Below are 144,179 nucleotides of genomic sequence, written 5' to 3' on the forward strand. Positions count from 1 at the left end.
GGGTTATGATGTTTGCCATCTACAAGGAAAAATGCACACATATTTTAGAGAAATTATAAAAATGTATCATGTAGTATATATGAAATTCCATGAATAAATTTGCTTTCTGTATCCCTACTCTGTACTGGTATCGTCTTAGTACATGGTCGTCTGTCTTAACCAATTAACTCGTATCATACTTGTGCCTTTGTATCTCTTAATGTTAGTTCGAAATATACGTGCAAAACTTATTTAACAGCCACAGAGCTAGCAGAATTCATTTTGTATATATGCCACTTAAATACTCAAAAGAAATCTCTAACACAAAAACTGCAACACCCATTGAAAAAAAAGTCTCACACCATAATATTTAATCTGCAGAGTTTGAGATACTTTTGGATACCTAATTTGTACAAGATCTATGTGTAAAACAAAGGTCCGTTAGCTAGAAGACATTTGTGTTGGGCATTCGGGTAGGATCTAGGGTTTAATTCTATTTTAATCAATCAATCAATTCCTTCCGTACCAAAAACTATGTGTAACTAAAACTAAATCCAAGATAGAAATTACTGCTATATTAGAGAAGCGCAGTGGAAGCTCTTCTTTGGCTCTGGCAGAAAATCTCACATAATCTTCTTTCGCCTTGCTTGCGTGTCGGATGTGCATGGCAATAGCAACCACATATCTATCAGTATCCACATGAACAAGTTGAAAACCTCTGCGAGTCAATTTGCTAGCACCAAACTGACGGCGCTCTTTATCTCTCCTTTATCTCCTCCTCATGGTTTATGGAAATTAGGTTTATGTGTGTATTCAGTTTATTTCTAACCGTAGATCTGATAGGTCGATTTTTCCAATACCGCAACTTTCCAAAATAATCGAATGAATATGGGATAGTGGAGAAAATGGACTCCATAAATAGATCACCCACTATCGGCTTCCATGTGGCCCAATAAAACATGTTTGTCCAGAATCCATATTTAATTTCAGAAATTAACATTATATATAATTTCAGCCCAAAATAATTGGTCCGTAGGAAATTTCTAACAGTATGATAACCTCCAACAATTGGGAGGGCACCAGACTAGCCATCGTGAAGAAATGAATGCACTCCGCAAGATAACACGAGAGACAATGAACTACGTACCGTACGTGAGATTACCTCCTGAGAGATCAATCAATTATCATAGAGTTGTTCACTTTCCTGGCCAGCTCACCACCGGCCTTGTTGGCCATTGTAATGAACTCTCTATCTACTGGTCTGATACCATACTTGTGGTCCATCTCCCGAAATGTGGGGTTAGGAGGAAACACCACCATTTTTTATGCATGGCGAATTTTGTCACGCTCAATCTTAATCTGCTCCTCATGCTCCTTGCGGAGCGATTTCATTTTCTCGTGGTGGCGAGTCTGGGCCCACCCAATTGTTGGAGGTTATCAAAGGTCCTCAGGCAAAAGGTGCAGCTGAAAGTCTTTTTTTTTTTTCTTTTATGTTTTCTTCTATTTAGTCGGAATAATGTGGTGTGAACTCACAGATCAGGAAGCGGCTTTATATAGGCTTCAGTAGCATAAAATTGTGCAAGTAATAATTAATTATTAATATTTAGATATAATTTTTGAGTAAGTATTAATGAATAAGATTTAGTGAATAATTGACCATTAATTATTTAGCGTTGCACCTAGAAAATTTTATTGTCTTTGCGGCTCCTTGTTGACTAGTAAGAATGTAAGATACAGTGCATAGTCGACATTGAAGAACATGATAATTAAAGATGCAAATAAAATGGAGAATTAAAAAAAGTATGTTTATTATTGTCACTGAAGCACAAAGCATGATTAGTTTAATTACTTTGAAAAACTTGTAATAGTAACTACTAGTAGCCAAAATTCCGGAATGCCACATTGCAAATTAATTATTTTTGCCAGTATTAATGATTGAGAAATTAGAATCAACAAGATTTTCACGCGTGAATTATATATATATATATATATATATATATATAGGGACCAATTTTGATTTTAGATCAACTAAAAATAATAGTGTCAATTTCTGTATGTTTATCACAATTTTTGTAATATGTGGGCAATCTTGACTGGAGAAAATGACTTGAAAATTTACTTGTATGACATATATATATATAGTAAAATATCACACAAATATGATAGTTAAATTGTCAAGACATATGTTAAAAAATAATAAAATGAACAGGGTGGCCATTAATTGAACAAAGTTCAACATGATATTGACATCAAACCATGATGAAAATGTGTTTATAGTCTCTTTGATGCTTTCTTTAATTCCACAAGCAGATCGGGACCTCGAGTGAAACAGATTTATTTATTTTGGGCAGAAAAAATAATATTATCGAGCCCAATTAACTTGCACCTTCTATTAAGCGTTATGTGTTACTGATTTCCTGTCAGTATTTGGGTGTTTTAAGCACATATATTTATAATAAATGGATTCTCTGCTGTTGTTAATTCGTAATGCTTTTTTCATGGTTCATTGGTCAAGATAATTGTGACGACCCTAGGAAGACAATATCTTATATATCTAACCGTGTTATGTGCAGTTCTTAAATTCCACAACACTTGACACTATTTCCTTATTAATTATGTAATTAAGTCTATTTGTTAAGTAAGTTATTGTGATATTGAAGGCATGATCAGGAACAGATAAATTATAACATTATTGTTTTTTTTGTTGCGGACCTGTTTCATGCATGGGGTATGGATCCATATATAACATGCGTATGAAACAATTAAACATCAGCAATTAAAACAAGATCATATTAGAAATTACATAAAGTAAAAACATGGCGCGCGGCCTCGACAAGATTCTGTCACTTTGTACCGGCCCAATATGTACCAATTAAGCCACCAGTGTTCCCACCGTCACTTACGCCGCTCGTCATATTATCAACCTACTTCATCAAAAAAGAATCAACAGATATATATAGTGGATCAGTTACATTATAATTAGCATTTATATGCAAATGATTAATTATATATATCCAGTCAAAAAAACGAATTAACAAAACACTTTGCCTTCCTTAATTTTGAAGGAAAAACAAACTTAATAGAACACGAACATGCAAAAAAATTCTACTTGAAATATATCGCAAGACCATTAATTTTGGGTATCTAATCTAAGCCATCAAATATGCGAACCAGATGTTAATTACTTCAGTTATCAACCAGCAAAAAGATGCTCAGACAAACATATATATATATATTGACTAGAATTAATTAGTAATTAATGAGTCTGTCTAGTATGATATTGGTGTCATATGACATTAACTCCAAAATTAATCTATTAGATAGACTTCAAACGACTAATTTAAACTGTTCAAACATATTTACTTTATGAGTAACACGTTTGTTGAAGTGCCACAGAAGATCTGGAGTATACCAGGATGGAAGGTAGTGCGCAATATTTGGAAGGCAAGCTGGAGATAAATCTTTTTTTTTTGAGTAAAAATAAGGATCAAAGTCCTTATTTATTTTATTGATTTGAGAAGGTTTTTAAAGATTTCGATGTGAAACCTTTTACATATTTCAAAAAGTTCACTCAACCATGTTGAGTAACAGATTAAAAATAATAATTTTTTTTTTTTGAGAAACAATAAAAAACCAAAATTCTAAATTTAAAACTCTTCTAACTGCTCTTCAAGAGTTGTTATTTAATATCTGCCATTGAAATAGCACCTCTTGAGCCAACTCCTCCACCTCTCTGACTTCTTCTCTGAATATTCTTGTGCATCTTTCCCTCCAGCAGATAAATATGGATAATAATATTAATTCTCTGGATTTCATACTTCCTTTTGATGATACTGTCCAATTGATCGCCTCTTCTGCATTAAACTCTTCCTTCCAATTTCTTTGTTGGATTCCTGAAATACTTGCGACTTTTCCATATAAGTCCATTACAAAAGGGCAATGTGAAAATAGGTGAAGAATCGACTCCCCACTATTTCTGCACATCACGCACATGCTTGAAAGATTCCATCCCCTTTTTTGTAAATTCTCTGCTGTCAAAATCTTTTTGTAATAAGCTAACCATATGAAGATTTTCATTCTTGGAGGTACCTTCATCTTCCATACCCTTTGTATTATAATATTACTATTTGTCTCATTCTTTAACTCCTTATATGCACTGTTTACTATGAATTCTTTTGTTTTTGTCAGACTCCATTCCATCTCATCTTGACTCTGGTTCAGTGGAGTCAGACCTCCAATTATTGTGAATAATTGGATAAATTGGTCCAGACTTGCTTGAGAGACCAAAGGTTGAAAATGTGAAGCAATAGATTGGGAGTTTATCACTTGAATGGCCATCTCCTGTTGATTTAATGCTAATGCGTATAAGTCTGGCAATTTTTGACTAAGATGCCCATAACCCCAATCATGGTGCCAGAATTTAGTTTTCTCACCATTGTTTATTCTTCTCTTAAGATGCAATTCACAGAAATATTGGGCCTCCTTTAGTGTGGTTTTGAAAAATTTGCAATTTGGTAATTGCCCTTCATCATCAATATTATATTCATTCTGAAACAAAGTCTTCCAAAGGTGTGCTTCAGGTTTTTTCCATTGCTAGTACCATTTCATCAATAATGCTGTGTTGAAAGCTTTCAAGTCTACTATTCCTAATCCTCCTGACTTTTTTGATTTGCAAACTAGTTCCCAGTTTGCCAGATGAATTCCTTTTCCTTCTCCATCTAAAGTATTTCTTTTCCATAAGAATTTTCTTCTCATTTTGTCTATGTCTTCAATTACCCAACTTGGTAATTTGGAAACAGTCATAAAATAGGTTGGAATTGATGAAAGCACCAAATTTATCAGAATTAGTCTTCCTGCCATTGATAATAGTTTTGCCGCCCAACATTGTAATCTCTTGTTAACTTTTTGTATCAGGGGTATATATGCACTTTTTGGCAAAGCTTTGTCTGACAGTGGCAAACCTAGGTATGCGAATGGGAAATGACCCTTTTTTACATTCCAATATATTCAATAACTGCTGATGATCTTGATGAAATTCTGATATAAGTAATTCAGATTGGCAAAGCTTTGTCTGACAGCTGGAGATAAATCTTTGTTGTATACCATTATTATTTGAGCTAATTCTGGAAGAGAGAAGCATTTTCTAGGGTTTGGATTAGCGGCTAAGCTTGGAGACGAAGTTGAGAAGCGAAAGACGCGAGTTTTCGACGGATCTTCTTCTTCTTTGGGTTTTACCATGACTTTTCTTTATCTCATCTGTTTTATTTGTTTTAGAACTATGCTAGAGTAATTTTCTTTGTTTCTAGGGTTAAGATGTAATCGAATGTTTTGTTTTGCATTTTGGATATTGTAATTTTTGTGTTGAAATTTGTGTTTGATTGATTGTGTTTGATTTTAATTGCTTAGCATAAATTGTTTGATTATTATTGGTTTGCCAATAGATGAATGATCACGTCTGTAGCGCATTACAACCCTTATAATCTTTCGACCAAACTAAGTACATGAGGTAGGATTAGTGACCCGAAAGGTGAAACCAAGTAGTAGCCGAAAGGTGAACATTTTCTCTTATCGACGGATAAGTGGTTACCTTTAGTATACCAAACAAGCAACTATGTAATTCGGACCAACATACGACAATTGAGGTCTAGAACCCGACGAGGGCAGATATTGCAATTCCATACCAAGTTAATGAACCAAAAATACGACGGTTGAGGTTTAGGAACATTATGTCTGGTTAGTAAAACCCTACACAAATGAACAACACAAAGAAACTGTATCTGGTGCATTAACTCGAAGTCAGTACGGGTCGGACAGGAAGCTGTATGACCCGTATTAACTGATACGACTCGGACAGGAATCTGTACGACCCGTATCAGGGACTGAGAGGCAGAACTTAGATGAGTCTGAAACCCTGAAAACGCCTTTTATTATTAATTTAAAACCAAACTTTACTTTCTGTTATTTAATTATTGCAATTGAACTTAGGAAGCATAATTACCCAAACCAACTTTTCCAACTTCTAGTTTTTAGCTACTTTAAGTAGAATCTGGTTGATACCTGAACCGTCCCTTGGATCGATACCTGACAATACAAACGATAGGATTGTGCACTTGCAGTCTAAATCAAGAGTTAGTCAAGGTTAAAAGATACAGCTTGTTGTACTAAAACTTTGTGCATACTTTTGTGTGAACAATTAACATCATACTCATACTCATTTAGGGTTCAAATATACACCATGTCATACTCCTTTTCCCCTTCCATTTACTCAAACCTTGAAATTGATTAAGAGTGAATTGAATAGGAACATGATATTTTAATCACACAGATATATGTTCTAGGAGCATGATATTTGACAGACCCCGAATGAAACATTAAATGGAATTGTGTTCGTGTCATTAATGTTTTCATTCAGTGTTAAGTTCTAAAGTATGAGGTATTCATCTTTCCTCCTAAGATATGTGTATGTGTGATTGTTACCTAACGCTGTATGTAAAATGCAGTCATAACGGTAGCTCTTCGATATATATAGCTTAGCTGAGGTAGTGATGGTTTACCAAAAGTACTATTGTCCCTTGTATCTCTATACGAGTTATAGTATCACTGAGCCCCTTGATAGAATAAGATTATCTGCATGCGATATAATTACAAGAGTAATTATATTTGGTAATCTGTTCAAGATCAAGAAAAGATTAAGTTTGCAAGGATAACACACACCTACCTTGAAACTGATCTGATAACTATGAGACAAAGAATTAACACGAGTAAAATAGTTTACTGGATTGTGATATTGTACAGTACATCATCATCTGTGTAATTGGATGGTCATAGTGCAGATGTTAGATGCCTCCTATGATTATAGAATTAAAACAGTTTTAATTCTATTTACCAACATAACACAGATCCTATTGGGTCACACCATATAGGAGCTACCCGGAGAATCTTATTGATTAATTATAAATTGATTATGATTAATAATAAGATGGTTATAATTAATTATACGTGATATAATTAAATTATAAATGTCATATAAGATGACAAAAAAAATAACGGTTAATTTACAAGCGTACAAGGTACGTTGTATAAAAGTTACCGAACAACAACCGAAAAGAAATATAATTGTACATGACAATTATATATATTTGATTTGGGTAAATTTCGCTATAGGTCAGTAAACTTTGTTATTTGTCACGAATTGGTCACTTAAGTTTGATTTGTCCCTTTTGAGTCAATCAACTTTGTTATTTGTCCCAATCAAGTCCCTCTACACTTTTCCATCCAAAATTTTAACGGAATATTCCTATTTCGTCCAAAAAATTAACAGAATATACTCATTCCATCCAAAATATTAACGGAATGAGCATATTCCATCCAAAATACTAACGGAATTAGTATATTCCGTTAAAATTTTGGATGAAAAAAATAGAGGGACTTGATTGGAACAAATAACAAAGTTGAGTGACTTAAAAGAGACAAATCAAACTTGAGTGACCAATTCGTAACAAATAACAAAGTTTAGTGACCTACAGCGAAATTTACCCATTTGATTTGGATTTTAATTGATTAATTATGGATTTGATTTATGGATTTAAAAGCCCAAAATAATCAAAGCTTTTATTATAATCAGGCTTCTAAATAGCTAGCTATAGCGGCGCTATAGCTTTTCCGGACCATAAACGCTAAGCTATAAGATAAAATTGCGCTAACTCAGCTACGACCGCTATAGCTATAATAGCTGACCGCTATTACCACTATATGAGACCCGCTATAGCTACCGCTATGCTACATTTTTTTTTTTTTGCAATTTATATGGACTTCTGTACTTCTATTCTTATTTCTATCATTCTATATCGAGAAATATTCAAATACTAATTATTCATTTTGATTACTCTTTTTATAGTATTCGTTTGTAAAATTATTATCGTTCGTTTCAATTGAAAACTGATTTTGATTATTATTATAATTATAAAATGTTTAAATATGTATATTGACTTCATTTACCTTATAAAATTAATTGCTCTTTGTCTATTATAATATGTAATACCATGAATTATAAACTATTAAATAATGTTACTTTTTAGATTTTTTTTCATTCTTATTTGCGTAATTGATAAAAAATATAAACTTAGATTAGTTGTCATTTAGTTGTTACATCAATTCTCTAATATTGATTATGTTGATAATTAGTAGAAATATAGAATATAAAGTTTGAAAAGGGAAAATCGCTATGTGTGATAGCTTCCGCTATAGCTACGCTATTCGCAATAGCTTTTTTTTTGGTCTCCCCGCTATGCCGCTATAATCGCTATTTAGAACCTTGATTATAATTAAAAGCCCAAAGTCAAAATCCAAAATTCAAAGCCCAACAAATCAAGGCCCATTCGGCCAAGGACAAAATGGTCATTTCACCATGGTGCCGACCTCCATAACCAACCCTAATAGGTGGCATGGGCATTTTGGTTATTTCATGCATATTTGAAGGCTATAAATAAGTGGGTGGTGTGAAAGAAAAGATATTCAATTCACTTGTATCGTTTCGTGTCGAATCGAATCGGTATTTTCTCTCTTTCTCGTTTTCTCTCCCAAATAGTGTTTCGGTTGAGAAAAGAAAGTTATACGTAGTTGACGTATAATCTTACAGGTTGTTGAGAAGTATATTTGTGGGATCGATGAACAGTGTTTTCTCAAAATTTCGCGGTATTTCAATTTTGTTTATTAGTGAATCTGAATAACTGTAAATTCGTGTTTACGTGTTTTTGTCTTTTTCTCGGTGAATAGTGATTTTTGCATAATTCCACGGTTTACGGTATTTCTGGCAAAAGAAATAAACTGCTCTCTGGTTAGTTCTGGTGGATAACCGATAGAGGCATCAGACGTCTGATGCTCCGAGACGAGTCATTCCCGATGTCACTCTTCTCGCTCGGTCTGCATTCAAATCCGAATTTGGAAATAAGGTATAAATGTTATATTAATCTATTTAATTGGTAAATAGATTAAAGTTTTAGAAATCAATCAAGGAGTGGATTTGTAAAAGAATTAAAAGGGATTTTGATGCCAAAGGAATACGGAAGGTGGACCGCCTTGGAATGTTTCCTGACATACCGTGTTTAATTCTTGGCTTAAGTTAGAAGTAAAATTTTTGTTTTACGGTCTTTTCGCAGCTTAAACCTAAACGGGTTTTTGGACACCCCGAAACCCAACAGATACTATTAGGATCGATTTTTCTAGACAACCGATCTTAATTAATGAACTATTAGGATCGGTTGTCTATAAAAACCAATCCTGATAGTATCAAGATCGGTTCTAACAAACAACCATCAGGATCGGTTATAACAAACAACTGATCCTAATAGTTCATAAATTAGGATCGGTTGATCATAAAACCCAATCTGAATAGTTTTTAGGATCAGTTTTTTTTAAAAAACCGATACAGATAGGTATTAGAATCAGTTGTTTCATATAGCCAATCCAGATAGGCCGATCCTAATTCAAGTTTTTTCACTAGTGATAAAACCCTGATTTTATAGGTTAAAACCAAAAATGATAGAATTTGAGGGGGGGTTAAAAAAAATATCACTAGTACAAAAAACTCATTTACTGACTGTTAAAAAACCTCTTTACTGACTGTTATTGAGGCGTCAGTGATGGCGCCGCCAGTATAGATACTCAACACTGGCGGGTAAAAAACAGTCAGTATGGATAGCCTACACTGACGGTTTAAAAAACAGTCACTGTAGGGTGCCTACACTGACTGTTTTTTTTTAAAACAGTCACTGTAGGCACCCTACACTGACTGTTTTTTTTTTAGAACAGTCAGTGTAGGCACCCTACACTGACTGTTTGTTTTTAAAAACAGTCACTGTAGGCACCCTACACTGACTGTTTTTTTTTTAAAACAATCACTGTAGGCACCCTACACTGACTGTTTTTTTTTTAAAACAGTCACTGTAGGCACCCTACACTGACTGTTTTTTTTTTAAAACAGTCACTGTAGGCACCCTACACTGACTGTTTTTTTTTAAAACAGTCACTGTAGGCACCCTACACTGACTGTTTTTAAAAAAAAACAGTCACTGTAGGCGCCCTACACTGACTGTTTTAAAAAAAAACAGTCACTGTAGGCACCCTACACTGACTGTTTTAAAAAAAAACAGTCACTGTAGGCACCCTACACTGATGGTTAAAAAACAGTCACTGTTGACGTAAAATTTTTGGCATGGTTCTGCCTGTATCGGGGCTAGCCTCCATATTTTTGCTAGCCATATATATTACTATACTACATTCATTGACTATTAAATAGAAGATCATGCAAATAATGTACACAACATAAACAAAAGACAACACAATTTAATAACATAACATATTCATTCACAAAAAAACCACACTATAGTAAAATGTACATAACACATATATAGTAACAAAATATACATTTGAAATTAACAACATTGCATTTGTTATGACTAGTTTAGAAGTTGTCCAAGAAAAATGTACACCATTGTCGTGTTATTGCATGAAGTTGCGTCGGTGTATATTTTTCTATCGGTAAATCACACTGCATCAATAAAAATTGAGAAGTTAATTTTATCCAAGCTATATGAAAAATGAATCAATTTCAATCATAAAATACATACATTAGGAAAAATGTCAAATTGCGTAGTGACTATGTCTTGCATGTGTTTCATGACATGAAATCCACACACCTTGCCACCTTTTTGCCTAGGGCTCTGAAATGTTCAATGCAAGTGAAATAATTACCCAAGAGAGCTCAATAGCAAAGAAGGCAACAAATTAAGTGTCAAACTAAAACTCAAGTGTACAAGTTCACACCTTAATGAATTGCCACACACATTGCATGGATCCCTCCTTGTGCACTCCTCCAAACTCCACATAAGATTCAAAAATGCTGAAATTTTATTAAATGTCAATGAATTAATTAGTATTACCAACAAATAATACATTGATTGTAAGTAAATGAAGTTAGACTAAATGTTATATTTATTGCTCACTCTATAAATGGCACCATGATCTCATAATTTGGTTCCTTTGGCGCTAGAGAATCAATAACATACACCGTATTATCACGCATGACAAAAACAAGAAGCACCCAATGTTTACTACATCATACATGATAATAATCAATCTACATATGTTGTTAAAAATATATAAACTACTCCAATAAAAGTAGCAACTTACAACTCAAAGTATGGTGCAAGGATAAATTTCTTATCCTGCATATTATTCAATGACTCGAGCAAGTAGCTTGAAGCGGCACTACTTGATTCAGATCTAAAAAGTGACTGAGATATCCTACTAGGGTCCAAAAAACCGACATCAGCCTCGCGACCTAGATCAGTGACACATCTCTTCATATATCTGAAAATCATTACATAAATGTTTAAAATGAGTTAATTGTAAAAATAATCACTACGCGTAAAGTTAAACAAACTCACATAACCCAGATGGATATTATTGAAACATCGAGCATGTCTTGCTTCACTAGATCCTTCAAGTCGTTAAAACCTAAGTTGATTAACGTTGACTGAGGAAGCAACAGACCCTCCTTAATGGGCAAGAGGAACCCATTATTTTCAGGCGGTTCTTTCATCACCCTCTCATGTATGGCTTGGAATTCCGGTCCCACCTTAGCTAACATTTTCTTTGAAATAAGCGCCTCACGATGCATGGATTTCTCAAATTCTTTAGATGCTGACTCAGTTGGCATTGAGACATCTTGTTCTATACACTAGAACAAATAATAACTTGTTAAATAAAAATAATTGTGGTACACGCAATGAGCTTGTTAGATGCTGATTAGGATTTTTTATGTTGGTTCAAACATTTTTTTTTTTTCCTTGCTGTTGACTAGCAAAAAAGAAAAATGTTATGTACACATGCAATAGGAAAAGAACACATGCTTCTAAATATATCAGAAATAAAAATATTATGTTACCTCGTCCAAAATAATTGAATCTTTCGGCCATTGAATGAAACTTCCCAAGGTGTCTTCGATTTTGACAAAATCCTTATTAATTTTAGTCGGAAGAGGAAACTTGAGATAGATATCGTCAACGGCAGAATCCACCTGCACCTTCATGTGGTCCTCTAGCAATGGCACACAGTGGATTTGTTCATCATTCTTCCTCGGCCATACCATAGCATTCGCCATCTTGATGTGCTCCTCTCCAACTTTACAAGTGAGATAGCAAGGTGAGATTACCTTGAAATTTGACCATAAAAAAACTAAGTTAGACAATTGAAGGAAATGCTATCACTTTCAAGTTTTAATTGTAAATAAAAGTGTAAATACTTGAATCGAATCCAGAGGGCTTGTAACTATATTGGAATGTTGACTACTGCGACGGAATCCAGGACTGGATTGATCTGGTTCAGCTTGTTGCACCTTCAGCTCAGCGAGTAATGAAACCCTCATATCCCTAACTTGTTCAAGCAATTGTTCCTTCATTTGCTCTTTCATCTCCTCTCTCATATCCGCATAACACTGTCTCTTTATCTCCTCTGCAAAAGCCTTCATATCGGCTTGGTTAACCCCCCTCTTTCTCGGAGCCCTCGGGGCATTTAAGCCTTGTTTCCAGGTCACGTGCGCCCCAAGACCCCTCGTCCGACCTGAATGTTCCGGGTTCCCTAGAGAAAGCGTGAGAACATCACTCGAGCCACTTGCTTCGATTTCCCCCGAGTCAACCTTTTGTTGGTTGTCTTTCTGTTGAAAAAATATAAGAAATGAGCTAGTGTCTTTGGAGTAAATCATGATTTATGTAAATGAATCAACACTTACAATGGTATCTATCAGAGCTTGTGTCTTTGGAGGGGCCTCAAGAGTCCCATTTGGTTTTTTTACCATTCGTCCCAAGACGTAAAATTGGCACCTTGGATCCTTTATATCTAGGATAGGTGTGACATCCTCGGATTTTTCTTTGATTTTTTTCTTCCACACGCGTTTTTTCACATCGTATCCACGGGATCCTAAGCGATGTGGGTTGTCATTCTTCTTGCACAGTTCGCGATTCGTCTCACTTAATTTCTGCAATCAAAGGAAACATGCATGTTAGGTATTAAAAAGAAAAATAGAAATGATATGGTAATTAATGATTTTATTAAAATAGTACTTCAAACTCTGGCGTCGACTTCTGCCTCACAAATTCTTCCCAAATTTCCGAGTTTATCCAAGTGTATTTGCTGAATGGAAGTACTCCTGCCCTCATGTAATCGTTTACGAGATCACTCTTAAAATTTTTCCATGCTGAATTCATTCTCTTTTTGGCATGTTTGAAGCCTGTATCTTTCTTTATGCCCCAAAGTTGCTGCAATTCAATAATTATATAATATTTAAAAGTAAAATTATGTTTGTAAGGATTTTTTTTTATTTTAAACCTTTGTTGTACCTTTATCTCCTCCCAACATTCTTCTTTCAACTTATCGTCAACTTTCTTCCAATTTGTAATATTGATAGGAAATCTCTCTTTTGACACTGTTGCCACGTGAGTCTTATATTGGCTCAACCATTTACCCTTTGGATGCCCATGCCTGTTGAATTTGATATATAAACCATTCTTCTTTGCTAATTTAGCACAAGTGGTCCGACCTCTTGTCTTTTTTTGTGGTGTTTCCTCCTCACTAGATTCATCAGATGATGTTAAAGGATTAAACTCCTCTATATTCATTCCTGTAATTACATAATTTAACATTTGAACTCATTATAGATTTTGGAACCAGAGCTAACATCAAGAAATAAATGGGAATTTGTTTATTTACCTGTATTTGCTCCACTATGATTTTGTTGACTGCTGCCTTCTCTAATCACACCTTGCTCTTCACCCCACATTCCACAAGTGGTCTTACCTTTTTTTTTCTTCTTTTTTTGTGGTTCTACCTCCTCACTACTTGATTCATCAGAAGTCAAAGGATTATACTCCTCTAAATCCATATCTGCAATTACTTAATTTAACATTTCAACTTATAATTTCATATGAAACCCTCAACTCGATACACTAAATTAATTTCACAAAAAAATAGAAAACACAGTTTGGTACCACTATGATTTCGAGGGCTGCTGTCTTCTCCAACCACACCTTCCTCTTCAGTCGACATTTCAATTCTTCTCTTCATCGTTGAATTAGTCTTCTTCTTGTGTAAACCGTTGACATCGCGTGAGAGAGTGAGAATGCCAAGTTGTTTCATCCTCTCCGTGTTCGAGTTGATTCTCTCTTCCCTAGCCTTTTCGATGCCCAACGGAGCTTTTTCCATCTTGACCTATTGAATAAATAGAAAGATGTCATTTTAAAAATAACATACCTAGATCTCTACCCCAAGTGTATTACTCTTCTGGCAGAATATTGGCGAATTCAAACAAACAAAAAAATTGTTAATTCTTGTTGTGATGATGACAAAACGATCTCTATTACCTTGTTTCTCTTATGCTGACCCACAAATCATGTTTAGTAATTTGTTGAGTCTATTTCATTTGATTTTCTTCAAAGTCTAAATTATTTCAATAGATTTTGTTTAAAGGCTTGAAATAATTATTTTGAGTTCAATAATAATCATACAATAAGACGATCAGTACCAAACCGGCAAAACTTGCAACTTCTAAAAAGGTCTTTTAAAAAAATAATAATCGTTGCCTAAACAACCAACTTTCAAACAAAACAAAAAATAATAATCACACAAGACTATTGATACGTCCTGTCTCGAGGTGATAAACCGTATACTCTCGAGGTGGAAAGATGGATGTAAGTAAGGTGTTCAGACTCTTCCCTATAGACAATCAGCTTTTCCCATCTTGCCGCATGCTACAAATTGAAAACACTACATCTGATCTCTACCCCAAGTGTATCTCTACCAAAAACATTAAGTTTTAATTTTGAATTATATATTTGAATTACTCGTACTGCTATGAGTTCCTAAAACAGTCGCCGTGAACTATTGAACAAAAATCTTTCTAATCTCTACTAATCAAACCACTTTACTAAAACCCTAGACTTAGAATTTAGTTTTTCATAAAAAATTCACAAAATCGAGTAACTATTGAACAAAAATAACATACCTAGAGACGGCGGAGGTGGTCGGCTCTCAGTTGAGACGGCGGTGGTGTGGTCGGCCATCAGTTGAGACGGCGGAGGTGTGGTCGGCTCTCCGTTGAGACGGCGGAGGTGTGGTCGGCTCTCCGTTGAGACGGCGGAGGTGTGGTCGGCTGAGAGCCGACACGGCGGAGGTGTTGTCGGCTCTCCGTTGAGACGGCGGCGGTGTGGTCGGCTCTCCGTTGAGACGGCGGAGGTGTGGTCGGCTCTCCGTTGAGACGGCGGCGGTGTGGTCGGCTATTGGGAGGAGGAAATGAAAATTTGATTTGAGAAGGGGGGAAATGAAAACTTGGTTTTGGCGGTGCTGTGTTATATATTCCTGCGCGCCTTTGTTTTGGAAGAGAGGAAATAAAAATTATTAAAATATAGAAGACCTACACTGACGGTTTTCTCCTAAAAACAGTCAGTGTATGCTGAATGGAAGCTACACCGACGGTTTCTTTCTAAAAAGAGTCAGTGAATGGTATAGCTACACCGACGGTTATTTAATGTGAGCCGTCAGTGTTGGCAGCTCTTGACTTAATGATGTTTCAAACTAATATAAAATATAATTTCGTCAATAAATGTCTAATGTAAAATAGCTCTGTTTTGACAATAAATGTCTAATTATAAATATTTTTTCATCAATAAATGTCTAATAAATACAAATTTATTATTAAACCCTTCTAAATGAGGCGATTATTAAACCCTTCTAAATTAAAAGTATTTTTTTTATGAAAAAATCATTATTCCTCCACAAAATAAAAAATCATTCCTCTGCAAAACAAAAAAATAACTTAATAATTTTCTGCAGAAATAAAAAATCATTCATCTACAAAATAAAAAATCATAAAAAACATAAGTTTAGAAATCATAAAAAAAATATATGTTTAAAAATAAGTTTAGAATAGTGTTAAAAAAAACATATGTTTAAAAATAAGTTTAGAATAGTGTACCAAAATTAATTCACATATTCTCCATCTTGATGATCATGTCGTAAATAACTCGCATCATCAATATCATCGTTTCTCACTTCGTTAGATGGCACGCCAATAGAGAATGGAGGTGTTTCTTCAAAATAATTGAACTCTTCATCATCAACCACATCTTGAACGCCCACTATGCGTCTTTTACCGTGAATGACAATATGGCGCTTACTATTGAGGGGATCCTCAACATAGAAGATTTGGGTGGCTTGATTGGCAAGTATGAATGGATCATTCTTATATCCCAATTTTGTCAAATCCACAATAGTAAAGCCGTACTTATCCACTTGAACACCTCGGCGGTTATCAACCCATTTACACCGGAATAATGGAATCTTAAATTTGACATAATCGAGCTCCCATATTTCTTCAATTTGACCGTAGTACGAGTTTTTCGCATGTACCGACCGAGCATCTTTAGATCTGGAGAATTCTTCCGAAATAGCTACTAGCGTTACACCACTACTTTGATTAGTGCTTTTTCCATCTTGTTTTATTGTGTAAAAAGTGTACCCATTGATATCATATGCTTGGTACGTATTCACAATAATAGTTGGTCCTCTTGCTAACCATTTTATAGATTTATCCGCCAATTCTTCCACGCTTTGTCGAATAACTCTGTTTTTGATCCATTCAGCGAACTTACTATTATGTTCATTGGTAATCCACAAGTCTCCTTTTGTCGGATTAAGTTCTTTCAAAATTGTTTTGTGCTCGTTAATGTATGGAGCGATGTATGTCATGTGTTGTAAGACCAAAAGGTGTGCTTTTTCATGCAAAGTTTTATCAGCCTCGATTGGTTCCAAACCTATGGTCCCTACACCTTCAACCCGGCCCTCATGGCGTGATTTAGGAATACCAATAGGTTCTAGATCTGCCATATAACTATTATACCATTCGATAGCCTCCTCTGCAATATAACCTTCTACAATACTTCCCTCGGGCCGATATCGGTTTCTTACATATCCCTTCAAGAAACTCATGTATCTCTCGAATGGATACATATACCGTAAGAACACAGGACCACAGAGCTTAATTTCATGGACCAGGTGAACAATTAGGTGAACCATGATATCAAAAAAGGACGGAGGAAAATATATTTCAAATTCACATAAAGTGACTATAACCTCACGCTGCAATTCATCCAAACTTTCTGGATCGATAACTTTGCTACAAATTGCATTAAAGAAAAAACAAAGCTTTAAAATTGGTAACCGTACTTTTTCCGGAAGTATACCACGGATTGCAATAGGTAGCATTTGTGTCATCAACACATGACAGTCGTGAGACTTCATCCCGATTAATTTTAAATCCTTCATTGACACCAATTTTTTTATGTTAGCAGAATATCCAGAGGGAACTTTAACACTATGAAGGCATTGACAAAACTTTTTTTTTCTTCTTTTGACAAATTGTACATAGCTGGAGGAAGGTAAGTTCGAGTATTTAATCCATCTTTGGTTTTTCTCAGTTCAGGACCAACATCTTTCCATTTTATGCCCATCTTGACCATATCTTTGCGAGCATTTAGTCCATCTTTGGTCTTTTTTGGAATGCCCAACAACAAACCAACTAAACTTTCACAGACATTTTTTTCAATGTGCATCAAATCAAGGCAATGCCGCACTTGTAATTCCTCCCAATACGGTAAATCCCAGAAAATTGATCTCTTCTTCCAAGTTTCACCTTTCGGGGCTGCTTTTTTCTTAAATTTTCCAAATTGAATTTTGATATCTTTAACTCGCAAATAAACTTGCTTACTAGTCAGTGGAGAACGAGCTCGTTCAATCTCAATCTCACCATTGAAAGCTGTCTTCTTCTTACGGTATGGGTGATTAAGAGGAAGAAACCTACGGTGACCCATGTACACTGTTTTTTTGCAATTTTTTAACCGAATATCAACCGTATCATCTTCACAAACAGGGCAAGCTTTCCCTCCTTTGTTACTATAACCCGACAAATTACCATATGCCGGAAAATCATTTATGGTGCAAAATATCATTGCTCGCAAATTGAAATTTTCCTTACTGTATGCATCCCACACTTGCACCCCATCGCACCATAATTTTTTCAAGTCCTCAATCAACGGTGCTAAATACACGTCTATGTCGTTTCCGGGTTGTTTTGGACCTGAAATTAGTAACGACATCATAATGTACTTGCGTTTCATAGTTAACCAAGGAGGAATGTTATAAATACACAATAAAACAGGCCATGTGCTATGTTGACTGCTCATGTTACCAAATGGGTTCACTCCATCTGAACTAAACCCAAGTCTTAGGTTTCTTGGTTCATCACCAAATTTTTTTTTGAACTTTCTGTCAATATTTCTCCATTGCGGTGAATCAGCAGGGTGTCTGAGTTTTCCATCTTTTTTTCGGATATCAGCATGCCAACGCAACAACTGTGCATCTTTAGGATTTTTGAACAAACGCTTGAATCTCGGTATCACGGGGAAATACCATATCACTTTCGCTGGAGGTCCTTTTCTATTTGTATCATCATTACCATCAGTTTGGTTCTTTCTTTTATAACGAGATTCACCACATGTTGGACAAACTTCACATTTCTCGTACTCGTTCCGATACAATATGCAATCGTTCGGACATGCATGTATTCTTTCTACGTCTAGACCCAAAGGACACAATAATTTTTTGGCTTGATAACATGATCTTGGTAACTCATTCTCATCTGGAAGCATATCTCCTAAGATTTTTAATAAGGCGGTAAAACTTTTATCACTCCAACCATTACTTGCCTTTAAATTATATAGTTGTAATACAGCATGTATTTTGGTAAAATTTTCGCAACCAGGATACAAAGGTTTTTCAGATTCATTATACAACTCATGTAAATTGTCATTTTCCTCATCACTAAACATTTCTCCTAAATTTTCATTCGGGTTAAAATTATTATCCACATCCATTTCCTGACCACTATCAACACTGGCATCCTCACCCTCCTGGTCAATCTCAGCATTTGTAGCGGTGCTTGTTTCTCCATAACTCTCTCCATGCCTAGTCCAACGTATATATCGCTCTTTAAAACCACGACGAATCAAATGATTTTTCACCGTTTCAATAGTGTGAAACCTCTTCAAGTTCAAACAGTCTTTACAAGGACACGAAATTGTATCATCACCCTTTGCCTTCATGTCTTGCTCAGCAAATTTTATAAAACTTTTCACACCCTCCAAATACTCAATGGTATTACGACCTCCATACATCCAATCTCGATCCATCTGTAATTGCAAAAATAATTAGGTAAGAGGTCAATGACTCTTAAAATTACCATTTGGGGCTTACATAGGGCCGGTGCACAATCCTAACCCACTCTTTGAATGCTTTGTCTCAATAGTGATCACATGTCAGCATGATTTGGTATTTGAGAAAAATTCAGCAGCATTTCTCCTTTGTTCCCCAAGTACGAGTAAATATCACATCCGTTTGGAAATGAAATCCAATACGTACTCGTGGGAACAACAAGGATAAATGCTACTGAATTTTTCTCAAATACCAAATCTGCTGACATGTGTCCACATCCTAAATGAGACAAAACATTCAAAGAGCAGTCCCAACAGGGAACAATTCAAAATTAATCCCTATTGGATTAATTTTGAACGGGCATCGACCTAAAAGGCATACTAAATGTTCAAGGCAAATTGGATAGATTGCACAATACAATAATATTAAACTACCAACTATTCAATATATAATTCATTCAAAATTAGAAATACCAATCAACATATATAAAGCCATTAATCTAACCCGGCCATCAACAAATTTAATTAAATTTAAGAGTAAACAAAGTTACCTATATATAACCGTAGATCGAAATATAGTGTGATCAATATGCTTGTGGTGGAGAGAGTGATCAACAGATTTGAGTAGAGAGAGAGAACGCCCAACAAAAGTAGAGAGAGAGAGAGTGCAAAAAAAAACACTATTTGAGAGCTGAAATGCGAAAAACGCAAAAAATCAGATTAATGGCGGCTGGAATTGGAAGGAGGACTTATATACTTTCAAAAATAAACCAACACTGACTGTTAATAAGAAAAAAAAGTCAGTAAAAAGTTCAATAGTGACGGTTCTATTAAACCCGTCAGAGAGCTAGGTTTTTTATGAAACACAACGGAGAGAAACACTGACCCTTTTATTAAAAAAACAGTCACTGTAGAGTATACTATCAACACCGACCCTTTTATTAAAAAAACAGTCACTGTAGGGTGAGGCAACACTGACCCTTTTATTGAAAAACAGTCACTATAGAGTATACTATCAACACTGACCTTTTTTTTTAAAAAACAGTCACTGTAGGGTAAGGCAACACTGACCCTTTTATTAAAAAAACAGTCAGTGTTGGTGTACATCTCAACACTGACTGTTTTTTTAATAAAAGGGTCGGTGTAGGCTGTGCTCAACACTGACGGTTATAAAAAAAAACAGTCAGTGTTGATTCACTGACGGTTGTTTCCAATTTAACAGTCAGTGTTGAAATTCTTCTTATTTACGATTTTGCCACGCAGTCTCTACACTGACTGTTACACGTTAAAACCGTCAGTGATGGAGGGTCAGTGAAAGGGTTTTTTGTACTAGTGTATATATATAAGACAAGAGTATTGCAATTCAGTAACGGACCAATACAGTATTATTTAAAACAGTACCGGACCGGTACAGGATACTGCTGGTACGATGGGAGAAGAACCGGGAACCTCTGCTGTATAATTAATATCGAGCTTCAGTACGAATGACAAAATGCATGAAACGCGTGCTTCTCATAGAGAGAAAAATTGTAGATCTGCCTTTATTAGCTTCAGCACGGATTCATGCAATTTCAATTATATATTCTGGCCCCACCTTATCTATACGTCCTTCACTTGAGAGTTCAGACTTCAGAGTCAAAATAATTGTGTATTCCAATATAAACTCTAAATCAGTCTTGTAATTCATATATATGACTTCAAACTCCTTTTTTTTTCTTCGTCATATATTTCATATTTGTATATATTTTTTCCCTGCTGCTATATATCGCACATCTTTCAAATTTCAACTTAAGCTTTGTTCCTTTTTTTTATGGCACATTAATTCTTTATTTCTCTTTGGTATCTGAGATGATATCTTAATTAGTGTGAAAGACAGAAAGTTTACATTAAGACCATTATATAAGTGAGACAGCTCAGGTTTGATATTTTAGGTGCAGTTTTAAGTTATTGTGATAATATCTAGCTTCCAGTAAACATGTTAAATAAGTTATTGTGATATATATTAATGAGTTAGGCTAATATGACATTGGTGTTATTTGAAACTAAATAACATCAAATCTTAAACCCTTAGATCTGCTTTAAGATTCGTAATATCCGCTTTTACTGTTCAAGCACTTTATTTTGTACGAATCTTAAAGCAGATCTAAGGGTTTAAGATTTGGTGTTATTTAGTTTCAAATAACACCAATGTCATATTAGCCTAACTCTATATTAATTGAGTCATAACGAACAGAACAGAGAAATAACATTAATTAATTATTAATCAAAGGAGCAAAAGAGCTTAAATTCATGCACACACAAACGTAACTCTATTTTATTTTATTGTGGACCTGCTTCATGGAGCAAGGATCCATATATAAACAAGCATAAGAAACAAAGTCAAACAATGGAAAACCAGGATTAGGATTGATATATTCCTAACTTGGAATCCGTACTAGAAATTACAACAAGTGAAACTTAGATAACACCCATATAATTAACTAGATCTGGAAACGATCTTCTTAGGGAGCTCGCCTTATTTTCGATATGGCCTAAACCAGTCATGCTCCAGAAACCGGGCGATCCCAGAAGTTACTACCGTCACCTTGTGTCCAGGTACCAGGCTTACCAGTGTCCGTGCTCCCATCACCCCCTTGAGCACCGCTCGTCGTATTATTAGCCTACATCACCAAATTAACCAAATTAGTTACATTATGATTACGATTCATTTATATGCAAAGTGCTTTATTATATCCATTCATAAAGACATTAATGTAATAAATTTACATACCTTGACGTAAACTCCAAGTGCATCAAGATATACTCCGGAGCGTGCATGGAAGCCAATAATTTGACCAGTAATTGCTGGAAGTTCAAAAGGAATTCCCTCTTCTTTTCCGTATGGTCCATAACTTCCCGAGTTTGTCTCAAATTTAAGTGATCTCAGAACAAACACACCATTGAAAGTACTGATGTGGCCTTTTACAGAGGTGATGTACTCAGAAGCCTGAAGATTGAACTACAAGACCAATAGTACAATTATCAATACCAGTTCCAATGGTCCTGGTAACAGTATGATAATTAAGATGTTCTACTTGTCAATGTGATCAATTTGCTCTTTCCACTTTTCACTCACATATATAGTTCAGTATTAGTATAGGAATGTACATAAAAAGGCGGTACCTCTGTCAAATTTCCTCCATTTCCGCCCCACAGCGCAGTACTTTCCTCGCGGCCATCTCGCAAATAACGTACAGTAAGAGCATCAATAGCAGAGCCATGGCGAATGCTGATCTTAACAATGCGACTGATGCCATTGATATTCATATCTTTCGCTGCCCCACCTCCCCCTCCGACTGGCCCGACCTTCTTTGTGACAACTTGAGGTGACGCCTTAATTAATTAAATAAACAGTCCACAAAAGAAATTTTAGAAAGATGATTCATAAATTACAGGAACACTCATTTTCTATAGAAAACAAAAAATTTGACCCTGTTTAAAAAAAACTAAGCGTGTACCATTTCCGAAAAATTAGAGCATGCACACTAGTGAGGATGAAAGTATATCGATCGTTGCCTTTGTTGATTGCTTTTTTAATTTGTGTGTAGGCTACAAGTTCCTTGATGAGTATATATATATACTAGAGCGCTCAGCGCTAGCTGTTCCAACTTTTCAGATTTGTCCATTTGAAACTTATAATTTGCATGTATCCAAAACACGTGCCAATTTAATAATCGCATGGGAGTGGTTGAGCTGTCATGTGACAAGTACCCGCACTGATATTTTTTTGCAAACATAAACCCAAATTGATATTCACTAAATAATTATTTGTGCGTTAGAGAGGTCCCTAACATTTGGAATTTATATTTGCTTTGTATTGGTTGGACTTGGACACCATTTTATTAACGCAAATTTATTCTGACAGCATATATATATATATATCTGTGTGTGTGTGTTACTGCATGAGGGCTCAATGTCCATGATCATTGGTATCAATTGGTGCCAACTTTTTGTTTATTGATGTTTAAATTAACAAATGGAAACCGTAATATAAATTTTAAATTATCTCAATTATATGCATTTAAAAAATTACAAGTTTTGACTTGGATCATTTGATACATATTCAAAATTTGATTCGTTGATTTAATTTCTTAGGTGGTGATGCATATTCAAATAAAATTGAAATGTTTTATATTTTTGTGTAGTATATTGTATGATATACATAATATATCTAATTAATTACTTGTATTATTCAAAAATAAAAAGGACGCTGATAACAATCCCCGCATCAGCCTCCACCCCTCATTTATCCCCGCAGATACTGCTAAAAAAAATATGGGGGGACCGCTCAATCATTAATGAGCATTTAAAAAACTGCGGGTATTTAACTTGAAGCATCAAAGTATTTACCTTGAATTTGTCAGGTATTAAACCCTCTACAATGATCTCTATTTATGAAAGAATAAATCAATCCATTAATTGTCCTCGCACAAAATTTCATTTTTTTTTAATTATCCCCGCACAACTGGGACCATTAAACATGGGGGGACCGCTCAATCATTAATTAGCGTTTAAAAAACCGTTAGTATTTAACTTGAAGCATCAAAGTATTTAACTTGAATTTGTCATGTATTAAACCCTATGCAATGATCTTTATTGAAAGAATAAATCAATCCATTAATTGTCCCCGCACAAAATTTCTTTTTTTTTTTAATCGTCCCCGCATAACTGGAGACCATTAAATAAACAATCCCCTCACCCAATGATAAATACTCTGAGACATAATGATAAATACTTTATGTTACATGAGTAAATACTTTACATTATATGGATAAATATTTTATGTTACATTGATAAATACTTCTCAGACATACTTGCAACTTTCAGTAAAACATCAATGATAAATACTCTCATGCATAATGATAAATATTTTATGTTACATGGATAAATACTTTGTATTACATAGATAAATACTTCTCAGACATAATTGCAACTTACAGTAAAACATCAATGATAAATACTCTCAGACATAATGATAAATACTCTATGTTACAATGGTAAATACTTCTCAGAAATAATGATAAATACTTTTTTGAACATCAATTAACAGATAAGCATTTATTAACGGGGATTGTTATTAGATAACAGTATAATTAATGCGGAGATTGTTTTTAAAGGAATAATTAATGCAGTAATTGTTATTAGATGAAGGCATAATTACTGCGGGAATTGGTATTAAATGACAATCTAATTTAATGCGGGGATAAAAGAAAACTTTTAGCGAAATTAGTGGGGATATATATGACAATTAAAGAAGAGAGAGAGTGCGGAGAAAATGGAGGGGATGGGAGTGGGAGATTTCATATAATTATTCAAATAAAAAATTATTGAAACTTTAATTTTATTAACACTGATTAAATTGACATAATGACCATAAATATTAATTGGATATCCTGTCCTTAAAGTATCTCAAATTTTAAGTTTGGATCCGAACTTTCTGATCAGAATCAGGGCCAAATCCGGTCTCATGTGGAATTTACAAACTTAATTTGAGTTACTGTACATGATACGATCGAATTCACTCATGTGCACCTTCCGAAAAATTGGTGAATCTTAATTTACTGATGCATGAGTTCGTATATATGTTTAAACTCATATATATCTCAACCTGTAAATCATGTATATATGAATATTATAATCAATTTCCTTTTTTGTTAATCTTATTCATTTTGGAATCTTCTATACAAGAAAGAATATATATATCTCAACATACAATGTAATTAATTATAAAATATTAATGTATCAAAACTAAATACCTAATCCATAATCTTTGTTGATTGTTTCAATTTGTCGTTGAAAAAAATAAAAGTAATACCAAACATATATATGTATCTCATTGAAGTAATCCAGTAATAACAACTTTTGGTGTGAGAAAACAATCAAGAGATCGATATAACAGATGAGGCGATGGATGTTATTTATAAGATTTCGATGCATTGATATTATTAACTAAGTTTGAAAATTGAAATATAACATTTCAAATGTGAATTATACTATATATTAAGGTTTACGTTTATAATTTTTTTTTTTTCATTTTGAGATCGAATTAGTGTTTTATCCAGTTTCAAAGACGACAGATTTGAAATTCGGATGAAAATCTCCTTATCAATATTAAAATAGTTTAATGGCTTGTTTCCCAACTTTACTTAAAAAAAATGAATGCGAATGCACAAAATTAAAATTATTGACTATAGCTGATTAGCTTCATTGCCAAATCGTGTGATTCACGTGCTCTTGTTTTACCCACAACGAACATGCATTAATTCTGACCACACGTCCACACCTCATCTCCAATTCTCCGTTAACGTTGTCCAATAATGAATGGCAACAAGCTAGTAATCTATGACTATATAATATATATGATCGATGCCATTAATTCTAACCAATAGCCGTACATTAATATTTGAGGACAACGCGTGAATCACATGCGAGTTCTTTTTAGTGAAGCCCAAAATCGCGCTACCCCACCTTATCACCAAAACTGAAAAAAAAACACACACACACAAATCCCACCGCCAAAAAAAATAAAAATTAAAGAAAATGATTCGCGATTTTTTCCTAAAGTCATGTGTGATATATACAAGATGAAGAAAAGAAAATGAAGAATAAGAAAGGAGAGAAAAGGACTGAAATTTTAATTAATAAGAAAATAATTAAATAAATATCAATAATGGAGAAGAAAATTGTATTTTTTCGATATCTAGGAAAACATGACAGTTTATAACGTACTCTGGATGTTATAAGCTATCACGGTCAGCTTAGCAAAAATCTAATTACTCTCTTAACTAAACTACGGAAAAAAAAATCCTAACCTTCATAGACTATCACGGCCATAGTCAGTGGCGGAGCCACCTATATCCAGGGGTAGGCAGTCGCCTACCCCTGGATTTTGAAATACGGTATCAAATTTGTATATAGTTGGTTTGGATTTGAGTTTTGTCTACTCCTGATTGAGTCGAAGCTCTCGATTAGTGAAATTGACCGAGTCGTTACAATTTTTGTAGTCTTTCATTAATCTATTTTGAAATATTCCGACAAGAAGAAGGTTAATAAGAATGATATAATAGTGGGACTACAATAAATTTGTTATATTTTTGTGAAATGAATAGACTAAAATGTTTTATAAAGTAATATCCTGAAATTTAATGTAATGCATTAAATTATTTTTATTATGTTTAACTATTCAAAATGAGCTGAATTTTAATAGGAGAGTCTTGTGAACTATGCTTCAAAGTAAACTTTCAAAAAAAATCAAGTTTTTGATCTAATTCGGTGGATTTCTACTGATTTTCTCGATTTTAATTCATGGTTAATTACCGATTCCGCTTCCAATGAAAATTATTTAATAATATTTTATAATTTAATAATTTAAATAAAATAAAATAATAATAATTTATTTTGCCTACCCCTGATGAAAATCCTGGCTACGCCACTGGCCATAGTACTTTATGGTCTATCACGGTCAAAGAGAACAATCTACTTCGACCTTCACAGAACAACAAGCAATTCGGTTTTGTGCCCTCTGGCCGTAATAGATTATAAAGTCCTCTGGCCATGATAGTCAATGAAGGTCAGGATTTTTTTTTTCACTCGGTTAGTTAGTTTGTAATTAGATTTTGCTAAGCAGACCGTGATAGTTTATAACGTGCAGAGGACGTTATAAACAATCACGTTCTTCTTAGATATCAAAAAAATACAATTTCTTTCTCCATTATTGATATTTATTTAATTATTTTCTTATTAATAAAAATTTCGGGAGAAAAGGAACCGGAACGAAGGTTAATATTGTATTTTTCCGTGCATTTTACTGTTATTTTTTATTACACACTAGCTAATTTAAGATTATCAAAATATAAGGATTAGTTGAAGATTATCTAATTACATATATATATATCTGCAGAAATCACGATGATGAGTCGATACAGCTAGCTAAGCTAGCTAGCTCCTATATATATATATTAACGGAGTGTCAGATGGGCACAATATCCATTATCCTTGCATTGCGCACCAGAGGACATTCAGTTATCATATTCACAAAATGACCAACAAGGATCGATGTTTGCAAAAAGAAACAAAATTCCCAGTATGCATGCACTTAAGTGGAAACGGACCAGACACATTTGATTTTGTTCGGACCAAACATCAGATATCCTCGACTTCTATACTTTGATTTGTTACCAATATATGTGCTAAACATATATTGATGAGTTCTAACTTGTAAAAATATATTGGTGACAAAATTAAACAGGGTTGCTCCGACCAGTGCTGAAAGATCTCCTGAGTCCTGACAGAAACGAAGAGAAGGATTTGAGTTTCAGAACCTTTAAAAAAAAACGAAGAAGAAGAAGAAGTAGCGCAATCTGAGACTCGCAGTAACTTAATTTTGTCACAGGCAACATACATGAGCCTGAAAAGACAGTTCATGTTTTGTAATTTATTTTGTTTCCAAATGAAACGGGCCTAGCTAGTAGTCTTTTTATCCAAAAAAAAAAATAACATGTCAGTATCTTATAATCACAGGCACTGATTCCCTTCATTTGGCAATTACTTAATCCTTCAATTAACATGTCAGTATCTTATAATCATTAGAATAAAGGTGCATAACTCTCTTCTGGTGTTCAAAGCTTGAAGGGACATGTCACTTGATGATTGTTCAGCGTTTACATTGTTCGAGAAAATTAAAGTGATGTCCAATACGGAAGTCTAAACAATGCTTTTTGATAGAAAATGAAAGGAATTCAGTTTAAAATTCACCAGAGTTTAAAACTTTGAGTAAAGAAAGTGCATATTTAGCAGTGTATTAGAAATCCATAGACAAATTTGAAAGTAATTTAAGAGTTAGAGAAGAAATACAAATCAAGGAAGAGTTAGATCACACACAATTGTAAGCTCAAGAAAAATATGATAAAAGCTCATGTAGAGAATTACATAGCAGAATTTATTTCAAGAGGTATCAATCACAACCCACACTAGACACTTCAAAGAAATGTTCTGTTATTAGTCTGCTGTCTTTGCAGTAGAAGTCGAAATATCTATAGAGATTTCCTTAAATTTTTCTTCTACTACAGCTCCTGTTCCTTCAACCAAAAAATTTTCATTTTTTTCCTCCACTGATACCACAGAAGTAGAAATAGATATATAAGTATCCACAGTTGAATCTGCCACAGTTCCTTCGGTACTTGAAACCTGAATATTTGAATAGAAAAAAAATAATAATAAAGTAATAAGACCCCCAAATCTCAAAATAATAATTTAGGTATGCATATATAGACATGAAACAGCATAGAGTAATCCCTGCATTTTGCTCTGGTTGGTAGCATCAGAACAATACATGAGAATGTAAGCATGACCATAATTTCATAATCTACCATCTACATCTGTTTAATTTGCAAATGAAGCTTAAAAGATTTAAAAAAAAAAAAAAATCATGGACCAACTTGTGAACAGTTATAGTTATACCTTGACATATATTCCAATTGCATCTAGATATGTACCAGAGCGACCATGGAAGCCAATAATTTCACCATCAATGCCTGGAAGTTCGAAAGGAATTCCGTCTTCTTGACCAAATGGGCCATAAGTGTTCAAGTTTGTCACAAGTGTGAGTGACCTTACAAGATATATGTGCTTGAAATAACCAAGGTGGCCTCTTACGGATGTAATGTACTCGTTCGGCTCAAGAAAGATCTGTAAACCAATAATTATTAATGAGTTCATAAATGAAAATTGAATATTTCTGTTTGGTTAATTTCAAGTTTGTTTGGAAACTAATATATGTATGTGTACATTATATTTTGAGTGTTCTATGATCATAATAAAATATTTGGGTATATTTGCATCATTTGTTAGGTCATTTCTTTGCAATAGATGTGCCAGTCTTCTGCCTGGTATCATATCTATCATTGATCCAGCTATCAACCAAGGTGAAAACTCTTTTGTTACATTATATCTGCCTACAATTTATATTGGTAAAATTACAGGTACCAGTCGGTATGATCAGGGTACAGGAAGCTGGCTTGCTACCAGGTCTTAGACGTCTTGTTTTGTTCCCTTTTTTTTAAGAAAAAAAAAAAATGTAGCTCATGTTACTTGTTTAATTAATCATGAAAGGTAAGTTCCTATATAACATTCTACATTGTTCTATTTTCCCCTTGTTAGAATCAATTTATGTAGGTACATAACCGGTTAATTAATCACAATTCCATTAAAAACAACTACAAATTAAATAAGTGAAGCCCATTAATAAATTACTAAAATGGGAAAGAAGCACACTACCTCTGTCAGCTGTCCTCCCGATCCACCCCATAGGCCGGTGCATTCCTCGATGCCATCACGTATAAAATGCACAATCACAGCATCGACAGTGTCACAATGGCGAATGCTTACCTTAACAATGGAAGTGATGCCAGTTAGGGCCATATCCCTCAGGTCCCCACCACTGCCACCGCATGGGCCCACCTTTTTTTCGACAGGTGTTTGTACAATTGGTTGTATACCATGGTTGCAAATTGATCTTGCTTGCCATTTCTTCAACCATATATTGCCGTACCGGTTGCTGCATATACTGTAACTACGGTTTTTATTAGCCGGACTTTCGAGGTATTTTGTGCCGGTTTTTGAAATTGTGAGTCCCACCTTAGATATTAATGCCTGCATGAAATTAACACCAATTGTAATCTTACAGTTGCTACAACATTAATGAAGTGTAATTAAAAAAAGGAAACAAAAAACAAAAATTCATACGTACCATCAGGAGAAAAATGGAACCTGAGAGAATGGATGGTGCTGCTGGTTTTAGTTTCCGTGGATTGCTTTTACAAAATTGTAAGAGAACTCTTTGGACATTGACTTTCTATGATTCCATATTTGCATATTGGCCCCCAATCAACCTTTTTTATTTTCATGCAATTCAAATAGCCAATTTTCTATTCCAAAAGAATAAAAATAGGCCAATTAATTATACTACGTTAGGAGAGTTCAAATTCTTTCATTTTTTGTGACTCCATTTTTAAGATTAATAACTTAAAATTTAGGGCTTAAAATGCAAAAATAATACCATATATATATATTATTTTCATGACTATGCACATACAAAACATTATGACATTCCATCTATGTTTTGATTGTTATGAAGGGTTTGCAAAAATACAAAGATATGAATAATTATCTAACATTGATATATTAATTTGTTGATTCATATAACAAAACTGAAGAAGTGATAATTCTTGTATGTATATAGAGAAAATAAGATAATTTACATCTAACGACTTTAATTTGGCATATAAGTTTTAAAAAAAATTATTAGAAAATTAAAAATATAGATATGATGGAAGTACACAAAAAAAAATTAAAGATATTTGAACTCTCTTTTGAGTACATAACATTGTTCTATCTACCAGCAATTAAGAGCATAAGATTACTGCTACCATATTATCATAATATATGCATGGATATTGTCATTTAGGGACGCATTGGGCAAATAATAAAAAGGTAAATGTACTCATGCAACATTTTTAAATTTTCATTGGTGTCTATTGAAAAATGCAGCGGACACTTAAGATCAACAGTACAAATATAATTGTGTTTTTTTTTTATTAATTTCATCGTTCGTGCGCGGACATGACTTGCTTTTGCGTGTATAATTAAAAATAATAATGAGAATATTTTTTTCTTATAACAATAATGAACAACAATGATCACGATGGCAAAATATAACACCCCAGTAATTTTATTAAATTTTTCTACATTTATTTTGGACCTTTTTGTAATATTAGATATTTTAAAGGTTTAAATATAAAGATAAAAAAATAAAAGAAAAAAAAAGAAAGAAAAAAGGTGGCATTCTTTCCACGTGGCCTCCATGCATTCATCTCCTTAAAATAACATCCTTTAATTTGTTCTCATCTTGATCCGTGAAGAAAGAAAAAAAAAAGAGAGAAAACAGAGAGAATGAAAACGAAAAAAAAAAAGAGAAAAAGGAAAAGAAAAATTGAAAGGAGAAGAGAAAAATAAATAAAAGAAATATTTTGATATCGATTATATTCGATTATATATTCGATTGGAATTCTGATTGTACGTCGTGATAATCGTTGAATTCGAATTCGAGCTTCTGAATTGACCGCTATAAGGTAATCATAGTTCTATATAATCTGTGTTTTTGATTTGTATAGTTTATTTGCTATTTGAATTGGGTAATCGGATTATGATAGCATATTTAACTGGAATATGGGGTCTAGATACTGAAATTGTTTTTAATGGACTGGAATACTGGAAATTTCCTATTTCAGGGATTCCAACTGGATTGGAACTGATTTTACTGAAAAACTAGACCCAATTGATATTATCGGTTAAATATGCATGCATAATTTGATTATGTCAGAAGGACTAAATTGAAAAATGGTTGTTTATAGTTTCGATTTAAGGTTGAATTAAGTGAAATTGAATTGTATGCCGGATCTTAGGCAGAGCACAAATATTTTTAGCATAGTCTCTTGGAATTTTGAATTGAGAAAAATAGTAGATAATTGAAGTAATAGTCTTGGTGTTAGTACTTAGTTTAGAAAATTAGAATTTATATAAAGGTAAATTATGTTGCTTAATATAAATTAGGCCATATCTGAAAAATAAAGGAAAATAAATTTGACCGTATTGTTCGATTGGGACAGAGGTGAACTGTTGATCTGAAATTGAATTTAAATAACTAATGGGCATTTAAAATGGGTTGGTATGACTTATAAAATGTCTAATTACATTTATAAGAATTTAACTGATATTATAGGTTACCGTATGATATCGAAAATAAATATAAGTATTGATTAGAATGTGTATATTACTATTAACATAGGCATAATTACGAGAAAGACTGATAAGACAAAATGATAAGGAAGAACAGACTGCTAGCGACCTCATCTATTGCCCTACGATATCAGGTGCGAGGTTATTGGATTAGTCTGAGATTCATAACTAGGAATTAAATCGTAACTCGCTGTGCATTTTGAATATTTGATTGACTGCATTGATTGAACTGTTGCATCATATGCATAGACCAATACAACTGAAACTGAATTACAGGTAAGTCTGTTGACTGTCATGTTGATATTGTTTATCGATTGGTTTATTCTTATTGCAAATGATTGATTGAGACCACAGTGATTGAATTGAATGAATATTGAATACTGAAATCCTTGAACCTCCATATAGTGGAGAAAAAGGATTATTATACGTAAAGTCTAGCTAGCTACTAGACTTTACTCCAGGACCCTTATGCGCATATGGTGAATGGCCCCAACTGAATCCAGTACCGGTTGGATAGGGGATATTGAATAAATGTGAATTGTGACTGTAAGATTAATGAACTGTGGTAACTGTCTTATCATTGATTTTCTTTCCGATAATGACAGTATTGTAATATTGTTTCCGTATTGGTTCTGTTAACATTATGTCATAATAGTTAGAATGGTATAAGCCCTGATACGACAAATACATGTATGATATCTTTCAGTGCTACCAGACTAGATATTGTAAAGTTAAGAAACCTTACGTTACCAGACTTAACGGTTCTAAAGATTAGGTTCCAAACATTACCTGACTTTATGGTTTAAAAGATTTTGACCCAAACCATTTATTTTGATAAGATTCTTAGAGTTCTGATTTAATTATAGATATGAAATATTTGTTATTCAATTGGATACTGTTATTGAGCATTTGCATTCGTCATTATGAAATAAACTTGTTGTTTCTCATGCGGTGATTTCATTCTGAATATGGATTTCCTTCGAATCTAATAATCTGAGTGGCAATCAGCACTGAGAAATAATTTATTATTTATCACTCGTTTCCCCTTGTGGGTTACAGGTTTATTATACGAAGATAAAGAGCGCTTCCGGGTAATATTTGACAGCAGGGCCACCTAAAGGTATGGGATTTGGGTTTAATATATCTGACAGGGTGCAGAGAATATATCTCTAGTATCATCCACTATAAAATGTCAGATAATTATTGTAAATAAATTGGGATGTGGCAAAAATAATGGATGCTATTGGCAATGCATAAAAAGATCCATGCCTTGTGTGTACTGAATTGGAAATATCATGGTAGGTTGTTGCACCTCCGGATTTGGGGTGTGACACAAAATAATAAATATTTCTGCCAATAAAAGCTCATTTTTTACTAGCTGTGTATCTTTCAATTATATGGTTTTGTACTTTTGTTTCGCACTATAAGATCTTAGGTACAAAAAACAAGAAGCTTTTAATATGAGTCAGCAATAATGTTTTGGTTGCGAATTTTTTTTTCCGTAGCATTCAACCTATATCACTAAACTTTCAAAATCTCATTTCATACAACAAACGACTATATTATACAGCGTTTTCACACCAAACGCTGAATTATAAGTTATGACAACGAAAATGACAAGCAGCTAATCTCTCTCTTAGGGCTGTCAACGGGTACGATACGGATCGGGTGGAGATATTTTCATACTCGTACCCGTTATGATAACGAAAAAAATCTTTACCCTTATCTATTTTATACAATACGGGTCGGATAAATAGATAAAAAAAAGTGTCATTAACATTTTAGTTTGTGCTTTTGATAAAATATTTTTTAAAATAAGAAAAAAATTAATGAATACAACTAATTTGTATTATGAAAATTTAATAAAATACAAAATTTTATTGTATCATGTATCATCTTCATACAAATATATATATAATTTTATTTTTAAAAATTATCTTATACGAAAACGGGTAAGATAACGAAAAAAAATATTATCCGTACCCGATTAACTAACGGAAAAAAAATCTTACTTTTACCCGTGTTTTTGGATATGAGACAGGTGAGGTAAAAGGGTGCCATTGACACCACTACTCTATCTCTCTCTCTGTTTTATTTTTTTCTCTTTTTGTCATCTTGTGTTTTTTTTTAATGAAATTAGTCAACAAGGGACAACGCATTGAATTTTTATGATTTGGACAACAAAAAACAACACAAAAGGAATGTCTTACTAATTTTGCGCAATAATACTTTTTTGAGGGGTGGCTTGCTAATTTGGGTAAGTTGACTAACGTCCCAAGGACAAGTAGCCAAGATCCCTGCTATTAAGGCCTCTCACTTTAAAAAAAAAAAAATGGATAATCACCAAAAACTATTTTGATGATCATCGAAATTTACATCCAGAATAGATGGGGATCATTTATATCAAATTTCACCACAGCCGAAAAAACTAACTGCTACTTATACACTGATTTGCCAGAATACAATTTACACAACAAAACATATATTATTAGAAAAACAAAAATCCATAATTCATATCTTTCTTCACAATTAGAACATGTCTATTATGATCCTCCTGTGTTTAAATGTAATAAATAAAAACATCAGACCAAATATTAACTCTGAAAAATCAAATATCACAACAAAAGAAAAGAAAATAAGTCTCCCCCTCAACAACAACCGTACCGGGTTGTTTGCTTTTGTTCCTCGTGCTCATCGCCATTGAGACTAACCCGATTTAGTGAGAGCTCAGCCTTGTAAGAATCCGAATTTAAGATCTTGCGGCTTACATTTTTATAGATCTCCTTGATCACGATCTCAAAGGCTTTTTTTACATTAGTCGAATCGAGGGCAGATGTTTCCATGAAAAATAAGCCTTCTGACTCTGCCAGGGCTTTACCCTCGTCTACTGACACTGCCCTAATGTTTTGCAAGTCACACTTGTTGCCAACTAGCATTTTCACCACTGTCGTGTCAGAATGTGCTGCAGTTTTGATTTATTTCTTAATTAGTTATAGTTTACAAAGATAGAAATGATATGACAACTATAAAGAGCTTGCTGCATCAGTGAAATGGTGTCAGAAAGGTACGTTGGATAAAAAATGCAATATATTGTTTCCAGGCAGTTTTGGCTATTATTTTGGGGTCAAATGTTTCATACAATGACAATAAATCATAACATCTTCTGGACTAGAAAATGCTTCTAGTCATCACACATATGTCATTTGATGTTATACACTGCAATTTCTATGGCTTTGCCTCCGCAATTTCCTATTATATCAGTGCATCTTTATTAGTTCCATTTCTGAGCCAATTCATGATTCTCATGTTCAATGGAGCCCCTTCCCAAAAAGGTACTATTTACCAAATTTAATGTTGACAATTCAATAACAAAAACCAAAGAAAACATGAGCAGTAGAAACCACCTAACACTACACCTCTAAGATTATTTAACACTACAATCAACCAGTACGACTCAGTGCCTACAGGTTGCAAAGCTTGACCAAAAGACATGAAAGCATGTTCCACAAACAGTCAAAATTAACAACAGTATCTAATATAAATTTCCTACTATTACCAAAAATATTTTAACCACCTTAAACCCCATCTCATCTCTAGCTTTAAACTTCAAATGTAATAACAAGGAAGACAAGTGCAAAATTACATTTTAGACAAATTGACTATTTTTACTCATGATTAATGAACACGGGTCTTACATCTTCAAAAAAGTGTAATAGTTAGGACCAATGGAATTTTAAGAACTCTTTTTTATGTTACTATAACTAAAGTTTCCATGAATATGCAACTAAAGAAGGAAAGTCATTTAATAATTTAACCTTCTCCACAGGTTAATATATTAAGGACAGTTTCTAGAAGGTAGAATTAGAATCAGTGTGGCACCAGTTCTAAGAAGCCAATGTAATGATTATAATTGGTGTCGCTCATTAATAAGATCAAGTGTCGGGATTCTCAAAAACAATGTACTACATGGTAATACCAACTGGGGGGGGGGGGGGGGGGGGGGGGCATGGTACTACCAACAGCTTGTGCTCCAGAAATTTCCAATAATAAGGATGCATAGGATAAAACTGTTGCAGTAATTAACAACTGAGAGGCCCACAGAATATTAACCGATATATCCGACCATTCAATTCTAAACAAGGAGAAACATATGCAAATATTGATCGTTTTGGTTACCCGATAGTTACTAATATAGTAAATATAGTAAATTTCCTCTTATTTTGATCTATGCAACAATATATTGGTCTATTCCTCAGAATTAATGTACTCAAGAAAATGCCCTGGTGTGTGTGTGTTTTTCTAAATTAAGGCTGATGTTACTATTGGAATTTTGTCTTCTTCTATATAACCTATGACAAAGCAGAAGCAGATAGATGTACTTGAAGATATTTACCTTATAGTGGTCCTACTGCAATATTAGTACTATCTGCTTATAAAACACACATAAGCAATGTAATAGATGATATCTCTATTACAAACCCACCTAATTTGTTGGAGACAACAAACCAAAATCCAACTAGACAGCAACGGGTGTTCATTATCAAAGGAAACAGAGGTCATAATTGGGAGCAGATCTATCAATTATCCTAATCAATTTTAAATAATGAGGTTGTCAATGCACCAACTAACTTTTTTGAAAAATAGGCTGAATGCCCTTCCATTAATGAAAATAGAAGCTTACAGACCAACTAACTTTTTCTGCCGACGTGATTAACTATTATCAACTAACACTCTACACCAATTATGGAAGGAAAGAGAGAGAAGCAAGAAAGATGATGGATTAAATAAGGGCTCGTAATGGAACAGAAAATCTAGTTATGAACAACTACTTCAAAATACAAATAGAATCTGAACAAAGGCCAAAATGGTCCATAGAATCCAAAGGCCTACCAAAAATGAACAAGATAATTTATGGAGAAATAGAAAAATGCTATTCAGATCTACCCATCATATTCATACCCACGTACCAGAGTAACACAATCAAAATGAGTAATCATAGGTCAACTTTGCTGACCACAACCCAAAAGTACAATACCTCAGAAAAAGAAACAAAAAGAAGATTTGGTAATTTCTTCAAAATTATATTCCTAATTATAAGGATAATCCATGCAACTAAGCACACGCCTTTTCCATTTCCACATATACGATACCATCTGTTGTTCTGATCTGGTACAGCAGATCTACCAATTAACTAAAATCTGAACTAGCTAAACTACTAGATCTATCAATAACCACAATAAAAGAGCAGAAAGAGATACATACTGTTAAGCTCTTGAAGCCACCGACCGACATTTTCAAAGGTTGATCGCCTCGAGATATCGTACACTACCAGAGCCCCAAATGCACCACGGTAGTACGCTGACGTGACAGCTCTAAACCGCTCCTGACCAGCTGTATCCCAGATCTGCGCCTTGACCTCCTTCCCGTCAATATCCATGCTCTGCGTCTGAAACTCCACCCCGATCGTCGCCTTCGAGTGAAGATTGAACTCATTTCTCGCATATCGTGAGAGCAAATTCGATTTTCCGACCGCCGAATCGCCGATTATGACGACTTTGAAGAGGTACTCTTCCACCTCCTCTTCGTCTTCCCCCATTGACGACGAGAGATGGTAGATTCGGTTGGCGATTAATGAAAGCTTTAATCAGCGTGAATGCGCGCACAGCAGTTGCTCCAAATGGAGAAGGGGAGGAGGGGAGGAGGTTATAACTTATATGGTGGAAGCAAGAAATAGAAAGGCGGGGTGGTGGTTTGTACTGTTTGACTCTGGATTGGAGAGAGGAGGAGGAGAAGAGCGCATGATTTAAGTAGGGGAGAGTGGGTGGCACGAATCATAATTCATAATAGAGAAGGGAATGGAGAGAGAAAGTAGACCAACTTTGTCTTTCCCGTGGCCGTGGTGGTCGTAAAGTGTTCAACTATGTAACGATCATTACTGCTCATAGAGACCTGTTTTTAAATTCTAACTAACGACTCGTGAGAGACAGAAGTTTATTCTAGTGGGCCCGTAAGAGACCTGTTTTTAATTTCTAACTAACGACTCGTGAACTGCTGTTAACTGAGAATGAGATCAAATCCAAATTTATTTGGATCCAATGGTTTGATGGTTTGATGTTTTCAGCAATAATAATTGATGGTTTTATACACTGGATCCTTATACTATAGAGTATAGAGTATAGAGTATAGAGTATAGAGCGTCCTATGCCTATCCGCTACATTTGTTTGTAGAAATGAAGAGGTAGAGAAAAGTGAGAGTGGAGGTGGGCATGCGCTCCTGTCTCGGCATGAATGATGAGCTGTCGTTAACGTTTCGTCGTGCCGTGCGAGAATAAAAAGAAAGAAATTATTGTGACCCACTGACCCAGTCCCAGTCCACTTAATTTACCTATGTCTCCTCTCCTCTCCTCTCCTCTCGTTGAACGGTGTGGGGATATGGAATCATGTGCAGAATACAATATGTTAAGATAACAAATATGTTGCCAAACTATATATAGTCAACTCTTACTTGGGATAACGGAACCAAAACATCTGGCTGCCTAACACTAACACCAACACCATCAAGATCTTTTGTCCCCATGTACCAATGAATTTGTTGTATTAACTCAAATTTTTTAGTTAAGATCTGAAGCGTCCAATTTAAATCGGAATTAATATAATATAATATAATATTAAAGGCCCCGTGGACCGAATTGGCTGAATTCTAATTATATGGTTCAAAAATTAACTCAAACAGGAGGTTAATGCAGAGTATGAGAAGAAGTCATGGACGACTTGCATGGGTCCTTTTCAAATTGACAAAGGTCTACAGCAATCAATCATGTATTTGACAATTGTCTCATCACTCATGGAAAGGAACATTCTGACAACCTCAACCTTTGGCCTAGTAAAGATAATTTTCTCTAAAAGAAAAAATAATAATGAAGACAACATAGGTCTAATTCAGATACCAGCTATCCTAAATGATCCATGTTTCATAATTTATTTGATGCCAGCAAATTCAATTATTAGATCTGCAGCTCATTGCAGTCTTCTCTTTCTTTCTGATGTAAATTCTTGTGCGAAACTCTAATATCATCGTCTATCATGTCTTGTAAATTGTAATCCAAACCTTACCTCATCCTTTGTGTTTGAGTCCGGTTCATCTTTATTTTTGCATAACCAGGTCAATCTCTGCTCACACTTTGATTTCCCAGTTGAGGCTTGAGATCTCATTTCAATATCTACTAGGAATAAAATAATATTTCTCATATGTTGCCTTGTACTTGTATCAATTTGATTTTTTTTTCCGTGAATTACTAAAACATAAAAAAGTAATGCAAGAACATTGTCCTTAATGTCATTTGATTTGATGATTTCTACACCATTTATAACAAGAAGTCGCACCATTTATACCCCTATTTTCTTAGAAAGTTTACAATTTCGTCTATTTCAATTTGCAATTAGCTACCAAGAAATCAACAAACCATGAATATATTTAGCATAAAATTATGAGACCGTGAATGCAAGTACCAGGCAGTTAATTATTGAATAAATATCCATACCCATTTATTTTGTAATTAGGAATTAAATCTCCTAGATTATCGCGTGTTTACACAGATATTTATTTACCGTAAACACCTCACAATAATTGTTGACAATCATATTAGGACCGCAAACTACTATGAACATGACACTTCAGAAAAATGATACCGGCATACTGCTATCAAATTACTGATTTTTAAAATGTATGCTACCACAAAAATGCAATCAACACTCCCCAATGAATGCCAAAAACAAATGCAATCAAGAGCAAATCTCAATTTCACATATCGAGGAAAACAAAAATATAACTACCAGCTCCACAAAAATACTACAAAACTTCATAAAACAAATGTCACTGATCAGTTTCATCCTCAAAACACAAGGGGGTAACAAAAGTAGCTTCCTACAATCCCTTTTTTTTCTCCAATAAAGAACAGTAGCAAGATAAAATTATAATAACTAAACAAGAGAGAGAAACTACTCGTCTTCTTGGCTACGGAGCCTAGCTAGCTTGTTGGTGACAACAATGTCGAGCTGACCTGCACGCTCCACAATCTCCTTGCGCTTCTTGGTTGACACATCATGCGCTATCTCGGCACAGTATGTCCTGTTAGAATACAAAATCACAAAACAATCAAAATCCAACGGTCAAAATCGTGAATGCTGTACACAATACATTGCAATCAATGCAAGATTGCTCGCACCAGCAACCTCAAATTACACCAATTAAACGACAGGAAATATATTACATTTTAAGTTTTCATACTGGCCCTAGACACTGATTGGATTTAGGAATACACCTCAAAAAGGTTGAGAAATATATAAAATATTTACAGCCTTCGTCAGACAACCAATGTTAATTGTTCTATGCACAGGTTCAGAGCAATATCAATCACATTTGAGACTGGAACCAAAGTTCTGTTGCATTTGAAATTCCATTGCCATGCTATACCCATTGCGTTAAAGGCCCACTAGGTATTAACCCTAATATTACAATTCAACTTATGACAATTAATTAAAAACAATGTTAGGGGCAATTTTGGATGAATTAACATCAATATTTATTAACTCAGCATCTTTTGCTACCACCCAGCGGGGTTAGAAAATAATATTTTGAATATATTCCACAAATAACAGTAACATAATGACTGACAAAATGAGCAAAATGGAAACCTGTTGTGCATCATCAGAAGCTCAAGTTCAGCGACGTTGTGAACAACAAACTTCTTGAAGCCGTTGGGGAGGTAGTGGCGGGTCTTCTTGTCAGACCCGTACCCAATATTGGGCATGAGAGTGACTCCCTTGAACTTTCTCCTGACCCGGGAGTCAATACCCTTGGGCCGCCTCCAACTAGGCTGCACGTACCAAGCACAATTTAAATGCAAACATCTTAGCAATAGTTTAAATGAATATGTTTAACAGATAGTACATGAGAGTAAAAATTTAATCCTTAACCCTAATTAATTAAAGGCTCAGTCTTTCAGAGAAATTATATGATTGTTGCGAAACAATCTTCGTGACAAACACACTCAATGGCATCACCACAGAATACAGACTATATTGCACTCTCGATATCAGACTTTTAAAAGAGATTGAGGTCAATAATAACACAAAAATTAAGATCAAGTTCGATGCAGGTATTCTTTCGCTTAAGATCTCACACTATAACACAAACAGCAATTAAATTGAGCTTCCAATTATAGATTATCAGTAAGCTAAAACATCATCAGATCCAGGTGAAACAAAATGATATATACCTTGACGCATATCTTGCGGTCGCTCTGTGGCCTCTTGAAGTGCTTCACGCGCTTCTTCACGATCTTCTTCGTCAGCAATGGAACCGCCATCTAACATAAAAAAAATTGAAGGAAAATGGAAAAACAAAATCAACCTCGCATCTTTGGCATTCCAAACAAATTCTATAATCCATAGAAAAATTTCGATTATATTTCGAGCGGATTAGTACCTTCGAGCTGCGAAATGAAACCTGGAGAAAGGAAGAGAAAGTGAAGAGCGCGGCGGCGAGAAGTGGTGGGTGCTTCTCAAAATGCTTTATATCGTAAAACCCTAGGATAGGCAACAGATGAGAGATGGGATTTGATCGTTGCTCGAATGGACGGTAGATATTAGCTTCAAAGAGAAAAGAGCTAATTGGGCCCTCATTTATGGGCCTTATAAATAAAGAAATTTCATTCCTATCGGACTCGTATATATTGGGCCTGAAATTAATTGTCAAACAATTGAAAGACAGAGAACAAATTGTTCATTGTTCCAACTTCCAAATGCATTGCAGCCCGTCTTTGCCTCTGTCTATAATCTGCAACTTCTCTCTCTATTAATTGTAAATTCATCATTTGTTTATGAATTAAATATTTTATTCCATACAATTTTATTCTAAATTGAGGATCAATTTTATCTTAATATCTAAATTAAGGGACTGAGCATCCCACACATCCTATATGTTCAACCATTTATCATGCTAAAAATATGCCGCATCCTAATTTCTCATTTCTTATGTTTATGATATTCTTTTAAAAAAAAAGGATGTTATTAAAATTAAATGATACTATTCTTAATGTAGTTAACGAAATTTGGTCTGGTGCTCTAGCATAGCTGTTCAATCTGCATCAAAAATTGTCTAGATAACTTTAAAATTTGTGCAAATCAAGTACACCTGAGTCATAATATGAATCGAAATAACTCATTGGACCGAATTTGTTGTGATACTCATCTGACTGCCCCACTCCCACGATCAATCATTAATCAAGGACAACCAAATTTACAATTGATCAATCATTAGTAGTTAAAGGAACGTTAATAAAAAATAAAAATAAAAAATTGGTTTGAAAGATGCCGACTGTTGTTATTCACAAAAATAATAAAAGGATGCAGAAGTTTTGTTTGCACTAAGAAGATAATTCCAATATAGGAGGCTGGAAAATTCCTATTCATCATTTCGTTTAAAAGTTTATGAACTAACGCAATAATTTTGCCAGACAATAAAGCTACATTAGGCTTCCTAAATTATGAGCTAGATATACACATAGCCAGCTGGCTAGCTCAATTATAATCTTATGAAAATTTAATTTTTTTTTTTTTCTGAATGGCATGTCGCATGTGTGAAGTCTGAAATGGCAGGCACCGTATGCTTTTTCGTTACCTGTAAATTAACATTTTAAAGAACTCTTATCATTTAATTGATTACTTGCTTGTAATTTATCTTAAAATAATGCAAAATAGACTAAAATAGCTTATAAAATATCTAGCGGTTGTGATTTGTTTGGTTAATTATGGATTGAGCTACAGTTTGGACCGGAAGAGAAATAGATTATAATTTGAAATCAAATTCGATGTGATGTTATATTAGGGTCATCGGATCAGCATCAAGATTCGCATACATTTAAACTGCGTGAATCTTAACACGGATCGATGGATGGTCCGATAGCCATCGAACTGAAATCGGACAACCCACATGTAACACGTAACACGTAACACATAAAATGCTATCATTGATAACATGCATTTTACATGCATCTAGAAAAACATTGTCGTTTTATTTTATACTAAAACAAATATTAATTAGAAAAATGAAAGCAACATAGTAAAACGTTATCTTTAACAGGATTTTAGGTACAAAAACAATATTGTCATTAACAGCTAGCGTTTGTGCTACTTTAGGAGATTTTCCATTAAAAAAGATGGGTACAGTGTTGTACAAACATGAAGGTAAAATAATATCCACATGTGCACAGATCAGAGTATCAGACTGCCTTTTGGAGTACACCTTTCCCTGTGGAGTCCACCTTTCTTTATTACGTCTAGTGGAGCGCACCTATTAGTAAATTAAATAGCTCGCATCGCATGTGGCCATGTCTCATGTGGGATGGATTTGACTTGTGACCGTGATTTATTACATACGCTATGCCTATGCGGCTATGCCTATGCTAACCATGACTGTCAGTCAGTTAATTATAAAGTTTGAAAAGCATCTACCATTAAAAAAATAATTATCTTCTGTTCAAGCCATAAATGCCATTAAAGCAAATTCAAACTATATGTATGTCCATTGTATTTGTCGCTCATGCTATATTAATTGTAATTATATGGGATCTATTTCAAATTCAAACTATCTCTCAAACCGAAAGATTTCGCTCAAAAGATCCGTAATTGCCGGATTTAAATCAAATTGGCATTTTAGGATAATTAGTTTGAGCTGTTCTATCAAATCAAACTATATTCCAACCGTCAGATCAAAATTAGATTGTTCATAATCATATCCCAAGGGTTGAAAAGCAGCAGAATAAAAATCCCCAAAAAAATGATCTCAAGGTTTTAGTTTTATATTATCAAATCATAAAACAATAAATCAGTACCAATGATAATGAAATTAAATTCAGAAATGAAACACCACCCATCTGAATTTACACATCTAAAAGCAATGACCAATTTGCTTTATTGTTTAGCACCTAACTAACCACACCTCAACATCCCCAGTTTGACAAAATAAAAACAACAATACAAAAAATTTCAAATTTCAAATTTAAAAAAAAAAGATACAAACACACACTAAAATCTGACAATGTAACAAACCAAAAGTACCACAAAAATACTCCACATGTCACTGACACCACTTCTCCAAGCTGCATTTGGTGAAGAACCAGGGCTGGAGGTTTCGCCGGTAGACGGTGAACCAGGGGCCGTAGCAATCGATCTTCCGTCACTCGGTGCCGCTGCTGGTTCCATGGATCCAAATTTAGTACCAGTCAGTGCCAGTTGTGCTTTGGATGCTAAGTTCTCAGCCTTCAACGCGTGCTTATCCGGCACGCCTTTTGTCACCGATGAGCCGACCTGGTACACCTGGTTCAGGCTCTCTGCCGATTTGCCGATGTTCAATGTAGCAAACAGCACAATGTTACCATCAGATCCGAATACCGACGAGAGATCGCTCGTCTTGTACAGGATCTCTGACTCCTGAACACCACTGTAGCTGGTTATATTGTAGGTCTTCACGGCCATCAAGCCGTTGGATTCTTTGAATGCGATCAGGGCTTGCGTGCCTACCATACTCTCTGCAGTTGGGTTAATGCCCCATGCAACCCAACCAGTCGGCGAGGCCTGTGGCGCTATGAATGCTATAGAGAGCGTGCCGTCAGCGTTGTATGTCCAGTGAATCGAGGCGCCGAATTGATCGAGATCGGTACATTTGGTGTATGTTTTGTTGTTGGTAAACTTGTACGAGGAGCAAGTACTCTTGGTAGCAGCATGGCTTGTTGGTACCAGAGATATGGAGAGGAAAAGTAAGAGAAGAGGAATAGCCATTGCCATTGGATAGGTGGTGAATGAATATACTATAGAGAGAAGTGTGTTCTGCTCAATACTTTTTGTGGGGCTTGTGTTGGTTTTGGTTTAGTGCAAGGAGGAATTTAAAGGAGATTATAGAGAGAGAGAGAGAGAGAGAGAGAGAGAGAAAAAAAAAAAGATACGCTCAGCTCAAGAAAACTTTCCATTTGACAAAAAAGACATTTAATGGGTTCAGACCCAATTAAAGGAGTGGTGGGTGTCATGTCTCGAAATCTCATATTTTGATTCTGGAGCGGCATTGATATAATACAAAAAATATATATTAAAAAATATAAACGGTCAAATAAATTTTAGTAGCATGATAACGGTTATTGTTTGAACGGTAAGAGAGTCTCCATTGCAATTTTGAAATGTTGTAAACGGAGATTTATTTTAATTAATTAAAAGTCATATGCTCACAGCTCATAGAAGAAAATTAAAAGAAAAATGATTGTAGAGTCCAGATTCATTGGTTTCTGAGGCCGGCTGGTCCCTCTGAAATCTGAATAATGGAAATAGAAATACAAGGGAAGTTCAAAAGGAATTCCGTTTCCTCTTAATTAAGATCTCAACCGTCCGATTTAAATCCCCACTAATATTAAAGGCCAAAGGGTATCGTGCGTTATAAGCGTTTGAGCTCCTGCGAGGCGAGGCGAGGCGAGGCGAATACATCTTTTTAAGATTCAGATGCGGATTCAATAAGTAATATATATAATAATCAAGTATGCCTTTTTTTATTTATATGTAATTTCAGTTTGAATTATCGGATAAATGAACTGATCTTGAACTTACCAGTATTCAGTAACAAAGTATTAATAAAAAAAAATATTGACCGTTTAATCTGCTTTGGAAGTTTCAAACACAAAATGATGTAAAAAATCACAATACTTTCATAAGAGAAAAAAGTACACATATATTGCACATGGTACTCCATGAGTCCGCTAACCCAAATTTTATAAAACTACTAAAATCTACAACTCTACGTTATAAAGTTTTGTTACTTTTTCCTTCTATATCTCTATTGTTAATATCTGCCTACAATGACAGCTACTGTCACGTTTTCAATATATATATATATATATACTGCACGGCTAAATTGCTTCCGCTGTTTTTTTTATTTTGTGATGTCCAAACAACAAATTCAAACCGTTAGATGTTTAATCTATATTATAATCTACTTGGAGACCAAATTTTACATTTTCTGGAATTTTTTTACTATTTATTAAGCTGGTTTGGAAACCGCTGATTTTAATGCTGCAGAAATTTACTGAAATCAGCGGTTTTCAAACCAACTTAATAAATAGTAAAAAAATTCCAAAAAATGTAAAATTTGGTCTCCAAGTAGATTATAATATAGATTAAACATCTAACGGTTTGGATTTGTTGTTTGGACATCACAAAAATAAAAAAAGGCAGCAGCACCTCCGGCTAAAATGCTGCCGGCAGCAAATTAGCCAGACCCTATATATATATATACATATATGCCTACAATAGTATCGACCACATGTCTACAAATAAATGAGTTATATATTGGTATCGATTTTAGAAGAATTAATTCTCAGATGGAAATTAGGAGAATATATATATAGATGCAATAATTTAATTTAGTTCAGCCAAATTGATTATTATTTGAAAACAAAATTGAAGTGTAAAATAGAAGTTACCATTAGATCAACGTGATGTAGAGATATATGTCTAATTGTAGGAGTAATTATCCTCTTCTATGTACTCGTGTCAGAAGATGTACGCAACAACAATAACGATTACGTCTCTACCAGTATCTACACGATCAAGTTGAAAATTAACTACAAGTCGGAATGTGAACACATGCTAACATATCCTCATTTTCTCTCTCTTACTCTCTTTTTTTTTTTTTTTTTTAAGAAGTGCGAACATAATTTGATTCAGAAATTCGATGCACCATTTGGTTACACCAAATCAGTCCCGACATTTTAAATGCACTAATTTAGAGAAACTTATCTAAATGTATTTATCCAGAAAGCACAGAAAATTTAGAAATCCAGGGCCATATATTATTAATTAATTCCTGCAGTCCAATTAAATTTATCCATATTTAATTTTAAAAATAGAACGATTGTAACACTTGGTACAATATAATTTTTGGTCAAATTAATCTGAAACCAACAGTCTGAATTTAAACTCGAACGGCGGCGAGAATTTGGCCTCGAACTGAACTAACACCAAAAGAAAAGGGACAAATTAAAACACGTTAATGCTTTTTAAAAGATGACAAGCAAGTGTGTTAAAGTTACACGCGGTACGTTGTAAAAACAAAATCACAAAAGATATACGCCGTTAATCAAACCGTTTTTAATTAAATAAGAACCATGATACATGTTAAACTAATGACATATATAGTTAGGCAGTGATGTAATAGAGACGTTACTTTGAGTGTGCTCCTCTTTTTTATAACTTGAATATGATATCTCCCATCATCAGTGACCTACTATTTTTGGACCAAAAAAAAAAAGAAATTATGTTTACAATATCAAATATTACAATTTCTAAAGCAAAAAGGATTGTTTTCACTTTCTCAATGAATGCATGGATGATATAAAATCAATGATTCGGTCTTAATTTTCACACTAACAGTCACACAGTGTGGAAAATGATAATTCATTTCAATTGAATAAGTCATAGTATATACTCTAATTAAAGAGACTGATTGAATAAATCGATCTCATATAGAAAAAAAATCCATTATTTTCTGATATATTTTTTTTTATTTCTAAATATAAAAAAAAAAAAAAAAAAAAAAGAATTTTGAACGGTGAAGTGCACAAGGACCTCTACGCAGAATGGCTGCTGGTCAGGCAAGGTGGCATTTTTTTTTTAATGAAACATTCTAGAAAGATTTTCTTGAGGGCATTAATTTCGTCCGACCTAAGAAAGGCCTTTTACCGGCCCATTCCACAAGTCGGGCGAGACTTGATTAAGAGGGAAAGAAGACTTGATTAAGAGCGGTGACTGAGAGCGGAGTTTTGTCATGTGTAGGCGCACCGCGCATGGCATGGGAGTCCACCTGTTCCTTTTGAACTTTGGACCCTGATCCGTAAAGCACGCTGCTTTGATTCTAAGTTCTAACCAGCAACCAGCTCAGTCGTCGCCTGAGTCTGACTTGACTTGCCATCTTTTCTTTATTCCGCGTGTACGAAGAGCCACGCTCTTCAATCTTCGATGTTGCCAGCCAATCCAATCCAATCCATCATGCGTAGATCAGGAAAACGTCATCACCTCCTTCTTTCCCGATTCTCTGCAAATGCTATGGTATGCACGCCAAACCCTGTCTGCCACTTGTCGTTTACTCATTTGTCTGTTGGAAGTTGGAACTCAGACATCCCAGCTGATTGGTTTTAGTTAGTCAATTTTTTTTTATTTTTTTTTTCAATTCTCTAACTAATAATAATAATTTATGATGTTTTAACTTATAATTTTAATTATCAATTATAATTCAAGAAATTTATTTTGATTTTAACACTAAATTTAACCAAAATTACAAATCAAATATCCAGAGGAGGGTAAAAAAAATTTCAAGGAGGGGCAAAGTCGATCAATACCGATAGATCACCACTAAAACTCGAAATCCAGAGAGGGCAGCTGTCCCTCTTGGTCTACTCTAGGTCCGCCCCTGCTAACCCACATTTATATAATTAATTGGATCCGTTACATAAGGGTGGGAACCACCAGTTAAAAGAGAATAAAAAAGAGATCTTGCTCAAAAAAGTTGAGCTTGATCCGATAAGTAAATTGAAAAGGAAATGCAATAAAATAAAGTGCAGTAAATTAGACAGAAAATAGAACTATATAGGTTGAAAGTTCGGTATGGGAAAAAATTTCATCTCTTCCTCCTACAGTCCTACTATGCTAGCAGCCAATCACTCGTACTAGTAACGGTATCAGCTTCTAGTACCAATTCTGCTCTCTCTTTTCGTTGATGCCTTCTCTCTTGTTGAATGTGTTAGTAATACTTAGTATGGTTCTATCTCGTTTGTAGTCTGTCGCCTGGTTTTAGTTAGTCACTTGATTTCCTTCCAACGAGTCTGTAACTCTGTATCCGTAGAGCTCACAACTTTATAATTTAGATTAATTATGAGTTGGATTTAACTTAATACAATGTTTCTTTAACTATAAGAGATCTCCTTTAGGATTTGTGCAAAGTCAAAAGACGGTCCGGATCTACTAATTTTAAAAGATTTTCTTGTCTAGTACAGGGGAGGATACGAAATACAGGTACCTGAAATACAAATAAATAAAAATGGACAACCCAGATTAAATGTAGTCAGATCAAACTCAATTTGATATCTATAAAATTTATTTATAGGAGATCCGTTTTGAGAATCATATAAAGTTAAAAGAAAGATATAGATTTACTTATTACACCTCAGGCTCCGGTACTTAGAGGATCCGTATAATAATAGTTATTTCTAAATCTGAATTGTCCGATCAAAATATGTATAAATATTAAAGGAGTCTCGTACATTCCACCTTGCATTCAGAACTCTGATTCGGCCATTTTTATTAATACTCAAAAAAACAAAACTTAATTTTAAAAATAACCATCAGTTCTGGTTTTTTTCAAAAATAACCAAACCACCAGAACTACGGGCGGTTTCCCTGGGGACCAAACCGCCAGAACTACGGGCGGTCTCCTATGGGACCAAACCACCCCCCCCCCCCCCCCCCCCCCACGGGCGGTCCTCTATAGGTATTTAACTCGATTTTTTCTCTCTCCTGCCCACTCCAACCATTCTGTAAACCAAAATTTTACTGTGCTGCAATTTTACTGTTTGAGAGAGAGAGAGCTCTGGCGATTGTTGGGCGATTGAAAGGCGATTTTACTGTAGCAACAGGTTTTTTTTAGTTTCTTGTTAATTTTTTGCTAATTATTAATTACTGTGTGTAACTATTGCATTTACTGTAACTATTGCAATTTTTTTAATTACTGTAATTGTAGCAAATTTACTGTTACAATTACTGTAACCTATGTTGCATGGATACGGATACGAGTATCGTATCGGATACGATACGGATACGGCGATACGGCAATTTTCAAAAATCTAGGATATGATACGTCTATTATATATATATTATTATATTATTATATTTTAATTCAACACTTGTATTATATAAATTAAATATTAAAAATTGTAGGTATACATTAAATATAATAGCTACTAGACTTAAACATCAAAGTTGATCTAGTGTAGTGGTAAGGTTGTATGTCACTAGAGGGAAGGAGCCGAGTTCGATTCCGTCTAGGCGCTAAAAGAAGGCATTTTTTGGCGCGGTTTACGGCGCGGTCTACAGCTTCGCGCGGTTTACGACGCGGTCTACAGCGCGGTCTACACTTCACTCGGTCTACAGCGGTGTATCCCGCCCGTATCTCGCTGAAACAGCCGTATCGGATACGATTCAACGCGTATCGCGACCGTATCAGAAGTTCTAGAGATACGCCACGTCAGCCGATACGCCAGCTGGCGTATCGGATACGTATCGTGGCCGTATCGGACGCGTATCGGTATCCGATACGTATCCGATACGGGTACGGTGCCTGAATAGCCGTATCCGAGTAACATAGACTGTAACTGTTGCAATTTACTGTAACTGTTGCAATTACTGTACAAATTTACTATTGCAATTACTGTACAAATTTACTGTTGCAATTACTGTAACTGTAGCAACATAAATTACTGTAGCAATATGTAAATTTTTTTTTTCTAATTTGCCATTGATTACTGTACCCGTTATAATTACTATACGAAACTTTAATCCTTATGAAATAATTTTTTTAAATGTAGGTTGTTAAGGAAAAGATGTTAGTTGCACTGTATGTGGGCGGCAGGCTACAAAGGGGTGAAGATGGCGTGCAGTACACGAAAGATGCCGTATTTGCCTTCGAGGTTAATGAAAATACCACATTTCAGGAACTGAAGCAGCTAATATACGAAAAGACTGCTGTAAACCCCAACAGGTATGAAATAGAATTGACTACACGGATTGACAACTCACCTGGGGTGGGGGGTAGACCTTACTTTGTGAAGTTTCCAATAACAGATGCGAATTTGTGGAGAGTTGTGTACACTCAATTTGCGGCTAGTGGGGTCCCGATAATGAAAATATATTTGAAGAGGGTTCCCCGGACTAGGGCTGGACCTTCAAGTGCGGCTGGGGCTGGGCCTTCAGGTTATGACAATTCGGGTTATGACAACCAGGGATACCATCACCACTCCCCTTATGACAACCAGGAGTACCAGCACCACTCTCCTTATGACAACCAGGAGTACCACCACCACTCCCCTTATGACAACCAGGGTTACCACAACTCCCCAGAAAATACTGAAGTGTTACCACCACCACCCAGACAGACACCCATAATCCCTAGATTTCCAACTATGCCAGAGTCAGGACCGGTACCCGTTAATCGAACTGATATTGATATTGATATTGATGTTGATGCTATTGATGTCATACCAGAAAGGGAAATGGAAACGGGAGATGAATACCAAGGGGTTTGGGAATCTGATGACTTATCAGATGGTGATGCAAATGTACCAGGTTTATCCAGGGCAGAAAAATTCCCGATTAGAGGTCGGAGGAATAAGCATCCAGTCGCCACATTCAACGATACCACAGCTTTCGAAGAGGCAGACATTAGTTTCTTTGGTCCTCGTGTTCAATACAATAAAGAACTTGCCGCAGGGCAACTTTATACCAACATAGACGAACTTGTAAAGAAAATCAATGAGACCCATGTTCACGGCAACTAGGAATGTCAAATACAAAAAAGAGAGCGAACAAGGTTAGTTGTGTTATGTAAAACTCACCCGCGGTGCGAGTTCCGCCTTTATGCAGCCCCTGCGGGTTCAGGGGAAGCATGGATGATTAAGAAGTGTGAACCACCTCACACATGCAAGTCTGCGTCCACAAGGACAGACCATGCGCAGTTGACGGCATCATTAATTGCTGATGCAATTGAGGAGGACATTAAGTTGGATCCATCGATGAGCATCAAGGCGGTGGCTATGACCGTTAGACACAAATACAAATATGTAATCCCAAAATACAACAGGCTGTGGAGAGATCATGAACTTGCGGTTTGCAGAATATTCGGTAGTTGGAAGGATTCATATGGCTATCTGGCACCATTGCTCCAGGCCATGGCAAGTACAAATGTCGGCACCGTATATGAGCGATGGCATGGCCCTTTTTTTGATAAAGATGAAGTACTAATAGAGGGAGCTCAACAATTCAAGGGCATAGCATGGGCTTTTGGTGCTTGTATTCAAGCTGTGCCATACATCAGACCCGTTATAAGCATTGATGCATGCTTCATGTCTGGCCGTTATGAGGGGAGGCTACTGATAGCATGTGCATATGATGCTGAGAACCAGCTGTTGCCTTTGGCGTTTGCAATTGTTCATAAAGAGGATGGTGAGAATTGGGAATTCTTTATGCAGTTTTTAAGAAGACAGGTGATTGGGGAATGGAAGTTTTTCTGTGTGATATCAGATCAGCACAAAGGAATAAAATATGTTTTTGATCATGAAGATTACGGTTGGTCAACCCGTACTGGCCAGTGTGTGCACAGGTTGTGTATGCAACACGTTGCGGAGAACCTTTCCAAGACAACCGAGGGCGACAAGTGGGTTACTGATACATTTAGATGGAATTGCAGAAAGAAAAAGCCGAGAAGGGTGGTAGAGATGACTAGCAGTTTTGCAAAGGTACATGTATTTCAATTGTTTACATATGTTATTGTACTTTAAGAAAATAATTTTTTTTAGTACAATTGTTTACTTACATTATTCTATTTCCTTATTTTTTATGTAGTACATGCCAAAGGCAAATCTCTACTTAATGAAGGTGGGCAAAAATAATCTCCGAGATGTCAACGAAGATCCAGCATACGAGAAAATATATCAATCCCGTGATGGAGGTTGGCGTTGGGGAATTATGACCACCAACGGATCCGAGTCGCTGAATGCAGTATTCAAACAGAGCCGGATGTTGCCTGTGGCTGCAGTTGTAGATGACACATTCTACAAGTTAAATGCCTGGTTTTAGGAACGGCGTGCTAAGGCCGCAGAATTAATAAGGATGAACCAGTCATTTTCAACAAGGGTGGAGGAGAAACTAAGACGACACAGGGACAAAGGTGCAACTATGACCGTGATCCCGATGGGTAATGATGGAACATAATTCGAAGTGCAAAATCCAAATGAGTACGTTCCTACCAGCCGTAAACCAGATGACACTATGGCGTTTGTCAAGAGGGCTTGCAAGTACGTGGTTAAATTCAGAGATGCCAGGGCGGTAACCTGTACATGCCAAGGACCCCAGCTAAGTCACATACCCTGCAGTCACGTGATGGCGGTATGCCGAGTGAGGAACTACTGTGAGGATCACTATGTTGCTGACATATACCGTACCGATTACCTTGCTTCCACTTGGGGTGGATCTTTCCATTCTTATCCCGATCAGCATGAGTGGCCTGCATATGTCGGTGATAGAATACTCCCTTCAGAAGGATGGATAAGAAAGGGGAGGAGGAGACACAAGCGTATTATAATGACCATGGACGAGATGAGTGGCAAGCGACTGCCGGGATGACAGGCGCAGGGCAGGTATGTAGCATTGTACGAAATTCATTTATGATCTTATTATATTACTAACTTAATTGTGTTCTTATGTTCAGATGTCATAAACGAGCACAACGAAAGAGAAAATACCAGAGTTGTTGCTGAAGCAACTGGTAGAACACAACCCCTCCCCCCCTCCTCCGAGCCAATCATCTAGTTGCCAAGGCTCTACAAGTAATGCCGCACCTGCAGCTGGTACCAGTAGAACTAGTCGTTTGTTAGGTCTATTGAGACGTGGTGGCAGGGGCAGATAAACCTGCTATTTTGCTAGTGTGAACTTATTTCGATTTGTTATAATTATGTTGTAACTAATTAGTTATAATTTGCTAGTATATGGAATTGCTTTGTTTTAAAACTTGCTTAGTTATAATCTGATATGTTTTAATTCGATTTGTTATAATTAAGTTGTAACTAATATGTTTTAATTCGATTTGTATATGTATATATTTATATATACATATATAAATATATTATAAAAAAAAATGAGTTTATAAAAAAAAAATTGTATATATGTATATGTGTATATGTATATGTGTATATGCATATGTATATGTATATGTATATATGTATGTAGGAGTATGCTAGCATGCTACGCGTAGCATAGAGGCCCTCCGTGCAATGGTTCAATATTCGACTTTTCAGAATTCTAACGGTCGATCCGAACCATTCATCTTGTTCTCCATATTAATATGTGTTTGGAGACCAAATTTTACATTTTTTAGAATTGTTTTACTATTTTTTTAGATTTATTGAAAATCGCTGTTTTCAACAAATCTGGACCATAAAAAATAGCGATTTTCAATAAATCTAAAAAAATAGTAAAAAATTTTCAAAAAATATAAAATTTGGACTACAAACACATATTAATATGAAGAACAATATGAACGGTTCGGATCGACCGTTAGGATTTTGAAAAGTCGAATATTGAGCCGTTGCACGGAGCGTCTCTATGCTACGCGTTGCATGCTAGCATATTCCTATGTATGTATGTATGTATATATGTATATGTGTATATGTGTATATGTGTATATGTGTATATTATACATATATTATAAAAACCGAAAAAAGATCAACAAGCTGTCAGAGCTTGGAAATTTTTGAATAAATGCCAAGTCCTTCATTAGTGTTATATTTAGACTTGTGATATCTAACTGACAAATAAAGTAAAAGTTATAAAGAGTAACGACATTACTTCATAAATTTATTAAATGTCTTAATTTTTTGGCATACACTCTAAACAAGAAAACTTTTTTTTTCACAACATTATTTAAATCAAAATACTCAGATGTCTCTCTATAAAAAATAAAAAAAATAAAAAAAAAATAATAGGAGACCGCCCGTGGGAGGGGCAGTTTGGTCCCCAGGGAGACCGCCCGTAGTTCTGGCGGTTTGGTCCCCAGGGAAACCGCCCGTAATTCTGACGGTTTGGTTATTTTTGAAAAAAACCAGAACTGATGGTTATTTTTAAAATTAAGTTTTGTTTTTTTGGGTATTAATAAAAATGGCCGACTCTGATTGGACGGTTGGAATCCATGTACAAATATTTTGTTTTTCCTCAGATGATATGGACTTGAGAAATTGGGGCTTTTTTAATGAGCATTGAATTAAATTTGGTTTCCATCTGCGTTAAATTTTGTGTCAACAATTTATATTATAAATTGCACAGTTAGTCCAAATTAGACCTGCCATTTTTAATGCTGATCGAACGGTATAAATCGGACATAAAATTCAAGTTGATGAAAACAATATACTTTTAAAAATATTTTTATTTTATATCGTTTTAAAAAATTATAAAAATATACTTAAGCTTTAATAAAGTGAAAATAAATTCTACTCTTAATTTTGTTTTTTCCGCAAACTATACTTGTTCTTTTTTTTTTCAGAAAAAAAAAAAATGAAATTTCCGTTCAGTTTCCACTTTGGACCGGTTTGTATATGAAATTTCCTCGAAACTTTACTAATAATAAAGGCCTGCACTGCATGGTATGGGAATGGGATGCACATTCTGTAAATTTGTACAATTTCACCGAATAATAATCATAATAAAACATGCACCGGCCATTTTTTTAATACCCTTAAAAAAAAGAAAATTTTAAAAATGCCCCAACCGTCTAGCCCACGGGCGGCCCAAAAAAAAAGCGGACCGCCTGGCCCACAGGCGGGTCACAGCACTAGCAGACAGTATTTTGATTTAAATAATTTTGTGAAGAAAAAAATTTCTTGTTTAGAGTGTATGTCAAAAAAATAAGACATTTGATATATTTATGAAGTGGTATCGTAACTCTTTATAACTTTGATTTTATTTTTTTTGGTGAACTTTGACTTTATTTGTCAGTTAGATATCACAAGTTTAAATATAACACTAATTAAGGACTTGACCTTTATTCAAAAATTTCCAATCTCTGACAACTTGTTGATCTTCTTCTCTTTATTTATGGTACTGAAACAGTGATTTAGAGCTACTAAAATATGTTCAAACATCAAATTAGATCTCTGTCCATGAACAAAGTATCCTAGACTGACATCTGGTATGGTACCAAGTCCAAACTCAACAGCCAAGCACTAGGCAAAGCCCACTGGTATAGTGCAATGCACTAAAAATATCAAATTTCACCTTTGCTGGTAAATCAGCAAGTATGGATTGATACAGGGATTAAACTGTTGGGTTTTGACGGTTCAAACCCATTGATTAAGTCTGTTGGGGTTTTGACTGTTCAAACTCATTTATTTGCTTAAGATGCGGAAAGAACGTAAAACAAAATTTGTAATGCATTTAAAGCAAAATTCAAACATATATGATGATTTTTTATTAATTGTAGACACGATTAAATCACCCAAACTGATAGTTGCGGCAGAATATTATTTAAAACTTGCACAAAGTTATTATTATTCGAATAATTTGAAAAGTACATATAAATTTTTACGCAAATAGTATATAATTTTTGCAGCAATTTGCATGCATGAAGTTTTATTTCGAGTAACTATGAAGTCAACTTTATTTCTTTATCGCTTTCCTTTTAAAATTGCTGTACTTTTCTTTTTACAAATGTAAAACCAGACATTACTTGTGCCATGATTAATGATTAATGTAAAACCAGACAGTTATAATTGAAATATTATAAATACGTGCACAATAATTTTTTATTTTGAAAGAATACATCAATTATCTGTGCAAACAAAAACCATTTTTTTTTAAAGAATGTATTTAAAGCAAATTGTATGAATATAAGATGTTTTTGTTTAATTCTGAAAACATAGTAAGTGAGATCATGTGTAATCACTCTTTTTTTTTTGGTTCAGAATTTTCAGATGAAGTAATTATAAATTCATTTAAAAACTAGTAAAAAAATTATAAAAAATGAAAATTTTAGTTTACAAGCTTGGCGCTCCCCTCTCTTCTCCTCTGTTCAGTACCACGTACCCTCCACTTTCTCTTAAATAAACGAACTTAAATTATGAAAAAAAATAATGAGACCATTTACATACTGTGATTGTCCATTAAAATTTAATCACATCACATTATATAAAAATATGATGATCACGACACATAACCAAATTACGACGTAACGACATGACATGACACACAGAGCATGTATTTACATTCCTAAACATATCCCACCAATTTTATTAATATGTGTTATTGAATGGCATTAATGAGCTTACCACACCTACTCCTCGTATGAAGACGCTTTTAGAAAAAAAAACAACATATGATTGACTAAAAATTTATTACACTACATTACATTATAAGAGGGTCCAGCCCTCTAATTTCATTAACACTGACACCAGGATGACGCATATATGTTACACAGTTATTAATAAAATTACTAAGAAATTATAATAAAGTAAAAGAAAACTGTCATTGTTCATTTTCTTCCATGAATGTTAAAAAAAATTAGTCAATTTTGTCTAACGGTTTATTATTACTGTCATCGTTGATTTTGTGATTGTAAAATAATATATATATTCAATGTGAACATTTGAAAAAAAAAAAAAAAAAAAAAAAAACTAGAAAAATTGAAAATCAGAAAGACCAGACTTTTAAAATACTAGCAACGATTCTTCGGCTAGACTTTGAAAATCCAACTATGATTTTTTCTGGTTTATATTAACTGTAATCAGACTATAACGATTTTGAGGGTCTTTGCCATCTATGACCGAGACTTGTAAAGTTGAGTCCTTTTTTTGTTCAATATTTCCAATTTTAATTTTTAAATATTATTTGTTTTATGAGTAGAGTTAAAATGTTTCATTATTTTCTTTTTCTTTTTCTGGAGGAAAATGAGCACCGCACCCTCCTTTTAGAGACGGAAGCTAGGTTTTTAATTGGGCCTAGCAGCCGGCCGGCCGAATTGAATGTCTAATGCCGACTTAACATTTGATTACTGATGCCTCTGCAGTGTTTCATGACTTTTGGTTTTACTAATCTTAATTTGTAAGTCTTTTGTGCAGTGCAGTGCAGTGCAGCAAACTGCTAAGAGGCTCCATTAGTCGTCTAAGTGGAGAAGTATTAATTAACAAAATTATTTGGACAATAAACTCCCTCCCTCCCTCACTGACTTATATTATATTATATTATATTATATTATATTTAGGTCATTCTTCACTTCATAAGTCATATTATTAGTCAGTTCTCAGTAGTTACAAAATTTAATCCATAAGTCTGATTAGTGATTGTGACATTACAATGATATTTAGTTCAACCACAGAAAAATACTTATGTGATAATTCTTTTTTTAATTAAATATATATGTTCATAATTGTTAAAAACAATTATTAACTCAAGTTAAACATGCACCTTGATTGGTAACTCCACATACACTGTAATACCTGTAAATTAAAGTCATCAATTGTAATATTATAATCTTTTATAAAAGAAGAAAAAAGTTTAGAGTTTTGTAAAAGCTTTGATTTAATTTTAAATATTTTAAATATTTATTTTAAAAGTATTAAAATATCTCGGTATACTGACGCCATCATGATGTCACGATGAGGTGATGGATCTGTCGTTTGTGTTTGTGTTTGTGTTTGTGTTTGGTGCATGGTTACCTATCCATGATTCATGAACCATTCTTGCTTGCATTTTTTTATATATTTCTTTTGTCCATAAAAAGCCAAAAAGTTCGTTTTATTTGGGTCACACATTTTCATTTTATAATATAATAACAGAAGCGGACATGTGGTTGCGTATCTAACAATTTACACCAATTTACTGTACAGGTCGATCGTCAACAATTAGTCAATTACGAGCAAGCATGCAATCAAAATAATATTTTTCGAATTACAAATCAATATCATTCAATATTTCGAATAACGTTACGTAATACTGATGTTGTTCTTACATCATTAAAATTAGCATTTTTTGTTATTATTTCAACAAACTAAGTCATTTACACCTGATGCATATATATATATATATATATATATATAATTTGTTCAACAGACAAGGAAAATATTATATTAATATAGGTGGGTAGGCCAAAGCGGATCTGACTTAATTAATGGATTATATATGTCATCCACTTCTTGACTTCATTAATGGATCCCGCCTAACTAGTACTACTCCTCGCTCGGTTATATATAGTCAATTGCTAACGGGTTACCCGTGACCCGTTCCGGGTTACCCGTTACGGGTAACGGGTAGGACGGGTAAAGGGGTACAACGGGTACGGGTAAAACCCGTAACGGATAGACGGGTAAAACTCCCAAAACATATATCCGGTCCGTTTATTACCCGTACCCGTTGCGGGTTGACGGGTACGGGTACCGCGGGTACGGGTCCGGTCCGCCCGGTTTTTTTTTTTTTTTTTTTCTGTTTTTTCCTTTTTTTTTCTGTTTTTCTTTCCGTTTTTTTTTCCGTTTTTTTTTTCTGTTTTTCTTTCCGGTTTTTGTCTGTTTTTTTTGTCAGTTTTTTTTTTTTTTTTTTTCTGTTTTGTTTTTCCTTTTTTTTTTTTCTGTCTTTGTTTCTGTTTTTTTTTTCTGTTTTGTTTAATATTTTTTTTCTGTTTTTTTTACAGTGTCGTATAAATATTATTACGTGTTTATAATTCAATTTTTATAATATGAATAGTTCAATATCAAATAGAGTATATATATACATGAAATTATCAACTCGCGTCTTTATAATTTATAAATGAATAAAATTTGTACCTTATATATAAAAATTATTCGTACGAAAATTTGTATATTTATACGGCTAAGTACAAATCTATTTATTTATTTCTTTAAGCAAGTCATTTTATTTTATTTTCAAATTCTCATTATAATTAAAACAATAAAATATAAATAATAATATCTTAAATTAATTTATTACATTAAAAATAATTATGAATAATTTGAAAACAATAGATTAAAAAATAAAAGTTACCCTCCTCCTTTATTCCGGGCTTGGGACCGGCTATGTAAAATAACATAGGCGGAGTTCTAACTTTTTTTTTTGTTAGTAATTGTTCTTTAAAATGAATAATTTAAAAACTAATTGAAATGTTTAGAAATTATAATTTTTAAAATAACCATAAATATTAAAAGAGGTTAGAAAATTATACCGACACTACCTATCTAGTAGTTTGGATTCATATACCATTGTTCGTTTTCTTCCGCACCGTCTGAATCTGAATTAGGTTGAGGCTGAGGCTCGGTAACGCTTTCTTCAGTATCAGCTGCAGAAGATGATTCTTGAGCTTGATGTTGGTTGCGCTCGTCAGCATTAATCCAATCTTTCAAGCACACAAGTCTTTCAAAAACATGTGGACCCAATTTACTGCGTTTGTCGGAGAGGATCCTGTTCGCCGAACTAAAACAACTTTCTGAAGGGACGGTTGACACGGGTACGGCAAAGACGTCGCGGGCCATCATCGCCAGTGTTGGATAAGACCTTTGATTCCTCTTCCACCACGTCATGATGTCAACGTTTTCATTTTCGTTGCGCATATTCAAATAGCTCACTAACTCGTTTGTGGATGCGTGCGGTTCGCCATCTGATTGAAAATCTGCTAACAATCCACTACTGCTAGTGCTCCTGAAAGTGAAACTATTAAAAAATAAAAAAAAATTAGTGGACAAATAATGTAGATATTATAAATAATAAAGATTAAAAGCATAATGTATATTTATTCATACCTAGGACCAGCCCGGGACAAAGAGGGGTTCTGGTTGCCACTAATTCTTGAGTTGTATATGTTAAACATCTCAGCGAACTTCGCATCCACGTATGCCTCGACCCCGGTTGCGACTAAATGTAGATTATCTTTGTACGCTTCAACCATTTTTATCGTGTAATATTTCTTGTATGCCGGGTTGAGGCAACTTGCAATAATGGCCAAGAGGGGTACATCTTCCCAATATTTTAGAAATTTTAGTTTCATGGCCTCTACAATCGGTGTGAGAGATTTATCGTGAGTTTCTGCTTGTTCCAAATTACGATAAATCTTGGAAATTTGATAGATTTGCCCCAACAACTCAAATGCCGTCGGTGAATACGAGCAGGATAGTTTGACGGTTGCTTCAAAAAAGGTTCCTAGAAATGCCGAAAGCCTTTCTAGTTGGTCCCATTCCCTGCCGGTGGGTTCCAATTGCATTCCCTCAGGGGTGGATCCCCTCAAAAACTCCCTTATGACAGCTTTGTAAGGAAGGCATCGGTTCAACATCCTATAAGTTGAGTTCCAACGGGTATCTATATCCCAAGGTACTTTCAACTTGCTTACTCGATAGGTTACGCACAACTTCGCAAACTCTTGTCTTCTTTCATGGTTTGAAACAATGTGGTTGAGGGCATCCTTAAATTTAATTATCAATAATTTTATGGCTTCTGTTTTAAGTCCCGCCTTCACGACGAGGTTAAGTATATGACAAGCACACTTTTGGTGAAACATTTCACCATTCATAATCGGGTTTAGTGACCGTTTAAAAATTTCAATGGAAGCAATGTTGTTGCTAGCATTATCGAAAGATATAGAAAAAACCTTGTTAGCCATATCCCTCTTAAGGTTATACTCTTGTAAAACCTCAATAATAGATTTAAAAATTACATTTGCGGTGTGCGGAGAATCTAACACTCGAAAACTTAATATCCTCTTTTGTAATATCCACTGATCATCGATCCAATGCCCAGTAATACAAGAGTACCCAAGGCCATGTTTACCAGCAGTCCATATATCGGAGGTAATTGAGACCTTATTGGATTGATATGCAAATGTACCTTTGAGGTCATCTTTTATGGTTGTAAACTGTTTTTTTATTTCACCAACCAACTTTCTATGATGCATCCTCTTGTACATTGGTTGAGCACACCCCCGAATGACCAACCGGGCAAAGGCTGTGCAACCACCCATACTGATTGGTTGTTCTTTGTGGGTTATGTACCGTGCCAATTCACTAAGCATTCTTTTTTCATCAAATTTTGGGTTGGTTAAAGTACCATCCGGGGTGATTTCAGTTTGAATTTGCGCGGTAGTATTCGGGTTATAGTTTTCACCCTTTCTAATATGCACATCAACATGTCTTTTAAAGCTACTCATACCACTAGCTTGTTTATAAACAAAATAAGGTTTCTTGCAATGGTCTACCTTACAATAAAGAGTTTTCATGTAACCGTCGTCATCTTTGGTCACATCATACCATTCAAACCAATATTGGTTGTATTCGGGAGGTCTTCTAGCCTTCTTTGCTGCTGGTTGTTGTGGGGGGCGGGGGACAATTGGCGGAGGAGGAGCGAGAGTTTCTTCTTGAATTTCAGTGACACTTGTCGAAGGAGTACCTGAAATAGGGGGGTTGAGTTGACTCGACGATGCAACAGAAGAAGTGCCTCCATATGCATACGGTGGTGGTAGTTGATGTGATTCTTGTGGAATGAATATGTTTGGATCATTTGAAGTATAATACGGTGCACCCGTTTGGGGGTTGAGTTGATAATTTGTTTGTAGCATTTGGTCTCTTCTTTGATAATTTTGGGGAGGTTGTGGATAATTAGGTGGCGGCATTTGAGAGGAACTATCAAAATAAGGTTGTGGATAATCTTGTGGATAATTTGTAGTTGGTATTTCGGGGCCAAAAATATCGGCCGACATTCTCGCGATATCTTCTTGCACCGAATCACGATGAGATGACATTTTTAAAAAATGTAAACCTATTCACAAAAATAAGGTTTATTACTTACCATATTCAACAAATAAATCTAACCTAGTTATATAATGAATTTCAAATACAACTTATTTAAAAAAAAAAACAGAAAAAAAATATAATCTATTTAAAAATAAATATAACATATTCAAAAATAAATACAATTACTTACCATATTCAACAAATAAATCTAACCTAGTTATATAATGAATTTCAAATACAATTTCTTTTAAAAAAAAACCGAAAAAAATAAAATTAAAAAAATCTGGAAAAAACAGAAAAAAAAACAGAAAAAAATATAATCTATTTAAAAATAAATATAACATATTCAAAAATAAATACAATTACTTACCATATTCAACAAATAAATCTAACCTAGTTATATAATGAATTTCAAATACAACTTCTTTTAAAAAAAAACAGAAAAAAATAAAATTAAAAAAATCCGGAAAAAACAGAAAAAAAAACAGAAAAAAATATAATCTATTTAAAAATAAATATAACATATTCAAAAATAAATACAATTACTTACCATATTCAACAAATAAATCTAACCTAGTTATAAAATGAATTTCAAATACAACTTATTTTAAAAAAAAACAGAAAAAAAATAAAATTAAAAAAATCTGGAAAAAACAGAAAAAAAATATAATCTATTTAAAAATAAATATAACATATTCAAAAATAAATACAATTACTTACCATATTCAACAAATAAATCTAACCTAGTTATATAATGAATTTCAAATACAACTTCTTTTAAAAAAAAACAGAAAAAAATAAAATTAAAAAAATCCGGAAAAAACAGAAAAAAAAAGAATTTGAAAAAACAAAAATAAAATCTAATCTATTTTAAAAAAAATCTAACATATTCAAAAATAAATACAATTACTTAACATATTCAAAAAATATAACTTATTCAAAATAAATCTATCATTTTCAAAAATAAATCTAACATATTCAAAATATTTCACATATTCACAAAAATGAATCTAACATATTTTTTTAACCTATAAAAAATAAATCCGAATTTCAAAAATAAAATCTAACATATTCAAAATAAATCTAATTATTTCACAAGTTCACATAATCACATCTAATAAATCTAACATAAATTAAATAAATGTAACAAATCTAACATAAACTAAATCTAACATTCAATTTAAATTATACATTTATCTACAACAATAAATCTAATATGAAATTTTAAATTACTCTACAAAAATCAATTAATCTAACATAAAATAAATCTAACATATTCAAAATATTTCACATATTCACAAAAATGAATCTAACATATTTTTTTAACCTATTAAAAATAAATCCGAATTTCAAAAATAAAATCTAACATATTCAAAATAAATCTAATTATTTCACAAGTTCACATAATCACATCTAATAAATCTAACATAAATTAAATAAATGTAACATTCAATAAATCTAACAAATCTAACATAAATTAAATAAATGTAACAAATCTAACATAAACTAAATCTAACATTCAATTTAAATTATACATTTATCTACAACAATAAATTACTCTACAAAAATTAATTAATCTAATATGAAATTTTAAATTACTCTACAAAAATAAATTAATCTAACATAAAATAAATCTAACCTTTAAATTTCGCGGAGAAATCTTGCGGGAGGTGCACAACTTTGTAATTTCGATACCTTCGTAATTTCGTCACGGGTTTAGCGAACCTCTAATTCCGTTTGCGTATTTGTAAAATGAATTAAATTACAACCATATGTTTTTCAAACAATAAATTTAAAAATTTAGAATAATGAAAAATGAGAATTTGAGATTGAGAGATTGAAAATTTGAGTGTGGAGAGGAAGAGGATTAGAGGGGTGTATTTAAAGAAAAAAATTGGAGAGGGAATAAAATTTGAAATTAAAAAAAAAAAAAAAAAAAAAAAAAAACCCACCGGTTGAGGTGACCCGGGTGGGTCCGGCCGGGTTTGATTTGACCTGGCCCGGGCCCCGTCTTGAACCGGCGGAAAATTAAAAAAAATTTGAATTTTGCGGTACGGATCGGGTACGGGTAACGGATAACGGGTACGGGTAACGGGTAACGGGTACGGGCAACCGGGTAAAGGGATACGGGTACGGGTAAAGGGGTACGGGTACGGGTAGGCGGGTATAGGGGTACGGGTAGGCGGGTACGGGTTGGCGGGTAGACGGGTACGGGTACAATGGGTTTATTTCAAAATAGGGGTGTCCGGTCCGTTTATTACCCGTACCCGTCTACCCGTCTACCCGTTTGTACCCGGGCAACGGGTACGGGTACCACGGGTAACGGGTACGGGCCGGGCAAAACGGGCTCAACCCGTTAGGGGTTTAGCAAACCTCTAGTTATATATAATTACTAGTATCATATCCGTGCGTTGCAACGGGGACATATTATAAGAAACAAATATATCAATGAAAATAATAATTATCTAAAAATTAAAACACATGTTAGTAGAAAATTTATATGATTATGTATTTTTAATTAACTTTAATCGTGATCTCTGATAACAATTTGATGATGTGATGATTCTTTATTTTTAAGTACCAATGATATCAAATAATAGCTCGATTCGAATCTAATATCAAATATCATACAACAATTCAATATCAACATATAATATGATATCAAATAATAGCTCGATTCGAATATAATATCAAGTATCATACAACAATTCAATATCAACATATAATATGATATCAAAAAACATAAATAAAAAGTGTTATCGTTTGTATGTATAGGATATATACACACACACACATATTATAAGAAAAATATATATTCACACACATGTTCCAATTTATATTCTTCTTTGTTTCCAATTTAGAATACACACACACATTGATATATTATATATTGAAAATATATTCTAAATTGCCCACACCAATATGTATAGAAACAAAAAAAGAAAAATAAGGAAATTAAAAAAAAATGATTTTCATTGTGATTCGTTTAGAAACGAAGAAGTAAGGAAACAATAAATAAGAAAATGGAAGGTGGAGTCTTCTCAATTGAAGAGGAAAAAAAATGGAAATAAAGGAATAAGGAAACAAATAAATATATAGCTATATTTTCAGAATTTGTTAATTTTAAATTGTAACGTATCGTGTGGCAGCACCTGTAGTGGATATGTTTTTAACTAAATTTAGACTTCTATACATAAAGGAGATGCATTTAATCAAAAGAAGACAAATTATGTAATTGGAGAGCTGAGATCAAATCCGAAGTTTCATCTCTCAACTGTAGCCGTTAGTGGATCGGACACCCAACGTGCATAATAATAGAATGGAGAAATGGAGATATATATATTTTTGGCAGGAAACACAAAAAAGGCAGGTTCCCAATGAAATAAAATTAATTTCATGTATATTAATTGCCACCTACCTACAGCACGGCCTACGGGGCCAAGGTCAAATTGGCTACCAACATTGACTTGTGAGTCAAATTAAAGTAATTACTCTACTTAATTTCCAAACCTTTTGCAAATCAAATTGCAACGGGACCCATTCAAATCATATTGTAATCATTATATACTGACGGAACAACTTAACTTTTATCGTAAAAATTAAAATTCAAGTCATCTAATTATTTAATATAAAAAAAAAATTCATCCGATTTATGATTTTATAATTTATATATGTAGGGTCTATAATTTTGAACATGTATCTTTTACATGAAAAATGTTTGTTGTGTTTGTGATTATGTAAAGACTGGTTCTGGTACCAATGAAACTTCATTGTTGTTCCAGTTAAATGGTCATTGAAAAACAAAATGTAGCTTTCTTGTACTATATATTCAAAACTGAACAAGTTGGGTGTTCAACATTCAATTCAATTTGACCAACTCTCTTCTACTTGTACGCTGTTAAAACAATATATATATATATTTTTGTTGCGGAACGGAACGGAACGGTTCCATAAAATTTAAGTATGTACAAATATCCAAAACCAAAATCCATTAGTTTCCTTAATATATATTGTTGTATATGCAGGTACAATTGATATTATCAGTCTGTTGTTGATTAAAAATTACATCACTAACCAGAACCCTTCATTCAGATCCTTAATTAGAAGTAACTCAACATTTGAGTTTGAATCCGGATTCCGGACCGTCCGATCAAAATCCATACCCACCATTCCACCAAACTTCACTAACTAACGGGCGACTTTGACAAGTAGTCACTAGTCAACTAACACATGTTTTTGTTTTTTTTTTTCTAGTCAAAATTGACAGTAAAATTGAATATAAGAGGTAGAATGAGACCTAATTAACATTGAAACATTCACCAGTCCAACCCGTATTAATTGTAATTTAAGATCCACGCGCTCAGACAACCTTCAAATATTTTCTGGTAAAATGAGACGTCTAAAAAAATGTCCAATTTCATATTTTAAAAAGAATAATTTACTTAAAAATTTGCAAGGCGAGAACAAAATATTCCCTGTTAAATTAAAATTGTTGCGCTGTTCTACGGCCATTCACATTTACCGTGTGAAAGTGGGTGTGTTTCCTGCCACCGTCCTTTACTTGATGCCCCTCGCCAGATTCCTATCACGTTCATCGCTACTAAAATGTTCCCTTCCCATAAATTTGGCACAGCTAAAAAGCAAAAGAAATTTAGATCCACAAAAACGACTCATTGTGTACAATGAGATCCGAGTCGGTCCGTTTTAATTTCGTACAAATTTTAAAATACATCTCTCTATATTTTATAAGATGTTCAAAACTTCAAATGCATCGTGTCTTTTATATTTTATTGTCATTCACATTTTTTTTATCTTCATTTTTAATGTTCAACAATCAATCTGAACCGTTTAAATACGTACAAAATTACTATTTTTGAACCATGAAAAGCAATTATTTTGTACCTATCTAAATAAATATTAAAAAGTTTTCAACAAAATATATGGAATTTGGTTTCCAAGCATATTTTAATACAGTGATTATGTTGAGCGGATTGAATTGACTGTTTATACTTTGAAAACAAAGATTAAACAAATACGAAGTACAATAAAACATGAAAGACACGAAACATTTGAACTCCTCATATTTTAAATAGATTTCGAAATATTTTGTTTATTCAACTAGAAGTAGATATGTAAACATTTGAGATCCTTCAATGATTTTTTTTTTTTAATTCAACTAGAAGTAGATATGTAAATATTTGAGCTCCTTCGCTGAATTTTTTTTTTTTTTTTTTTTTGAAAGAAGTGGAAACATCCAACGATTTCTATTAAAATGAAAACCTCATACAGTGTTTATCGATACCAACAAGCTAGTGCCATATACTCAAATGACAATCACCAAAAACTAACACATCTAAACAAAATCCAAAACAGAACATCACATATATAAAACAAAATAGTAGCTTTCTAGTTATATGACAACCCTAGAAAATAAACATAAAAGACTCTAGAATTTAAAAAAATTACAGCAGATTGTAAGAATGAGCTAAGCAACCATCAAAATCATCACTGAATTTTAAAACAAAAAAATGTAAATATTATTACGGGAGCATTTTGTCTAAGGTTTTTCAATGAAACAAATCTGCTGTGATTCTTGAGAATCACAGGACCCTGCTTTTCTAAATCTACCCATTCATTTGTTTTAAGATTTGTGCATATAAAACAACAGATTTTGAGATTTGTGCATTTAAAAAAATAGAGGGGTGGATTTGGAAAAGCAGGGCCATGTGATTCTTTTGAGAATCGCAGCAGATTTATTTTCCAGTGACAATGGTAATGTTAACTTGCCGAAATTTTTATTAACATTAAAGAAATATATAAAATTTAACGTTCTGCACTTAAATTTGAGAAAATTCAAAACCTATCCAATAATAATTCTCCAAATTCAGGTCTTCTTTCTGAAAAATTATTCTCCAGATCCAGGAGCACATCTGTTAATACGAATTCGGAGAATAATTTTCCGGATTTGGTTTTCCGAAGAATAATTCTCTAGTATTAGTTTTTTTTAATTAAAATAGAAAATGATATAATTTATTTATTTTTTGTATTAAAATATTATAAATATTTTTTATATTTATTTGAAAACATATAGAATACTATATAATTTAATTTATTAGAAATAATGTGACAATTAATTCGGATCAATATTTTTCAGGTCGGATTTTTTGCAGTTGTAAAAAAAATTAAACAACAAATTAAATTCTGCTATGAACTCCAAATTAAGAAAATCAACGGCTGTATTAATCTTGAGTTGATATAGATACAGTTTTCTACTATAAATATATTTTCATAGAAGGATTGCTCAAATTAAAACATTTCCTTGTGTGTTATTAAAAAAAATAAAAATGTTTTGAATTTGAGTTATTGATCCCGGATTAAAAGTCACTTCTAGTTAAATATAGAAAATATTACGATCCTTCCATTTTTGAAAATAAAAATTAATTCGACATTTGTCAGAAGAAATGATTTGATATCATTTTTTTTTCAAAATAGATGCAATATTTTAGAATTTGAATGTACTAAAAAGACCATGATATTTTCTTTACTAACTTCGAAGTGACTTTTGAACCGGGATCAATAACTCAGATTCAAAATATTTTTATTTTTTCCAATAACACACAAAGAGATATTTTAATTTTCTTACAGCTTTAAAAATCAGACCTGAAAAATGTTGATATGGATTATTTATTGTAGTTTTTCTAATAAATTAAATCATATAGTATTCTATCTATTTTCAAAGAATAGGAAAATATTTCAAATATTTTAATAAAAATAAGTAAATCATAACATTTTCTATTTTAATTAAATAAAAAACCGAGAATTATTTTCTGGAACTCCAAATCTGAAAAATATTTTCTGAAAAGAGAATCTTTAAATTTGAAAAATTATTTTTCGGAAAGAGACGCTGGATACGGAAAATAATTTTTCGGTTTAGATAGATTCAAAATAAATTGAAAATGGGTACAGATTTAGAAATTTTGAAACTTTTTTTGGATATTAATAAAAATTTCGGGTTGACTTGGAATACATATGCTGCTAATATGTTATGATATCACATTATTAGACCTATTATTTCGACTTGTTTCCATACAAAAATCTATGTTTTGAACCAACAAATAGTGTCTTTTACATTGAATATCCATAGAATGTGGTACTGCTATGTTTTGGTTCTTACTTTGCAGGAATCAGGCGAAATCGGGTAAAAGCAAGCAAATGGCAGACTTCAGGAAGATCTGATGCGAGTCGCATTCACCTGATGCGAGTCGCATCAAAGCCCAAGGCGACCTGCGATGCGACCCTCACTCCTCACTTGAAGACCAGATGATGCGAGTCGCATCCACCTGATACAAGTCGCATCAACTGTTGCCGCCCAATTCAAATTCAACCCGATAAGCCTCAAGTCAGATCCGTTGCCTATATAAGCAGGTCCTATGCCAGAATTTCAGGAGCTTTTTCCCCCTTTACATTCCAGATCACTTAGAGAGCAGAGATCAAGAGAGAAGAAAGATATTGGAGCTTGCTTGAAGAAGAGGAGAAGAAGAGAAGATTGCAAGATCCTCTCCAATCCACCTTAGATCTTCGAGCTTCATCATGATCTGCCTATTCTCTCTCTCTTTTATGCTTTCTTTTACCATGCTTGAGTAGATCCCTAGTTCCTAGGGTTAGGATGTAGTCTCTAAACTTTGTTTTTGAGTTACATGTTGTTTTGATCTAAGTTTGAACTTGTGTGATTCTTTGTTTGAGTATTCATTGATTGCTTGATTTTGATTGCTTGATTGATTCTTGATTGTCTACTGTTAGATGTCTATAGAACCTCTTCTAGTAATTTGACCTTGATGTTTCTTGCAATTGTGATTGAGTATTTGAAGTAGATTTATGATCAATAGTAGCCGAGAGGTGAACTTTCCATTATCGAAAGGTTGTAGATACTTCTAGCAAACCAGACAATCAATTTAGGTTAGATACCAGTAGGTGAGAGCTACAGGTTGAAGCCTTGCACAAGAAATCAACTTAGATACGAACACATGACAGCTCTGCTCGAGGGCCATGCGACCCGCATCAGAGATGATGCGAGTCGCATCATACGGGTCGCATCAGAGATGATGCGAGTCGCATGATAGGTCCAGAGAAGGCAAAGTTTGGGATGAAACCTGAAACCTTGGGAGCGCCTTTTATCATTGTTCAAAACCAAAACCTTTAATTGCTTTCATTTACTGTTAATTGAATTGTCATTCGAAATTAGGAAATATAAACAAACCAAACCCAACTTTTCACACTTCTAGTACCTAACTCGGATTCGTAGGAATTTAGAATCGAAAAGAACCGTCCCTGTGGATCGATACCCGATTATACTCCTCGATAGGGTTGTGCACTTGCAACCCTAATCGGAAGGTGTAACCGCGGTTTTAAAAGGTACGCTCTCAAGCGTACTGAAACTTGCGTTGCGCTTTCACGCGAACATGTTACTAGTATCATACCCGTGCGTTGCAACGGGGACATATTATAAGAAACTAATATATCATTGAAAATAATAATTATCTAAAAATTAAAACACATGTTAATAGAAAATTTATATGATTATGTATTTTTAATTAACTTTAATCGTAATCTTTGATAACAATTTGATGATGTAATGATTTTTTATTTTTAAGTACCAATGATATCAAATAATAGCTCGATTCGAATCTAATATCAAATATCATACAACAATTCAATATCAACATATAATATGATATCAAAAAACATAAATAAAAAGTGTTACCGTGTGTATGTATAGGATACACACACACACACACATATTATAAAAAAAATATATATTTACACACACGTTCCAATTTATATTTTTCTTTGTTTCCAATTTAGAACACACACACACACATTGATATATTCGAAATTGTCCACACCAATATGTATAGAAACAAAAAAAGAGAATTAAGGAAATAAAAAAAAAAATGATTTTCATTGTGATCCGTATAAAAACGAAGAAGTAAGGAAACAATAAATAAGAAAATGGAAGATAGAGTCTTCTCAATTGAAGAGGAGAAATATGGAAACAAAAAAAATAAGGAAACAGATAAATATATCGCTAAATTTCAGAATTTATTCAATTTTAATTGTAACGTATCGTGTGGCAGCATATGTGGCGGGTATGTTTTTAACTAAATTTAGACTTTTATACATAAAACAGATGCATTTAATCAAAAGAAGACAAAATATGTAATTGGAGAGCTGAGATCAAATCTGAAGTTTCATCTCTCAATCGTAGCCATTGGCGGATCGGACACCCAACATGCTTAATAATAGAATAGAGATAATTAAATGAACCCTTTTTTATACGATCTGTTGGTGATTTTATCGTATATTTAATTTTTATATATAACATGTTTTACTGTAAATCCAAAATAATAGTAATTATTTTGAAAATATTATTCAAATTAAATAATTAAACTGTAGATGTATTTTCAATTATTTTGATTGAACGTGTTCAAATTTTAGTTAATTTGAAAATCTATTGATTCTTCATCATAAAGATGTTAAAGTTTTAGATAATAGTTCTATCAGTAAAATTCTCTTAACGTCCGCCGAAGTCTAATTATATCTCACTGCATTCTAACTGTCTTATCGGGATCACCTTCTAGAAGGTCACCAATAAATTTACAAGTGACAAAATATAAGTGTTTATACCTATGTGCACAAGTGTTGATATTTGACCAATTAAGTATTTATAGTTTTATATCTAAATACTAAGTCTTTCTTAAAAATATAGACATAACAACTCTCTTTTTTCTCTCTCTCTCGTTACTCACTTATATTTTACACATTTTTAGAGGTGGGTGTTTTTTTTTCTCCATTCAAACTCACCTATATTTTTGATGATATATATGAAACTTTGTGAATATAAAACCCAACGAACATCTTCTACGCGATTCTCTTTCAAATGAGACCTGGAGATTAATATAGTTATTCTAAAATTAAAATTATTTCTTAAAAGACTATGCCTTGAAATTTGATACATGTGCGTATTTAAGAAATAAAGAATACATTTACAATTTTGAAAGTTTCGGATTGGACAAGAATTTATCAAATATCAATTTAATATACAATTGAATTTGCGTGAATTACTATTGCATAAAACTAAAAGTATTCAAATTTAGTATCATTCATTTAAGGAAAAGTATCATATCTATATATTTAGTACCTACCACTTGAAAAGAAATTACTAAGTTTAAATTTTAGCATTGAATTGATGCATGATAAATTAAATGCGCAATCATGATTCCTGAAATGTGAACAAGTCGGATGAAATGTCAATCAAACTTAATGTCAATAAGTATACCTTACCGTACTGTTACGTTTGCCTAAAAGGAAGCATATTTTCTACAAAAAAAAGAAAGAAAGAAAGAATGAAAAATATATTTATAAGATAATCCTTACTAAACAAATGATACGATGTTTGCTTTATGGTTAAGTATTAATTAAATAATTATTGATCACAGTTTTTATATTTGTTATTTATTTTTATCAATAATCATTTAGCACAATAGTAACAACAAAAAATTGGAGTGGTTGAGCTGGAGCAACTTCACCGGAATGTTGTTATTTTATAATTTATATGCACCACATACATTATTTGATTAAGTTCGTATTAGTTTAGTTTCACTCGTTAGATTTTGAAATTCTAATTGAAAATAATTGGCAATTGCATGTCAATCTTGAGAGCAAATAAGATTTTCAAATACAGTAATTTGATCGATTATCACATTTTGTATCGTCTTTATCAGTGTTTATTTTTCTTAACATCTTCTAGAAATATTTTTACCAGAAATTAATATTTTTACTAGAAATTGCCTAAAATGGAAAACTCGGATTAAACAGAAACTCAGACTCTCTGGCAAAAGCTACCCACGCGCACGCGGAAGATTAGATCATTGTTTATTCCTAATCACCATTAATCTGGAATATTTGCAGATATAGCCCTGCAAATTTTAACATTGAACAAGTACGTTGTTCTTGATTTCCTGGTTTGTAAATTGTAATATATAGATATAGTAAATAAATGAGTAGTTAGTTTTAAGGATGCAATAAAAATAAGAAAAGGGACAGAAACACAATTGAGACAACTTGGAAGATTAAGGTAATGAATCCTTAATCCAAAATCTAATCTAATCCACCGTCAATCCCATTCCCACATAATAAAAACAGGTACACCAACAAAAACATACAAGTCGGAGTCGCTAACCCATCCACCTGTCTCTTTCCCTTTCCCCCTTCACTATAAATCTCCTTCCTCTCTCTTTCCCTTCCTCTAATCCCTCCCCTTCACTTAACAATGGCAGCTCTTCTTCCCTTCATTCCTCTCCTCCTCTCTTACCTCCTCCTCCTTCCCTCCGCCTCCCTCGTCGCTGCCTCCTGCTCCTCGGAGACCTTCTCCAAAAACCGCTTCTACACTACATGCAACGATTTACCCCATCTCTCCTCCTCTCTCCATTTCACCTACGACAGTACAAATGGAACCCTCTCCCTCGCATTCGTCTCCACCCCTGCTTCCTCTTCCGGTTGGGTTGCATGGGCGATTAACCCGACTGGAACCGGTATGATCGGTTCCCAGGCATTGATTGCATTCAAACAACCTAGCGGGTCCATGGGTGTAAAAACCTATAGTATATCCGGTTACGCAATTAAGGAATCCGCTATTTCTTACAAGACGAGTGATCTCTCGGCCGAATACGGGTCGGATGGGAAGATCCAAATGTTTGCTAATGTGGTTGTTGGGAAGGGCATGACGACTCTCAACCAGGTTTGGCAAGTTGGTGGATCGGTTACGAATGGCGTGCCGGATGTGCATGCTATGAAGTCCGATAACACGGCGTCTATGGGGAAACTGGATCTCGTCAATGGAGTTAGTACGGGTTCCAGCGGAGCCGCTCCATCAAATCATAAAAAAAATGTGAGTACCCCTATTTTAGTTACCTAATTCTCTTAATTTTATTTATTTGTAGTTTACTGCTAGTTTGTGTGTTGTCTTGATATCAAATTAGTAGTTTTCCTTTTTGTCTTTCAAAAATTTATCCTCCCTTGCTGCATCCGCGCACTTTGAAAACCGAGCTTTTTTTTCTTTTTTCTTTTTTCTTTTAATAAGACTCATTATAAGGTGTGAACTTGTCCAATATGTTGTGTGATTCAACCGTTTTTGACTAATCTTGTTTCAAACGAGAGGCTCAATTTTTCTGAAAAAAGTTTCATGTCAATTTTAAAGTGTGAATTGAGTTGAACTTCAGTTAATTGATAGTTCAAAAGATGTGGTCCTTCAGTATGATCATCCCAAATTAGAAAACCAGCGCCAGTCTGAAAAAAACAAGGACTGAATGTTGAATTAGATATTTTGCAGGGGTATGTTTGTTAAAAAAATGCATGAAACTGACAAGATTTTCTTTGTAGTAGGACTTTGAAATAATCCCAGCTCTATGTTGAAAAGAAATCTATGACTATGGCCCTTTTAATTCAGTCAATTTAGTCTTCCATTGAAGTTGAAAGATATACTAATTTAATATTATCATCTTAATAAAATAATCACAAATTAGTTTATCAAGCATTGATGTTTTGAACCCAATAAAACATTGCCTTTTGTTCCTGAAACGCACCCAAAATACTCTTGTGCTCAGTACTGCGTTTTAACTATTTATTAGACCAGTCGGATGCTAATTCTAATATCTTCTTTTCTATGTTTTACAGGTGCATGGAATTTTGAATGCGGTGAGTTGGGGCATTCTTATCCCACTTGGAGCTATCATAGCAAGGTACGTGAGAGTGTTTGAAGTAGCAGACCCTGCTTGGTTCTACATGCATGTTTCTTGCCAACTTGCGGGATATGCCATTGGTGTTGCCGGGTGGGCCACAGGCCTCAACCTCGGAAAGGAATCCAAGGGAATCACCTATACCACCCACAGAACTATCGGGATTGCCATATTTGCCCTCGCAACTTTACAGGTGAGATTTCTAGTTTTCTACCTAAATAATAAAACCCTAATAGGTGAGATTTGCTTCAATACGAACATGGCTTCAATCCATTTGGTGCCATGTGTGCTGATGCAGCACATGATAGATAAACACCACCTGATCTTTTAGGGAGATGTACTTGGCAAAAACTTCAATGTGGACAATGCATGGAAGTGGTATGGTACTATTAGTCATTTGATTCTTTAGGCTAGCTGGTACTACCTGGTCTTGCTGCAATATGGTGTCTGATTCTAAGCCTTAACCTTATAGTATGGTAATTCGTCTATACAGAAAATAAATGACTTTCCTAATGAGACCGGCCATGACAAGTGGTTATGCATTTAGGTTTTAGGTACCAACAACCGAGTGTGTCTCTACATAAATCTGAGGTTGAAAAATGCTATATAGTAACTTTTTTTATTTATGAATAGCTTTTCGCACTCTTCTTGAGGCCAAACAAGGATCACAAGTTCCGGTTCTACTGGAATATTTACCACCACATGGTCGGGTACAGTGTCATAATTCTCGGCGCAATCAACATATTTAGAGGCCTCACCATCCTCCAATCCGAAGACAAATGGCGCACTGCATACATTGCTGTTATATGTGTGTTGGTTGGGATTGCCATTATTTTGGAGGCCATTACTTGGATGGTCGTGCTAAAAAGACGGCGTGGCAGCAAAAAGACGTATTCGAATGGTCATAATGTGCAACAACCTTTTGGGGTCTGATTGATCTTCTATTGGTTTTGAATTTTATGTTTTGGGTGTTGTTTTTTTTAGGGGTTTTATTTATGCAGAGAAATATAGGTGTGCCCTTGGCGCTGCATTTTGTTCTTGTGTGTATATCTTGCGCTCTAGGCTGGTGACCTACCTTCTTTCTTGTATGCTATAGTTCCTTTTATAGTAATGACATAGGTTGTTTCATAATTTCTATAATCTGATCATTTTGTATGATGTCGCTGTACATGACAATAGATTTGAGCTTAAATATATAGTCTGCCTGGTATTGTAATCTGAGTCGTAAATCGGATTGATTTTTTTAAGAGAGATGTTTCACCAAAATAATTTCTAGAAAACATCTAGTATTTAATTAAATTCATAACAACCTGCCAAATTAGTATTTCTAGAAAGCATGTCAAATATATGCAAGTAGATATCATTCATAACAATTAATAATTACGTGCTATTTTCTTACTGTCAAATTTTAAAAATTATTATATTGGGTAGTCTAGTTTTCTTGCACTTGATAGCTGACTTGTGTGGTACTGGTACAGTGGAACTTGATAGCTGACTGGCTAATTGAACTGATTGCACCTCAGCCCAAGTTATTCTCACATAGTCACATTACAACGACTTGTCTCACTCTCACGCGCTGGAATCACAAATTCACAATTAATTAATGTTACCATTCAGATTCAGGTTAGCTGTCTCAGTCTCCCTCTCCGGTCTCCACTAGGTTTCGTAATTTTAATATATTTTTTTTCTGGGGTTTATTTCAAAAGTGACTGCGCCTGAGGTGCGACTGTTTAACCACCACAAAACGGTAGCTTCACCTACTCTATTTTTATTTTTCTTTATTTTTTTTTCTTTTTTGGTTACACACCTACTGCTCTTGTACAAAAAGAAAAGGAGACATGGTGGCTTAGATAGATAGATAGATAGAAAGAAAGGGATATCTTTTTTTCTTTCACTTATTTGTCTCCTTTTTTCATGCCTTTTAATTGTTCCTTCACAAATAATTTTTGTATGATGCGAGTAGGAATTCTGCAAATAAATTACATTTTGTTCAAAGATTTTTGAATATTGAGCGTAAATCGTCAGATCTGATGCATGTGAAAGTATTTAAAAATTTACTGTTCAATAAATTTATATTATCCGTACAAATTTTAACACTAATCGAACGGTCTAGACAGTTTCAGACAATTTTTGTTTTCTCGTATTATTTGGTGAAGAAAATTAAAGTTCCACATTTGTCAAATAGTAACTGGTTGAAGATGTGAAAATTGAGCAGCAGTCTATATTTTGATTATTTTCTGAACTGTGAGTCTGTGACTGAGACATGCATTCTGGTACAGCAAAACTGTTCCTTTCTAGAACTAGAATGATGCAAAAAGAAAACAAATAAGTGGCTTGAAAAAAGAGGGAGAATCCATGTCGTTTGTTCTTTGGTTTTTGGTGCTTTCAATGGGGATTCGCATGCATTATATAATTGATGTTCCAATTCTAACAAAAAGATGTTCGTTGCCATTCAGAAAAAAAAGGAAAACTTAGAACACTCAATAGTGGGTAGTGTGTAGCACATGCAAGCTCCGAATTAGTTCACAATACATGTTTTATTTGGTTGTATCTATTCGGTGGCGGGGTTAAGTGAGCTCTACTTTATTAATTTTTAAAGAGCCCCTTCAAATTATAATATTTGTAATATTATCCAACAAATATTATTTTAGCATTTCTATTTTGCGTGTAAATATTTTGTAAATCAAATACTGTGTTGGATGTTGCTATCCTTATTGCGTCGAGTTTCTACTTTATTTTGAACAATTTTATGTATACCTTTTCTGGAGTTATGTTTTCGTCCTCTAAATTCATAATATCATATTTACCCTTTTAAATTTGAAAACCTCACGAATTTACTCAATTTATTGCCTTTTTTTTATTATTAAAACTCATTTTAAATTTATAAAGCTCTCATTTTATTCTTTATTTGAAAATATCAATATGTAGTATGTGTAAGAAAAATATTGTTTCTTCTAATTAGCCGGTTTATGAGGACATGTGGTTCATTCTCTATTGGTAACGCATATACAATGACATTAAGCATACATTTTTGTGTGTGTGTGTGTTACAAGTAAGAAAATTAATATTGATTTTCACAATTGGTTAATTAGAAGACCAAATATATATTTCTCTTAAACGTGTTACATATTTTTTTATTTTTTTTAGTAAAGACCAAAATAGATACTTTATAAATCGGTCAATAAGAAAATAAATTTTTTATTTTTGTAATTTAGAAGGTTAAATATGATATTATGAATTTTAGAGGGGGAAATATGTATTTTTGAAGTTTTTGGAGGGTATACATAAAATTCCCTCCTATTGAGTTGTGAAAATAACTGGATACAAATTAAGAAACAATAAACACTTCAATATCTAGTTATTTTACACATGTTTGCGGATGAGGAGGTACTTTGTAATTTAGGGTTTGTTTGACAAAACTCGAAGAATGCTAGAAAAATGGTGATTGAAAGAGTATGAAAATATGATGAATTTTCTTTTGAAATTAATTAAGACTGATAGTTGAAAAGGCATGATTCGATAATCGATATATACAGAGCTAAGCTAAGCTAATTAAGTATATATGTGCAGAATGGAGGGCATTAGACCAAATTTAATTTGACGTTCGGGTGGAGTCGTTTGATCTCTATTAGCATGGATCGATTTTTTTTAAAAGTTTGTGCAAATCAAGTACAAATGAATCTTTATGTTTATATAACAAATTATGATCAATGTTGTAGAAATTAAATGGCCAAGTCAGTCAACTAACCGGTCGTTTAGTCAGTGGTGATGATCAAACCGTTACAAATAGAGGATGCGGAATGCTATTTGATGATGAGAATGTTAAATTGACCGAATTATTCGATTAATCGTCTGTTTTTCATTTAAACAACCTGATTGATCGTCTAATTTTTCATTTAAACAACTAATTAGTTAGTCATTTTTATTATTCTTTGTTTTTTTTGTCTTTATATGTTATATGCACTATACTTTGTCTTATCTTATCTAGTTAATTATCTGAATTTTTTCTAAATGACAATTTTATGAAAACAAAGTTAATATAAATTTATTAGTTAAGTTTGATGAATTAAATTAATTATTTTTAATAAATTATAAATATATGCATATAACTTTAATGAAAATACAAAATGATCCGTAAAATTCTAATTAATCAGACACATGTTGATAAATCGCTTAGCGATACTCCGTTTGAACAAACACATATCGTTATTTACAATACTGATTCTGAATTTGCCCATTGAACCACTCCCCCACTCAATGTATGGGTTGTAAATGAAGATGAAATAATATCAAGATGAGTATACTTGGTCTCTTTCTCTTTTCTCTCTCCTTTCGCCATTTCTTTCATTTATTTTCAGATAAACTTAGATCTAAGCCACCCAATTATTTATAAAATTTATAATTCACAATAAATTTTCATCTATATTTGAGACTTGTAACTTTTCACACAAATAACATTACCTTTTATCACTTGTATCAAAAACCGATTTTTATTTCTTTGGTTTTTTATGCACCTTAATTTTGTTGTCAAAGTGTCCGGATAAATAGTCTTAAAATTTCTGTCTAAAATTTCAATTATTTTAATTCTTAAACATTATTATTCTATACATTTCTGTCTAAAATTTCAATTATTTTAATTCTTAAACAATCTAGTCATAGGTACAGGTGTAATTATACATACACACGAAAACTCCTTCCGTGTTTTTTCAGCGCCTGAGTGATCGTTACTTGAGCGATATATATTCTCATTTCCATTTGATTAATACAAGTCTCAGAGAAGAGAATATCTAAAAGCAAAATTGCTTTTCATGTCGAAATCAAGAACAAAGAAAAAAAAAATATTGATTTAACTTTTAGAAAGGAAACATTATTCTATACATTTCTGTCTCAAATTTCAATTATTTAAATTCTTAAACAATCTAGTCATAGGTACAGGTGTAATTATACATACACACGAAAATATATTCCTTCACATGTGAAAAATTCCATTTGATTAATACATGAGATAAGAAAAGAGAACATCTTCATTTGTTGTTTTGCCTTCATTATTACATCAAGAGCTTTCTTTAATCTTTACTTTGCATTTGATGGCTAGATATATCATAGTCAGTTATATATACACGTTTTGCACTATCTATCTCATCAAGAAAGTAAAGTACTAAAATCATTTAATTTCCACCTCATCTTTTGTACCTTTTGCTTTCATTTGGGGGCTCTCAGAAAGAAATACACAATACAAAGCATCAAGTTATTAGTGTCAGAAGTCGTTTTCATTGTATTGTATCAGGAGATAATGCATCTTTAAAACAAATTAAAGGTGGCTGTCGCAATTAAAAAAATCATCATGCATGTCTTAATCTAATTAATTAGAGCATGCTACAACTTCATGGGTTTCTCAACAAAACACCATTTTCAATTTATTTATTTTCCATAAAATCTCACTTAAGAAAATCTCTAGCAAAATAAAAACTAACTTCCAATGTACCTTAAATTATGTTCAGATAAACTTTTAGTCTAAGATACATTTTGACATACAGATCCATCCTGGTGCAGTATAAATGCTTGTTTAATTATATATTCTTTAAGAAGTAGATATTTATTCGAGTAAAAGTAGGGTGTTCTTAAGCTTACTAAAGTGTTTGGTGAGCTTAACTCCAAACTATATTATATCGGTTTCAAATGACAAATTTAAGCTGTTGAAATCCATGTACTTCACAAGTGATGAATTTACATGCAAAAATTTTAAGTTTTCAAATTATTTTAGTATTAAGTCAAGCGGTCAAAATTAGAACGTTTATAAATTAATTTTAGTGCATTCATTTTTTGAATATTTTTTTATCACTTGACTTTATACAAAATTAATTCAAAATTTTAAAAACTTTACATGTAAATTCATCACTCATAAAGTAAATCGGTTTCAACGGTTTGGATTTGTTGTTTGAAGCCAATCTAATAGATTTTGGAGTTAAGCTCATCAAACACGTTGGTGAGCTTAAGAACACCCTAGTTCTACTCTATTTATTCTTCGGTTTGATTTGTTATTTTTTTTAATGAATTTTTGTATACACATAACACATCACTATGAGCATGATCTCATTCTCATATTTCCATTTCACCAAAAAAAATGGGAAACGCACACACTGACACTAGGAGGTCAAATTAGTCAAAAGTTAGTGCATCTACGACAAGGCTCGTGTCCACTTTTTTGTGGTGTAAACTGGAAAAAATTTAAGTAGAGATCAATAATTGTCTTTCTTTTTAATTGTTTAGTTGGGACATAATTATATGTGTCCGGGAGGGGACACTCTCGCACTTTCTAGATCTTTCAGTAATAAACAAAATAAAGCAATATCTACTTGCCAATGGGCAACGGCCAACCCCATTCATTTCATAATTATTATATTTTAAACAGCGCGAGCGTTCAATTTGGAGGAACATCTTGCTCTCAGCCATTAAACAACTCTGCACTTCTTAGTAAAATACAGAATAGTAAACAAAAATATAACATGATGTAATGTAATGTGACTAATACGTCGTAATTTATCATGTCAAGTTACATTACAATATTTTTTTTTACATGATGTTATCAAAATAATGAAAAAAATTACGTCATGCGAATTATCATTTCATGTATGATCACGCCGTGACGTATTCAAATGTAACTTGAACGATACATTTAACTTCTTCTTTTTTTTTTCAGATTTTAAATTAATTGATTGAAAAAACTTAGAAAAAATGTTACAAAATATAAACAAATTGCAAAAACAAATTAAATAAAGAAAGAATATTGGAAAAACTAGTCACGTGACATGGCGGCTGTGTTGTTTTCGATCGAAGGGAGACATTACGTCACATACAAGTCACGTTACGTGACCGATATACATGACATATCGTGATGGAATGAGTAACGGCGTGACTAATTTTCTTTATTACAGACCCTAACTTTTATAATATTCAGTTTGTTCTTATTATTATTTCTCTGGAATTAATCAATCCTGTCATTTCTTTACCTAGCACTTAATTATGCTAAAATCATACTGTAACGTTTGGAACTGATATGGTATTTTTGGACCAACTTATGGATTTTGCAATCTTCGCCTTTTGGTTTTACGCAATTCCTCTTTTTAGTCAAAGAGACGGTTGCACTTGCACAGAAGCAGTTGCTTGGGGATTAATAATCGCCTTATCAGACCCATCAAGAAAATACCAGTTCAACAGTTGTAGCATCTAAATGGAACATTGATTTGATTTGACATGCGTCTTTTCTAATCTTTGGTACCGTCATAAGATCTGAGAATTCCTGTTGTTAGTTACCTACCATCTGAGATTGGTTGCAAGTTGCAACTAAACCAATTAATTAGCTCAGCTGTAAAGTTTGATTAGCGTATGACATCATTATAACCTTATTCATTAGCTGGGGAAAGTGGTTGATTTGACCAAAATAGAAAGATTCTCACTTTTTAAAACTTTTGATTGAAATTTCGTTTAGGTGAGACATTATATTCCTATTTAACATCTGAAATAAATTTCACCCCCTTTTCACCAGTGGAGATTGCTACAACTCATTTAAAATCATAGCTTAGAGAATGCAAACATTGCATGATAAAACATTTCTAAGAAAATATATATTTGAGACTACAAAAGATGTAAAACAACAATGATAAAACAAAAATTACACGAACAGAAAATAGCCCTTACGTTTTTACTCAAAAGTCCCTAAAACTCATCTTTGGATCCACATTCTTCCCCCTTCCTCGTCCCCGCCCCCTTCCCCTTCCTCTCCCTCTGCCTCTTCCCCTCCCCCTTCCCCTTACAGAAAATGACTTACCGTGTTTCACCTCCACCAAGGAATGAAGCAACTCATCACACAAAATGCACCCCTGATACAGTGTTTCACCACCACTGAGCGGTGTGTTGTTCTTGTTAAAATCCACCTCAATAATAGTGGAGTCACACGAATCACACCTCTTACCAGTTGTGCTGATCCTGTGCGCTCCTTGAGGCAGCAACACCAGGCAATTGCACAAGTTGCAATGGAGTCGCCATTTTGGGGCACTTACTGGGTCGAGAACTAGGGTTCCCGTGCACTCGGGACATGCGCACACACCTTGAGTTATCATGGAGTGGCGGCATGTGGGGTGGGGGCAGAGGAAGCAGGGCATGCCAGTGATGATGCCCTTTTTAGGGTTAGTGTTTGGGTTTATTGTGAGAGAGGCAAGGAGATTGTCAATGCCTTCGAATGGGGGACTGTTGTAGCAGAAGGGACAGAGTGGGAATGACTTGGCATCGGGGCCAGCCATGGAGAATAGGAGCAGCTCAAAACCGTCCAATGGGCATATTAGTTCTTTGTATAGCTGAACAAAATATACCCGCATATTAGGAAAAGCCCTCATAAAATTTGCAGAGAAGAATTTTTTTTTTTTTTCTAAAAAGCATTTGCATCCTGCTTCCAAGAAATTTATGTATCATTTCCTCTCAGCTTCTTTGGTATTTTGAAACAGAATCTCTTCGTGTTGAAAAAAAAAAATTCAAAGATATTATGATGATGCAATGATGCGGGTTGAAAAGATGCAATAATGCAAAGATAAATATATTTGGTGTCCCATCCATTAATTATGTACTGCTAGCATTACAAGCCATCAAAGGTATTTAGTGATGCAATGTCAAACCATGCCCATATTTTAAAGACACCAATCTTCCTAAATTTTAAACATTGCTTTGTGAATATTAGAAACTATTAATGATCTAAAATATCACACATCAAGCAGATTTTTGTATCAGTCAGAAGATACTCCTTGTCACTTTCTCATTGTTCAGGCTGGTCCCAAGTCAATATGATGTATTTGTGTTTAAAAATTCAATCAATAAAATAGAAGTTGAGTGATCATGAGGGACAAAAGGTGACAGCTTAAAGCAGCTCTCCTAAATGACTTCCATTAAATCTAGCCCGTTATAAAAGGCACATGTCAGCAGTCAGTTCATGCATTTGAAGCAAAGGACATAACAAACTGATTGGAACAAAATAAAAATTCAGCTGTTTGAGACTTCAGAGGGACAAACTGAAATTTACAGACCAATCTGTGAATAACGCATAATAAAGTGACCTCCAGCAAAGTTGCCTCATATTCAATGGTCGGGTTCAATACTAATAACATAAATTTTTTGGGGAGGAGTGATGTCCCTCAAACATTCTTTTTACCTTAAAAGGGTATTCTTTTGGTATTGTGCTTAACAGTATAAAATCTAGTAGACATACCTTGATAGTGCCATTTTGAGGGAGGTTATAAACCTCCTCACAACCAATGCAGTATAGTCTTGTCGGTCGAGTGGAGATGTATTTCATGTATTTGCTGCACTTTCCGCATTTACTAAGTAGTCGACCCGAATCAGCCAGAGGGGAGAATTGTGCTTCAAACAGTGCATCCATGTTTTCTATCTGCACAGATTAAAGTTTTAGGTAAAAGGATATTGGCACCCAGGACACTGATATCAACTGACAGCAATCATTACAGACCAGAGATGGCCCCATTTGTTTATTAACCAAAGCACTGTAATGTAAACCAAACATTTCAAGTATAGTACTAGATAAATACCATTTATATAACAAATGCATACCAGTTTGTCACTGGTCAAATGCCACTTGTATCTCTAATAGGGCTTCTATTGTAAATAATTGATTCTTTGTTGCATAACTAAAGCATAAACATCTTGTGCAGGCCAAAAGGACTGCAAAAAAATATAAAATATCTTACAGATACAGCTGACATTTGTTGACCTGATCATAATGGTTGACTGGAACCCAATTTAGTTATGTTTGCCCAATTGTTCAATAAATGGAGGTCAAGAGATCTGGATCTGCAATTGGCACCAGTACTGACCTATCTAGCATTTTATTTTATATTTTTTTTGTTTTTGTTTCGTTGAAATATAGACTAAGCTAGTGATGCTCTAACATCCGTCATCAAGAAACAAAAGAGGATGAAAATCCAATATGAATAAAAAAAAACCAACCAAAAAGAACAATTTAAATAACAGATCAGTTGCAGGTCAGTATATCCTGATCCACTAGCATATGGGATAAGTCTAATGATGAACCCTGCTACCCCGGCATACAGTGTACCATTTGTCTGAAAACACTTCATATCAGCTTAATCAATAATGGTATGATAAAAGTAGCATAGCACCTTTTTGACAAAGTAAGAGAATTTCTGTCTGAACTGTTGCAGTACGTGCTGGACTACTCGGGTGTAATTGGCTTTGCCTTTGGCAACAAGGGTTATCTGGTGCTCAATGAAACCACGTATATCAGGTAAGCAGAGGTCGGGATCGATACACTGGTATCCTCTTATTAGAGTGGTTCCCAGTACTGTTGGTGCCAGTCTCCTACCTGAATGGACCTGACAAAATATGTAATTACAGAAAAAAAATATGAATAAACTAAACAAGGTCAAAGACAAAACCATGCTTATCTGATCTCTATTTCCTATACAGATACAATTTCAAATGTAAAAGTGAATGTAAGCAAAAAAAAGTATATTGTAAAAGAATGAAATTAAATGGTACCTGAACATAATTGCGCTCGCATATGTTATTAATGTGTACTGCAATTGAAGCATCAGTACCAATTCCATGCTTTTCCATAAGGGATATCAGTTCACTCTCACTAAGATAATCTGGTGGCTTTGTGCTTCCCTAATAAGAAATATAACCATGGAAAATTTTAACTATGTCAAAACAATAATGAAATATATCTAATAAGAAAAATGAATTTAATATTGGAAAACATCATGCAAACCTCCATGAAACATAGAAAACAACATATATATGGTGCAAAACATGAAATTGTTCTCGACCTTGTTATGTTCTTCAATTTCTTCTTCTTCAAAAACAAAAACACCCAAACCGCACCCCCTAGTTGTCCCTCTCTATATAATGCAAGGCAAGGATAAACAGTTTGGACACTTAACAAGAAACTGGGCATTTTTGTCTATGATCATATAATATAAAATTGGTTTCTGGGATAGTATTATGACACTTTTTTAATAACAATTAAGATGAATTTTGCCCCAAAATTGGCCTTGTGCACTTGCCCAACCTCATAGCACCCGATGCATCAGTTAAACTTGACTCCTGTACCTTCTTTTCCATTCTGTACAATTTTTGGTATAACACAATTTTTCTATAAGAAGTATTCTCTTGTTTTAATGTATAATTTTGACTTGGTACACACTGCTGTAACTTGTAAATTACCATTGTAGAATGCAATATCTTAGATTATAACTCGATCCAAATCTTTTGATAAAGCCCTTTTAGCTCAACTTATTCGGGCCTCACAAATAAAACAAATCAAAACATGTAGGTTTATTACCTCATTAAGGTCGACCTTGGCAATATTTATTTTCTCACCCTTTTTAAATTGGGGGAGATTTTTCTCACTAACAGCCAGCCATGGCATGATGGATGTAAAGCCTTTAGAGCTGACACGTTGCCCCCCACAGCTGAACATCTCCCCACCACACAAAAAATCAACAGTTGTCCTAGACAGAGGCAAGAAATAAAATAAATTCCATAATCCATATTCAAATTTTTTGTGATAATTTTATTAGTTATTCCTGCATCAGCCATACATCCCAAATTTTTTACTCATATCCCCAAAGTTGCCCTCAGTTTGCAAAAAATTCAAAAAATGTCCCTACCACTGGCCAGCAGTACATTTCATAGATTACTGCTGGAAAAGACAGCGGCAGTTTAATTTAATTACCACTGGCAATTCTAGCTGTAATATAATGGAGCTCTAGTGGAGTGGGAAAGTATTTGGCCTCTATTCTAGAGGTTCTGGGTTTGATTCCTCCTTGAAGCGCTTTTTTAGATTAATTTTTTAAATATATGAAAACAAGAAAAAGAAATGTCATTGGCGTGAATCGAACCCTAGTTCTCTTGGGTGAGAGTCATCAACACAAACCAACAAGTCACACACAACTTTACGCTATATTTCAATTTTTATTTATTATATACAACAACACTTCGTATCTTTTAAATTTAAATTAACATAAATTGATTTAATAACTATATTTACTTGTTATACTTTTTCGTTATAGTTTATGATTTTATGCACATGTCATAGTTTAATTAGTATATTTACTTGTTTGCTATTTATTTGGGCTTATGTTATATGATTATTGTTTTTATTTGATAATTCCTGTTATGTTCGTTAGCCATTAATAGGTAAGGTAGCGCACATGTAAAGCTAATTCTTGATGGATATAAATATGAAAACACCTATACTTACCAATAGATTTGTCTTACAAGATTTATTTAATAGTGCTATAAATGTTTTCTACTTCATTTGATTAAACCAACTATGTTGGCAATGTTTCAGTTGTGCCATTACATTTTAGAATTTGTCAGTCATAAGGCCACCACATAGTAATGAGCAGAAAAAAGGGTCCTCTTCAAAGAATGAATTCTAACTGCTGATCATGAACTACTTCATGAATCACGAGTGATGAGCTTATTTTCTAATTTTTCAAATTTGCTCTGTACTTGACAAAGAGGTTGAGAAACTCATTTTAGTGTTCAGAATTCACACAAAATGTACTCGCAAAATTATAAATTTAGAATGTACATGCATCATGCAAGAAGATAATCATGATAAAAAAGCGGATTTGTTGCTTGAAGCAGATCAGATGAACTTTTATGTTAAGCTCATGAACCCCCTTGGTGAGTTTATGAACACCCTAGCTTTTACTTTTCTCTTGTATCGTTTTGAAAACAAAACCACATAAAATTTACCTTGTGTAGCGGCAATCAGGGCTAACACTTCCAATAAAATGCTGACAGATGTATTGGTACAATCTCCAGGCATCATTTCCGAGCATATCTTCAGTGGCAGGCCTCATTGGGGTAATGGGAGGGTGGTCCCCTGCATCGTGGCCCTGACGTGGCTTTGCAAAGCCATCAACTAACAGTACCCTAACTTCATTTCCCCAGATAGGGTTATTTTGTTGGGAGATGAGAACACTTCTGAAATCGAAGGACGCAGGGTAGGCTGTGCTTTCAGTTCTTGGATAGCTGTAAATTTGACGAAAGATAGTCGCTTAGTTTCTTTTTCAGTATGCAGGGTCAGTCTGAGTCTCAGACAAGCAAAGGAAAATTTTAAAGTGCTAGAGAATTCAAATATTCATGTATATATATGAGTATATCTCATGTGCTACAGCATTTAAGGTTCTGTATGTCTTATACACAGAAATCAAACATCCAATTAATTCCAATGCTCCAACCCTTTCTCAGATTCTTCAAAATAGGAAAGCTAACAGTTTCCTTCTCCTCCAGGGGTAGTTTCGTCAATTTCAAAAGTAAAAGTAGAGGTAATATAAGATATCTTCTATGTTTTTTAGGCATAAAGGTGACATTTCCTATTTTATGTGGGGTTACTAATAATATTTTTTTTATAATGCAATGTTTTTGTTCCATAGAAACACAAAAAGTACTGCTTGATGGAGAAAGAAAACTTAAGGAATCTGATGCTTTTAAGACCTGATAAAACCTTGAGTGTACAATCGCTCAGCCAAGTGCATGGCTGTGTGCGGTCCTATCCCTAAAGAACTAGAAGCAACCTGAAAAAAGTTGTAAGTACATAATTGATATATGGTTCTCCACAGTTAGGTGACAAGTTGGAATGTAAAAAGGACTCAAAGCAGTGTACGTCAGTACAACAGCTTAAAGTGTTTTTTCATACTCTGACATAACAAGTATGTGTCTTACAACATTAGTTCAGTAAACAATATTGACCAAGAACTAAATATATATACAATACTATCAAATATGTACTAATAAATTTGGACAATAACCATTTACAATGGTACCTTACAATAAGATAGAAAACATTGCTGACTGGGTGGGGTCGGTAGGTGGGGACAGGGATGGGGGTTGAGGGTATGGTGTACCAACAAGAACAGTCAATACAAAGCACCATTATTGTCTAGATAAAGAAACTGACACTGTTATGTGTACCTTAAGCATATTAACTGTGTTAAGGCCAGATGGCCGACCCTTGCACTCTTCTTTCGTAGACACGTCAGTCACTTTTAGCATACCATCATTGACTACCATCTTTTGAAACATAGTTGTAACCTAGGAATAAAAGAGAGACATTGAAGTACAATTATATTTTTTGAACCATGTAGTAGTACAAACATTTGACAAAACATATAGCATTTTAGGGATATCAAAAGAAATTGTGGAAGATAAAATTTGCTAAATCTTGTCTGCAGTTCAGCATATTGAGGCCACAGTACTCTCTCAGCTCATAATAAAGGGATACAAAGTATAAACGTAGTGAATATGAGTTTATATTCTTTAAAAGTATAATACTTGTCATGCAGCTAACCTTTGTGCTTTAAGTAACTCCACTAACTACTCACAAGACTAAAACGAGTACTACATCAATTCATATTCTAAACATAAAACTTACACCAAGATCAAAAACACGATTGCGGTTCCACTCCAGCTGTAGCTCATAGCCGTCTTTGAGAATAACAGGACTTATGTACCAGAATTTCTCTGGCTTAAATGTGCTTATTTGCATGGAACGTTGCACACAAAAACCAAGCGTCGGTGTCTGACATGGGCCATACCTAGAAAAGAAGAAGCACACAAATTGAAATTAGAAAACATGAAGGATTGAACAGGAATCTATTGCTTAAATACAGGAAAATCCTTGTAGCACCTTACTGGATGTTTCCAATTCCTAACACCACTTAAACGATAGCCGCCAGTAAGACACTACAGGGAATCAGTTAATCTAGCTTAAGCCCATATCAACTAGATTACAATGTTGGTGATGGCCAAAACCCATTTACACTATGTCAATAGCAAACTGGTGAGTGGTGGTAATATTTTTACCTTGTCATTATTGTCTTTCATTTTCTCTTTCCATTCTCTGGATTTGGTTTGTTTGGGGAACCGAATTTGGTTTCAGGTCAAATGGGCATATATATTTCCTCTTCTATTGTAATCAAGTGCTTTAATTTTATCAAAATAATAAAAATGAAAGTGCGAAGGGGATATATAACTCACGAAATAACCCTAGAGTCAAGATTCCCATACTTCCCCTGAAAATAGCGTGTCTGAAACCGTGTAAATGCCACCCCCACTTTCAAATCAATCTCCTGCCGTGCGTCTACAGAGAGTGACTCATCCTTGTTGGGTACACTTAGGGTGTCCATTGCATTTCTTATATCCTTATCAGTTACAGAGGAAAAGCGTGCACGGAAAATCGTCCTCCCAGCTTCATTTTCATTAATTCCAGTTGACTCAATTACTAAGGCACAAAAAAAAAAAAAAAAATAACACATTAACATATTTGGAAATGATACTGGTATTTTGTACAAAGATTCTTAACTGGAATCTTGAAACAGAGACCGGTTTGATTAGAACTCTCGAGTGATCCTTTTTTTTCACACATTCTTTGGTTTTATCCTGAACTTTATCCTGCTTAATTGCCGACATTAGGGCTCTGATGCAAATTTAGTTGATTAAACAATAATTTGGATCTTGGTTACACAGTTTAGAATAAAAAAACTATAGCACAATTGCAAAATCAGAAATCAACTGAGGCTAAGTTGGGCTGGATTGTAGTACAAAAATGAGGGTTAACTCATTCGAAGCTCAATGAGATTACATAGGGTTAAAGGCAGAGTTAATTGAAGATAGTATCATAACAGTCTGGTGCTACTGGTCAGATTTTGACATTTTCTACCTGTATGTAATGGCTTAAATGGGTACCTTCGTAACATATATTTTCTCCTTCGCGGTCACAATCCAACCAGAGTACCAAGTAGGAACACCCCCGTGCTTCATTTGAAAGATGCCTACATATATGTGCCTTTTCAAAACACAACAGAAGGATTGTTAGATACATGTATTGCTTGGAGAATTCTGATCAACTCAGGAATATTAGGCATATAGTATGAAATTGAACTTCATTTTAAATTAGATATAACCTAGTTAACCCTCAGCTGTGTAATAAGTATCAACTTACCCTTAATTGTGCAATTTATAATCCATAGTGAAGCCATACAAGTGCCATAGCTTCAGGTACTGTCAGTACATAGAGTAGGAAAAAGTACCTTGGGGTTACATTCGGACTTTATTACTGGAGCTTCAAACAAGTCTATTGGATCAGTTCCTTCCCAACTTTGGTATGCATGTGGGAAATCAACACTGGATATGATCACAATTATCAATATAAAATATATAACCAAATTAAGATAACCTATCTTGAAAGAAAAATTATCAATTACATTAGATAACTCATTGCTCATTTTGAAATGAATGAAAATAGGCCAGTTATACCACAGAGATGTTCAATTAAATCTCAGTTGCCCCTCGAGGCCTCCAATTTAGCAATTAAGTTTCAACTCTATACAGGTTTTGCTTAGATAATCCTCAATTTTGCAATAATCCATCATCTTGACCCAAATTTACCCTTGATTATACTAGCAAATTCCAAACTTGCCAGAAGACTCCATACTCATACTATACTAGTGCACTACTATCTCCTGGATGGTATATACTAAATTCATACTGTGATCATGCTTATAGCTGGTATTGTTCCCAATCCGCTATGATAATCAACATCTGATCCTAATGACTTTCTAAAAACTTAATATGTCAAATTGATGTATACACACTAAACACACCTGAAGACATGACCAATGACCGACGTCACTTTATATTGCGCAGGGCCTCCCCTGAACATGCCTTCAAACTCATGCACTTCTGTGCTACCCCTCCGTGTAGACATCTGTGTCAGAAAGGCCATAAATCAAAGCAAAGAAATAAAAAATATGAAAGCCTTTAGCGGAACAGTTCGAATAAACTTAATAACAGCGGATGATTATAAATGAGCTAAAAATAAAAGAAAAGCACCTGACCACCAGAAAGAACAGAAGCAATTGAAAGAGCTATGCTAGGTTTCTCAGCCACCTGAAAATGAGAGAGTTGGAGTTGAAGGAGGTATAAGAGATCGGGGAAAGGGGAAGAGCGAGAGCAAGAGAGCAAGAGAGCAAGAGAGAGGGTTACCATAAGGACTTTAGGCGCCATGGCGAAGGGATGCTATTGCTAGCGGAGGAGAAGAGCAGCTGTACAGAGCTTAAGGCGGGAAGAACCGAAGAATAGAATAGAAAGAGAGGAAAAGAGTCGAGGAAGCGACCAGCGAGAGGATCTACCAGATTGAAAAGAAAAGCACCTGACCACCACATAGGTTAACTTCCTTTTTCTTTGTATTAATTGCTCCTGCTCGTTCAAAATTTCCAAATCAATTTCTCCGTTAAAATTTTTAAATTATTTATTTTTAAGAACAATCAACTGCTAGCATTTCTAGCCGATTTTTTCATTAATCAAAAATAAAAATAAAAAATATCTGTACAATGCTGATGTTTGGTACTCGCGAACTATGCAAAGTTTCTTTGACAAATTAAAAATTGCAAAAATGAAAATTATCTTCTCCTTTCTTTTTATAGCATTCCTTCAACAGTATTTCAAGATGAGAGTAATTTTAGGTTTCTACTGATTAAAGAGTTGAGTGCATAATTAATGATGCATTATAGTTCTTCTTCTTCAAAAGAAAGAGAGAATTACAGTTGAGATTATTCAAATTAAATGAAAAATTATGGAAATTTTTGTAAATTTTGATGAACTAATTATAATATGATGAATAAATAAATAAGTTTGCCAACCATCATATTTTCTGTCGCGAGTCTACAAATAGTGACATTGTGTTTAAATCTCACCGCGGAGAGTGGGGATTTGGGATCAAATTTAATAGGCTGCACTGGATTTTTCTTATTTTTTACCGTTCATTAATTTTTATATTATCATTGTTTTATTTCACATGACATAACTCTTTTGTTCACTGCACCTTTTTATCTCATCGACACTATTATAAATTTCCCTATAATATTAATATCATCACACCTAACACGGCATGAACTGAGTTTTAAAAATCATTATTTCCTGTAAATACATTGTTAATTTAAATTAAGTATTACTAGAATTAACTATACTTGGTACCATATGCAAGGTGCGTTCATTCCAGTGTTCAAAACACGGAGATTTTAAAGCATACTTCTATGTTTAAACTTTTTTTTAGACCCACTGTCAATAGATACTACATTACTACTATAATAAAGTTGTTCTGTACAATTTCACCATTTACCATGTCAAGTCCATTAGCTTTTATTTTATTTTTACTCTTTCAATTTCTTATGTGGAATAAAATAAAATGTTTACAAGAAGAAATCCATGCAAACAATTTGTTCTGGTTAAGACTGAAATGAAAAGTTTCCATCCAAACAATTTAACACTGCAGTTAACTAGTAATTTACTGAAATCTTTCCTCTTTTTTTTTTTTTAGTACATCACACTCCAACAAAACGTATAGAATAAATTGAAACCCATTTTGAAACCTCGCAATTAGAGAGCCAAAACTTCAACGGCAAAGAAACAATCGTCATGCAAATGCTGTTATGACTTGCTTTCCATGAATCAAGCTGCAGGCTTAGCAGAAGGTTCATCTTGCGGCTTCATGGCTGGGAATAGCAGTACCTCCTTGATATTTTGAGAATCAGTTAATAACATGGCAAGGCGATCAATGCCCAGGCCCCACCCACCAGTGGGTGGCAGACCATACTCCAGAGCAGTGCAGAATGTCTCATCTAATGCCATTGCTTCATCATCACCTGATTGCCGATCCTTGAATTTTATTTAAAGAAGCACCAGTTAGACTTAGCTATACATACAAAGACAACAGAAGCATCATTTGGTAATAATTAACAAATATGATAACAAAAAGAATTCAGGGAAAACACTCCCATACTGTCCAGTTGACAATTTTTTGTGTTTGTCAATCACCTTGACTAAACAGTACAAGAACAGGACACCTTAATAGATGATACCAATATAGCAGTTCTAGTATTTACTGCAAACTTTGGGTGGAACACTAAACTGATCATGACCACCCCATTTGTTACGATAAAAGTGAAGGCAGAAGTGTGCCATAGATTGCAAGTGGACCATCCAATCTTAATAAAATGTTCTAATCAGATAATAAAATCTCCCCTAAAATAACAAGGTTCAATCTGGACTGAGTGATTTTCATCGTATGGCTCAGAAAAACTATTGCAGTAGGTGCTACCAGTTTTATGGCCAGAAGATAAGGACTACACTATCAGCACAAGACTGACATCGCACCCCTCCCCCCACCAAAAAAAAATATAGAAAGAAATAAAGAAAAAAACACTGCAATATTTTACGATGTTCAAATAAATTTTATTGTTACACCCACAAAAAAAATTATTTTATTTTACCTTCAGCTGTTCCTCAAAACGTTGCCTTTGTACAACAGGATCATTCAACTCTGTGTATGCATTGCATAGCTGAAAGGCAGAAAACAACAATAAGAAAAGACAAATATGAAGAGAATAATCTTCTTCAAGTTTTGGACTAGTAAAACAGCAAATCAAAACAAACCTCGTGCTTGTTGATGAAAAGCTCAAACCGCTCAGTAAGGCCTGGCCGCTCTCTATGGTACTTGGCCAATGGGCTCATTATCTCTGGATGGTTGATAATAAATGTAGGGTTCACGCATGTTTCTTCAAGAAAATGACCGACAAGCTGCGAGAAGTACAATAATATAATTGCTTTCATTAACAAAAGACAATATGGAAGTAACAATATATTGCTTTGGAGGGTATACGAGTGTAGAAAAGAATTTTTGTACTAGATTTTGCAAAAAATGCTGATTCATCAAACATATAGCCTTCTATGAGTAGATTATACGTTGTCAAAGTATCACCACAAATTGAAGGGGCAAATTGAATATAGATTTATAACAAACAAAGCAGTTATACAAAATAGATAACATATAAGAAACCTTGTCAAGTAATCTAGCAGTGGTTTGAGGAGGTGGGCACTTGACATCAAACTTAGCACATGCACCTATTAAGTACTTGTTGGTCTCTTCACTTGATAGATCGTTTGGTATGTTTAGTTTCGCTATTTCTTCTAATCCTTGTATCATATCTAAACGCCTGTGACAAGAATCAAATGAAACCAACTTTGACTTTGATGTTTTTAAATACAAAGGTAAGTAATTATGAAAAAAATGTGTTTAGTAAAACAAGCACAAACCTAAAAGGTGGGGTGAAGTCGATCTCAATAGGATCCTTGTCAACACCATTTGAATGGTACTTGATCTTATATCCTCCAGTCAATTTCTTCACCATACCTGCCAAAATTAAACACAAAATAAAATAAAATCTAAAACTAGAAAAATATAAATCTGCATCTCATAGATTAATCATGTGATTGGGTATTTGACCATTACTCATGCACACATAACTACATTAAGGAAAGTAACAACCATTAATTAGTCAAATATAATTGCAATGCTCTAAACACCAAACCCTTTTGATACAAATGTTTGGATCTTTTTGGATTCATAGTGACAAAAATTTAAAATAGCCACACACCCTAACATGAGATTTTGACCTAATATGGCTCCTATTTCAATTCATTCAAAGTAATTGGATCCTTCACTCTGTTCGAGATTTTCTTCCCTTCTTCCACTCCATTGCAAAGAGTAACTAAGATCAATTCAGTCGCACTTTCATGTTCCAATAGAAGACTTGTTCATTTATGATCTAAGGAAAAGACTTCTCTTTTACTAAACATATGCAGATGAACAGTATTTTATATAATTTCTACATGTATTGGAATTAATCTTCATTTAAACAAGTATAACCTGATAGGAGATCTTCTGTAAGCTTCATTATGTCATTATAATCAGCATATGCCATGTAGAACTCGCAAGTGGTGAACTCAGGGTTGTGTGTCAGGTCAATGCCCTCATTTCTGAACTGCTTGCCAATTTCATACACCCTGTCCAGGCCACCCACAACCAGCTCCTTGAGGTATAGCTCAGGGGCAATGCGCATGAACAACCGCATATTCAGGTCATTGTGATGGGTCACGAATGGACGTGCTGCAGCACCACCAGCAATCATGTTCATCATTGGAGTCTCCACCTGTAACATATTGTTTACATTTATATCTTACAACAAATTAAGAACTGATGGTACGTGATGTGGCACTGCCACATTGTGTCCCAATACCTAAACCACCAGCAGATAGGCTTACAAGAGGGCTTTTATATAAATTTATAATTTATGATATCTGCAAGCAATATGAATAGTACATAAGATAAAAAAAAGGGAAAAAAGAAAAAAAGATATCTTCCCCCATATATTATAACATCCCAGTCGGGAAAGGTTTTAAGGGATGAAACTACAGTAAAAAAGTAATTTATGACTACCTCAAGGAAATCACGCTCATTAAGGAATTCCCTGACAGCATTAATAATCATTGAGCGCGTCTTAAATATATTCCTCACTTCATGGTTTAGCATAAGATCAAGATATCTCTGTCGGTACCTAGTTTCCTGCACAAGATCACCAAATAAAACACATAATAGTTTCATGGCTGCCATTCATTTCCTTGTTTCCAGCTGGTAAATAGAAGTGAAAGACAGTAATTAAAACCTGATCCTTCAGAACATATGCCTCAGGATTCCTTGGCATTCCCGGAGTCCAAGGCTCAGACACTGCCTTCCCTTCAGTTTTCTGCCAAAAGTAGAAAAGTGTTACAAATAAGAAGCTTTCAAGCAAAAGATAAAACCAAACTAACAAAGTGAAATACAATTTTGTAAATCAGCCTAGCAATTTCGTATAATAGTTATATTTCCTTTTTCTCTATATATCACCTTAGAGGCTCCATGGTCAGAAGCTGGACCTGCCTTCTGGCGAGGCATCATATGAAGGCAAGGGGAAAGGACCAGAAACTTATTCGGGAAGATACTTAGCTCACCTCTCTTACTCTTACCTGTTGCATAATACATTAACATTGATATATTGATTAACAGCTTTCACTCTCTCACATTATCAAAACCACACATACCCATACAAAACATAGAAAAGTTAACTTTGTATCTCATACAAAACAAAATATCTCTTGGCATTCCCCTATTTGTTGCTAAAGATACCAAATACACCCATCCTCATCCGCCTTCTCATAATATATTAGAAAGTAAAGCAAGATATTTTGGGTGTCTCCAAAATAAGAGTAAAACAGCATGTATAGAGGGACAAATGAAATAATAATTGTTTTGCAGGGCATTGATATTACAAAAGACATCTTTAAAGGGGCAAGACCGGTCATTACTTGTATATCTTTAAAGGCACAAATATAATTTCTCAATACAGGAGCAATTGGCATACTAAAAATTTTCCTTCGAGTGGCAACATATAGCCTAGAATTCTGATAACTCCCAAAGTGGCAGAAAGGAAAAATGAAGTTATGTGATAAGTATTACCTGGATATCCGCAGATACCAACAATATCACCACGCTTCACATTAGAGTGATACCTTGTAAACTCTGTTTCATCCATTTCTGAACCCCTACAATCACAAGGGAAAACAACACAACAGTACCTTTATAGTCTGTAAGAAATAATTATGTTTTGAGTATTACCCAGTTGCAACCCTCTTGGGAAATATAAACTGAAATCATAACAAAAGAATAAGAAAATCAGGCTAATAACTCAGAACCCAAACTAGATCTTTTCTTTATCTTGAACATAAAAAGGGAGCTTATCAGGGTTAAAAAGGAAAATCTGTCACATTCAACATATGTGCATTTTCCATGATTTAATTCTACAATTAAGTTTCTTTTTTTTAAGTTTCACTTTGGTGTACTTCTCAAAAATATCTAAAAAATTTTGGGCCACCCAGATGCAAAAAGCACAGTACAAATATGAAACTAAGGAAAAAATATAAGAGCTACTGGTTAAAGTTCTTGCTATCCAAAGCATCTTCATTATGTTATATGAGAGACAACAGTTGATAAACATCGGGAGACTAACAAAAAGATAGCACAATAGGAACTTAAAGCAATAAATAATAAGCTTGACTACTTGTTTGGAAAAACACAGATAAAGCAAAATAGTTGAGTAATATGCCATTATATAACCAAATATCTATCACCTTTTTGTTAGATTAGTAAAAGCTAAAAAAAATATACTCAGTTGATCAAGCTTAAACTTTTGTTTAATAACTTATGCAAATTATAAATGAATAAATAATGATTAACCATAGATATCATTAAGAAATCTTAGTTGCTACACTACATAAATTAATGTTTACATTGTATAGCTAAAAAGATCACGTTACTTGGCATCCGCCATGACTTGAATTTTGACACCACCACCATAGAGATCATAAAAGAAAAGCTTTGATGAGGATGCTCTCTTATTCATAATTCTTCCTTTAAAGAAGCAAAGAAAAAATGTTAATGATCTTCATAAATATAAAAACAAAAATAATCAGGTGCAACCGTTTCTCATGAACTTGGTCAACAAGTTTCTGACAGAAGTGACCATACAACATGTTTTCTCTAAAGGAGATGAGCAGCCTCAATTTAACAGAACTATTATGCACTGCAAATCTGCAATGTACCTGCCACACTAACTATTTCGGCAGCACGCTCTCCATCAGCTAGACTCCCAAACTTGTTAATGTACTCAACAATTTGCATGCCAACCTCGAACTTATGCGGGTATGGATTTAGCCCAGTGGCCTTCAGCGCAGCAAGCCCTTTCAGCCTGTTTTCATAATATTGCTGAAAAGAAATAAAAGAGCATAAATAATGTAAACCTACTCTATTTAATGTTGTTATAGTATCTGTGGTTAATTAGCAAAGGATTGTATCAAAGAACTGTAAAAAGCCCCGTCCCTGGTCATTAATTTTGAAATTAATGAACAGTTGAAGTTGGTAAGGATATCTTGATGGCTAAAATTTATAAGGGTGCTTGTGAATACACACATGCTTCTATCCTTGCTCCTTGGACACTCACTCTTTGATGTGAGAGAGAGATAAATGAAGGAAATATATGGGAAATCCAAAAAGTAGAAGTGACATTTCACGCATTTGCAGGGATGTAGTGTACATTTTAGAATTAGAACAGTGTGACCACCAAATGATTCCATGCCATGGTTACAAATGGAAGTAAAAGAAAAGAACAAAACAAACCGTAGGGTCCATTTCATCGTCATCGGCAGGAGGCTTCTGGGACTGCGAAGCCGCAGCTGCAGCAGCCTACAAATTGAATTAAAGCATCAGTGAACAACTGCCTAAGAAGGTAAAGTATTACATTTTCTATTAAAATTATTTTGAAAAATCCGGACCTTATTCTTCTTCTCCTCGTCCTTGAGCCTTTTCTCCTCCTCCTTTTGCTTCTTCTTCAGCTCCTTCTTCAAAGCACTAATTTTATCACAGTCAACAAGAAACTAATAAGATAGAGCTACAAAATACAATGACATCATGGACTGAATCGGTATCTAACTCATATTCCTCTTTGAGATTTCCGACCAAAATAAGGGGAAAAATTAAACAGCGGAAAATGAAAAAATGAGGAAAGGATTCTTACTTTTTGCTGACAGTGCCAGTGGACAGATCGGCGAGCTTGTCAGTGGTTTCTTCTGTAGGGTCCATTGAAACCCTAATCAGTATGAGAAGAGAGAGAGAGAGAGAGAGAGAGAGAGAGAGAGAGAGGAAAGAGGGTTTTGAGTAATGAGAGAGCAGGGACGGAGGCGAGGCGGGGGTTAAGCTTAGAAGCTTCACAAGATAATATCCAATTGAGGCTCTTGGCGTTTCTTTGGGCTGGCTGGAGGCCTGGAGCTGTCTTTAATAGGTGTTGGGCTTGCGTTGTCTTGGGCGTCAAGCTGGGTCACGGGTCCCACTTAAGCTTCCTTGGACGACAAGCATGCACTGACTAGTTAGTAGTTACTACTTACGAACGAGGCTGGTACCGTATCACCCAAAAACCACTTAATTTGTAATCAATCAGTAATGACACCACATTTTCTTTACAAAATTTCCAATTAATGAAGAGTGTCCCCTTTAAGCGTTTCATCTGACGACTGACGACCATTTCATTTTTTTTTTTTTTTTTTGAAAATATGTATCTTTTTTTGTTTTGAAAAATGTGGAACATAGAATTTATAAATAATTTCTTAATAAAAAAAAACTTTACTGCATAGTTTCTAAATAAAAAAAATCTCCTACATCTCTGAAATTGAATTAAAAGTTACCATATCATATTAGAAATTCTAATAATACCAAGAATGTAGATGCTCTAAGCTCATAATAAAATAGGTTTAGTGATCATACAAACCAATAAATATGTCAGGGCCGACCTACACAATTAGCCACATGAGTTTTTAAGGAAGGATGAAGAGATAAAGGCGGATAGCCGTTATAGACAATAATGTAGCCCAAAGATGTTTGAAGGTGCTGAAGCTGAAAAAAAATTATTATTGTGTATTGTCCATTGTGAATTCAGCTTATAAACACTGATGATTGTAACGAATGCTGTTATGCAATTAAATGAAAATCTATTCCTTTTCTATCTGTTTCTTCTTCTTAATTAATTTTCCTCTTAATTCTCCCTCAATTTCTTCCTAAATCTTTCTGATTTCGTTGAATGGCATCAATCAATTCAAGGACCAGTTCTTGTAATTGAATCACCTGCTCCTCAAATTCTTTGTAGTGTTCCCTAATTCAATTGGGTCACTACAGATAAAAACTTGAAGAACAATCAAAGATAAAAAGCAATTTTAAAGCATATAAATTCAGACAAAAATTGCCCTTCTTCACTTCACTCTCAACACAATCCTAGCCAGTATAATGTTATAGCTGAAGGGAGAGAATATGTAACTTTATTCTCTCTGATAACTCTTTCTGGATTTTAGTTTTCATATTGTCCTCTTTCTGAGTAGAAATGCCTCCACATATATAAAATTACCTTTTAGTACCTCCATCTCTTCCACATATATAAAACAACATTCACACACTAGACTAATTACCGAGTTCATAATCCCTCATTCATTTTTGTTCCTTTTTCTCTTTTAATAAACTAAAAAATTAAGGGATTAATGATATCTGAACAAGATAATTTTGCTTGATTCAAATTGTTAAATACTTCTTAATTTATTTTGTTTCTGTTTTTAGTAGTATTACATATACTTAATGTATGGGTGTCATTGATCACAATATTTGGGAGCATTGTGATTAGTTGTAAAAATAAAATTCGCTAAACTGTTACAGAAATAATAGACTATCTAAAAATACTAGTGAAAAAACATATGAGATCTTAAAAAGTTTGACCCACGAGATCATGATGTTTCAAGGCATCTTGCAAGGTATTCAAGGTTATTTTTGGTTGAATTTCAGGAGTAGACCTAGGGTGTTCTTAAGTTAAATTAATTTTAATGCATTCATTTTTTGAACTTTTTTTGACCGGAGATCACCGGAGAAGGAGGATTTTAGAAGAGCAAGAAAAGGGAAGGGAAAAGATCTACACCTCAAGTCTTGTGATCTACACTCCAAGGTTTGCATTAATCAAATTATAAAAGCAAATTTGGAAAAGATTTACACTGCAGGGTTAGAGCAAGAAAAGAGCAAGAAAAGATCTACACTGCAGGGTTAGAGCAAGAAAAAATCTACACTCCAAGGTTTGCATTAATCAAATTATAAAAGCAAAACCTTGCATATGTAGAGGCAAATTTGGAAAATGAACTAGTAAGAAAACACGCACAACTCATCTTGATAGCATTCTATTCAAATCCAATAAACCAATTAAAACCGGAATGACATGAGAATAGCCTCATACATTACTTTTTTCTGAATTGAATTTTATTAAAGAATTAAAGATTTAAGTCTTAAATAAAATAAGAATAATTATATGAATCCCCCTACTCCCATCCCCCCATTATCCTCTCATCTCTTAAACATATTTTAGATGTAAATTTTTTTTTTCAATGTCGTCCACATTTCTCACGATCTATGAGGAATTTTGCGAATCTAAAACTACGAACGTATTCTACGCAATTTTATCTTTCAAATGAGATCCATGATGACATATTTTCAGGCTCATCGTCACACAAATATTTATACCTCATCGTGCAAGTATTTATCCCCAATCGTGGACCCCGCATCTCCTCATCTCCCCATCATCCCCCCTATCTCTTAAATAGATTTTTACTTTCATAAACTAACTTAACTAACTAGTTTAATTAAATTTATTCAAAACACTGTGATATTCCAAGTTTAATTAAATTCATAGGTATAAATATTTGAAAGATAATAAATTAATACTTGTAAACTAAGATATTAATACTTGCATGTCTAACTTGATATGACTATATCAGGGGGTCACTCAAACTACATGGAGAGAAGAATTATACACGTTTTTAGAGGTGATTTTTTTTTCAATGTCATCCACATTTCTTATGATCTATGAGGAATTTTGCGAATCTAAAATCACGAACATATTCTATGCAATTTTATATTTCAAATGAGATCCATGATGACATACTATCGAGCTCATCGTCATACAAGTATTTATACCTCATCGTGCAAGTATTTATATCTATACTTGTAAGTATTTATCCTCAATCACGGACCCCGCATCTCCGCATCAACATTCTCCAATCGTCCCTGCATCAACATTTCTCTAACAAAAATAATTGACCACATAGGTATAAATACTTTAGTACATAGATATAAATACTTGTAATACTTGATATTAATACTTTTAAATGTCAGTAGTGTCATATGTGAAAAATACTAAGCATAAATACTTAAATGACGAGGTATAAATACTTGTGTGATAACGAGCTCGAAAGTATGTCATCATTGATCTCATTTAAAAGGTAAAATTGTATAGAAGACGTTCGTGATTTTAAATTCGCAAAATTCCTTGTAGATTGTGAAAAATGTGGACAATATTGAACAAATAAAATTAAAGAGATAATTGGAGATTGAGAGTGGAAAGCCAATTATCAGGGCCCATAAAATAAATGTATGTTTACCAAACAAAAAGCAGACCAGAAAAAAAAAGTCACAGCCTTAGTCTATACTCTATAGTACATGATTGGATGCAAAATGAATTGCACCAGACAAATGTTACACGTTACACACTACTCTGGTGATCCCTCATCTGCGTCATCATTGTTATCTGGTGCTGAGTTTTGGGGTATAAACTCTTCACCTGGGTACATGTTCTGAAATAACTGCACAAAAAAAAAAAAAAAAATCAAATTGAAGTATTGAACTACACTACCAGTTTAACTCTATTTATTTATTTATTCTTTCTTTTGTTTAGAGCAGGGAGGAGGGGAGAGCTAGCTAGAGATTCATAATAGTCCTAACTGAATTTAAAAATCTTTTAGAAAAGAATATTGAATTCTCAGCTGTAAAATACTTCACGACTTGTAAAAATTATCTTACACAACAGCAAGAACTTGAAACATGCATATGATGTTTAGTTAAGCAATGGCAGTAGATTTTGGAGTACCTCTTTAGTAGTACTCAATATATTTTGGTAGTCAAGATTTGCATCAGGCATAGGGCAAATTGACATGGCATCATCATACGAAGCCTGAGATAAACATGCTTTTCATTAGCAAACTAGAGGGACATATCTATCGAAACCAATGTTACCATACTACCCTCACACAGTACCGGTCATAGCTGGTAACAGCACACCAAAATTGGTCTGTACTGACCTAGTACAAAAATCCATTTATTAAATAGCATTAAAGCTGGCAATTGTTTTGCTTTTCATGTTTTTAGTTCTTTGCCAGTTAATTAACTGTGAGCTGTTATAGAATTTATCTGATTTAGTGAACTCAGGTGCCTGCAAGTACTTCTACCTTGAACATATCAATGCTTAGATCCAAAAAGGAGCTATTTGGAAGTTGTGAAAAGTTTTCACATAGTTATAATCTGCATGAGCATTTCTCATTTTCACAAATTACACCCAGCCTTGTTTATGTCATTGCAAAAGCACACAGTCATATCAATGTTATATCAAGCAAACAAAATACTTCCTCACTTTTTATGCAAAGTTTCAAATCAATATAAATACCTGGCTGCTTTTTCTTTCCAATTTGGCTTAGAAAAAAGTGAAGCAAAAATAGTAGCAGGAGATATCATCAAACTCTGACACAACGTACCAATTTGCAAATAAACATAAAGGTATTTCGATATGAGAAATGTTGGATGGTCTTTGCAAATATGAAAAAAATATGTAATATGGGAAAGAAACCCATAAAGGACACCATCGTACCTCTCTAAGCTCCTGAACAAAGGTACAGCTCCATAAAAGAGTCGGCTTTGTCTCTCCTTCCTCCTTTGTCTGTGCTGCTACACTCCCTCCCTCCTTCGGCTGCGCTTCAACACTTTGACTCGATAACTCAATGCTATTAAAAAGTGCTTTAATGGCTGAATTTATGTATACTTTCCCCAAAACAGCATCTTCACACAGTGTGGAGAGATAAACTATAAAGCTGAACAGATCAAAAGTAGTAAAAACGGTCAGGTTCAGTACTAAGTAAAAGCATCACTTCACTCACCCAATTCTTCTTTACATGGATGGGAGAGAAGAAAAGGAAAGGAGATAACAGAAAAAAAATGGCGGAAATGTAGTACATGTACAGACTTTGCTTTAGTACCAGTAGTACATCTGCAAGGTTCAGTGTTAGACTATTTGGATGTACCTTCCATTATTTACTGTAAATGTGTTTTCCCTTTTATTTCCCATTGACTTTTCTGAGAAAGAAATCAAATAATTCAACATATTATACTCACAATCCAGGGGGACAAACAGCGACATTCCCACTAAGTTGTAGAGCCCGAACTGCTGTCAACTGCTCCTGGTGTAGAGCTGTATTGAAATTAACACAAAGTATATTAAGCTAATAAAATATGCAGAACATGATAGAAAATATTGTAGAGTAACCGACAAATCATTGCCAACACCCATTATTTACCTAACAGGCAAGGCATAACTGAAAGGCCAAAAGTTGGATTTTTTTTCTTTTTTCTTTTCTATACTTAGTGGGCTAATTGAATGAAGCGTTGGAATTCAGAGTACAAAACCAGACTATTACATATTTCATTGCACTAAGAGGGATTCATTAGGGTTTTGGTCTATTGAACTGAGACTTAAAAGACAAAATATGATTAAGAGAAGGAATTTGTCTTACATTTTGGGGGAAATACAAGCAAAATATTTGCTAAATTAGACTCGATGGATCTGTCTGTAATGCACACTCCTCTTGCAACCAGACTTGGTAATTTTGACGAAACTAAGTTTTCGCGAGGTATAATTGAAGTTGGAATTTGGCATGATGGGTCCAAAATCAGCTTAGAGCTGAATATTTCCTGCCCAGATTCCAACCTAACACCTATGTACTTGGAGCTTTCCTGTGTGGTATATACAGAAATATTTGCAGTTGTCATGGATAAAGAAGGATAGTGATGCTATACTAATTAGGTATGTAAAGATATGGCATGCGTATATACAGCTAGTGCTTCTTTAATTTTCAGAAACCTTATCTAGGCTTAACCGCTTATCGAGGGTCGTACTATTTGAAGTCTCAAAAGTGAGATATTAGCATACCTTGTCAGTAAGGATGTCAACGACAGGCATGCGCAAGACCTAGAAAAATGACACATGAGAACCATTAAAATAGGGAAAAGAAAACACAACCGGAACAGGCTATATTGCAAACTACTTTAAGGACTTAACCGTCTTGCAAAAGTATACCCAACATTTATAATATTTGAGAATCAACGAAAACACCAAAAACTTTTGTAATGTTTTGCACATTGCATCCAAACACCACTAGTTGGGTCTTGTTCTTAATTATTAGTCCTTTGAACCTTTCTACATCACCATGTACCAGCCTTTAGGTTATCGCAGGTACATACCTAATTTTCAGCAGAGAATCTTACATAGAGAGCACCTTTGACAGCAGCACAACGGCAGAAAGCTTGAGGCAACTCCCCATGGCCATACATAGGGTATATAAAAGCTCCTACTGCATTAGGAAACCTGAAATAGCAAAATAAACATTACTTCTGCATACCCCCTGAAAGAATAGGATGCTACACATACCCTTTCAGAACATAACATGTATCTTGTTTACCTCTTTTTCAGGGTTTATCACTAAGCAAACAAGGAAGAAAGGTCACGTTTGGGGCTTTTTGAGAAAAATAAAGGAAATGAGCAATGTGGTGCTGTTCACAGTAAATGGCTCCGATAAATGGATTTTCGAGGAAATTTAATTATGCATGTCACAAAATAGAAACTAAAGGTAAGTCCAAACTTTCATCCGACCTCCCAATGGAAGAGGAGTAGAGAGAAATTGCCTCAATCCCTTCTCGAGTTGATAAAACCCTTTTGCAGGAATCACCATTGTCTTGCTCATAATCAGTCATAGCAATTGCATATAACACAAGCCTACATAGATTTTTGAAAATAAGTCACAAGCAATTAGCAAGTTCGGCAACTTCAAATATGTTTTCCCCCTAATTTTCCTCAAATAAGAATCAATATTGACTAGTCTACAAACATCACCCAATCGTAAACAGTATCAATGTAGAAGGAATTATTCTGTTTTAAGTGAACACAACATTTTAACTCAAAAAAGTGCACACAATTTGACTAAACTAAGTCAAGAAAACCAATTTGAAGCATGTATGCACTGGTAATAATGCCATTGGAGTGACTGCTATAAATGCCCATAGCCAAAGCAATGATTTGATATACTGAGCCTGACTTAAACCCAAACACTGTTGGTCCTAATTTCAATATATCAGAAATGTTGTCTGATCTTCACAAATACCAGATTATTCTACAGCAGTGCAAATTGCAAAGAAAAAATTTCAGAATGTCGATTTAATTAATTTTATAGAGAGTGAAGTTCAGAAATAACAAAGAAAAGATACATACCCTCTAATCTTAGGTGGAAGCCGTTGCTTTTTGAGAAATTCAACAAATGGCATGTCTAAATCTTCCTCTGGTATCATCACACCTCCTCCCTCACTCGGCTCAGTAGTGGCACCAGAACGGATCACTTTAATGTGGCTTTGTACCAGTTGAAAAAACTTCCAAATCTGCCTCCTCTCTGCATACCCTAGACTCTTATCTATAAATATAGATTGCCTTGAATCAGGCACGGAGCACAACTTGCCATCCCTGTATACTAAGCTAGATTCTACACTCTTGAATTCTACATGGTGGTTTGCACCAGATCGACGTAGAAGATCTACTGTTTCCTCCGCACAGTAGAGAACTCTTGGGCTAACGAGGTCGACTAGGAAGCTTCTAGAAGGCTCTGGAAGGGGCTGGGAAGAAGTCTCAACATGGGAATAGAGGTTAGGAGTTGAAGTAGAAGAGGATATATAAGAGAGAAAAGAGGGGAGAGGAAGGGAAGAGAAATGAGAACCGTAGAAAGGGTTGGGGTCGACATGGAGGACAGACTTCCCCACGACGGAGGCTGCGGCGGCGAGAAGGGAGGCGGAGAAACTGGTGCCAGAGATTATGAGGTCAAAAGAGGTGGGATCGATCATGGGATAGTTGTCAGAGCCGGTTGTGTTGGTGGAGGTGGAGATCTCCGCCATGCCTTGATCCTGAAAAGAGAAGCATGTATCCAGTGTTATAAAATGCGGTTTTCATGCGGTATGCGGAAGGCCACCGCATACTGCATATACGGTATATGGCTGCATATGCGGACTTATATATGCGGATTTTAAAATAAGAATTCATATATATTTGGAAGCATAATCTCACAACAGGAATAAGAATACAAACATTTGTATTCATATTTTAAAATCCACTGATTCAAAAATCTCACAACAGGAATAAGAATTCAAAAATTTGTATGCATAATCTCACAAACATAGCTTTGCATAATCTCATATATAATTTTAAAATAAGAATACAACAGAATACAAAGGATGAAGATGAAAACACACTCACATTTCGGTTTGATTTAAGAAATTGGTAGATACAAGTATCTCTAAACTTAAGCTTAACTAATATTTGTACAGTACCCCTCTATCTTTTCAAATATACAAATTCAATAGAAGAATCCAGTGTGCCAGTAACCAGAATGCACTGGTAGCTGCCAGCACTAGTGTCAGAACAGCAAATTGGTACAAGCAACAGAAAAAAGGGGTTAAATTAAACAGTTGAAGCATCAATTCATTGTTCAATTCAACAGTGCAACCATCAATTTGGTTCACAGTCAACAGAAAAAGGGGGTTCAATTCATTGTTAAATTTCACAAGGACGTCAAACAAGAAAATAAAATTGGTACAAGCGATCAAGCAATGAGCGTTGGCTTACAATAGATCAAGCAATTCACAGCGTACAAGAAAGAGTGGCTCAACCCACATACAACAGCAAGCTCAACACAGAGCAAAGGAATGCTTTAGAAGTGGAAAAAGAAAGAAAACACACTCACGTTTCGGCTTCCTGACACTATTGATCAGAAGTCAGAAGCATCAAGCCAGTAGCGCCGGCTTTGAGTTTTATTGAAGGACGCGCTGGGATGGAAGGAGAGGCACCGATGGGTGAATAGGCGGAGGAGAGTGAGAGACGGAGGGCTGGAGAGCTGGAGAGCGATCCGTTACCCGTTTTGGTGGCACTCGGTGGATCTGTTTTGAGAGACGGAGGGCTGGACTTCTGTCAACTGGAGAGAGGAGAGAGGAGAGTGCGAGACGCAGAGAGAATTAGATTACAAAATTTCCTCACCTGAGATGTCTTGCAATACCTAGCCTAGTACATAACATCATAACATAAAAGCTACAGGCCTACAGCCATTGTGAATTTGTGACTAGAAATGAAAGGAAATAAATCTGCTACGATCTTGTAAGGTATAACGATTCCAAATCCAACCTTTTATTTGTTTTGAGATTCGTGCATAACAAACAACTTTTATGGAGATTCGTAATACTTAAAAAATGAAAAGAAAAAAAAACATGACCAAAGAAGTATATTTTAATAAAAAAAATTGGACCAGAGTAGACACGTGGCTTCGCCTCCGTGAGAAATTACCAACATAAAAGGTAGCAGCTCACCAACCAATCATGTGGTGTTGATGTTGAGGCCTAGTTGTCGACCTGTTCCAAGATGGCAAACATTTTTCATTTCTACTCTCAAAGATCCTGAGATTAAACACAGTCGCCACTTCAAATGTCAAGGTAACACTAAATCAAAATTCAAATAACTCTTAAGAGTTCAAAAAAAATTACAGGTGCTACTTTATGCAACAAATAAAATTAATGCTTTATAAATAAAAATAAAACTAAAGCACAAAACTATTAGCACACTAGCTACACGAGTTCAGTCCCCTAAGAATACACAACACTCTCTATACCATTTTCCAAATTTTTATATTTTTATTTTACATTATAATATGAGTCCGCCGCTTATCTTCATCTATAGTCAGTATGTACACAAGAAAAAAAAAAAAGAACAATTTTGTGAATTTACACTTTCATTCTACTTCGTCAAAGCATTCTCAGTGCGCTATACTCGGGCACCGATGAGCCCTCTGATGGGTTTATATCAGTTCTTTGCAAAACATTCCTCTGGTTCGTTCCAGGGGTCCCTTTTAAATCGGTCTTATTATTATACAATTCCTTAGATGAGTAGCAATGCCTGACACTGATCCGATGGGTTGTTGTGTCAGTGGAGTTGGTTCCAGTCATATTAACTGATAGTACCACTTCTTTGTCCCTTGTATCTTCGCACCACCAATTTTGTGGTATACCATCAATAAATTCTTCTTTTGTGTAAAAGTCCTCGTGATGGATTGTTACCTCTATTGTCTGGTTGGGCTGTATTATACCGGTTACTGGATATACCTGTAGTAAAATGTAACAACAACTTTTAGAATGATAAAATAAACAATAAGAAATAACGAAAAGTTATTATGCATCTACCAGAATTTAATTCATATCTAGAATGGTGTAAAAATCTACATCAAACACTTTTGAAAATGAAATCATTAATCTAAGATTAAACTAGTTTTATACCTCCAACCAGGTGGGAAATCCAAAGGAACCCCTAGAAGAGAGCTCTGAGACATTTCCATCGCCTTTAACAATCCCCACACCTTCACAAATGATATTATACACGACAATCCTTTCGCCACTTTTATTTGTTATTCTGAGGATGGTCGTCCCTTTGGTTTGCAGGATGATGTCATTTGTGCTGACAATTGTTTCAGGTACACTGCAGGTGTCTTGTAGCAAAGACCGAATCCTTTCATCCGATTCGATTATTTGCCAGTACTCTTGCCGCTTAACTAATTCATCTGGATGTGCAATCGCCACATTGAACTTGCACCTTACAGGTTTGTGGTCACTTTCAGTTGTATCCATGCATGCATCATATCTGGAAAGATTAAAAATTCTTCGAGTTGAGGCAGTAAACATGAACCAGAGCGAATAGTGAAAATTTGTATATAGCGAGTCAAGATTCATCTTAAGACAATATTTGATCAATAAAGAAAAACGAGAGGTGCTTAGTATTTAACTGTGTAATTGAAGCAACCACAGGACACTCTAACGAGCAGTCAGCCACAGAAATAGAACGACTGTCACGATACAATATTCTATCACACCAAGCTGGAATACGCTTCTTCTCTCCTGAATCGTACCCTACATAAATTAATATGACATATTAGCCTTAATTAATATCATGATATCTTATAGTGCCATTTTAGCAGTTGGGGGCTATATACCATTTAGCTTTTAGTATGATATAACGTCTTATAAACAGAGGCGTGGCCAGGAACTTGAGATTGGGGGACTGGATAATCTAGTGTAGTATAATTTTAGAGGCTGGAAAGTACTGATGCATGTTATAAAGTTTGATGGGGGTAAAATTACAATTTTTCAATTATTTTTTTTTTTTGGGGGGGGGGGGGGGGGGGGGGGCGGGCTTACTGACCCCTAAACCCCTGGATCAGCCCCTCCTGATAAACCATGATATCCCTACAATTTATAAGATCAAATTTCTTACTTTTATAAAGCTGAAAATATCAATAATACAGCAAAACATTGGTTCTGTCATTATAAATTAAACTTCATATGTTGCTTATTGCAAAATATTTACTAAATAAGATATTACCACAAAATATGTTACTTTTTAATATGCTGCTATTGAAAAGCTTGTGACATAGAATTATTTTATTCCCATAGCCACCTGTCTCATACTTGTTCTAGGGACTTCTGCCAATTTAGGGGATTGGTTTGCTTATGTCTTTAAGCCCCTGATTGATTGGACAATACAATTTGTTCCAACTAAAAAAAAAGACGGCAGGAGCATGGGGTCATAATCATAAGTCATAACTAACAAATAGAAGATTAAAGAACTGGAAGAATAAACAAAGTACCTCCAAGACCAGGTACGTTTCTCTGAAACTTATAGGTAGGTGGAAAGGTGATCTGGGCCTCACGCATCCCTTGAAAGACCCTCCCGGCCTTCATCTCAGCCCTAAGTTGATCCTTATCTCTTAACCAATCAAAGCATCTCTGAGAAATCATGTCTCTCGCTTCGTCATATGTGATGCCGTGGAGCCGATAGTTGAAATCCCCCATAAAGACAATCAGGTCTGCCTCTGACAGCTCAGGCATTCCTGTACTCTCTGACTGGGCCCCATTTGTCTGTGCGTTGCAATAGTTATTAGGACATGTGCGGTGCTTGGAAGTGGAAGTTACAAAAGGAATGATTACAGGTGTTTTGTCGGTAAGGCCTTCTTTCTATAAGAAATGGTAATCTGCTAGTTCCAACATTATTTAAGAGAAACAGAGATTTGATCTCGTTCTATTTATCTTATAATTTCTTTTCATTCAATGATTCTAGTTTTTAGTTTCCATTTTATATTGCCTAGCCAATAGTTTGATGCATCACAATTTGTATTCAATTCCAAGGGGAAAAACATATCAACAGATGCACTTACATTTACTGCTCGATGCAATTGCACTGACGTAGCACCAGCTGTATACAAAAATGAAAATCAAGTTAGAAAAATATATTCTCAATTCTTGACCGTTAATTCTGTTCCCATTAGATCAATCTGTATATCAATGATGAAAAGGATTATTTTTTTGTTGTTAATCATCTGGGTCAATATCCCGTGTAGTCCTACAAATCATGGCAAAGTAGAGTATAGCCAAGAAACTCTGCCATAAATTTTCATTGAAAAATGCGCACAGAAAAATGACCACCAATATAAATATATAAAAGATTTCAATGAACAAACAAATCCAATTGGATGTAATGTGACAGACCCTGTGTTCCCTGAACTCCAATAGAAGGTCTGCTGAAGGATAAGCCCCGATATATGAAATCAAAGTCGGCGTTTCTTTTGTTAACCGCTTCCAGATGTGCCGCAAAATGGCTATTTACGAAACACATAGTTCGGTCGTACACTCTCATTCTTAGGCCTACAGCTCCCTGAGCATGGAAAAAATTCTTAGCATATTAATTAAAAAGCTATCCTGTCTCTAATTATGAGGAATTACTATACTGACTTTCTAGTATGTTAAAATATGTGAACCCAACTAGCATAGTTTTTAGTTGTCTAAGGCAGGATCAAAAGAATTTTGAAAAAATTCCGTGCAACTATGTTCAATCCTCAATTAAGCAATGCTCTCTGTATTAAACCTTAGTTGAAAAAGAAGCAAGACAAGGCCTGCATGTACCAGTACTGCCTAGTACATGCATGAAATATCACCAGTACTAAATAATGAGGAACTTTGTGATCATACATATCATATAGTACCTTATTGCCAATTGTTCGCCCCAGGGCACCTGTTGCAATTGCTGCCGCATCAACATCACCAATATATGGTCGAAGGTTCGTCCTTGCCCTGCATAAGGTTTTCAAAATTGAAAGTCATGCATATAAGAATTTAAAATTATACCTTTGATTGTTGGGAATGTCCTAGCTGGCTAAGAAAATTCACTTGGGCTCGTCGTACTGATACAGGACTCATTGTTTCTCATTTTACTCTTTCATTACATGTTCATTCATTCAACTAATCAAGTTGTCAGTTCAATTAATTAAGGCTAATGCTAGTTCAAATAGAAATTGGTATTTCAAATATATTACAGTACCCTTAATTGTTCTGCTGTCCTGATTAACACTTGCAACTTGCATGACAGTTGAGTATATTAAATTGACATTTTGTCCAAACTAAACACTTAATATGGACTGGGTTCTAAATCAAACATAATATAGTGTTTATTTATCCCAAATCAACACTCCCAATCACCAATGTATTTGATTACTAATTTTAGAAATAGCTTGATGACTAAACACTGAATAAGAATTCTAAAAATTATGATTATTCCAAACTACTCAATTTGAGAGGGAGAAGGTACCAAGAACCAATTAGTAATCCAGCAAGCTGTCTAGAACCAACACGCTGGAATGTCGTACCCTCATCTAGGGTTCTTCCAATGGCATCTAACCACCATTGCCCATTGTTGCTACCCTCAAGCCCTACCTAAGTGTTTAATAAATGAATATTAATTTATGAAAGTCAAAAGAAAATATGCTGCATTAGTTTCAAATTAGAGAAGGTAATATTTACAACCATCATTTCAAAACAGAGACTGAGGACATTAAATATTTTTCTAGTGAACAAAGAGTTAAGTACCTAAAAGTCTAGCTTTAGAATTTGGATGATAGCATAGAGTCTGGTTAGTATCAAAACTTCAAAATGAGGAGCAGAGACCATGTTCATGCTGGCACGTTTATGGTTTTAATCAATACTAATACTGACATACTCTCTTCTATGTCAATTGGTTTGAAGCCCGTAAGAGTTGTAAACATAAAATCCAACATCATGATTCCACATGAGATTAAATAAAATGTTAGGAAGTCAAGGTAAATTGCCAATTTGAAATGTACATGGATATACAATAATTACCTCTCTTTTTTCCTTCTGAAAACAGAGTGTTACCATATTTACTCAAAGCACATGAAACCAAGGCAAAAAGGAAAGTAACACTTACAGACTCTTTAGCAGCTGACATGGCAAGAAAGCCGGCACCCATCTCCACTTCTTGTAATCCAACTACAACTAATCCAACGTCTGATACTGCACTACCTAGCCAGGATATAAGCGAGTCAGGGCCCGCTTTCTCTTGTCCTACATTCCAAGTGCCAGCCAAAATCTTAATTTCCTCCATTTTTGTATATGCAACTTCCCTTCTTGCTAATTCATTTCTCAAAATATCATCAACAGGCCCTGGCGATGTCAGGTGCCACCCACGAATCCCACCATGGTGGGCCAGAGAGAATAGATAAGATCCAGCTATGGCCATGGCAATCACAGGACAGCTGTGCCCAACCCATTCACCCATTAGATTCCCTAACAGGTCTATTAGTTGAATAGTTCCACTCGCGTAACCAATCCACAGTCGATCGGCGAAGGAGCAGATGCACTGGACCGAAGACACATGATATTGAACCTCTAGTAAGCGGGCTCCAGACCCATCCCACTGGACAAGTGATCCATTTGTGAACCCGGTCCAGATCGTCCCGTCAGGCCCTACTGATACTGCACCAATTCTTCGGTTATCTTCCACAAAAGCGCTTTTAGTTGCAGCCCTATATATGGTCAGTATTGATATTGCTAATTATTAAATGGGTCCTATGTTGATACATTGGAATGGATTCTTACTTTTAAAAGAAATTCTGCTTTTGACCCATGATCTATTGAACTTGTTGGTTCAATTGAATCCCTAAACTTGTTTTCTGATACAATTGCCTGTTGAACTATTGCAGACAGTTCATTTATACCCAACCTCCATTAGATTAATAACATTCATGTGATGGAGTCCCTAGTGATAATTTGGTGCATGCATGCAAAGTGCTGAGGCAGCGCCTGAAGTGGTGAACTAGCACCAAAATGGGACTATTTTGATTACATGGCAACAATGTTGCACACGGACTAGTGATGATACAGTGCTAAATCGTCTTCTATAATTTGATTGACCAAATTCAACCAAATGCAATAATTCAATACTGATAAAAAAATATTAATATCCTAATTGAATCAGGTTAAGACATTCCTTTTCTTTTTCTAATTAGCTTGCTTAGGAACCATTCGGAAGGTTGCATTACCCCCGTTTGAACTATTTCAGTTGGCATATTCAACCACTAGGAAGGTATGTTACCAGACTAACACAGTATACATTAGTACAAGGATCCAATCTGATTAGCAAGCTACTAGATAAATCCACATATGGTACATACTAAATTCTAAACAACTGATGGGTGCAATTCAGCTTTAATTTTCCAATAAAGTCGTAACGGAACCTCAAATTGCAATCCTCAATTATGCAGTTAAACACCTAAGGACAAACCGGATCATATTGCAGTCAATCTGTAATTTCCAGTACATACTAATACAGGTATCTGCCATGTTATACTTCCTCAAATACCCGTCTACTTAATTACTAGAAACCTTAGCACCTTAGCATTATACATAGAAAAAAATAAAATTCATCCATTTGTTCAAAACCTCAAATACACACCTGCGCACAGCATCAGCTGCACCTATCAGAGCGTTTCGAGAGCGTTGGAAGAAGTTATTTGATTTTTCCTTCTTCGAAACGGTACCCGCCATGAATTTCATCTTCATTTCATCCTCTAAATTTGGCTGAGATTCATGGTTAGGTGGTGGCAGAGCCTCAACCCTCGTCTCATCTCGACCATCTATGCTAAACACCTTCAGGAGCTCCCTCGTACGTGCATCCCTTATAAAAAAAATTCAGCAAGCATTGGTTTGTTAGAGCCTTTTGAGGCATTGTTTGTAGGCCTATGCAGAGGAAATCATGAGAAATATACCAAAGTGCAAAGGTGAGACCGGTGGCAGTCCAGACTTTGGATTTACATTTATCTGCCACCATGAACTTGATATCTGAGGCTGGTAAAGGACATATGCCATTTACAGTGACCTGGTTCCTTAGGTCGATGAAGGATCTTTCAACCAATAACGCTGACATATGCGTCTCTTCCACTGTTAGAGAGAGGGATTTTACTATGGCATCCCAAGGCCACACTCGTATAGACCCTCCCTCTGAACCCGTCCATATATCACCTGGTTATTAAAAAATGGAATAGATTAATTAATCTTTTATTTGTTTTGGAAGAAATAGTTAAATACAATATCTCAATTTCCCAATTCTTAGAGTTCACTGTAAAAGAAAATATATAATATTCACTACAGACAACTTAGAAAGATTTGGACTGGTGTTCAATATATGTTGGCTGTTTAAACTTGGCTCTTAGCAAGTTAATGGAGAACTTGTGGGCTTAACAGAGACCCTTTACACAACTCTTATACCCCTATGGCCCTATGCAAGTACTCAAATCCTTGAATAAAAGAAAATGTGTTAAACCAACTAATGTGCTCAAGTCATTACAAAACCAGAGTATTTGGTAAACAGAGCAGTCAACACCAACCATATGAAGTCATCACCATAGATAACACTGGGTCCCGTGCATGTGCCTGCCATGAAAATCCCTCTGTAAAATGACTCCTGCAACCATTGCCATTACTTGATTTGTCTTCAAGACCCGAACCCGAGGCCATCCCCACATCCATTTTCCACGACCGAATCTTACCATCCTTGTGCCCGCTCCAAACAAAACCACTGGCATGGTCCACTGCCAAACAAATAACAGGAGAGGTCCTAGACGTCTCGTAAAACGGGGCAGTATCTTCATCTCCTCTCCTGACACCACCAGCACGTGGGCCCCACATATCAGAGAGGTTCCACATGCGCAGGCCCGACTCAGAAGCGGCCCACAGTTGGTTCCCATTGGCTGCCAGGGCCCGAAGGAATGACCCGGCTTGGGTCTCCCTTAATGGGTGCGGGCGGAGTTCCAAGGACGGTGGCCGGGTCGGGTGCACAGCTGCACAGACCGGGACCCGAAAAATCCCTGTGTTACCACCACCACCTGTGAATTCAGGGAGAGTGCCTGGGGCCCCACCATACTCAGAAATGGCCTTATCCAAGGTGAGAGAGCCACCACTGCCGCTGATAGAGTGGGAATGGTGGGCAGGCGGGATGTTGGGGTGGTGGGGGAAGAAGGTAGGGGGAGGGGAGGAGACGTAGTGGGGGTAAAAGAGAGAGTGGTCGTCGTCGAGACTGTGTTTGCGGTGGGACGAGCGGCGAGGGGCGGGGCCGAGGGCTGGGGGGTTGTAGTTGGAGAGAGGTTGGCTGTAGGAGATAGCCTTGCGATTTGGTGGAGTCGGAGAATGGATGGGAGTTGCGGGGTTAGTGTTATTTTTGGTGCTATTTCTGTTTTTGGTACTCTTTGTCACAGTGTCGGAGGCGGCCGTGTCGGTGTCGGAGGTGGTGGTGGTGGTGGTGGTAAATGAGGAGCGCCTGTCGGATTCATCTTCTTCCATGGTTTGTGAATGCAAAAGAAAGAGTTGTATCTGATTTGGGAGAGAATTGGTTTGAATCAGGCAGGGAATGGGGAGGGAAGGTCAAAGGAATTGGGGATTAGGAGTGGGGAACGACGAAGGAAGGAAGGAAGGAAGAGAGGAGAGAAAGAGAAACGAGAGAGAGGGGAGTTACGCGGGAGAGAGAGAGAGAGAGATGGAATCCCAGTCCACCCGACCACCCGTTAGACGAGGGAAAGAACAACTGTTTCCTACACCTGTTCCAGGTATTACTTATAGGCCGAGATCAGATCATACCACATTGCCACTCCACCAAATCAATCCACATCAAATTTGGTCTCAAATTCTAAATGACCGAAACATGTTCAACATGTGTCCTAATGTTACATGTAAATTTATAACTTTTAACTTTCTAAGTACGGTGGGTTACTTATGAACAAGTTTTTTTTTTTTTTTTGTAAGTAACTATATACATATTGAATTATATTCTTTTCTTATACTATACATGTACTTTAATGTTTTCATCACTCATAAATTAGTATTTGTTCTTTATAATGTTTAAAAAATAAATAAATTTCTGTAAAAGAAAAATATAACAAAGATGGTTGAGCATTTATATTCTTGTTTGTCTCATTGAGTCTTTGATTATTGTGTAAACTAATCTGACTTTGTCTCTGTTAACGAGACAAACGTTAAATATTTGATTTGAATTTTGAAAATATCAAATATTTAATGCATGCCCATCTAACAAAATATATTAAGATCTTAAAAGGCTTAATCACTTGTCATAAATAAAAATAACAACAATATTATCAAACAGAAATAATGGCAATTAAAATTCAGGTTGAAAATATTTTGTAAAAACAAATTATGTGCAAAGCATAAAAAAATTCACTTAGGAAAATTATTCAAGTCGAGATAATTTTCTTCATATATTAAAAAAAATTCAATTAACATAATTCTCAATTTAAAAATTGTAAGAAATATCAACATGCTACAATAATTTAAGCCTGAACATAAAGTATGATCATATTACTTTAAAATAAAATTAATTTGTTAGTCGGCTTCCAGGTTGTTAACCAATGAAGGAGCGCCAGATCATGTGTGGAAACAATCATGTGTACGGATTAACATCCTTTAAGTTGAAGGCTGTCCTTAGTTAAAATAATTAATTAATTATAGAGTTATAGTGCAGCTCCACTCCACCAAGTCCAGGTCTACCTAAATTAATGTTGTTGCACTTGATGAACAGAGATGGTTGCATTTGGTGGGGCTGTGTGGTCCATTTTGAGACGGCTAAAGCAGTGAGTGCGTATCCTCTGAGATATCTCATATTTTGCGTGACCGACGTGTCCGGTGCCTATTCGGGGTCCACTATTATTTGAGCTTTGTGATTCGTGCACAATGTATTTGAACGGTTGAGATTCTCCAAAAAGTCACGCAAAATATGAGATATCTCAGAGGTTGCGAATTCCAAGGCAGTTGGACGGTTTCCTTGTTTGTCCCGTTTTGCATATCCGGCCTTACAGTTACAGTTATGGACTTACTTGTTAATTTGTTATTATCTTTTTGTTTTCCACAATTTATGGACTTAATTTACTTTTTAAGGTTAGCACACTGCACACGGAATCAAATTTGCTGCTCATTTTTAATACAAAGGGCGTCATCCTCATTTTATTTTATTTTTAAAAAAAAAATATGCTGCTTTAGATCCTCTTAAAAAAAAGTAGATTTTTTTTTCATCTCAACTATTCAAATGTTTTTTTAACAGTTCAAATTTGTTTGTTATATTACAATCTCAATAGAAAGAGAAAAACAAATAAGAAATCTAAATTGTTAATAAAAATTCAACATGTTTCTACTTTTCTGTGAAAAGAGTAGCAGATTTAGATCCTCAGCATGTTGGGGTTTGGACATATATGTGTTTATACATTTTTTTTAAAATAAATTGTTTTATGCATGATAATTTTGGTAAAAATATATTAAATTTTGGGTGAGGCTATGATACTATGCATAGTGCAGATTGAGTTCAAATAGTTAATCTAAACTGTTCAAAATGATTTCTATATGAAAATGTACTTGCATATTAAATTTTACATTTTTTTATAATTTGTTTACTATTTTTTTAGGTAAGTAGAGAAATGCTACTTTTGAACGGTGTACAATATTTAGATCAAAGGATTTTCTATCTATTCAAATTAATAGTAAAAATTTCTAAAAATTGTGGAATTTGATCTACAAGTACATTTTATATGGTGATCAATCATGTTGAATGATTCAGATTGATTGTTTTAGACTTTATAAATACTAAATAGAGATATATATGGAAATCAATATGTGCTGTTCACAGCAGTACTGTAGTTTCACTATTTAAGTTTTTACAATTTTGATATAAAATTTATGTTAAACTTGATTTTCAAGAAGATTTTATATGAAAATTATGTTATGCAATTTAAATCGGTTATTTAAATTTAAAAGCTGAGATTCTATATATTATGTGAAGTACAGAACGATCCATACTTTATAAAGTATATTAGCCTAAATCGCATTAAAAATATAATTTTATATCTTGATGTTTGCTAACTGTATTTTTTTTAATTTTTTTAATTTTACCTAATATCAAGTCTATGATAAATATTGTTAATTTGTTTTATTATGTCAGTGCTGCATAGAATCTCAATCATCCATTTATCCTCTTTATGGCTCACTTTAAACAGGTTGAAATTAAATGCATGATTAATATTTTACATAAATTTAGACTTAATTAAAGATTTATGAACACTGAAATAAAATTAAGAGATGATAGTTGTATGATTTGAGATTTCTTTAGCTTTCTGGTAACAGAGACCGAACTAAAAGGTTTTTTTTTTTTTCTGAGAATGGTTAACAAGAGCCGAACTTTTTTAGGCACCGTTTGAATGAATAAGTTATCTATCATGTATATGTGATTAAAATCGATCTAATTAAGTTGCAATTAAGATTTGGAGAACAATCATTTTGTTTGAATTTAATTTCCAACATTAGGCCGGTGTTTTCGTTGAAACTTTAATATGGATTCTTCAAAATGAAGTTATCATGTTTGACACATAGACCTTAAAAAAAAGAAGTTAAAAAGCACGAGCGCGTTTACACTTGAAACCTTTGCTTTAATTTGCTAATTCAAAAATAGAAAGAAGAAACACTTAATTAACCATAGACAAAGCTAGCTAGACAATTAATACTTTAAATAAGATAATGTTATGGTGGTCTCTTTCGCATATCAATCGTTGAAAAAATTTGTAGTGCATGTGTTGACGATGCAAAGCTTTCATATCTAATGCTGCTATAGTTGAAATATTAGCGAATTAATTCATGAGTACGTGTAATTCAAGTTTTGAACTTACATTGTTATTTTTAGAATTCTCTCAATCATGACACGCTAGTGAGTCGTACCTTCTTCCCCAACCACAAAAAAAAAGTCACATATATAACGAGGTCACTTTTGTCGGTTTATTTAATGCCTTAATTATACAAAGGCCTAATTATCTTTCCTTGGAAAGTTGTTAGGCCATTTTATAATTTGTTAAAAAAATAATTTGTTAGAAATTAGATGAATTTTTTTTATCTTGATATATGGATGGAACTGAATCAATAGTTTCATTCCACTGATATTCACCATTTATCACACTAACGACCACACAAACAATGAGACCCAACCATTGATTCAATCTCATTAGTCTCTTCTCAATGGTGGCTCAGGATGAAAGGAGAAAAAAAAAGGAGAGGAGGGTCTATGGATTTTACAGCTCCTACTAGAACCAAATAATGATTCGATCTCTATAGATTTTAGATTCTTCATGACAAATACACTGCAACTTTCAGAAACTATCGGGATCGAACCATTGATTCAGTCTCAATCAGTGTAATAAAATACGGCTTATGAGGCCGCATATGCGGATGCGGTCAACAACTGCATAAAAAACGATTATGTGGACTGCATAATGCAGTCCAACTAAACATTTTTTAATTTAAAAATAAATCCAAATTAAATCGGATCCTAATAAATTTATTAATAAAAATTCGAATCAGATCCGCTTTTAAACGAAACCCAAATCATATATTTCATCTGGACTTGCGCCCAGTTGAATGACTTCGCTTGTTGTTCCCAGCTTCTTATATAGACTCCAATCCGCCTTTTTTTTTGTTTTAAAGAGGTGGGACTAAAGAAAAGTATAAACAAGATGGAGCTCATGCACTTCTTTCTAAAGGTTCAATATTTAATTAATTGTTCACGTGGCTTCTTGCAGCTTCACACGGTTTGTTTTTGCAAATCAATTACATTGGACTTGGATTGTGGGCTTTCTATTTTATATCTCTATTTATTCATAGAAATGGACCTAATGACTTATATGGGTATATAATATAAAATATTATTCTAATTAAACTGTGATTTTGGAACAGACAACTGGATTTTGATTACCGATTATCCAATTTGCAGGTAGTATTTTGGTCATTTTACGTGCTTAACCCACATATATAAGTCCGCATTAAAATCCGTATATGCGATATGCAGTGACCTTCCGCATACCGCATGAAAATCGCATTTAATAATATTGATCCCAATAGCTATCATAATAGGACCGAATCATTGCTTCAATTCTATCTATGGATTGAAAAAAATAAAATCCATCTTATATCTGATAATTTAATTTTTTAAATTTCTAAAAATAAAAAATTGTATAATGTGTGCTTGTTTTGCTTGTTGCGTTGAAATTTTAACTGTTTAATTGTGACAAGAGTATAAGACAATTAAATTTTTTTTGTCAGCTGTCAGCTGTCCACACTCGACCTTTTTACTCTATGACGAGCTCAATTAAAAAAAAAAAAAATGAAAAGGGAAAAGGGAAAAAAGCTTGATCTCCAGACAAGTCTATAAAGTATAAACGAACTTTAGAATTTCTTTTCAGAAAAATAAGGATGTTTATGTGTGCACGGATCTCTCATCGCATGCATGCCGCGACAAGTGTTTATTTATCTTGCTTTTTTTTAGTCTTGAAACCTGCTAGCATGCCACGTGTAGCATAGAGGATCTCCGTGTAACGATTCAATATTAGACTTTTCAAAATCTTAACGCTCGATCCGGACCGTTCATCTTATTCTCCATATTAATATGTGTTTAGAGACTAAATTTTACATTTTTTGAATTTCTTTTACTATTTTTTTAGATTTATTGAAAATCGCTGTTTTTTATGGTCCAGATTTGCTGAAAACAGCGATTTTCAATAAATCTAAAAAAATAGTAAAAAAATTTCAAAAAATGTAAAATTTAGTCTCCAAACACATATTAATATGGAGAACAAGATGAACGGTTCGGATCGACTGTTAGGATTTTGAAAAGTTGAATATTAAGCCGTTGTACAGAGGCCCTCTATGATACGCATAGCATATTAGCATATTCCTTTTAAATTTGTCCAAACTTAATACATACATATTTAAGAAATGCAAAACACATCTAATGTAAATTCATATTTTTTTTCAATATAAAAATTAAATCTACGTTAAAATTGTTTAAGTTTATAATTAACAAACCGAACAATGTGTCACCGTACAAGATTTTTGGCCGTTGCAATAAGAATTTCATAAGTAATTTTGTCGTTTGAGGACTAGACAATGACATGCTTGGCTATTATTCAAATAAAAAGGGATAGAACTTCAAATGTTCTTCCAAACTCTACTATATAATTGAATCATGATTGATCAATTAGCCAATCAGTATACCATTTTATTATTGTGTACATATATATATTGATAGCGTCATTTTAATTTTATACATGACATAAAATAATAATGTTAAAATGAAAAAAAAAATATATATATATATATATAGAGTTAGGCTGGGGTGCTATGGATAGCATAGTGACCTCTATGCTACGGCTCAATATTCGAGTTTTCAAAATCCAAACGGTCGATCCGAACCGTTCATCTTATTCTCCATATTAATATCTGCTTGGAGACCAAATTTTATAATTTTCTGAATTTTTTTACTATTTATTAAGTATTTTACAAAATTGTTGATCCAACGGTGGCTGCACAAAACAGTAAAACCATTGGATTAGCGATTTTCAAAGTGGCTTAATAAATAGTAAAAAAATTCAGAAAATTATAAAATTTGGTCTCCAAGCAGATATTAATATGAAGAATAAGATGAACGGTTCGGATCGACCGTTTGGATTTTGAAAACTCGAATATTGAGTCGTAGCATAGAGGCCACTATGCTATCCATAGCACCCCAGCCTAACTCTATATATATATATATATATGAGTGGGGTTAAAATGCACCCTCCTTTTTGTGCTCCTAACGTGCACCCTCCCCTCGTTTCTTTATTTTTAAAGTTCAAATAGTTGATTTGAATCTACCAACGTGTTCTACATATTAAAATGTGCTTGGAGACCAAATTTTACATTTTTTGGAAATTTTTTACTATTTTTTCAGAATTTTTTTATTAAACTAAACAATAATAAAAAATTCAGCACAGTGATGATTTTAAAAAATTCTGAAAAAATAGTAAAAAATTTCCAAAAAATGTAAAATTTGGTCTCCAAGCACATTTTAATATGTAGAACACGTTGGTAGATTCAAATCAACTATTTGAACTTTAAAAATGAAGAAACGAGGGGAGGGTGCACGTTAGGAGCACAAAAAGGAGGGTGCATTTTAACCCCACTCTATATATATATATATATATATATATATATATATATATATATATATATATATCCTGCGCTGCTAGAAGTGAAAACATATTAGATAGTCATAAAATCATATATGTATTGGTTTTTATTTTTGAGATATAGATACAAATCAGATCACATCAGATATTTATTAAAAAAATAAATATTATTTAAAATGATCAAAGTTTATAATATTTATTTAATTTTAATAGTGGTTAATATAATTTTTTCATAGTGTATATTGAACTATATATATATATCTACTATTTAAATACTGAAATTAAAATTTAAAATTGTATCCGTATCTATACGGATATTCGAATATTGAATATTCGTATTAAATTTTCAAATACAGATTGAATACAGATCGGATAATGTCCGCTCTGTTTTCACCCCTATACGCTGCACGAAACTAAAAGAGCCTTATTAATTATATATTTACTACTTGTACTAAAACAAGCCGACAAGACTAAATCTTGAATTTATACTGATATGGAAAACCTAATTAGAGACGATTAAGAAATGATACATTGTTATTCATAGTGTGGGTGCTTTATAGGAATAGGACCAAAATCAAGATCAGTTGAATTGCTAATAATTAATTGCATCTAATAAAAATGGCAAGGTTATCAATTTGGTAAGATGGCTTATTTTATTTTCTTCTCTCATTCCCCTGCGTATACTTTCCCAGAACAGAACAGGATAACCAAAGTTGTTGCCAGTTCTCCCCAATTATTGTTATATTTTTAATTTAAATGGTAAAAATAAAATATAGTACCCTTGGTGAGGGCCCATTTTATCATATCTCTCTACTCTGTACACATGATTGTTATTAGTCAACGCCTAAATCTAGCTAGCTCTAATTAATTAGTTTTACATTGGAAAATTTGATATGGTGTACTTAGCTAGCTAGCTAGCTTTGCCTTTTCATATATTTTTTATTATCTATATTCAGGGTTCTAAATAGCTAGTTATAGCTTTTCCGAACCATAAATACTAAGCTATGAGATAAAATTGTGCTAACTCAGCTACGACCGCTATAGCTATAATAGCTGACCGCTATTACCGTTATATGGGCCATGGCCGCAGCCCATAAAGGCGGCCCAAAATAGTGGCCGATTTCTGTAGATGCGGCCACCAAAACAGTGGCCTCTTCTAGGAGATGCGGCCATGTTATTTTTAGAATTTTCACAGAAAAATTGTGTTTTGGTTTATTATTTTTTGAATAATGATATATTTAAAAATTTCGGTCGAATGTCAGAACACCATACTGATGACGTGTCGGATTGTAGTTGGTGGATTATCAACAGAGAACGGGGCCCTCTAAAAGCTTTGACTTATAAAACGTTACCTTCATGTCATAAAGTGGCGGCACAAATAATTAGGATTTAGAGACGATAATATACCTTATCTCCTGTCTGGACAAAATGGATTTCTCCATTGATTTTGTATTCCGTGTATTCCTAGTTGAGGAATTTCATGCATACTAGCGAAAGTAGACTAGTGATAATACCAAGTCAAGCTATTTGTAAACTATATTTATATTTAGTATTACTTTTGAATTTTATGTCGGTGTAGTATAAGTGTTTTTGAGTTGTTTAATCCTAAGAACAGTTTATGGATCAAAAATTACTTTTCAAAATTTAATCAATTGAATCCCGAATAAAGCATTTCTAACATTGGCATCAACGGAAATAATCTTTAATAATAATGATCTTTCTCTTTTTTATTCTTTAATTAATGCCTCTAAATGAAAAGAAGAGGGAATGAGATATTAATTATCAAGCACATCGGAAGTAGACTAGTAGTAATACCAAGTTAGCCATTTAAACTATATTTAATATTACTCGTGAATTTTATGGCAGCGTAGTATGAGTGCTTCTGAATTGCTCAATCATAATTAGACGGTTCATAGAACAAAAGTTACTTTCCAAAATTTAATCCAATTGAATCGCAAATAATACATTAAAAATGGTATCAATAGACCGATGAAATAATCTGTAGTAATCGTGATCTAACCATTTTTTATTCATTAATTAATGCCTCTTACAATTACCTCAAATTTTGAATTTAAATCGTCCTATATACATAATATATTTAAGTAAAATTTGGGTTTGTCTTTTTTTTTTTTAAACAGCTTTACAGATAGTATTATCTAATAAAATGAATAAATTAATTTTATGCAAATTTAGTGTTTGACATATAAGTGTTAAAAATTATTTATTCCTCTTTTTTTTTTTTTCTCTGTATGACATTTAATTAGTCCGATCACTAGCTACCAATAAAAAAATAAGTATTATAATATAATAATGGAGTTTAACTGCATTATAGCAATTTTTCAACTTTTCAATCTTTTACTAACTCCTCTTTTTCAATTTTTAATATGTAATTTAAGAAGAATTATAAGTAAAATTATAATAACTTTTTCACTAAAGCACATGTTAATTGTTCAGTATAAATCTAAATATGTCGCTATTTAAAAAGCATTAAATCATACAATTTTCTTTAATTAGCACCATAACGTCTATCAATTATTCATGCTAAAGCTACCGGTACCGGTACGGTTTGCTATTTGAATCATTAATCTTATTGCAATTCACAATAAAAAAAAGAAAAAAAAAGTTGGTATCTCCAGTTTTAATTAAACGGAGGCAAAGCTTGAACAGTTGAAGGATCTGTGTTCCAATAATTTAAGAAAAGTTAGATGGAAGACCTAACTAACTTGGGGCCACCTATGGGATTTGAATAATAATAAAAAAAAAATGCTTGGGCCACCTGTCACTTATGTGAGCCAATGGACGGCTCACAAGCCAGGTCCATCTAACGGTGTGGTGTGGTGTGGTGTGGTGTAGCACTTTCCAGCTAGCAACTGATCTGAATCTGATATGAACTCATGACTGAGACATGAGTGACCTCAAAGTTATATTAGTTTAGATAAGTTAGATCACAACCCAATCAGTGAGGTACAAAAACAATTAAAAACAGAAATAAATAAATAAGAAAGCTTGATAAAATGGCCTATTATAATTTTTGTAACAATTAAAATCCAACGGTTGTGATTTGTGAATCATTGTAACGTGCAAACTATACATGATACTTTCTTAACTAGCTAGTGTGATATATTATTCAGCACTTGTATATATTGATCTTTGTAAAATTTAAAATTACAATATAGAATGATCTCATTTATTGTAATTTGTGATGTATATGTACGTGCTAAGCTTAAATTTATAGATTAGTTAAATCTATTTTCAAACTTTCGTATCATCTCTACAAGTAAAATAAGTTTAATTATAACTAACTTTGACGACCATGTTAATGATCTTTAATACCTTTTGTAGACTCAACTTATGTTTAATTTTAAAAAAATCCTATGATAAATGAAAATTTAATTCAATTTTTCTTCAATAATTTTTTTTTATTTGTCGGCGAAGTCTCAAACAATCCTAATTTGTTAGAAAAGAGAGAAAAAAAATGACTTAAGAATTGAAATTTATGATCGGAAGTCGGAACCATACTATCAGTGAGAATTCATCATGAAAGGATTAAAAATTATCGGAACTTTTCATTTATCCACCAAATGGCAATAACTAGGGTTTGGAACATAGACGAACACATAGTAGAAACAACGAAAAAAAATAGACATTATTACTAAGAGCATCACTATCTCATTAACTTTGGAGATTTCTAATCTGTTGTGGCAATTTTAGAGATGTACTCCATTTTTTTTTTTTAGAAACTATTCGGTAAAATTTCTTATCGCTGCGTTAGTCAAATGATTCGCTGAAATTATTTATTCTCTACTTTTGCGGCGCACTCTTTCTCTCTCCTATTTAAAAACTCTACATAAATTTCAGAAATATAAATGATTAGAAATTTCAGAGACTTTAATTTTAATTGACATTTATATAGAAATTTATTTCAATTGCTGAGATCACGGTACAAATGGGAATCCTCTAAAGTAACATAAATCTTGAGTTTAATATCGAACCATTAAATCATAATCCGAACTTGGAAGTAACTTGAAATTTTATTAAACCATTTTAAATTTGTGTCAATTTATAACAAACGATCCGAATTCAATGTCAAATAAAGTTATCTAAATAATATGAATTTGTACGGCAGAAGGTAATTAATGGCAACTTAACAGTCTTGTCAATTCTTGTCCGTACAAATATCATATAGTCTAATTAAGACAAAGAATAATTATATCATTCCGCCTCACTCCTGTTCCTCCATTTATCCCCCACAGTCCCACTATCTCTCTCCAAATTAACTTCCTTAACTGTCTTTTATTCCCTCATTAATTCCGCTAAGAATTTTCATTTATCTCCGCATTAATTACTGTTCTTTAATAACAATCCCCGCATTAATTACTATCCTTTTAATAACAATTATTGCATTAATTATACTGTCCTCTAATAACAATCCCCGCATTAATTATACTGTCATTTAATAACAATCCCTGCTAACAATTATTTATCTGTTGTTTATTGATGTTCAATAAATTATTTACCATTGTTCTGATAAGTATTTATCATTATCCCTGACATGATAATACTTTGATTTGATTAAATATTACTTATTGACAAGTTCAAGAACAAAGTTGAAGAAAATATTTATCATTGTTCTAACAAGTATTTATCATTATATCTGAGAAGTATTTATTATTGTCTTTGACGTACATATGTTTAACTAAAATTGCAATTATGTTTGAGAAGTATTTATCCATGTAACATACCAACATAAAATATTTATCATTGCTTCTGAGAAGTATTTATCATTGTCTTTGACATACATATATTACTAAAAATTACAATTTAAAGTTGATAAAAATTGATAACAACCAATTATTAAAAAAAAACTAAAGTTATATGGTTTAAATTATGAATAATTATAACAAGCCCCTCACCCCTGTCCCCCCATTTATCCCCGCACTCTCTCACTTCCTTAACTGTCATATCTCCTCACTTATTTGGCTAAAAATTTTCATTCATCCCCGCATTAAATTAGAGTCATTTAATACCAATCCCCGCATTAATTATGCTTTCCTCTAATAACAATTCCCGCATTAATTATTCCTTTAAAAATAATTTCCGCATTAATTATACTGTTATCTAATAACAATCACTGTTAATAAATGTTTATTTGTTATTTCTGAGAAGTATTTATCCATGTAACATAAAATATTTATCCATATAACATAAAGTATTTATCATTGATGTATGAGAGTATTTATCATTGATGTTTACTGTAAGTTGCAATTATGTTTGAGAAATATTTATCTATGTAACATAGAGTATTTATCCATGTAACATAAATTATTTATCCTTATACATGAGAGTATTTATCATTATGTCTAAGAGTATTTATCACTGATGTTTTACTGTAAGTGCAATTATGTTTGAGAAATATTTATCTATGTAACATAAAATATTTATCTTTGTAACATAAAGTATTTATCCATGTAACATAGAGTATTTATCATTATGTCTTAGAGTATTTATCATTGATGTTTTTACTGAAAATTGAAATTATGTCTGAGAAGTATTTATCTATGTAACATAAAGTATTTATCATTATGTGTGAAAAGTATTTATCATTGGGTGAGGGGATTGTTTATTTAATGGTCCCCAATTGTGCGGGGACAATCCAAAAAAAAAGGAAATTTTGTGCGGGGACAATTAATGGATTGATTTATTCAGTCATAAATAGAGATCATTGCATAGGGATTAATACTTTGCAAATTCAGGATAAATACTTTGATGCTTCAAGTTAAATACTAACATTTTTTGCGGAGTATTAATGATTGAGCGGTCCCCCCATGACTTTTTTGGCAGTTAGTGCGGGGTTTTTTGCGGGGATAGACCTGCGGGGATTGTTATCATGATCCTTAAATTATTTATATGAAAAATATACATTAAACTTCCGTTGGGCCGATTATTATATATGAATTCATATAAAACCATAGAGAATACTAACATATTTCAATTCATGCAACATATATACACATTGTCCTTTGTGCACATGCAATCCAATGTGATCTACATAACATATACTCATGATCCAATACAATGTTTATATAAAAGTTATATCCTTACCACTTAGTAACCATGTGATCACGGTTTGGTCCAAAATTTTAGTTATATTAGATCCAACATATAAAAAAAAAGAGTGTGCATGTGATCCATGACATGATGCCTCTTGGTTAAAGGTCTCCAACAAAATTGCATCTCTAATAAAAAAAATGCAAGGATCAACATATATGTGCATACATACATAAGAAAATTATAATGTTCATGTTAGTGTAATAATTTAGAAGTCAATAATACGATAAATTATCATAAAGCTTTGTTCATGAATTGAATGTTTAAAATATCATTTTGTTGCCTTGAGTATTATTGCATTTATGAATCATTTCGAGTTCATGACTGGAATTGTGAAACTTCATAATACAGATGATATATACTCTTAAAAAGTCTCTGACCGAGGTAATTAGCAGGAACACTAATTACCGCTACAAGGTTAGTGTGTGGATTAAAAGATGGTCAAGTTTTACAGACCATTGACAAGAGATGTCATTTTAATTACACAGATATATGTTCTAGGAACATGATATTAGACAGACCCCGAATGAAACATTAAATGGAATTGTGTTCGTGTCATTAATGTTTTCATTCAGTGTTAAGTTCTACAGTATGAGGTATTCATCGTTCCTAGTAAGAAATGTGTATGTGTGAGTGTTATCTAACGATGTCCGTAAAAAACAGTCATAACGGTAGCACTTCCATATGTATAGCTTAGCTAAGGAAGTGATAGTTTACCAAAAGTACTATTGTCCCTCGTATTTTTGTACGAGCTATAGCATCACTGGGCCCCTTAGTAGAGTTAGATTATCTGCATGCGGTATAATTACAAGAGTAATTATATTTGATAATCTGCTCAAGATCAAGAAAAGATTCAGTTAGCAAGGATGACACACATCTACCTTGAAACTGATCCGATAGCTATGAGACAGAAGAACTGACATAAGTAAATTGTTTACTGGATAGTGATATTGTACAGTACAACATCATCTGTGTAATTGGATGATCATGATGTATTCTGCCAGATGCCGCTCATGATTATAGAAGTTAAAACAGTTTTAATTCTATTTACCAACATAACACAGATCCTATTGGGTCACACCATATAGGAGTTAATCGGAGAATCTTATTGTGATTGATTATAAATTGGTTATGATCAATAGTAAGATGGTTATAATTAATTATACGTGATATAATTAAATTATAAATGTCATATAAAAATGACAAGCAGAAGCAACGGTTAATTTATAAACGTACATGTTACATTGTATAAAAGTTACCGAAACAACAACCGCAAGAAATATAATTGTTCAGAATAATTATACGGATATTAATTGGATTTGGGTCGAGGGCATTTTGGTCTTTTCACTTTAGAACTTATCCATACATGTCATCATCCTTATCCATACATGACATGTCATCATGTTTATCCAACCGAGGGCATTTTGGTCTTTTCACTTTCGAACCTCCTTACTATTCATGGGGTATTTCGGTCATTTGGCAACCGCCATATAACCCTATAAATAGGGGTGGAGGTGTAGAGAGAGAAATCACTAATTCACTCGAATCGTTTCGTGTCGAAACGAATCGGTATTTTCTCTCTTTCTCGGTTTCTCTCCCAAATAGTGTTTCGGTTGAGAAAAGAAAGTTATACGTAGTTGGCGTATAATCTTGCGGGTTGTTGTGAAGTATATTTACGGGATCGATGAATAGTGTTTTCCCGAATTTCGCAGTATGTCAGTTTTGCTTATTTGTGAAACTGAGTAACCGAAAATTCGTGTTTACGGGTTTTCGTCTTTTTCTTTGTGAATAGTGTTTTTGCAGAATTCCGCGATTTATAGTATTTCTGGCAAAAGAAATAAACCGCTCTCCGGTTAGTCCTAGTGGATAACCGATAGAGGCATCAGACGTCTGATGCTCCGAGACGAGTCATTCCTGATGTAGCTCTTCTCGCTCGGTCTGCATTCCAACTGTGATTTGGAAACAAGGTATAAATTGTTATATTAATCTATTTAATTGGTAAATAGATTAAAGCTTTAGAAAATCAATTATGGAGTAGATCTGTAAATAGGATTAAACGGATCTTCTTGATTAATTTAATCCGTAGCTTAAGTTAGATGTAAAAATTATTGTTTTACTCTTTCCGCACCTTAAGCAAATAAATGGGTTTGAACCGTCAAAACCCCAACATAATTAATCAATGGGTTTGAACCGTCAAAACCCAACAGTTCATGCATACATATATAATAGAGAATAACAATTCTCAGTTAAAATTTTCGTCCAAAATTATAAGAAAACATTTATACATAAGAAAATTGCAATTATGTCTGAGAAGTATTTATCCATGTAACATAAAGTATTTATTTATGTAATGATATCACATTATTAGACTTATTATTTCGACTTGTTTCCATACAAAAATCTATGTTTTGAACCAACAAATAGTGCCTTTTACATTGAATATCCATAGAATGTGGTACTGCTATGTTTTGGTTCTTACTTTGTAGGAATCAGGCGAAATCGGGCAAAATCAGGCAAATGGCAGACTTCAGGAAGATCTGATGCGAGTCGCATCACCCAAGATGCGGGTCGCATCAAAGCCCAAAGCGACCTGCGATGCGACCCTCACTCCTCACTTGAAGACCAGATGATGCGAGTTGCATCCACCTGATGCGAGTCGCATCACGGGTTGCTGCCCAATTCAAATTGAACCTGACAAGCCCCAAGTCAGACCCGTTGCCTATAAAAGGAGGTCCTATGCCAGAATTTCGGGAGCCTTTTCCCCTTTACATTCCAGATCACTTGGAGAGCAGAGATCAAGAGAGAAGAAAGATATTGGAGCTTGCTTGAAGAAGAAGAGAAGAGAAGATTGCAAGATCCTCTCCAATCCATCTTGGATCTTCGAGCTTCATCATGATCTGCCTATTCTCTCTCTCTTTTATGCTTTCTTTCACCATGCTTGAGTAGATCTTTAGTTCCTAGGGTTAGGATGTAGTCTCTAAACTTTGTCTTTGAGTTGCATGTTGTTTTGATCTAAGTTTGAACTTGTGTGATTCTTTGTTTGAGTATTCATTGATTGCTTGATTTTGATTGCTTGATTGATTCTTGATTGTCTACTGTTAGATATCTATAGCATCTCTTCTAGTAATTTGGCCTTGATGTTTCTTGCAATTGAGATTTAGTATTTGAAGTAGATTTATGATCAATAGTAGCCGAGAGGTGAACTTTCCATTATCGAAAGGTTGTGGATACTTCTAGCAAACCAGACAATCAATTTAGGTTAGATACCAGTAGGTGAGAGCTACAGGTTGAAGCCTCGCACAAGAAATCAACTTAGATACGAACACATGTCAGCTCAGCTCGAGGGCCAAGCGACCCGCATCAGAGATGATGCGAGTTGCATCATACGGGTCGCATCAGAGATGATGCGAGTCGCATGATAGGTCCAGAGAAGGCAAAGTTTGGGATGAAACCTGAGACCCTGGGAACGCCTTTTATCATTGTTCAAAACCAAAACCTTTAATTGCTTTCATTTACTGTTAATTGAATTGTCGCTCGAAATTAGGAAATATAAACAAACCAAACCCAACTTTTCACACTTCTAGTACCTAACTCAGATTAGTAAGAATTTAGAGTCGAATTATTTCGTCCCTGAGGATCGATACCTTATTATACTATACGGATAGGGTTGTGCACTTGCAATCTTAGACGAGAGTAGATTCAAGGTTTAAACTGGTACAGCTAGCTGTACCTGAAACTTTGTAGCATACTTTTGTAAGCGAACATGTAACATTAAGTATTTATTTATGTAACATAAAATATTTATCATTATGTTTGAAAATTATTTATCATTGATGTTTTACTAAAAGTTACAATTATGTCTGAGAAGTAGTTATCCATTTAATATAAAATATTTATCATTATATCTGAGAAGTATTTATTATTGATGTTTTATTAAAAGTTGCAATTATATTTGAAAAATATTTATCCATGTAGTATAAAGTATTTATCCATGTAACATAAAGTATTTATCATTGGGTAAGGAGATTGTTTATTTAATGGTCTCCAGTTGTGTGGGGACAATCCAAAAAAAAGAAAATTTTGTGCGGGGATAACTGACAAATATTTATGAGGAGATTGTTTATTTAATGGTCTCCAGTTGTGCGGGGACGATTCAAAAAAAAAAGGAAAATTTTGTACAGGGACAATTGATGGATTGATTTATTTTTTCATAAATAGAGATCATTGCATAAAGATTAATACTTTGCAAATTCAAAATAAATACTTTGATGCTTCAAGTTAAATACTAACAGTTTACAAAACGCTTATTAATGACTGAGCGGTCCACCATAATTTTTTTAGCAGTTTGTGTGGAGTTTTTTGCGAAGATAAAACTGCAAAGATTGTTATCAGGATCATTAAGACAAAATCAGCACGGCTGATGCAATCATGCAAAATTTGAGGAGAAAAAAAATACGCCAGATTCTACTTTCTTCTTTAGTTCTTTTATTTTTACACGGCATGCTTGGAGGCTGTGACTTGTCACAGCTCTGGGAATTGGGTCGAAGGCCGAAAAGGATAGAAACATATTAAAAAGATGGATAGAATTGTTGTCCGTTATTTTATCCGATCAAGCGTCCAGAGCTGATTAACTAATAACTATCAATGGCGAATCGCCATTTAGAGTAGATTCGATGTTCATTGGACCTACTTTGATTTGATGGGCTCAATCACCATTCGATCGGACGGTGTAGGAGCTCCGCTTTAAAATTCATATGTGTTTGCTTCAATTTTTGTGTGCAAATATTTTAATACGGATCAAAGTGTGTAGAAGCTCATTGGACCCAAAATTAAGTAAGTCTGATGTCCATCAAACATAATCCGTTCTCATAAATGGCTACTTGATATAAAATAGTAAGCCTCAAATTTAATTATTATAAGTAATTACCATACTAATTTATCATTTTATAGATGGTAAACCTCACCTTTCTTCGCTCTTTTCGCCCAGAGCGAAAAAAAAGTTAACCCAGCAAACTCTAGCCGCCACAACCTCCCCCCACCCCCTCCCGATTCTCCATCCCTCATTCCGCCCCTCCTATTCCTTCCAGGCCTCACTCTAATACCCTCCCCTCATTCTCCTCTGCGCTCTACCTTCTTGAGTGGAGAGGAGTATAAGGGAGAGGGGAAGGAGCCGAGCCGAGTGGAATTGATCGGAGTTGAGAGTGTGGTATCATCATAGTTCAGGGCATAGAGTCTCTATCCCATCTTGATTGGAGCACGATGTTGAGCAAATCTGGCCGTCAAAGTACGGCGATTATCAGACTAAAGGGGATCCGGTCGTGAAGAGAGATGGAGAATGAAGTAATAGGGTATTTAAGTGTGTAGATAAGTAGAATTAGATGATTAAAGTAGTTTAGATTAATCCATGAAAGTAAACAAGTTTAGATCTAGGAATGAGGGTCATTTGACTAGTTGTAAATATATATATATATATTATCAATGAAATTGTTAGTATGCATTTAAAGCCTAGTAATTTTAAAAAAAATAGTGAAACTCAAAATTTAATTACTATAAGTAATTACCATACTACTTTATCGTTTTATAAGCTATCATTTTAAATATCTAATTTATTATTTTGACCTAGTCAAAAAAAAAAAAAAAAAAATGGAAACTGTGACGTTCAGGATGACAAGAAAAAGAAAAAGTTGCCATGCATATAACAACTTTTGATTTGAACTACATTAGTTTACTTTTACTCACTGAAAAGGTTAACTAAGCTGGTTAATTTCTAATGTCATGGGAATGTAATTGGCAAAGATAGGTGCCGTCCCTCCATAACCATATGGATCTCCGAATTTGGTAGTGGATTTTGAACATTTAGTTAATTTGAGGTGAATTTCTGCTGTTAAATTCAAATGCAAATGCCACACCTGAGATGCTGATCTGAGGCAAGTGAGCATCATATATTGTAATGCACTACTTCATTAGTAACTAGGCAGGCATCACCTGAGACTGAGAGGCATGGATTTGTGGTGGCTATTACGTACTGGTGTAGAGGATATCGATCGGTAAAGGGCTTATAGTTATAAGGGAAGGTACTGGTTTTGTCACGCACCTTCCCAGTAAAATACCAATGTGTACGTGGTGTTTCGTCCCTTTAAGGGAGACATTCTACAGGCTGTTCTTACCATGATTAATAATCAAAATAGTCAACTGTGAATTGACCAGTTAAATTTGATGAAATCCTTGATAAAATGTTTAAAATTAAGTTGTGTAGATCTCTAGACATGTTCAAACATCACTTCTATTGTCAAAGAATAGGTGTTCATACTAATTAATGTGTGAAAGGTGTCAAAAACATGAACAATGGTGGACTACAATGAAGTTCATTCGTCAGTAGTTTAAATAGGACCTTAGTTGAGGTTTAGTTAGTTTTTATATTGTGATTTAAGTTAATTTTCATTCAATTTCTAGGACATCACCATATTTGCTGGTAAGAGGAGAAGGGGTTGTCAAGACAAAAGACGGTCACAAATAGGTCTCTTGTCTTTTTCTATTTACCAGGTTGCAAAAGGCAGATTGATAGGTGTTTTTTTTGTTTTAAATTAAGAGTCATGAATGCTTAAAGTAGTTATTACTTGTATGTTTTTTTTTATAACTTTTTCTGTTTAGGCTAGGGCTGGCAAAAAATAATTCGTAGTTCGTGATTCGATTCGGGTTTGATTCGAGTTTAATTCGATTCGAAATGGGTTCAAAATTAATTCAAACTAACCTCAAACCTAGCCTGGTTCGATCGAAATGGGTTCACGAACTTTTATGGTTTGAATTTCATAATAAATCTTCTGTTCATCTACCTGATGAAATTAAAACCCAAGATAGAGAGTCATAATTTAACTTAGCCGACGCTCCCTCGCTCTCAAATCTAAATAATCTAGTTCTCTCTCCGCTTGTCCCTAACTCACTCTCCCTCTCGCTCTAAAACCTAGTCGACGCTCTCGGTGTCTGACTGTCTCTCCAGCTGTCACTCCTCTCTCCGGACTAGACGGCTGTCTCTCCTCTCTCTTCGGTCGTCTCTCCTCCGCCTTCTCTACCTTTCGGATTCTCACTTCATTAGATGGTCCGATAGAGGATTTGATCGAGTGAGCACTCGAGGTATGATTACTTGTTTTACTGCATATTTCAGTTCTTGTACTTAATCCTCTTTTTATAATTATTTGTTGTGATGTATTTTTCATGAACAATTTTTCAACTTAAAAACACTCATTTCATACCAGTAAAAGGAAGCCATGTGAATTTTGTCCCGCAAGAAAAAATTAATGTATAAACTACCAGTATAACTAGAGCTGCTAAAAAATAATTTAGTTCGTGATTTAATTCGGGTTCGATTTGAAAAATGTGTAGTTCGCAATTAATTCGATTTGAAATGGATTCGATTCGAAACGAATCAAACTAGGTTCGGTTCAAATCTTATTCAAACCAAACTCAAACCTAGAGTAAATTCGATTCGGTTCGATTCGTTGCCACCCCTAATTTTGGCAATATAATATTTGGATTGTTGAGATTAATATATATATCTACAAGTTCTCTTTTTAGAAAAAAAAAAATGAGAAAATATATATATTTTTTAATAAAAATATATCATTTTCTATAATTTTTTTCTCTTATAATGTCCTTATAACGCACGAGCACAATACTAGTATTTGTAAAATGCATTTGGATACTATTCACAAAGTTTGGTCATTAAAAAACAAAACCTAGCAAACTTCCGTTTATATTATTACCTGATTTCCTTCAAAGGATAATTTAGTAGTCCGTCCCTGCTTTAGTATTATTAGAATTGAGTTAAAATCACAAATTAATAGGACAAACTAAATATTACAAAAAACAACAATTCCCCACTAACTTTGTTCACTAAATGCAATTTTTTTTTTTTTTAAATAACACTTGCGTGCAATTTTACGGGAACTGGAAAAATACAATATTTTTGTTTTACTGAGGTTTCAATGGAGGCATCAACTAACAACACACAGCACCAATGCCAGACACACACGAGCATTTACCAAACTTATTTGTCATAGAGTTCTTCTCATACATGACTATGAAAAACAAAGTATATACACATCCCATTAAAACGCATCCAAACTACGCAACCCCACCCCCCCCAAGTACAGCCAGCCCTGACCCCAGCCCTTGTAATTGTTTTTACATTAGTCTGTCGCACATTGTACAACAACCAAGCTGAAGAAAGTCTCTCTCTGTGGTTAGACACTAACATCTTATTAATCAATTATCTGAGGCACCTAAAAAAGTGGAATTTCGAAAAGCATCAGAGCTACTAGGCATCATGCGTGTTAGGCTATTGAAACTGTCACTAAATCCAAGTTCAGGACCCTGGTATTTGATTGCAGGCACATCCAAATCCAATCCAAGAGAATCAGGCTGAAAAGTAGAGGGACAAATGAACCCAGAGTTACTGCAAAGTTCTGATATATGGTGGTAGGCCAAAAGAAAAGTTCTAGAAGAAACAAAACATGCAAAAACATTCTTCAGCTAATATTTTGCCTACTAAACCATGCGTGTGCTACAATCATGTTACCCCACCACCTGGCAACGGATACGTACTGCATATTGGGACCCAAGAACTAGATGTGTAGGGCTCAATGAAACCTTGATCTTTGATTCCAAAAAATGCATAGCATAATAAGTGCAGAAATATCTTTGCCCAATACAGAAGAGAATAATTTGATAAGAAGCGAAGTTTTGTTATGGCGGTTATCTGAGCAAAACCGATAGGAAATCTGCTGAAACCAATTTGGCCAGGTGCATTCTGGTGACCTACTAAGAACATACTAGACCTGTAGTAAAAAAGAATTGGACATTACCCAGTAGATATCGGTGAAGTTTGTATCAATTGGAGCATTGTCATTGTTATCATCGGAAGACGGATCTTTAGCCTCTGAATCATGATTGTCTTTTGCTTCCTTGATAGCACGTTCAATGTAATTGGAAGCCGTATTTCCAGAAAATTCCTAGCAAATAATGAACTTTGCAACATTAGAATATGCTGTGAACGGAGTTCAAGATCCCCACATATTTCATCTGTACACACATCCCATCACATTTCAGTATCAGGGGGTGGTACAAGCAAGTACTGTTATCACCACTATTCGCCAAAAGCATAACAAAGCTAACCTTCCGAAGTCGCTGGAATCCTATACTGCTTGTACAGGCTGCCTCGTAGGAAAACCCATCACGTGTCTCCTCAGCACCAAATAGTGACACGTTATTGGCGGTGGATAAATGTGCAGCGATTGTTGCATCAAACGAGTCGATGCTTTGCGCAGCCTCATCGATCTGAGCTGTGTTCTTATTTACAGATGATTCAGCACAATCAAGATGGGCGGCACGGGATGCTTCAGAAAGTAAGTAGCCGACACTGATGTTGGTCAAGCTGTCAGCCCATTCCCTAGCCGACATATCCCCTGTAAAAAGCTGGAAGAAAATAACAGTTTACTATTATCAATATTGAGAGTTGTACAAGGGACTACCATTCCACAGGGTCCACAACTCTGACATGGTACAGCCCAACCTAACCTAGTCAAGGTGTTATAATTGACTAGTAAATAGGTGCAATTATGAACAATATAATTAGAGACAAAAAGTATCCCATTCATTAAATCTTTCAACGCCCCTTCTAACTATTTCTCAAAACAAAAGAAAACCAGCATTACTGCTGATTCCATTAACTATGTTCCAAAGCTCTTGTACATCACATAGGCATATAGGAAAAACACAACCCTACCAACAGACGCAATACCATCCATAGAAAATAGAAACATGGTATAGTAATACTTTTTACAGGGAGTAGAAAACAGTACCACAGTAAAAAGGGAAGAAAAGGGACATACCATATAGTTATCATGGTTTCCACCAACTTCCTCTACATCATTAGGCCTAATCTGTGAGTTGAAATGTCTTAATTCAAAATCCACAAGAAGCTATCATATTATCTCATTTAAACGGGAACATGCATACACAAACATATACAGAAATACAAGATAGTGAAATATACCAGGCAGCGCCCCCCAGATTGTTGAAAACAATGGCTACTGGTAGGTGATAGGAAATGGTTTCCAGTCTGAATGCCCTGTGTGATTACACTATTACTAGATGCGATCTCAGTATTGGTGAACCAGCCATATCTAACAAAAAAACAAGAATAATATTGCACACCTTTATTCGTACTCAATTTCAAAATTTTGAAATGCAAGAGATAAAAGTAAAAAATTCAATTGAAAATGCCCAGAATTATCTGTGGTTATACATTGCATTGAACTGGTGGACATAGGATTTGCCACAGGCACATTTACCTTAGTTGGAAAAAAAAGAAAAAAGAAAACAAGATCTCTATGGGTATGGATTTACATCAATATAAGGATTGTTCAATGTAAATTTATCATTTTGCATGTGTTGGGGGCAGAATTTGTGACTAAGGCGTAATTCTAAGTTTGGGACTAAACAAAAAGAGGTCAAGATAGGATAGGAGAGACAAAATAGCCTGAAGCAAACATAAAATATGAGTGAACCTTAAGCGAAAAACAGCAGGGCTGCCGACAGAAAGAAACACATCAGCAGCGGCAACAGTGTCTTTAAGTGTCCATCTCTGAAAGCTTCTCAAATCACCAATATTAGCAGTGTAAGGCAGCAGAACAAGCTCACCATACGCCACATCAGAATCGCCCCATTTCCGGTTGAGATGCTCCAGCACTGATGCTATTCTCTTGCGGCCACTCAAGGTGAGCTCCAGGTGTGGGTTGTGTGAATCCTGTCCATACAAAATATGTTGAGGCAAGCTGGAGTAATAGTCTCGTCCTTTCGAGTTGGACGGTGGGGATGGTGAGTTGGGACTAATCAATATGGGAATGCATACCTTTTCAAGTGCCTTTCGGGTAGCCTCATTTATCGGAAATAGCTGTAACTTCAGTTTCATCAAGGATTGTGCGCCTGCGTTTTTTGTCTTGTTGCAATAAGCACCTGCTGATCCCAACCAGTATTACGAAACTTCTTTGTGTATACAAGTAAAAGCTTTGGACAATTTGGAGCAACTTTTTTAATATTTTATTAATAATAAAAGGATGGAGCAACTATTATTATTGCTTATAATTACTATTAATGGTCATGATTGTACTTGGAAGGTGCTTACCATTGTGAGAACAAATCATATTAGGATGTGCAGTGGGGAGATCTTTATCTAAATTGGCACGCTCTAGCTGTTCAGCTGCATCAGCAACAAGTGAGACACCTGCCATTGCAGCTTTCTCCCATTTCTTATATGCAGCGGATCCCGCCATGCCTGCATTAATAGTGATAATTACACGTCTTAAACACAACTATATGCAATATTTTAACAAGACAAAAGCAAGGCAATTTACCAGTACCGGGTCTGTTAGAGTCAGTTCCGATTTTCTTTTTTTCTTTTCCATTTGCTTATTTTGTTTCTAATAAAGTTTTCACATATACCAAGACTAAGGTTTTCTAGTTGTTGTACCACACAAGATAGGCATTGGACCACCTTGATACATAGGGCACTTGTCTGAAGAATAGTTACATGTGAGACATACATCATATTTGCAGAGGGTGCACATAATGTTTCTTATTAGTACACTTATGAAGGATGCTGATTCGTTGGAGAGCATGGAATGACATTGAAAATGAAAAGGCAAAAGAAGGAGAGAGTTACCCCCTCTACGTTTTTGTTTCACAGTTTTCGTGGAAGCATGGTCCCCCTTTGTAGTTCCCAGTTTAAAATTAGTGTTTCCAGTTCCATCCACATTAGCACGCTTGTGAGTTCCTTTCGGTGGTAATTTTATACCATTTGTACTGTCAACTCCTGAACAAGGGTCACTATTCCCTGTCCCAAGTCCCTTGCCTGAGTTTGGCGATGCAGGAGCTGTGAACACTTCGCCTTGTGTTCGTTTCCTTCTAGACTTGTTTCGGTCCTTTATGAGTTGATTCTCCTACAACGTGTGAAAGAGATTAGAAACTTCCAATGGTCATTACATGATTACCGTACCAGTAGGTTCATCTCATTGCCATTTGCCTAAAGATTAATTGAGGTACTTTTTTTAATACTCAAAAGTGAGTACATAATTCTTCTCATTAACATCCTTTAAATTGTACAGGCCTTAGCATGCCAGTGCAGTTGTAGTTTGGTATCATGGTCTTTATAGTCTCCAAAGTGCCCAGTCATTAGGCCCCAAGTAACAACAAACAAACAAACACACACAAAAATAATGATATAGAGCTGTAAGGACAACATTTAATCAAGTATCAGCACAAGTTGGTGTCATTGAAAAAGTTGTATCAATCAGCCATAAAATCCTGTATCGCCTTTTAAGAAATTGGTTGAAAAATAATGTGAAACGTGTGGAGCAAAGACCAAAGAGAAGTGACATACAAATGCTTCAACAAATGTTTTAAATCTTCGAGGTTTAAGACGCAACTTTGAAGCCGTGCAACTGAATTTTTCTAGCAAGGACCACCTGTTGATTTCATCAATTAGTATCTTTTTATTTTGTCAGTTGTAAATAAAGTAAGAATTATACAGGTGAACTTCAACGGAGGTCAATCAACTATACTCCATATCTCAAGATTGGTCTGTCAACTTTGATTTCCCTCAGTTTGTTCCCTCGACTCTCATGTGAATGTAGGTCCCTATGTTAGTATGTTTATTTCAAATATACAGGATGACTTGGTTTATCTATCAAATCCCACAGATCCCCAAATTGCATGGAATTGATCTGTCCAAGGAAGGAGAATCTCATGATTTAACTATGCCAATCATGTATCTCATGAATTTCCACCAGACATTCATGCATGGGTTGACAAATTGACTGAGCTAATACATTATTACATATTTTGAGTCTAAATAAAAAAGAAAAACTAATAGCAACATAATGAAGGTGAGAAGCTGTGACAAGATGACTGAAGTTAACTGACTTTAAGGAATATGGAGTATAGTTTAGTGGCCTCCAGTGAAATTACCAAAATACGCTTCTGAAAGTTTACCATCTAAGCATTGCAGCAATAGTATCTTTGGAATTTTTGGCATCGAGACAGTAGCCTGGGCCAAGAAGCTTGTTCATCCGTCTGACAAGGCGATAATAATAATGCCGTACCTACATTTTCAACAGGAGACTTTTAGCAACAAATTTCTATGCAAGACCTAGTTCAACCAGTTATTAATAATCACCCCATGTGGGACAGAATAGAATTTTGGTGCATTACAACTCCAAACCAGCAATCTATAATTGATACAGATATGAACTACAATGAAGTGGGGTTTATCTTTTAAATTGTTTGTGGTAGAGTTGGAATTGATTTTCCAAACAAAGCAGAAACGATCAAGCAAACCATTATGTAAA

General features: G+C 34.3%; 12 protein-coding genes across 19 annotated transcripts in view; 1 reads left to right on the forward strand and 11 right to left on the reverse strand.

Moving 5' to 3' along the window:
* Positions 1–10,372: 10,372 nt before the first annotated feature.
* On the reverse strand, positions 10,373–14,243 carry LOC144569216 (uncharacterized). The gene is made up of 13 exons (XM_078319458.1): positions 14,025–14,243; positions 13,747–13,920; positions 13,377–13,608; positions 13,101–13,295; positions 12,770–13,015; positions 12,284–12,694; positions 11,927–12,193; positions 11,427–11,719; positions 11,170–11,349; positions 10,983–11,090; positions 10,804–10,879; positions 10,608–10,700; positions 10,373–10,528 (listed from the first exon to the last, which is right to left on the reverse strand). Exons 4-13 carry the CDS (start codon positions 13,242–13,244, stop codon positions 10,442–10,444), a joined length of 1,905 nt encoding a protein of 634 aa, XP_078175584.1. The 5' UTR covers positions 13,245–13,295; positions 13,377–13,608; positions 13,747–13,920; positions 14,025–14,243; the 3' UTR covers positions 10,373–10,441.
* Positions 14,244–21,530: 7,287 nt separating this feature from the next.
* On the reverse strand, positions 21,531–22,679 carry LOC144569784 (protein GOS9-like). Its single transcript, XM_078320258.1, has 3 exons — positions 22,461–22,679; positions 22,069–22,296; positions 21,531–21,958 (listed from the first exon to the last, which is right to left on the reverse strand). Exons 1-3 carry the CDS (start codon positions 22,602–22,604, stop codon positions 21,839–21,841), a joined length of 492 nt encoding a protein of 163 aa, XP_078176384.1. The 5' UTR covers positions 22,605–22,679; the 3' UTR covers positions 21,531–21,838.
* A 5,519-nt stretch (positions 22,680–28,198) lies between these two features.
* On the reverse strand, positions 28,199–29,891 carry LOC144569783 (protein GOS9-like). Its single transcript, XM_078320257.1, has 3 exons — positions 29,613–29,891; positions 28,797–29,024; positions 28,199–28,523 (listed from the first exon to the last, which is right to left on the reverse strand). Exons 1-3 carry the CDS (start codon positions 29,754–29,756, stop codon positions 28,335–28,337), a joined length of 561 nt encoding a protein of 186 aa, XP_078176383.1. The 5' UTR covers positions 29,757–29,891; the 3' UTR covers positions 28,199–28,334.
* Positions 29,892–34,597: 4,706 nt separating this feature from the next.
* On the reverse strand, positions 34,598–37,943 carry LOC144569570 (ras-related protein RABA5c-like). The gene is made up of 2 exons (XM_078320013.1): positions 37,395–37,943; positions 34,598–35,094 (listed from the first exon to the last, which is right to left on the reverse strand). Exons 1-2 carry the CDS (start codon positions 37,726–37,728, stop codon positions 34,781–34,783), a joined length of 648 nt encoding a protein of 215 aa, XP_078176139.1. The 5' UTR covers positions 37,729–37,943; the 3' UTR covers positions 34,598–34,780.
* Positions 37,944–39,892: 1,949 nt separating this feature from the next.
* On the reverse strand, positions 39,893–95,223 carry LOC144569785 (large ribosomal subunit protein eL32z-like). Of its 2 annotated transcripts, none has more exons than XM_078320260.1 (4): positions 95,217–95,223; positions 41,411–41,500; positions 40,827–41,008; positions 39,893–40,260 (listed from the first exon to the last, which is right to left on the reverse strand). In XM_078320260.1, the coding sequence occupies exons 2-4, from the start codon at positions 41,498–41,500 to the stop codon at positions 40,131–40,133; spliced, it is 402 nt and encodes a 133-aa protein (XP_078176386.1). In that variant the 5' UTR covers positions 95,217–95,223; the 3' UTR covers positions 39,893–40,130. The 2 variants fall into 2 exon arrangements, with proteins under 2 accessions (XP_078176386.1, XP_078176385.1); XM_078320259.1 differs by lacking the exon at positions 95,217–95,223 and adding an exon at positions 41,620–41,768.
* Positions 44,053–45,002, reverse strand: LOC144569384 (cytochrome b561 and DOMON domain-containing protein At3g25290-like). Its single transcript, XM_078319710.1, has one exon. It carries the CDS (start codon positions 44,976–44,978, stop codon positions 44,220–44,222), a length of 759 nt encoding a protein of 252 aa, XP_078175836.1. The 5' UTR covers positions 44,979–45,002; the 3' UTR covers positions 44,053–44,219.
* Positions 73,986–76,677, forward strand: LOC144569396 (cytochrome b561 and DOMON domain-containing protein At4g12980-like). The gene is made up of 3 exons (XM_078319726.1): positions 73,986–74,699; positions 75,485–75,739; positions 76,180–76,677. The coding sequence occupies exons 1-3, from the start codon at positions 74,082–74,084 to the stop codon at positions 76,477–76,479; spliced, it is 1,173 nt and encodes a 390-aa protein (XP_078175852.1). The 5' UTR covers positions 73,986–74,081; the 3' UTR covers positions 76,480–76,677.
* On the reverse strand, positions 83,142–92,769 carry LOC144569781 (DNA topoisomerase, type IA, core). 2 transcript variants are annotated; one of them, XM_078320253.1, is made up of 15 exons: positions 92,632–92,769; positions 92,479–92,535; positions 92,250–92,353; positions 91,677–91,770; positions 91,333–91,432; positions 90,625–90,868; positions 90,020–90,182; positions 89,560–89,679; positions 89,083–89,162; positions 88,339–88,617; positions 86,915–87,083; positions 86,110–86,238; positions 85,731–85,943; positions 84,803–84,982; positions 83,142–83,900 (listed from the first exon to the last, which is right to left on the reverse strand). In XM_078320253.1, the coding sequence occupies exons 1-15, from the start codon at positions 92,650–92,652 to the stop codon at positions 83,253–83,255; spliced, it is 2,601 nt and encodes an 866-aa protein (XP_078176379.1). In that variant the 5' UTR covers positions 92,653–92,769; the 3' UTR covers positions 83,142–83,252. The 2 variants fall into 2 exon arrangements, with proteins under 2 accessions (XP_078176379.1, XP_078176381.1); XM_078320255.1 differs by lacking the exons at positions 91,333–91,432; positions 91,677–91,770; positions 92,250–92,353; positions 92,479–92,535; positions 92,632–92,769 and adding an exon at positions 90,970–91,139.
* Positions 93,863–100,288, reverse strand: LOC144569782 (lysine--tRNA ligase-like). Its single transcript, XM_078320256.1, has 15 exons — positions 100,092–100,288; positions 99,850–99,925; positions 99,695–99,760; positions 99,121–99,283; positions 98,836–98,929; positions 97,979–98,064; positions 97,370–97,488; positions 97,149–97,229; positions 96,923–97,048; positions 96,353–96,635; positions 95,740–95,836; positions 95,483–95,639; positions 95,080–95,223; positions 94,917–94,985; positions 93,863–94,302 (listed from the first exon to the last, which is right to left on the reverse strand). The coding sequence occupies exons 1-15, from the start codon at positions 100,154–100,156 to the stop codon at positions 94,096–94,098; spliced, it is 1,833 nt and encodes a 610-aa protein (XP_078176382.1). The 5' UTR covers positions 100,157–100,288; the 3' UTR covers positions 93,863–94,095.
* A 3,204-nt stretch (positions 100,289–103,492) lies between these two features.
* Positions 103,493–109,266, reverse strand: LOC144569761 (rab escort protein 1-like). 3 transcript variants are annotated; one of them, XM_078320232.1, is made up of 10 exons: positions 108,982–109,266; positions 107,466–108,145; positions 106,851–106,973; positions 106,466–106,565; positions 106,131–106,169; positions 105,715–105,934; positions 105,317–105,392; positions 104,796–105,015; positions 104,022–104,105; positions 103,493–103,737 (listed from the first exon to the last, which is right to left on the reverse strand). In XM_078320232.1, exons 2-10 carry the CDS (start codon positions 108,134–108,136, stop codon positions 103,645–103,647), a joined length of 1,626 nt encoding a protein of 541 aa, XP_078176358.1. In that variant the 5' UTR covers positions 108,137–108,145; positions 108,982–109,266; the 3' UTR covers positions 103,493–103,644. The 3 variants fall into 3 exon arrangements, with proteins under 3 accessions (XP_078176358.1, XP_078176357.1, XP_078176359.1); XM_078320231.1 differs by having other exon boundaries at positions 108,864–109,266; XM_078320233.1 differs by lacking the exon at positions 108,982–109,266 and having other exon boundaries at positions 107,466–107,860; positions 107,962–108,121.
* Positions 109,267–109,905: 639 nt separating this feature from the next.
* Positions 109,906–118,204, reverse strand: LOC144569080 (type II inositol polyphosphate 5-phosphatase 15-like). Its single transcript, XM_078319262.1, has 12 exons — positions 117,010–118,204; positions 116,392–116,644; positions 116,079–116,300; positions 114,552–115,149; positions 113,916–114,040; positions 113,314–113,401; positions 112,820–112,985; positions 112,489–112,526; positions 111,922–112,192; positions 111,061–111,184; positions 110,558–110,918; positions 109,906–110,386 (listed from the first exon to the last, which is right to left on the reverse strand). The coding sequence occupies exons 1-12, from the start codon at positions 117,959–117,961 to the stop codon at positions 110,030–110,032; spliced, it is 3,555 nt and encodes a 1,184-aa protein (XP_078175388.1). The 5' UTR covers positions 117,962–118,204; the 3' UTR covers positions 109,906–110,029.
* Positions 118,205–138,806: 20,602 nt separating this feature from the next.
* The window catches only part of TKI1 (TSL-kinase interacting protein 1), a 7,025-nt gene continuing 1,652 nt past the window's right edge, over positions 138,807–144,179 (reverse strand). For 2 of the 4 annotated variants that reach the window (XM_078319698.1, XM_078319699.1), the window contains exons 5-15: positions 143,824–143,933; positions 143,213–143,297; positions 142,496–142,772; positions 141,959–142,108; positions 141,686–141,792; positions 141,342–141,580; positions 140,828–140,957; positions 140,664–140,714; positions 139,948–140,247; positions 139,638–139,784; positions 138,807–139,194 (exon numbers count right to left, since the gene is read on the reverse strand). In XM_078319698.1, the coding sequence (XP_078175824.1) occupies positions 139,039–139,194; positions 139,638–139,784; positions 139,948–140,247; positions 140,664–140,714; positions 140,828–140,957; positions 141,342–141,580; positions 141,686–141,792; positions 141,959–142,108; positions 142,496–142,772; positions 143,213–143,297; positions 143,824–143,933 (1,752 nt within the window). In that variant the 3' untranslated portion in view covers positions 138,807–139,038. The remainder of the gene's footprint in view (positions 139,195–139,637; positions 139,785–139,947; positions 140,248–140,663; positions 140,715–140,827; positions 140,958–141,341; positions 141,581–141,685; positions 141,793–141,958; positions 142,109–142,495; positions 142,773–143,212; positions 143,298–143,823; positions 143,934–144,179) is intronic. The other 2 variants (XM_078319701.1, XM_078319700.1) reach the window with 2 other exon arrangements.

Source organism: Carex rostrata, chromosome 18 (assembly GCF_964058835.1).
Source record: "Carex rostrata chromosome 18, lpCarRost1.2, whole genome shotgun sequence".
Classification (NCBI taxonomy): Eukaryota; Viridiplantae; Streptophyta; class Magnoliopsida; order Poales; family Cyperaceae; genus Carex; species Carex rostrata.

Excerpts from the sequence above, each read along its gene's own strand:
- LOC144569216 (XM_078319458.1), bottom strand. The coding sequence starts at position 13,244 with ATGAATTCAGCATGGAAAAATTTTAAGAGTGATCTCGTAAACGATTAC. Across the intron at positions 12,695-12,769 it reads AAGCTCTGATAGATACCATT|AAAGACAACCAACAAAAGGT; the intron begins GTAAGTGTTGAT and ends TTTTTTCAACAG. Across the intron at positions 10,880-10,982 it reads ATCATGGTGCCATTTATAGA|CATTTTTGAATCTTATGTGG; the intron begins GTGAGCAATAAA and ends ATAAAATTTCAG.
- LOC144569784 (XM_078320258.1), bottom strand. The coding sequence starts at position 22,604 with ATGAATATCAATGGCATCAGTCGCATTGTTAAGATCAGCATTCGCCAT. Across the intron at positions 22,297-22,460 it reads ATGGAGGAAATTTGACAGAG|TTCAATCTTCAGGCTTCTGA; the intron begins GTACCGCCTTTT and ends TTGGTCTTGTAG. Across the intron at positions 21,959-22,068 it reads CACTTGGAGTTTACGTCAAG|GCTAATAATACGACGAGCGG; the intron begins GTATGTAAATTT and ends TTGGTGATGTAG.
- LOC144569783 (XM_078320257.1), bottom strand. The coding sequence starts at position 29,756 with ATGGCCCTAACTGGCATCACTTCCATTGTTAAGGTAAGCATTCGCCAT. Across the intron at positions 29,025-29,612 it reads CGGGAGGACAGCTGACAGAG|ATCTTTCTTGAGCCGAACGA; the intron begins GTAGTGTGCTTC and ends ATTGGTTTACAG. Across the intron at positions 28,524-28,796 it reads CAATTGGAATATATGTCAAG|GTTTCAAGTACCGAAGGAAC; the intron begins GTATAACTATAA and ends TCAAATATTCAG.
- LOC144569570 (XM_078320013.1), bottom strand. The coding sequence starts at position 37,728 with ATGGGGGAAGACGAAGAGGAGGTGGAAGAGTACCTCTTCAAAGTCGTC. Across the intron at positions 35,095-37,394 it reads GTGGCTTCAAGAGCTTAACA|CACATTCTGACACGACAGTG; the intron begins GTATGTATCTCT and ends TCAAAACTGCAG.
- LOC144569785 (XM_078320260.1), bottom strand. The coding sequence starts at position 41,500 with ATGGCGGTTCCATTGCTGACGAAGAAGATCGTGAAGAAGCGCGTGAAG. Across the intron at positions 41,009-41,410 it reads ACCGCAAGATATGCGTCAAG|CCTAGTTGGAGGCGGCCCAA; the intron begins GTATATATCATT and ends TGGTACGTGCAG. Across the intron at positions 40,261-40,826 it reads CTTCTGATGATGCACAACAG|GACATACTGTGCCGAGATAG; the intron begins GTTTCCATTTTG and ends GTATTCTAACAG.
- LOC144569384 (XM_078319710.1), bottom strand. The coding sequence starts at position 44,978 with ATGGCAATGGCTATTCCTCTTCTCTTACTTTTCCTCTCCATATCTCTG.
- LOC144569396 (XM_078319726.1), top strand. The coding sequence starts at position 74,082 with ATGGCAGCTCTTCTTCCCTTCATTCCTCTCCTCCTCTCTTACCTCCTC. Across the intron at positions 74,700-75,484 it reads CATCAAATCATAAAAAAAAT|GTGCATGGAATTTTGAATGC; the intron begins GTGAGTACCCCT and ends TATGTTTTACAG. Across the intron at positions 75,740-76,179 it reads TTGCCCTCGCAACTTTACAG|CTTTTCGCACTCTTCTTGAG; the intron begins GTGAGATTTCTA and ends ATTTATGAATAG.
- LOC144569781 (XM_078320253.1), bottom strand. The coding sequence starts at position 92,652 with ATGGCGCCTAAAGTCCTTATG. Across the intron at positions 92,536-92,631 it reads TGGCGCCTAAAGTCCTTATG|GTGGCTGAGAAACCTAGCAT; the intron begins GTAACCCTCTCT and ends TCTCATTTTCAG. Across the intron at positions 91,771-92,249 it reads GTCATTGGTCATGTCTTCAG|TGTTGATTTCCCACATGCAT; the intron begins GTGTGTTTAGTG and ends GATCATATCCAG.
- LOC144569782 (XM_078320256.1), bottom strand. The coding sequence starts at position 100,156 with ATGGACCCTACAGAAGAAACCACTGACAAGCTCGCCGATCTGTCCACT. Across the intron at positions 96,636-96,922 it reads ATGAGCGTGATTTCCTTGAG|GTGGAGACTCCAATGATGAA; the intron begins GTAGTCATAAAT and ends AATATGTTACAG. Across the intron at positions 94,986-95,079 it reads TTTTCATCAACAAGCACGAG|CTATGCAATGCATACACAGA; the intron begins GTTTGTTTTGAT and ends TCTGCCTTTCAG.
- LOC144569761 (XM_078320232.1), bottom strand. The coding sequence starts at position 108,136 with ATGGCGGAGATCTCCACCTCCACCAACACAACCGGCTCTGACAACTAT. Across the intron at positions 106,170-106,465 it reads CTGTCAAAGGTGCTCTCTAT|GTCTTGCGCATGCCTGTCGT; the intron begins GTAAGATTCTCT and ends TCATTTTTCTAG. Across the intron at positions 105,935-106,130 it reads TTGACATCCTTACTGACAAG|GAAAGCTCCAAGTACATAGG; the intron begins GTATGCTAATAT and ends TATACCACACAG.
- LOC144569080 (XM_078319262.1), bottom strand. The coding sequence starts at position 117,961 with ATGGAAGAAGATGAATCCGACAGGCGCTCCTCATTTACCACCACCACC. Across the intron at positions 116,645-117,009 it reads TATGGTGATGACTTCATATG|GTGATATATGGACGGGTTCA; the intron begins GTTGGTGTTGAC and ends TTTAATAACCAG. Across the intron at positions 110,387-110,557 it reads GATTTCCCACCTGGTTGGAG|GTATATCCAGTAACCGGTAT; the intron begins GTATAAAACTAG and ends ATTTTACTACAG.